The 144,179-nt window shown below is 29.6% G+C and overlaps 4 protein-coding genes across 4 annotated transcripts; 2 read left to right on the plus strand and 2 right to left on the minus strand.

Moving 5' to 3' along the window:
• Nucleotides 1-768: 768 nt before the first annotated feature.
• Nucleotides 769-19,162, minus strand: LOC129981801 (negative elongation factor B-like). Its single transcript, XM_056092816.1, has 11 exons — nt 19,070-19,162; nt 15,672-16,007; nt 14,767-14,883; nt 11,183-11,494; nt 7,616-7,764; nt 6,232-6,334; nt 5,963-6,058; nt 3,269-3,328; nt 3,024-3,177; nt 2,234-2,532; nt 769-1,510 (listed from the first exon to the last, which is right to left on the minus strand). Exons 2-11 carry the CDS (start codon nt 15,978-15,980, stop codon nt 1,379-1,381), a joined length of 1,731 nt encoding a protein of 576 aa, XP_055948791.1. The 5' UTR covers nt 15,981-16,007; nt 19,070-19,162; the 3' UTR covers nt 769-1,378.
• A 17,712-nt stretch (nt 19,163-36,874) lies between these two features.
• Nucleotides 36,875-58,304, plus strand: LOC129981986 (rRNA-processing protein FCF1 homolog). The gene is made up of 8 exons (XM_056093061.1): nt 36,875-36,977; nt 38,535-38,596; nt 39,951-40,013; nt 49,516-49,664; nt 50,294-50,366; nt 52,027-52,114; nt 56,832-56,926; nt 58,228-58,304. The coding sequence occupies exons 1-8, from the start codon at nt 36,969-36,971 to the stop codon at nt 58,274-58,276; spliced, it is 588 nt and encodes a 195-aa protein (XP_055949036.1). The 5' UTR covers nt 36,875-36,968; the 3' UTR covers nt 58,277-58,304.
• Nucleotides 58,305-58,918: 614 nt separating this feature from the next.
• Nucleotides 58,919-73,832, minus strand: LOC129980698 (acid-sensing ion channel 1A-like). Its single transcript, XM_056091081.1, has 8 exons — nt 73,600-73,832; nt 72,471-72,661; nt 70,750-70,880; nt 67,883-68,099; nt 65,375-65,449; nt 62,697-62,790; nt 59,850-59,926; nt 58,919-59,040 (listed from the first exon to the last, which is right to left on the minus strand). The coding sequence occupies exons 1-8, from the start codon at nt 73,830-73,832 to the stop codon at nt 58,919-58,921; spliced, it is 1,140 nt and encodes a 379-aa protein (XP_055947056.1).
• Nucleotides 73,833-77,137: 3,305 nt separating this feature from the next.
• Nucleotides 77,138-80,287, plus strand: LOC129980699 (uncharacterized). The gene has a single exon (XM_056091082.1). The coding sequence runs from the start codon at nt 77,138-77,140 to the stop codon at nt 80,285-80,287; it is 3,150 nt and encodes a 1,049-aa protein (XP_055947057.1).
• Nucleotides 80,288-144,179: the final 63,892 nt, after the last annotated feature.

The raw sequence follows: 144,179 nt of genomic DNA on the forward strand, positions 1-144,179 counted from the left end.
ATTTAGAAAACAGAAAGAAAAAAAAAGCAAAGAGAAAAATATAATAAACAAAAAAGAGCAAAGTGAAAAATATAATAAATAAACAAATGAAAAAATAAGTAAATAAATGAAAAAAAAAAAAAAATAAACAGAAAAATAAATATATAGAATGGCTCAGTCTAAGGTAGAGTCCATGAATCAGGAACAAAAGGCCAGATAGAGTTCTTTTTGCATTTTTTTTTCTCCTAGTACTCACTAGATACTGTCCACTTTTAACAGTGCCTGACAAACCAGGATAAATTATTCTTCAATTTGGAAAATTCTGTTTTCATTATGATATAGGAAATCCAAAATATTTTGAGCTTCTAAAGTCGATTTATTGTTTAATAGAATTTGGGAAATATTTAGTCAAGGTTTAATAAGTTTTCTCAAATGATGAAGAATAGGTCAATGGAAAATATAGTGTGGAATGTCATCATAATCATTACCACATCTACAACTACAATTTCTCAAACTGAATCTTTTAAAATAATGGAGGCGTCCATCGTCTGTAGTTAATTGGGCTACATATTTATTGTCAATACATATATTTCTTTTTACCTGAGAAAAGATACTGAAAGTACAGCGGCCTTTTTTATTATTTTCCCATCTTAATTGCCATTCATCGATGAGAATTTTACGAAGACGAGTTTTGATTGTTCTTTCAAATTCTCCAAGGTCTGTGTAGTATGAGTTATAAAAACTACAACAATCATTATTGTCAAATATTAGTTTATTTTTTAGACTCATTTAGATAAAATGAAAAAAATATATACATACATAAACCCCTCATTTTATATTATCATACATTATGGTTAATACGAGAAAAGGCAATAGCCATTTCAAGATATTTTAATGCCACAGGAATGCAAATAAAAAAAAGCACATCATTTAAAAAAGAGGAGAAACGCTATGAAACATAACAGTCTAAAATCCTTTGCAAATATTTTCAATAACTGCAACCAATATGAAATTATAAATTTTGATCTTAGTTTTGATTTCTTTGGGAACTAATATGCATTATTTTTTTTTTTTTTTTTAATATTTACAATTCCCTCTTCCCAAAGTATATGCAAAATACCAAAAAGCAAAAAAAAAGTATATATGTTTTTGTTTTTTTTTTTGAAAAATAATATAAGTTTAAGAAATAAGCTTTTGGAACATTCTTAACATTACAATTTCATCAATCAGTTATATTTAATAATTCAATTTTAAACTTGCAGTTTCACATGATGATGCCTAACATTGAAAGCAATATACAACCAAATGTACGTTTCAAGAGGGGAAATGATAATGAATATAACTATGTACATATATTACAAACCCTAACCGTATTTATTTTTTGACACTAAAATTGGAATTAAACAGGTGCTGGAGTTGGCACACTAAGAAGAGGAGAATCTACTTCCATTGGTTTTGGAACACAAACTGGTTGATGATTTTTTAATAATTTCTGTATTTCTTGGAATGCTGGTTGAATGCTTTCATAATGCTGGAAAAAATAATATAAGATTAAAAATTTTTGAAAATACAAATATAATGAATAAATTCAACATTGTATTTTATGCATTGGCGATGTTTTCAAAAAATCAATTATTTTATTGAAAAAGTTTCTGTTTCTATAAAAAGAACACCATTTTTATGTCATTTATTTAATTTTTAGGTGAACTATTAATATGGATTAAAATTTGCTCAAATCACTACCTGAATTGGTAATCTCTCAAAATATCCTAGGATTTCCTTACAAAATTAAACTGCATAATATGTTTTACAGATAATAAAATTATAACAACAAAATAGAGCCCACATTTCAATATATTTTGTCTCCACCCCAAGCTTGGTGCCAAATATATCTACACTACCCTTGAATGCTCCTCATTACACTAATGGATAAAACAATTTTAAAACACGAGAAAATTGAGACCGATTAGCCAATAAAAGTATTTTAGCTATCAGCAACTTTTAAGGCTAAAATAAACAGATTTAGGAATGAGAAGTTATAATATGGGAGATAACCAAAATCTATTATAAAAATTAAAAATTCAATTATTTCAAAATTTATTTTTGAAAATTTTATATTTTTTTTTATAGTTACTCAATATTTCATAGCCATACTGACACAAATGTCTTGTTCCATATCTGATTATTAGGATTTAACTTAGTAATAATATGTAATTTTAATTCAAATTTTGAAACAAAATTATACAAGACCCACCTGTGCACATGGTTGCAAAGCTTTCATAACTCCATCCAGCCTGCTTGGAGGCAGCTTTGTATATACATAATTGAGAAGTTTTAGAATATGTCTTACAACACTTTCTTTTGCAAGTCCAGTAAGAAAAAATTCATCAAACACAACTGTACAAAAATCCTCAGTAGAAAATTCATCAATAAGATTTGTAACCAAAAAGTAGGTAAGACTGTTGAGAAAAGGATCTTCAAAAGCACGGTCATTTTCACACAGTGCCAAAGTACCCAAAACACGCATTAGGCCATGACGATCTTTCTGCCGAGCTATAGTGGAAAGAAAGAAAATTAATTGAATCATTTTTACGAAGAGACAAAATTTCTGTGAGTTTGTTTTCACTTGAAACAAGCATAAAATCAATTTAAATAATCAAATCTAAAGTCAAAGCCATTTTTAAAATAACTTAAAATGTTCATCTGCATGTCTTTTTTCAATCCTCTGAAATTGCTGATTTTTTTTTGGGGGGGGGGGGGCATAGCAACCAGCAGAATGAATGAGAAAAATGTTAATAAAATCTTTCAATCTTTTCCAAAGTATATCTATGCAAAACTTTTATCTCCATTTCCAGCGATCTGTTCTATAGAGTTCCAATACACACATATACAGATGCATGCATTCTTTTTTAGTATTACTTTAGATTATAATATTTACAACAAAGCAGTTTTCATTCCATATATACATGATAAGAAATTTCAACAGTTTTCAGAAATATTGTTTTCAAATAAAAATTTATTAAAAAGAAAAGCCTTTTACTTACCATTTTGTAATGTGTAGTACATGGCCAATACTGATGCCACACCATTTTCTTGAATGTATGCCTGATAAGCATCTGGTGGAGGTCCAAAGTGCTCAATGGTAGTAATAGCAGATTCACGATCATCTTGAGGCAATTTTGCATTAATGGCTCGTACCTATATGTATATAAACATAATATGTTTATGCATATATAATACTGAAATTGATTTCATTACTCAAAACCACATTTTAAATGTATTATTTTACCTGGTCATCAACCATTAAGGACATGAGAGAAGGTAGAAACTTCGTAACTAATTGTGCATCCTAAAGATAAAATAGATTTCATAATTAATAAATTTAAAAGGCATAAAAACAATGTATATATAGCCTTCTGTTGCATGTATTAGTATACTACATTAAAATTTAATAAGTTGCCTTAATTTAAAAAGTTTAATATTTATTAATTTTTTAAATAAGATCTGAAAAATAAAACATAAAAAACATCAAATTCTTTTTTAAAAAAATTAATATACTTAAATAAATATACAGAAAAATACATGAAACACTTTTATGAAAAGAAAATTCTCAGCAGAAAGAACTATAAACAAATGATGTGATTTTAGCCTCTGTTCTAATGTTTGTTTCAATTACTGACAACTATTATTATTTATATATAACATTTAAAAAGTATAACAAATATTAAAAGGGAACAATATATAGAGTGTCTTTAAATTATTTGTGGGATAAAAAAAATTAATTAAAACACAATATTTTAAAGCATGTGGAAATTATTAATATCGATACAAAATCTATAAAATTGGAAATTTCATTTGTGCATTGCATCAAAAACGGTTTTATTTAAAAAAAATAAGCAGTGAAAAAAGTATGTGCATTCTTTGGTGAAGAGAAACAGAACCTCTAAAAATAGTTTAAAGTTGATTCAAATATGAATTTACTGAACCTCAGCCAATGGTACAATTAATCGTTATAAAAACTTTGTGAGACCAAACATGATTTACATCAAGGAGGTGCAGGTAGGCCAAGCATTAGTAAAGAAAATGTTTTTGCCATTATAGATGAGTATATGTGTAATTCCAGTAAATCTATGCATAGAAAGATTAACCTACAAACAGAGAGATTCATAGTCTATAAATAGAGATTCTTAGACTGACAATTCTTACATTGTTTATGACTGTGTGTAAACTGTAATTTTATTACTAAATCACACTTAAGGAATCAATCAAAAGGAATTTTTTCTAGACCATTTTGATTATACTGAGGATAAATTTATTCAAAAAATCATATTCAGTACTGAAACAACATTTCAAATTTCAGGAGAGATAAATCACCATGAGTGAGGAATTTAAGTGTGAGAAACCCGAATTTTCTACAAAAACATGAACAAGGTAACCCTAAAATTAATAATGAAATGCCTGACTATTTTTTTACAAAAACATTTTTTTAATTTCTTTGCTGTATATAATTTAGAAAAGTTATTTAAAAAATGTTTAACTATTTTTTTGTTAAATTTTTTTAAAATTAAAATGTTAAATGTTATTTACATGGCTACATTATGAATTAAACAATATTTAACATTATAACAATTCTGCAAGTATAAATCACATCATAACAATTCTGCAATAAAAATAATATTTTTACAGTATTTTTAATGATAGAACTATTCATACAACAGCCAACTTGTTATTTTTCAAAGTTTCCAGTTGAAATCTAATTCTAATGCCGTTACTGCCATATACCGTTCTTTTCTACAAATGTTTTTCAAACACTCACTATTGAGCTATTGGAACAATCATGTGAAGCTTATAAAATGAAAATAAAAACATGCAGCAAAATCATGCACTGTAGGGTTAATGTTTAGTCCACTTTAACTCATAATCCAATGATCGTTTTTTTCTTCAAAGTCATCAAATAATTCAGATATTTATTTAATTATACTTAACTTGTATGCTGTGTCTCAGCTAATATATATATATAAATATATATGTGAAATATTTTTTAATCGGTATATTTATAGGGATGGATCAATTTTTCTGGAACCCATATTCTCTTGATATCATATCACTCGATTTTCTTTCTTTGTTATTTTTTTTTTGGGGGGGGCGATATCCGAAGAACTAACTTTAGCTACAGTTTCATCTCTTTAACTATTTAAGAAGTTGAATCACCTCAGCACCATTATAGCATTGCCTCTGCAGCTGTATGTAATAAATAAAATATCATTTCAATATTTGATAGGTAACAGAACTAATTACTTTGACCTATGAACATATTACAAACTTATAGGAGAATAATGTAAAAAGTGATCTACAATGTCACAAGTGCTCGGATTTTTATTTTCAAAGTCCATCATAGAGCATTTTATATTTCATAGTATAATAAAAAAATCAAATATGCATTTGGAAATTTTTATATTTGACCTAACAAAGGCAAATTCTGCTACAAAACTGCAATTTTAGTAATAAGATCATATACCAAATTTCATTTATTTAATTCATTCCATTTTTTTATTATAAATGTGAACCAAATTTCACTGATCAAGCTCTTTATGATTTATGTTGTTTTCACTTGTACTCAGATTTAGACAGATAGATAAGCTTCTGGCACATAGATAGCAATCAAAATTTTACTGAAATTTACAATTTTTTTGTAAAGATTACATGCAAAATCATATTCACAGACAGATAGTCATAATTTCAAAAATGTGTTTTCAAACTTAGAGAAGATCTGAAACATAAAAATATCAAAGTTTTTGACAAATACATTATTTTTTCTTTGTATACTTTTGCATATCAGAAAGTAATAAAGTGTTTGAGGTAGAAAAAATTTGGCTAGCAAAATACTATTTTAAATTATCAATAACTCCTTCAAAACATTTCAAAAGTTCAGTATGTATTTAATTAGATTTTCAATTTCAAAATTTGTTTTAAAAATACATACCAACTTTGGCTCCTTATACACTTGAGTACTAATCATTTCCCAAGCTTGTAATCCCAAAGCAAGCATACGAAGAAGCAAAACCAAAACTGCATTTTCCTGCAAACAAAAATAGAATTATATATATATATATGGTTCAAACAACGGATTTTCTTACATTCAAACCAGAAAGAAAAAAAAAAAAAAATCATATAGCGCTATCTAAATAATGTCATTAGATGATAATACTGAGAAATTTTTGGAACAGAAAAATCAAACTTAAATCAACATACTCTTGCATATCCTTCTTGGCTGATGAGGTACATGATAATTTTCAAAGCTGAAGTTGCAAGAAAATTTATAGCATAAGGATCACATAAGGTCATTGAAAGGTCACTGTAAAATATAAAATAACTATAAATAGGAGTAAACAGCTTTTTTAATAATTAGGAAAATGCTGACAGTCTTATATACATGACAAGTCTACTAAAAACTGAAATTTGATTAAAAATGAAAGATATTATCAAAAATAGAAGAAAGGCACTTATGACATTACTCTACATGGCAATATTTAAAAAATATGAAAATGTCATACAGATCAAATTAAACTGACAACACATAAGAATTGAATTTTATTTGGCTAGTTATCTCAAATGGCAGAATTTCTAGTTATAACACTAATAATGCTGGTGGATGATATATTCCAAATGCATTCATACTAAGAAATAATAATGCCTAATAGAAAATTAAACATGTTGTGAAATATGTATTTGATAATTATTGCTGAAGTTTGTAATTTCCATGGAATATTTACTAATTTTCAATATTAAATGCTTATTAAACATAAAAGACATAGATCAAAATAGGCAACATGAAAAAGATAGACCTAACAGATTCCAAGAACCTCCAATGACAATTCTATAACTAGTATTAGGAAATAGAAATTTGCATTTTCTAAATGTAACAATCACTTGATTAAACAAAACAATTATTGTTGAATAAAAATATTTAAGGAAAAAAAATATTAAAATAAAGTATTACAGAAACTTCAACTAATATTAAGTAAAGATGGCAACAAATTTTCAATAATCATTAGTAATAAATAACAGTTTAAATTATTGCACATTTAAGCAAAGGACAAAATTATAGCACAAAAAAGCAAAGAAAATTTAATATAACACATCAAATTTCATTCTCTCTTCAACATAATAATTTTCCAAACAAATAAGGCCCAGCAATATTAAATAAAAGATATTCCATTGCATTATTATCAGATTCAATTTTTTTAACAATGAAAATTTATTAGTAAACACATAAAAATAAGCTTTTTTAAATTACTTTTTAAAAAAATTGTTTTTCAATTTCCAGTTAACTCAAATTTGATCAATTATTAGCAAAATTTAGCTTTCATACATTCATTTGAAATGATTAAACATTATCAGAATAGAAACATTATAAAAATATTTCATTATATTTTCTTAAAGTGCAAAATAACTATTACAACTAATAAGGGAAAAAAGTGATGATTTCAAAGACATGCATTCCAATATGACAGTCTTTATTTTTTCATACAGACTATATTATTTTAAGAAACTACTATTTGAAAATATAGCAAAATAGAAATTTTCTTTACTGTTTTAAATTATTTTATAATTATGAAAAAACTTAAATACTTACCCAAGAACTTGTTCATTTCCTCTCTTAATACTGTCTAAAAATCCTTGTAATTCTCTGGAACGTTTTACATCAACATTCTTCTCTCGAATGCAAGCATCTAAACACCAGGTGAATTTGTGGCATGGATCAACATGCGTAATTTCTTGAATCTAAATATGTAATTTCTTATATCAAAAAAAAATAATATGTATCAATTTTACAGCAATTTATAGTATATTTATATAAGCACTACGGAAAAGTGTCAATTTGGAAAACAATGTTAGATTTATTTTTTTTAATTCAATTGCCATATAAGACAGGAAAAACAAAAATTTATCACAAAGAATTCACCAATATTTTGCAATAGTCACATATGCATTTACTATTCATCATGCCAAAATTATAAGTGGCATTACTTAGCATGAGAAAGAAGTTAGTTTCCTGAGTATTCACAAAAATAGATGCTATATTACCATACATATTGAAAATTCAATCCAATTTCATCGGTAAGCCAGCTAGATTCATCTTTTGTTTAACTATCTTATAATCCTAGACTGCATTCAATAGTATAAAAATTTCAACCTGGATAAGAAGTCATTTAGATATGAATCATACATAAAAAACAAAATTCAATGAAGAATCATATAATGTTCTTAAAAAATAATTTGCAAAATAAAATAAAAAAGGAAAATGATGAAGAAAAGGGGGAAAGGGTGACAAGAAAGATAAAGAAATGATAACGATGATAAAGAAAGTGGGCTATAGAAAAATACTTATGAAAATGGAAAAACATAGTGTGCTTTTTTGAAATATCTTAGAAATTTCAAAAAAAAAAAAAAGCCTAAGATATAAATCCAAATAAAAATAAAAATAAAAAGTTTTATCAACCTCAATCATTACAAATATTATAGAAAACTGTCTAGAATAGAATATGCTTTTTTCAGCTCTTATTCTAAGCAGTTATTGTCCAAATACAATAATGTAATCAAGTATTGATAGCAAGTTTTCCAGTTTGTTCATTATACTCAGCTTTAAAATGGTCAATTCATATAAACAAATGGAAAATCAATTGTAATCGATAAGCCTCAGATCTTCTACTAAATTAAATAAAATGAAAAGTGATAAAATAATAAATTATAATATAATAAAAAATGCAATGCACTGCTCACTTTTTTTTAACACTCAACAATTCTTATGTACATGCCACAGATTTTTGCATGCTATGTGCAGTATGAGGACACTTTACTCATACCACATACAATTCAAATTCAATACAGTTTACCTAGATTTTTAACATTGAAAGAAGAATAAATTGAATAAAAGCAGTGGACAATATTTATTATTTCAAATAATAATCTGTTATCAGAAATTTATATTTCAAAACTTATGCATTTTAAAATTTTTTTGTCGAAATTGTTCTATATTTCTTCTTTTGTGTACAATAGCTATAAAAGGAATTTATGCCCGGTATTATATAGTGAATGATGAAGAAATGATTATATTTCTTAGACTCCATTCATTTGAGCCTGTTATGTATAAAAGAAAGCTATTATGCTAATAGTAATCTCTAGTGGTCGCAGTTACAAAGTAACCTCTAAAAGAATTTTTTTTTTTTTTTTTTTTTTTTTTAACACTTAGTGGTTACATTACAGAAAACTAAATTCTTATACATATGAAAATGTACATTAAGTTTAAAATTTTAAATTAAGTCTTACTCTTTAAAATTTAATACTTTATGCTCCATTTACAGTTTATTTTTTAGCAACACATAGCAATAAACAAAATGTTGACATACAATAAAAATGTGCTTTAAAAGTTTTTCATAAAAATTGCATTAAAGACTTTGGACTCTTACAAAATAAATTCCCATATAATATGACAAAAAAATTGTTCATTCCCCATACAATGCAATAAAAAGTCCTCTATTCCATTTAAGATAACTGTAGCACAATCAAAATATTAAAATTTTTGCTTTTAAAAGCATATGCATACACTTTCCAAACATATGTGCTATGTATATATGAATCAAGAAGTGGGAATTTAAAAAATGCAACATCTCACAAGCAAAATGTGCAGTTGCAAAGTCGGGGCATGTTTGAGATTGCAAAAGTGGCATATCTAATATAATATGATTTTCTATTGTGCAAAATGCATCCCTCAGGGGTGTTTGTGGGACCCCAAAAAATCCCCTGAAACTTTTACGGACTTACTACCGACATTTTGGAGTTTCGAGAAGGGGGGGGGGGAGAAATGAAAAATTACGATTATGAAGTATTGAATGACCTAATTATAAAAGTTCAATGAATTATTTTTTTTGCAAAATTAAGACCTTTGAACCCAGGTCACGTGATCGCACATCTGGTAGAACGAAGTCTCTCCCTTTTTTTTCTGCCGCGCCTACTTGCCGAAAAGAATCCAGAAGAGAACGTCCGAGAACCGGGGGAATGAGTCATAACTCGCAATAAGGAAAGAACAAAAAAGAAGTTTTTTTCCCCCTTTTCACGCATTATCACTGCCTTTGGAGAAAGAAAGGAAAAGTTTTCACCACACACACTGACCTTGCGTTTTCTGCTTTCAAAGCAAACAAAATTACCCAGATCAAAATAAATAATTCATTATTATTCCTACTTCCTTTTGAACGACGATCCCCGGAATTTCCGGGTATCAAAGCTCAAAATCCCCGGAATTCCGGGGTTTCCTCGGAGCACAAACACCCCTGATCCCTTGTATTGTACAATAGTCTATGATGCATAAATTTCACAATTGTAGACATTTAAATATAATGTATTCTGAAGCTAAATTTGATAGATAACTGTAATGTAACTAGGTAAAGTGATTTTCCCAAACTTTCTAATATATTCTCTAATAAATATACTTGCACATCATTAATCACATTCCATCCATAGACAACAGTTATGGAAAATTCCATTAGCATGTAATTTTTAGCGATTAATCACTGGAATGAAATTTATATAAAATTACCAAAAATCCAAAGATGTATGTTGTTTTCTTGATTGGTTAAAACTAAACTTTGACACAGAGGTATAACTGTAGTCACAAAGTTTCATACCATATTCCATATATTTAAATCATTACATTTTTGCAATGCTTGTGAAAATCCAAACACAATCCAAATCAGTCAAGGGATTGACTGATTTGGTTCTAAATTTGGTATGTATTTACACTTTAGGTGCTAAATTTGCATACCAAATTTTATCCAATTGGCTCTCATCATTTTGTAATTATTATGTTAACTTACAGACAAACAAACTTACTCTGAATGAATTTCATTCAAAATTTGATAGAAATCTACTAATTTGGTGCATAAATCACATACCAAATTTCACACATCTAGTATAAAGCACTTGAATTATCACAGACAAATAGACAGATATAAATCTAAAAATGTATTTTTAGGAGGTGGAAATTTAGGAAATAGATATGCCAAAATTTAAGTTCAAATTTTTTGATGATTACAATACTTTCTTCCTGTATACATTATATACAAGAAAGTAAAAAAGTGACTTTAATGTTAATTTTTAAATTGAAAAAAGATGGAAACATAAAATTCAATAACAAATTACTTACTTCTAAATCATGTAAAGCCATGAGTAATTCTGATCTCAATGTACAATAATGCACAATTTTTGTTCTGAGAAACAGAGTTCTAAGGAACTGTAGCACCATGTCATAAAGCTTAACATTATGACCGATCATGGTGAGCAATTTCTGTACCACTTCACCCTGCCGTCTCTGTTTAGGAGATGGAGCAAAAAACTGAGTGATGGGATCCGAGTGTTTAAACAACAAGTCTTCTTTCTCTTTAATGTATTGAGTCAGAAGAGGAGAGACTTCATCTCCAAATAAGGACTGATTGTCCTGCCAAATTTGTCTTTTTACCTGTTAAAAATTAATTAAAATTATTAAAAATTTAAAAATAAATCTAAATTGTACAAAAGGGCATTAATACTCTAGACTAATTGAAATTTAGCAATTTAAAATTAAAGCAGTTCTTATTCATAAAAGATAAACAAAAAATAAATTCTTCAAAATTTAACTGAAAATTATAAATACATTGAAGTTAACACAAATGTATCACATAGATTTTTTTTTTTTTTTACTAACATAAATAATTAAAATTTCAGTTTATTATGATTTTTTCCTCTTTCATATATCTCTCCCATTCATAAAGAAAATGACACCAATTATCAAAGAAAGATTTATATAATATTAGTGTCAAAATGAATATGTCATTAGTACTCGATACTTTTGGATTTATCTAAAAATATAAATGATAGCAAAAAATGTATACTATAAACAGCATAGTAAATATAATTAAGAAAAATTGTATGTTTTGTTTCAATAATTGTTTATTATGAAAATATCATTAAAAGAATCTAATACAATATTTATGTAGTGAAAATTGGATTTGTCATTTCTAAAAAAAATGGTCATTGACCTTTCCAAGTTGTTCAAAAGAAATACATTTTTTTTTTTTTTTTTTTTTTTTTGAAATTGTAAATGATAACTGTAATTTAAAATTTTTACATTACTAGCAGATGAATTTTTATTTAATATGATTGTTGTTTATATTTCCTTGTGGCTTCTTTAAGCTGTTTGCCATAGAAATTAAGAAATTTATCAGCTAGCAACAAAATCGCCACAAGCAAATAGCTTCTTTTCTTTGTCATGAATTCTTTTAAATATATCATTTAAGCATCAACAGAAAAGTATGATAATATTTATAAAAAAAAATTGAATGATTATGAATGACTTCCTTTCATCCCTTCAGTTGGTTGATAGGACCAAGCATTGCCTGGGAACTAAACACTAGAGATTCCGTGTTCGACTGACCATCTAACCAGGACATATGTTTTGCACCTCAGAACTCTCAGTCAAGAAAGCAAATATGTGCACTGTAGGCCCACATGGGCTGTCATGGCACTGAGTTTAGTTTAGTTTTTGCCAATAAATGACTTAATTATTTTCACTGAACAAGTTTTATAACAAGGAGAGAACACGTGTAAGAAAATTGTGTTTGTGTTGTTATTTCTTATGGCACTTGCTGTTCGCTGTTCGAAGACAGCCGATTTAAGTCGGGGGGGGGGGGGCTCTTGTATCTATAGTAGCGCCATCAAGGGCCAAGAGAATGACTTAGCTACACACACGTCACAACCCTTTTTACGGGGCGGACTTCATTCACGCATTTCATTCACCCAACTACAGATCGTAATTTAGACCTGAATCAGAGAACGATCACCCCTGATCCAGTACCCCCAGTGGTATTACTCTCGACATGGAGGACTTTGTGACCACGGCAGATTTAACGTGCATCAGCCACCAAGCACGCGGAGAATCTTCGGCCGGTGGGGTTTGAACTCGCAACCTCAGGGACGCGAATCCGACGCTCTACCAACCAGGCTATCCCGGCCTCATTGTGTTTGTAATGAGATGTAATATAAAAGTACTGCCCTTTTAGGATAATCATTCACAAAAATATTAAAGGACAATAACCAGCCGATTCTGAGAAAATGGCATTCAAACTTTTTGCATAGCTACTACTAATACTTGTTTTGCATACTAATAACTTGTCTTCATGCTTAGCAACTCAAAAGCATAGCTGTCAACTTCATAAGCGGGAGGTCGGAATTCAATCTTGGTTTCTCTTTCTTTCCTTTTAAAGCCTTTCATATTACTTAAATTAAACTAACAATTAATAAATACTTTTAATTAATATGTTATATTTATTTTATGCAAAAATAAATATTTTTCTAACACTTGATTTACAATTAAATTTTTTAAATAATAAATACAATTTTAATTAACATGTTATTTCTTTTTTATGCAAAAATAAATGTTCATTAACCTAATACTTGAATTACAATTTAATTTTTAAATGAAAAATGATTATAAAAATAATTTCAATTATGGTAATCATTAATTGCAATTACTTGCATCATAAAATAAAGCTATTCAATATTTCTAGAAATTTGACATTAATTTAATTAATTAATAAACATTAAAAAATATTAAAAAACATACGAGTATAAAAATGGCAAATATCAAAAAGAATATTCAAAATTAATAAATTATGATTGTTCACAAGAACAATGGTTCTTTAAGAGATCTATTAGAGAACAAACTTCATTTACATTCAAAAATATTCATCATTCATCAGACAGTTGGACAACATACTGCATTATCTTATTGAAAATTTTAAAACATCTACCAATGAATTAATTACTTAACATCTGCTTTCTAATTTTCATTTTGAATATAAATATGAGCAGCATTTCCTTACATATTTAAATAAACATCAGAAGTTCCCTTTAGTTTCCACTATAAATATAATTGATTTGATGGATTTAGAAAAAATAATTATTAAAATTCAGAAACTTAAAACTTAGTTTTTTAAGATGATAATAATAATTTGAATTATTTATAACCATTAAACCTATATTTATAATTATTCTTTTAAGAATTAAATATTAATTCAAGTATAAGAAGAATAAGAATTTATTTTTGCATAAAAATGAAAAACATATTAATTAAAACTATTTGTACATTTTTAATTTAATTTGAATTTTTTTTAAAAAAATTAAAGGGAAAGAAAGAAAAAATAAACACCAAGAACTGAACTCTGATCTCTTGCTTATGAAGTGATTCAAATGACAGTTATACCACTGGGATATTTAACACAAAGACAAATTACTAATAAATAAGCTAGGCACAAAGTTTCAAAGCTGTTTTCTTGGAATTGCTCAGCTATTGTCTTTTATATTTTAATGAATGAACATGCTACAGGTTTATTATCATAATTACTATACAGGTTTACTATCATAAATTTCATCGCAAACTCAATTTTCCAACAGGTGCCCTCCCTTTCTAAGACTTTTAAAGAATTTAAAATATTATATCAAAAAGAATATAATCTCTTTAAAATCTGGGAGGAAGGTGGGATTACGACTTCAAAAGCATGTTGCAACTTTTCTTCAATCATCTATTACATTCACCAAAAAAACTTTTATCACGTAGCAAAAAAATATGTTTTACATAGCTAATTTTGGAAATTAATCAATAGCCTAAGAATTAACTAATTATAGAATTTGTTAAAAATAAAGTTATAACAAAAAATTACAGATAAAAGCCTAGATCAACAATCATAAATATACCTGCACATCACATTCTTGATACAGTTGTTTATTGCTAACTAAATGCTTGAGATATCTATCTTCAACTCTGTCCATGTTTTTCAAAATACATAAAACAACAGGCTTGATTTTAGGTACCTGGAATGTTTTTAAATTGTAATTAGAGAGTAAGTAACATTTACCATATTTTAAAGCAGTTTAAAAATTGAGAAAGTACTGAAATACAGAATAAACATCTATTATTTTAAAAAAGTTAAAATTATTTTGTAAAGAAATATACATACTTATCTAACAAAGTATAATACAATTTTAGTATTTTGATGTATCACTTTTTAGATTTCTAATATTATGAGAAAACAAAATTAAAATTACGTCTCACTGCTAACATAATTTTAAAATTTCGCAAGTTAGATTCATGAAATCTGGTATCATTGTAAACTGCTTCTAACAGATTATATTACATTTACAAAACTGGATTACAGCATTGAATAATGTTATATTATTATTATTCCATTACAAACAATTATCAATTTGCTTTGTCACAAAAGTGTTGGGACTTATTTTTAAACATTACATCTCCCCAAAATATAAAATTGAATTGATTGAAAATTCCACACCATTTAGCTATTTTTTTTATACATTTCTCCAATAAAGTTGCAGGAAATAATAATAAAAAAAAAAACAGCATATTTCAGAAATAATTCAGCAAATCTTAGATACCAACATTAAATTTGTTACAGTGTAATTTTTTATTATGGAACTCTACATGTTACCAACTTCTGACTAGGATTCTGTCAATAGAAAAGTACCAATTTTTTATATATCTAATCGATGTCTGCAAATTCATGACTTAACACAAAATAAAAGTATTTTAAAAAAATAAAATGTCTCAGACTGATTTAAATAATTAAGAAATATTTACTCACATTAATCAAAATAAAGCTCTTCTGCAACAATTCCTTAAGCTTACGTTCTCGTTCTCGGGGATCATTTTGAGAAAGCTTCTCAATAGTAGCTATTAATGTGTCTTTAAGTTCTTCTAAAACTGATAGGTGAAATTCCTGTCGTGGAACACCATGTCGATCAAGGAGAGGAAGCATGGGTCGAAGAGATGGAAGCAGGATTCCATTTTCAGTCTGAAAATCTTCAATGGCTTTTAGAGGATCTGCACAATTGGTCAGAGCTTCTCGAAGATATTCTTTGCCAGGAATGCCTACTTCCTCTAAACCTGACATGATTGGCTTTCTAGAGAAATAATTTCTCTGAAAAGCAAAAGCAAATTATATTAGAATTTTTATAATATTGTGGATTGACTGATATAATTAAGTGACAATAAAACTGCCCAAATATGATTAAGTGCATACAAAAGTTTCCTTAAACTTACAATATATTACAACTGGATAACTGCAGTAAACAGCCAGTAGGCTTTATCAATTTTACAATTCAGTATCAATTGTCTCAATATTATGAGTAAAACTGAACTATTCACTTACCTTTTATTTGAAAAAAGTTTTTGTAGATACCTTGTTAAAACATTCACAACACTATATACTAACTGGGCAAATAAATTTATTTCCCAATTAAGAGAATGTTGTTACAATTTTTTTTTTTTTTTTTTTTTTTTTGTTGTTGTTTAAAAATTGCATGCTATTGGTGAACAGTTGATTTAATTGCATGATGCTTTATGTTTCATTGGCTAAGATAATCAACAGACAACATGATACTGTTAGCAATTAGTTGTTGGCTGCAATAAACATGACATTATTGGCAATTTGTTTGGTATTTAACCAGTGGCATGCAAATAATACAGAAATATCAAATTTACCTTATTGTTTCTTTAATCTGATTTTTTAAACAGAATTATCAGCACATGAGAAATAAAATCAGGTAAAATGCCAAGATTTATCTATTGATGAATTATGGAACTAAAGGTATGCTAGAAAAAAACTTTATTTGGATTTTTTAAAAAAAATCTATTTGAAGGCATTAAAGAATATATAGAATAAATAAAAATATTATTAATACATTTTTAATCTATACAACAAAAAGAAATAACTGTTTCGTTCATAGTTTTATTTCGTCTTAACTCAATCACAAATTTATACTTTAAGTGATTTATTAAATCATGAGATGTCTAATTTGAAAACATTTTATTAAATTTATTTATAGAATAGTTAGTAGAATATTTTGTACATATGTAAATTTATTTATAATTATGAACTTTATTTACAACCAATTTAATGATCATATCAAATATTCAGAGCAAATTTCAATAAATATAAATGGAATTATATGATGATGATGCAATAAATGTATTAACAGTTGATAGAAATAAAATTAACTTTTCTTACGTAACAACTTTTAGAGAAAAGTTACTTTCTCATAAACTTATTTTTCTTCTAATATAAGTAGATCTTCATAAATAAGCAAATAATTAAAGTATAAATTACTTTTCTACTGCTCATTCCATAATTAGATTCAGAGGTGACAATTCCAGAAAAAAAAAAAGTCTATTAAATAAATAAATAACTGCTTAATCAATCAGATTTTATTGTATTTTTAACATAATGAAATTATTTTAATTAGAAAAGTAATCATAATCTTGGTCATTCAAAGAAGAAAATCATTTACATATTCGAAAACAATCTATCCCTCATCCCTTTATTTGCATCAAACAAAATTTAAGCATAGTAAAATATAAATTAAACTAACTATATGGAAAAGTAATTCAGAAAAATAAAGAAGTCAAAAAGGATTTGATATTCATGGTATTATTGTCTTTGTAGATTATCAACAAAAAACTAATCATAAAAAAAAATTGAAGTTTCAATTTATTTGGAAAAAAATACACAAACTATTAATTTTTTATGAGCCATTCTTTTAAATTTAAATCTGTATTAAGGGGTGTGTTTTTTTTTTGACATTCTAATTAGTTATATATTATGCAAGAGGCCTTTTCGAATGATTATAGATTCTGTTTATAGTCGGTGAAGAAATCAAGGAAAAATAATAGGAATTTAAATTATTTAAGCAAAAAATTATTAATGCCTTTCAGTAACTTCCATAATACAATTATAAATTCATATTAAAATATGAAAACAAGTCAGAATATATCAGAAATATGAAATTGGACCTTTGGATCAAATGCTTTTGAAACATGATTTTTTTTAATGAAATTACCAGTATCAGAAGCTTTTATCAAAAAACCTTCTCATTGTTGCATAAGAAATTAACAGTTTATCTGAATAGTGCTTGGCCATCAAATGCATAACAGTAATTAATTGTCAATCACCTCTCTCCAAAAATCTAGCAAAAGGCTGCATGGTAATAGACTATTTTGAAACTAATGGCATGAATTTAAATTTAAAGTTTGCTAAATGTATAAAATTAACATATAAGTCCTGTCTAAACCTAACAATGTCATATGAGACTTCACTATAATTAAAACCCTTTCTGCCAAAAGTAATGTTATATTCAAGGGTTTTTCCTTTTTTTGTAAGCAAATGTTGTCAATAAGGAAAAACTGCTGAATATTTTCAAAACAATATATAATCCTATAAAAGATAAGATATCAGAAATTAATAATATAATAAACCTTTTTTAAAGCTTCTTCTGATGAAATTTTTGACAATCTTTATATTATAAGGAGAAAAAAGAATTTCGAAATGCAAATTTTTAGTCCAATTGCAAGTACAATAATATATTCCCTCCCCCCCAATAGCTCCATGCTTTAATCATTTTAAGACCTGCCCCTCCCCCCTTCTTTTTAACAAAACCTTCCCAGAATGCTGCAAAAACTGAATAGACCCAAAAATAAAATCTTACAGAGCAGGAAATTTTTGCCTTTGCTTTTATAGAACATTTTCTCTGGCTTTAACTCAAAACTAAGGTGGCTTCTTACCAGCTAATAATATAAAGAACAAGACTTTGAAGTTAAGTTAATGAACACAATCTAATATGGTAATTATGTGGTTAAAGAATTTGACACGAAATATATATATGTATGTAAAAATACAATTCTTTTTATCGTCCAATTAGGAAAATATGTTTATATATATATATTCGTAATCAATCCTACATCCTATCAATGAGTAAATCTTTGTTTGTTGTCAACCAAACGAGCAAAGGTTTTAATAATTTTGAGTGTCACTGATGAATCATTAATAAAAAAAAGCTCAATGAAGGCATAAACGAAACCGGCAAAAAATACAGCTATTATAGACAATCAAATTATTCGAAAAGAAAAATATCTATTCCATCTTTGGTTTAAAAAGGCATGCACTAATTATCATATCTTATTTTAAAACATATTGCCTTTACTTACAAAAACAAATTAAACACATCAGTAACTGTTGACAGTAAAATTCTTTAGCGATAAATTCAAATATGTAACAACACGCTTCTTCAAACTTTATTTACAAATTAATAAAATTAACTTTAACTTCCATTTTGTTGTAGTTTTTTTTTTTTTTTTTTTTTTTTTCCTATGCTGAAATTTTTAAAAATATATTTACTACTTTTTCTTATTTATTTCAATCTTTATGTCTGATTCTTACTAGATAAAATGCATTTTTTAAAATCTTCATTATCTATCATTAAATTTCTTAAAATAGGAACAATTAAAAGGTTATCGCTCTAGAGCAAGACATTCTTTTTTTTTCTCATGTGAGCTCCAAAATACCTACAGGTACTACAATATTTATTTATCATCATTTTTGAAATATTTTTTGAATAATGAACTAAATTTTAAAGTTTAAGTCTTTTATCAATCTTCTTAATCTGAAAAAGAAATGGTGCCTACCAATGGCATAGCTAGAAATATTACTCAGAGCATACTAACTTTTGATTCAACCTTTGGAAGGAAAAAAAAAATCTTTTTCTTTATTAAACGCTAATATTGAAATAAAGCTATATATTCCGAAAGCAATCTAATCAAGGATTTGTAAATAAGAGGTGCCTACCAATGGCATAGATAGAAATATTATTCAAAGCATGCTAACTTTTGATTCAACCTTTGGAAGGAAAAAAAAAAAAAAACTTTTTTTTCTTTATTAAATCCTATATTAAAATAAAGCTATATATTCCGAAAACAATCTAAATAATAATTTAGAAATAAGAAGCAAAATGTTTCGGCATATTCCTTAGCTTTCTTACAATTTCAACTAAACTCCAACGAAGACCAATTGCTACTCTGCTCAATGGAAAATTTTGACAATCCGAAGCAATTTAATCTCAGTTCTATCAAGTATTTGCGACATAAAATAGGCCGCTTTCTATAAACAGTAACAATCAAGTGCTTCAAAAGAGTAAATGCAGCAAGAAGCAATTATATCACGCTCTCAGATTATTGTATCACGCTCTCATCGGATTTTACTTCAATAACAGACACATATGTACTAATTTTTTTTTGTCTTAATTACAATCCTTGAAATTGCTATTAGCAGCAACTATTTCCCCACCTCCTTACTATGCCTTTGCCTATACCAAGCATCTTTTCACCTATCTGAGGGCTTTTCTGGGTAGTAAGCATTTAGACACTGACAAAGAAATGAAAAGGTTTGGAGGAATATGCTATAATCACAAGCCACTGAGATCTATGAAAAAGGTATTAAAAAATAGCGGATTTTTCGAATACAGTTTCGTATTAGTTAGTGATATTTATCTTGCTTCGTATCGCATGTAACAACAGAAAGTAAATGGGTTTTTTCAAATCATTTTTATTTCAAAGCAGTCTTTATGTTTAAAAAAAAGACACTTTCGTGTTTAAAAAATATTTTGTTTACGTTGTAAAATAACTATTGTTTCATACGATGAAAATTTAATTTAGTTCTAATGTATGAAATTATTAATTGAAAGTAGTATAAATATTAAATTCTTCTAAGTTTTAAACTATGGGAATATTCTTTCCTTTCTCCAGACTTCAATTTGATCCAATATAGGCTCCAATAATTCGAAGTTACATGGGTGAGATGGTGATGTTATGTGAGAACACTCTTCTCTGATCTTGTATACTTTCAAAATTTGGTGCATTTTGATCTTAGCTCCGTCACATAGTGAAAAGAATTGTTAGGCATTTTGGACCTCTTCTTGCTGACAGGCTTTATCTGAAATTTGACATACAACTAGTCTTTTGGTATCAAAATTAAATAACAAATTTCATTTTTCTTGATTGCTGTGTTGTTGAAAAATTATGCAATAGAAGGTATTAAAGATATTGTTGTGACTTCTAATTTGCTTTTGACTTCTCTACCACCTTCTGATCCATAACAATTTTCAGAGTTTTAGAATTCGATTTCAGACCCTTTCTTTTTGGACTTTTGTGGTTAAGTGTGCGAGGTTTTCGGGTGCGAATGACTTTTCTTAGACACTATATGGTTTTTAATATTATACGTTTTTAAATTTTTATAAAATTATTATATTTTACTACAAGCTATAGAGCTTTATTCTCACATGACTGTTCAAAATTTTTCAAGTTTTATATAAAAACGAATATTTTACCTATGCGTTAATTTTTAGGCAGTCCACTTTACCCGCTGTCTGAAGACATTTAGATGCTTATGACTTTTCTAATTGAAATTACTTTGGTTATCTCCATAATTGTAATACCATTAGCTGTTTATGCCACGCAGGATCTTGCACTGAGACCCAAAACTTTATCTAAATCGGTGCTTCTGAATTGTAATACTGAAATGCTTTTGGAAAGAGATGTTCTTCAATGATTGTTTTAATTATTTGTCATATTTGGATCAAAAGTTGGTGTTTGGCGAATTTTATTTAAATTTTAATTTTGGAAATTTTTTATGTTTTTAATTTTTAGGAATAATTAGCCATTTACTTCTGGGATTGAAAACTTTTCCCTGTTGATGTTGGTGTGCGCACAGTTGTATTTTTTTGAGTGAATTTTGTTTTGATTTATTGTTGGTTTTATGATTGAAGCTTATTGAAACTTTGTAATTTTGTACTATTATTCTTAGTCAAGTTTTTAAATTGATGTTGATTTAACTTTTTTGTATTTTTAATTTATTATTAATGTATTTTTCAGGCGTGTCCGACTTCTGAACAATTTTTTTGTGTGTTTTTCCTCCAGCATCTGAGATCTTCAAAAATGGTTTCGTAATTTCCACTTCTGTTTATGGGTGAAATGTGTGAAACATTCTTTATCTCTATTAATAATAAAGAAAAAAGTTTCTGTGTGTGTCTGTGTGCACGTGTTGGAATTCTACAGATCAAACCATTTGTTTTACAATTATCAAATTTGGAGTATATACACCTTGGAAGGTGAGAATGTACACCTCAGCACGCTTTTTAAAAAAATCGAATTAATTAAATTAGCTGAATTTTAACTTTTTCCATGATAACTTTCAAAAAATCTTAATGCGCAAAAATAAGTTTTACAGCGTTCGGAAATTTAAAAACTTGTCTTTTTAATTATGATCAATTTAGTAACTTGTGAATTTTTGCTGCATTTTGCAGTTGTTTTAAAAATATTTATTTTTCCTAATTTGCAATAATAGATTACATCAATTCTAAAAAAAGTCCAAACTGTTTTTATTGCTTCATTAAATATTTTACCATCTGATTTTATTCTATTGTTGCAAGATAAGGAAGAAGGATTCTACTTAATATCTGTGTAATTGATGAAAGAGATAAAAAAGTAAAGTTACAATACCGCGAAATTTCGATCAACTATGCATTAACATTTTTAGGAGCGGCATGATGTTGCGAGATGGTTTTCTATTCGAAAGATTCATATTCGCAATAAACAGAACTTAAGTAATACAACCGAAATAATACGATGCTGATGTCAAACAATTTGGTGGAATTATGGACATGAAATTATATTTAAACGATTTATCTGAAATCAAATATAACCAATAATTCCATGCTAACCAGCGGATGTTGAAAGATAACTATTGATAAATAAAACCAATTTCCCTTACGACTTATTTAGACTAACACCCTGATGGGTAGTCTGTATCTGGGTGGTTTATGTGGTATAGTTATTACAATATACATATGGATAGTCACAAAGTATGCACATTATTTGATTTTGCTCAATAATAATACAGACAATATAAATAGATAGATAAAAATATACAGTTCTTAAAAAAATATGCAGAATTCAGTCATCTAGCTCGTGTCATTTTTGAGATATTGCATTCAACTGCGCGTCAAGTCAACCACTTGACGGAGCTGTACTTTATATATATTGTTTGACAATGGATTGTAAAACCCTCCGCTATTTTGCGCATGCGTTTAATTCGGCAAAATAGGGATGAGAGGAAAGAGGAAATGGGGAGATGTTTACATTTAATAATAAAGTAAATTCCGGAAATGGCGCACATTCTTCCGTGTGTCACCCCTTAGTGAGATAGAACAACCGGAAAGTGGTCTTCTCAGAATACTGAAACGAACAGTAGAAAGCTATGTTTTAGAGTAATTATGTTAATAAATCATGAGGGGGAATAGACAATTAGATTTCACACGGATGATTTTTTACAAAATTTGATGGAAAATTATGTTTTTGGTATGAAAAAAAGCATATCAAATTTAACTTGTTTTCAAATTATTAAATTTTTTGAGATATGATAAAATTAGCAGATTATATTTCAAATCGAAGAATTTTTCTGTAAATGAAAAAGGAAAAAGTTTAGTATTCTTTGAACAGCAACGCTTATTGGACTTAATATTTTTAAAAATATACATTCGAGCGGCACAACTATTCACTGCGAATTCTAGTAACCAACTAACAAGTCAGTCATAAATATAACAAAACACAACTTCCAGAGGAAAGAGTTAAAGATTTCAATAAAATAACTACAATTCATCCGTCAATGGTATTCATTAACAGATATCAATAATTCCAAAAGTGGTGTTTGGAATTATTTATTTATCTCAAACGAGAATATTCCACCAAATCTCCAGGTTAGGTTTCTCAGAGATTGTAATAATTTCGTTTTAAGTGGTGTCGTGTGTGGGAAAAAATCTTATCATTATAACATAATATATCAGATACATAAATACATAAAATTTAATAAGGGTCGATAAATTTAAAAAAAAATCAATTTCATTTATTATTTTCCATTTTAAATTATTGCTGAGCAAATAAAAAATCATGGAAGTTAGAGAAGAAGATTTGCATAAAAAGAATCAAATAATGGTTGCATTTTCAACATTGAAAGATCCATAATATGAGGAGCAATTTTAGAAGCATTTATAATACATTTATCTCTGATAAATTATATTCAAGTTTTTTTTTTTAAGGAATTTTTATTGCCCCAATGATGTAGCATCTCTTTGTACATATCAGGGGTGTGCGGGAGGATCTGTGGGAGAATTAGAATCTCTGATTTCAAATAAAAGATCGAAACCAAATACCTCATTTCCAATAAATTATCAATTGAACATAAACTGAAACAATATTAAGATCGACAAAAACGGGCCCAAATTAATAAGTAGAGTTCCAAGAGAAACAGGTACTCTTATTATGTACTCTTATTGCATTCAAAATGAAACGGGAAAGGAAACAAAATAAATAATAATTTAAACAACGTTTGCGAAGTGTTATCATTTTTTTTATCAACATCTTGATCTGGAGAATGAACGTATAATAGATGCCGATAAGTTAAGCTTCTGATATATTGATTAAAAAAATAAGTTTGTGCAATGATAACATTTTAACTAATATTATTTAACAGTATTATTGTTGAGCTAGCCATCTATGGCGACCTGCTGATTCGTCCGGAATATTGGTTGTATGTATTTGCAATCAAATATCTGTAGAAAATATCATCTTCATGTTTTCTTCAACAAAGCATTTTTCTAACCTTACACCTGTTCTGTCCATTATGAAGATGAACCTCCAAACAGAGTCAAGTCCCGTGATATCATAATTTCATTAAAAGCTTATCTATATAATTTGTTTCAATTCTACGCTGTCTTCTACGGTAATCTAATTTCACGTCTTTCTTCATTTAAACTGCGCAGATAATTAGCAGAGTGTTTCTTCTACAGCTTTTAATAATAGAAGAAAATTACTTGATTAATTATTTAATGAAACAATAAAAACGGTTTGAATCTAAACATTAAAATCTATTATGAAAAATCAGGCAAGATATTATTTTTTTAAAAAAACAGACAAAATTCAGAAAAAATTATAAAATTAAATTGTTATTATTTTTAAAAAAAGTTTTTTGAATTTTTAAATAATGTAACAAATTTTTGTGTTATAATACTTTCGGGAATTATAGAGAAAAAAAACACAATTTCAAGTAAATTAAAATTTAAAAACTGTTTCGAGGTGCACATTTTTACTCTTTAAAGCATATCTTTGCTACAGTTGGAATTCTAGATCAAATGTAGACCTTGTAGAGTGTCGACATACAGAAAGCACGCATTCTTCTTAATATTAGTAGATATAGTTTATATAAACATATAAACTATTTTACAATTGTTCATTCCCGAACTGGGTACAAGAAAAACCTAACAAATCAAATAAATATGATTATGTAGAAAACTTATACAAGAAAACTGGAAATAAACTTCATGACTCAATCAATAGCTTTATTTCAAAATGCCATCCCTTAATAAAACAACTAAAGATAAGCAATTTTTAATCTGTTGAAGATGTAAATTGTCGGCACTAGAATTATCATAGAACATATAAGCATTTTACAATAGGAAATCAAATGTGCTTGGCATTATTAAAGAAGCTTAGAAATAGGCGGTGAGATGAGAAATCACTCTCCAACATCTTATTTTTTCAGTACAGTGTACTTCGCGAATCGCAGAAGTTCGTGATATCACGCGATTTGTTCACGCAATATCAGAAGATTGTAGCAGGCGTGACAAGGTGAGTCGATCCAATCACAAAACGAGAGCTAAGAAATACAGGATAGTAGGATTCTTTGAGCTCCGCCCATTACGGGTAAGGATATATTCATTGGAAGGAGTGAGCAAGGTCTCTAAAAGCAGGCAGGAGAAAGGAGAATAAGTGTCCAATCAATTGAAGCTTGTGGGTGGTAGTAATGACTACAATCCTCCACTGAATCTTACGACTGTGGTGGTATAGTTGTGGCGAGACCATTCAATCTCAAATTATATTTGACGAATTCCGCTCCATTAAAATCTGACTATGAAATTAATAAATGTAATTTCATTATAATATTTTAAACATAATAACTTCTTTGACATAATAAATAAAATTGCAATTCTAATTCAGGAAAGCTTATAAAATTATAAAATCGTCCCTTTTTTTTCATGAGCATTCTACAAAACTGAATTAGAAAAATCACTAATAAAATAAACTCTATCATTTGATTCTACCCTGTTGTTTAAAAATTATTCAATACCAACCGCCTTTGGCGACCAGCCGGTTTGAAAGTATTAATGCTCGGTAAAATGTTCAATTAAATATTTTATGTAACTTATTCTCATAGAAGGTTTTTTAGCAAAATATTTTTAAGCTTCAAATTTTGATAGTCATATTATTCACTTATATTATTATGTAGCCGTTAAGCCGTTCTGTTCACTGTATTTCGCGTCTCTCTCTAATTTCCTGTAATGCCCTTAAATTTCAATTTTAAATTAAAATCGAAATAATGAAACTACTGTTAATATAAAGAAGCACTTTAATGAATGCCAGCATGGCTTTCTTTAAAAAAATAAGAGAATTGAAAGTAGAGTCATTTGGCATTGAAATCTAACGTGCACTACAGAATAATTTTCGTAATTTATAATATTTCGAAGAATTATTCAACAAAAATTTCAAGGATTCAATAAAAAATTGTTTTCATTTTTATTTTTAAAAGGATATAAAGGCTATCAATAATAATATATTATTTTTTCGGTTTATAAATATATTTCAAAAAATTATGAAGTTTAAAATGTAAACAGTCTTTTGGCTTAAGAAATCATATTCTGCAAAATATTCTTGACTCTCTAACTTTTAAATAAATAAATAAACGTTACTATTTTCGGCTTTCCAATCTGACCGATTTATTAAGTTTTGAATATTACAATATTAGAACAATCAACATTTTTATAATCTAGGCCAATTACTCTTGAGAAACTCTGGGAGATGATTGGCTTCTTTGAGATGGTCGATGAAGTGATCTATTATCACCGTTTTTATAGAATAGTGGTGTTGAAATTTTCATAAGTCGGTCAGCTTTAGTGATTGATTTAATTTATTGAGTGCAACTCTTTTTATTTAAAATATTAACGTCTTTAGAATATTTTGTTAGATATGACTCACAGGGCACAGGATATATGTAAAAATTTAAAATTCATAATTCATCAGCATTTATTGACATAAAATATAATAATAATAATAGTTAAATTATTATAATATTATAATAATAATTAATATCAATAAATTATAATAATATTATTAACATTAATAAATAATATTATTTGTTATTATTTTTAATAATATTAATAATAATGTATAATAATTAATATTAATATAATAATGATAATAATAAAATAATAATTTGAAATAATAATATAATTTTTGACTCAAAATATAATTATTTATTTCATTTAGACGATTTGTTAACAGATGTATGTCTGTTACTAAAGGTTTACAAATTAGCCGTTAGGCTGCAATTAGAGTAGATATCTTGTATATATTAAACCATATTTCCCTTCAATAAAACTTTTAATTGAGTTAATAATATAGGTATTTTAAAAGATCATAGAAAACTTTTCTTTGCATTTACTTTTCATTGCATTCAAAAAATATCATGTTACATATTTATTTAATTTCATACAGACACGTGCTGAAAATATTTTTTATACATTTTTATATATTTAATGTGTAATGATAGTTAACTTATTTTTTTTTAAATTTGCGCTTTTGTCAATATGATGGCAAAGCGTTGATAAAAGTTAATTAATTAATTAATTTATTTTTTTCCTATTAACGTGCAGCTTAAATTTTATTTTCATTTCGCGCGAAATAAATTGTTGAAAAATATGATTAAATTATTCTTAAATAATTGACTAAAAATAGAAATTTAATTTGCTCGTTAAAATATTAGCATCATTGAAAAGATTGTTTATTGAACTTCAATATAATGTAAAAATCAATTTTGTACTGTAATATATTCGGAAGTTATAGCGGAAAAATGCCGAAATTTCGCTTAATTTTTAATTAATTGAAATTCTAATTAAAAATTCAAAAAAGAAAATCACTCCGAGGTGCACATTCCCGCAGAGGCGGCGTTAGCAGGGGGGCAAGCCCCCCCCCAAATGGTCAAAATGGTTGTGGAAAAGCACACATTCTCGAATATGAAAATTTAAAAACCCTCTTAAAATTAATATATTGTAAACAATTAAATAGCTGTTAAAGCGGTTTGACTATGTTTGGTAAAATAATCAGTAGGGTGGCAGGTCAATAAGATTTCGCATTTTGCGGACGATTTTTGATCGCCTGATTATGAACGCAATTTGATAGAGGTAGAAGTTAAATTCACAGATTTTCAGGCTTTTGATTGAAATGTCGTTCATCAAGCTTCTAATTAGCATTACTTCTGGCAATATATCCGACAGGGTCAATAAATTATCTCATTCGGTCGACAATTTCTGGATGGCCGACTATGAACCATACGATGGAAGTTCGCTAATTTTCAAACATCTTATATAAATGTCGTTCATTCGGCTAATAATTCGCATTACTTTTGGCAGAATAACCGACAATGTGTCAAGTGAGTAAATAAGTCACATTTTTGACGATTTATCTTTGTCTTTCGGCTAAAATGTTATCATAAGTTATGAGAAAAAATTATTTTTATCGAGTACTTCGATTATTTGCAAGTGGAATTATTAGGGAAAAATACTTTTATATTTTACAAGAACAGGGCGATAGAGTTGTTTTCCCCTAATTCGGAATTCAATGAACCTTTCTATGAGATTTTAGATTATAAAATGAAAAATTTTATTCATCTAATTGTTACTTCTTCGGTGATGAATTGGTAAATTTATTTTATTTTACTTCACTGAGAATTCTCTGATTAAAATCTAGTTTATGGTTAAACTAAATTTAATAAACACTCTTTTCTCTCGATACTCTTGTGTTTTATGCATGCTAAGAAGAGTTAGGTTGCTGTAGTCAGGTTATAAATCTATATAATTTCTGGTGCTTCTAAATTTTTAATAGACATTAGATAAAGATATCTTGATAAAACGATAATGTCTTGATTTAAATATTTTTTCATAGAATATTCATATATGATATATTAATACCTTGACATACGAATTTACTTAACTGGTACATCTTATTAAGGACAATTATTATTATTTTAATTCCTAAAATAATATCAAGTCATTTGAGGCACTGATGAGTTTTCAAGTGATTTTTGCATTTTAAATTACTCAATACTTTCACTTAATTGTAGATTAAAAATTTAGTAATTCGATGCGTGATCCAGACTCGTCATTGTATACGAAGTGGTTAAGAAAAACCAATGCATGCAACTGAGAGGATAAAAATAATTTTTTTAGAGGAATATTAGCTTGCAATAGCTTCGAGGGAAACAAGTACTTAATCACAAGACACGTGCTTAAAAATGAAGATAGAGGAGTTCATATTCTAGATCTAAATGTTTTTTTAATAAAACGCTTTGTCTTTTGTAAGTCTGATAGCTTTTTAGCACATACATAATACATGGGAAACCTAATGCTTAAGCCGCTCATTTTTCACACGTTCATTTTTCAATCTTACATAAAATAATTAAGTTTGTACATATCTTTACAAAATATCTTCCCCAACTTTCTTAAGAAACATCATTGTATCTTTACAGCATTCTATATCGTTCGTGTCCGAATTATATTAAATTTTTGTTGTATGCGCTCGCTTATTCGCCTTGGTTTAGAAATATATCTGAATTCCCTCTCGTTGTTGCAATTCTTATAAAAATTATTTTAGGTAGGAGACTATACAAAGGAGGGAGAAAAATCGACTTTTGGCGAAAACACTGAATATTCCTTTTTATTTATCATGCTGGATTTCTAAAAAATTTCTTTTATAAAACTTTTTGAATATAATTTCTACATTCATTTTAAATAGCTTCCATGATGAGAACATGTACTTGTTTAATTTACAATGACACCGCATTCTACCTCAGCCTATGTTTCTATCTATATGGTACAATCTAGAATAAATATGATTGTATTTTTTTCCAAAACTAGATCTTAGTGCAAGTAAATCTCAAGAATCTCACAAAAATATAGATTCAAATATTGACAATTTTTTAAAGGTCAGTAAAAAAAAACAAAAAAACAACTGAGAACATTTTTTTTTTTTTTTTTTTTGCAATTATCTTTGTAAATTTTTATCAATGAAAGAAAGGTCAGTATCTCAATAAAAAAGAAGCTAAAAAATACTTAATTTCCTTTAATTAAATGTAAAAATTAATTATTATGAATTATTTTCTAACCAAATTAGGGAAATTGTGATTGCCCCCCTATCGGACATGTCTTGCCCCCCCCCCCCGTCGGCAAGACTCTACCCTCCGCCTCTGCATTCCCGACTTCCAAGGTAAGAGCGTCGGATTCGCGTCCCTTAGGTTGCGAGTTTGAACCCCGCCGGCCGAAGATTCTCCGCGTGCTTGGTGGCTGACGCGCGTTAAATCTGTCGTGGGCACAAAGTCCTCCATGTCGAGAGTAATATCACTGGGGATAATGGATCAGGGGTGATCGTTCTCTGATTCAGGTCTAAATTACGATCTGTGTTTGAGTGAATGAAATGCGTGAATGAAGTCCGCCCCGTAAAAAGGGTTGTGACGTGTGTGTAGCTAAGTCGTTCTCTTGGCCTTAGATGGCGCTACTATAGAAACAAGAGGCGCTCCCCCCCCCCAGGCTTAAATCCGCTGTCTTCGAACAGCGGGCTTGCCTATGGCAAGTGCCATAAGAAACAACAACACATGTCAAATTTGATAGCTGTAAGTCAGATAGTCGGCCCTGTAGAATGCCAACACACACGCACACGCACACACACATACACGAGCGTGCGCACACACACATACACGGGCGCGCGCACACACACACACATTTATTTTTGTTATAAGTATAAAAATAAATCAATTTAGCATGGATTTTTATTTATGTATAGATTTTTACTACTAAATTGATATATCCATTGTTGATTGAGATTAAAATACTTTCATGTTTAATATTTTAATGCAAAATCTATTTTTGTATAAAAGTTATCTCATACAGAGCCCTTTTATCAACTAAAGAGTTTCCGAATTAAAAAGTATGAATTGAAAAGAAAAAAAGAAAAAAACTCGAATATTTTTTATCATCAAAATAAAAATATACAGTTTTTAAAAGAAGCGCATTCAAATGCGGCCGATAGTTAATTTTCCTCCAAAGCTATTAATATTTGATATACTAAATGTCGTTTTAGCCGGTTAACTATTAATGTAGAATACATATTTTTTAAGAGAATTTCATCTTGTTTTTTGACAAAAAGAAGAAGAAGAAAAAAAAAAAAAAAAAGAATTTGATTGAAAAATTCAAAACAAATTGCAACGCATGAAAAATTAAAGTGTATAAAATAGCTAGAGACGATTTCGCCGTTATGAATAAATGTTTTTAAGCGCATCCTTATTGTAAACGAAACCAGAGCTTTTTGATTGTTGATAGTAAATATTACATTCTCTTTTTTAGAACTATTGGCTCTATAAGCTACGAAATGTGACAGAGATCTAAGGTGGAAATGTGCCAGAGCGAATATCTTTTGAAGTACGGTTTTTTTTACGTTAACTTCCATAAATATAATAACATAAAAATAACTTTTACTTCATCTTAAAATTCAATAATTGTGTTTTCAATCATACCAACTTTGTTGTTGCATAATTTTGTATCTATTATTAATAAGTTTCTGGAAATATTTTAAAGTTTATAAATATTTCATTACGAAATTTTCTTTCCTTGTTGTTAATGAAAATATGAATTCACATCTTATTTTCTCATGTAGATGTGTTATTGTTTAAGGCAAACTTTTAATCATTTTTTTAAAGATTTTGTTGTACATGCAAATAAAGTTCATCTTCAGAAGTAGTTGAAGTTCTGTTTTAAATTAAAGTTGAAATTATAGGAGAGATTGTAGAAAAAAAAATCATAAATTAATGGGGTTTTTTTTAAAGTTTTTCAATAAAAAATATTTTTTGTTTCATGGAATATTCCATAGAAATCATCACAAATACTTAATACCTTCAGTCTAGAGTAATCTATACTTATATAAAGCTCAATGTGTGTGTGTGTTGGCGCTCTACAAGCCAGACCGTTCAACCTACAGCTACCAAATTTGGCACATGCATACCTTGGAGGTCGAGAATGTGCACCTGGGGCCTCTTTTTTGAATTTTTAATTAGAATTTTAATTATTAATTAAAAACTAACTTTCCCGCCAAAAAAAATCTTTTAATTTCCCCACCGCCAAATGAGTTAGGCTTCAGTTTTTTTCCCACGCTAAAGAAGATAGGTTTAACAAATTTTCGGCCGCTTATTTCAAACGATTCTGTTCATTTTCTTAATACTTGATGCATTTAAAATTAAACATTGTTAATTAATCGATTTTTCAGATTCATTCTGAAGAACTTTTGAATAAAAATAAAACAGAATAAACGAAATTAAAAATTTCTAATTTGCATAATGTTACCTCAACTGGAGTAGAAAATTCACGCATTTGCGTAACCATAATTGGCGTTTAAAATCCACTCATGCGCATTGTGTTCTGATTGTTGACAACTATTTTCAACGGATACGGACCTGGTTATGAAGGTTTAATATGTTTTCGACAGATTATTTGAAATGATTCTGTTTATTTTTTTAGTGTTTGATGCATTTAAAACTAAACATTGTTAATTAATCGATCTGTTCATGATGAATCCGAGAAAATTTTGTTGAAAACTTCTTGAGATATTATATAAATTTAAAAAATATATTCTTTAGTGCCCATAAGGTTTAAATACTCAGTGACTCTGTTTTCAGTACTCATATTTAAAAAAAATGCTTCGTTTCAGTAAAAAAATAATATTATTATATTAATTGCAGTTTAATCATTTCCAATTAATTTAAAGTACAAATTCTATGGGAGCTAACAGAAAATTAGAGAGATACATATTACGTTATGGCTGAAGGCCTTTATAATATTATGAGTAAATTATATGACTATTAAAATTTGAAGTTTTAAAATATTTTAATAAAGAAGCAATTAAAATGAGAGTTCCATAAAATATTTAATTATTAAAATTTTAACGTGCATTAAGATTGGCGAACCAGCTGATCGCCAAAGGTGGCTAGTTTATAATAATTCTACTCTCAATTTTATCGGGAAATTAATCTTTACAAAAACAGAAATGTCTAAATATTATTAGACACGAAAAGAGAAGACCTAAGATTTAAAAACATACCTTGCAATATATAAATACACGTAGCTCAATTTAGTAATAGAAATTAAAGCTCCCACATCAAGAAAAACATTCAATCTCCTATTCAACTTATTTCTCTCTGACATTTACTAGATTTTGTAACTTACTGAGACCAAATTTTAAACTATGCAAATATTCTCAGTTAATATGTAGAGTAATTTTTTTTTTATTTATAATAGTTACATGTACTTTCAGGGTTAGAGAATAAATTTTAACATGACTGAATGACCTACCGCATTAAGTTGATCACCAATATTTGGACAATAGCGAGGTTAGCTTATTCAGTTTAAATAAAAATCGTGAGTCTATCCTGAAAGAAAAAGAAAGGGTCAATCTTCTCTGCTCTCTCTATCTCAATCCAAACTAAACTGCCCTTTCTAAGATATTTTTGTTCCACATTCCAACAACACCCGATTCCTTAATGAAGGTAACGGGTTTTCACTTCCAAGGAATGTTGCGCCCATGTCTCTTGGTGGAAGAGACAAGTCGTGCGGAATGGACCTGTAGATAATCCATTCCGCACGACCTAACCGAAGACCATCATTTCGGCATAACCTGAAAAATCTATTTCATCTATAGGATCTATATTTTTTATCTGACTCTCAGAAATTGCAATTATTGTTAACTATGGAATCAATACTGATGCAGTGAAATTGGTACTCTTCAACCCTGACATATTTTGATCACTAACAATCTTCCAGATGTAAGAATAATGATAATTAATTCTGGTAACTTAAACGTAATCGATCAAAATATACATATTTATTGAATTTGAATTACTTATCCCTTGAATCCCTGTCTCAAGTAAACAGACTGATTATTTTCTCTATCACCACAACATTTCCGCTTCTTAATGAAAAGACAAAATAATCGACTTCAGATAATTCCTTCCACATCACGTTTTTTTCTTTCCCTTCTTCAGCTTCCTTTCAAATTTTTTTTTTTTCTTTCCGATGTCAATTTTCTTATTTTTTTTCTATATTTGACATGAAATAACTATTAATATCAAACTTTCGTACGAGAAAAGTAATATGAACATAGCTCACCTGGTAGATTCTTTAAAAAAATGCTAGTTGTTAATTTGATATAAAATAATAAATGTTATTAGCAGGACGGGACAATATTCCTAGACTTAATATCGCTTTCTAACATATTTAAAATGTGAGAAAAGTATTTTTTTTTGCTTTAAAAACTTGTTTTTAACTATCCAACGATGACAAACAACAAGAGTAAAATCCAGAAATGAAAACCAACTCTTACTCGTTACTTTATATCCTACAGATCCAAGAAATATATGTTAGCTATTTATCTTGAAAATTACAGATTTAGAGAATGGCAGTTAATGACAGTTAAGAAAGTTTTGATTCCTCTCCCACCCACCATCCTGTCTTTTTTAATATGATTATAATTCGAGTAAGCAAACATTAGAAAATTACTCTGAAAGAAAAAATGAAAAAAATGTTACACAAATTATCTTATTGTTTGTGTAAATATTTGCAAATTTAAATTCGTAAAAATTAAGAAATTGCAATCAGAATGATTATACGAATCGATATTACATTTCATTTTTAAAATGAGTAAAAATATTTGAACTATCATAAAGATAAAAAGTCATTTTCTGACTATGGAGAAATCTTAAAATTTTCCCTCTAGAATAATTAAAGAATGGAAAGGAATGCATTATCTAGAATCTGTTGTTCTATTCATTTTGAATAAACGTTTGCTAAATTATTCCTTAAGTCCTTAATAATCAATGTTTAATTAGATAATATTTTGTATACTATAGTTTTTCTGGACTTATTTTCTTATTTTTTATTTTAATTTTTTGGGTGCGGGAACATTATAAATATTGGAAAGAGAAGTTATAGTACAAGTAAGCAGGTTCTCTCTTGCTTGGATAATGCATAATTAATGGTGTCTCCTGGAATAGATATATTGCTGATGAAGGAGTATCTCACTATTTTAGAAGTCGTCGCATGTGCCACTTGAATGTAATTATTATGCACTGATCAAAATTCCAAAATTATTATTTGCTGCGGTTGAGACATGAAATTCACTCCGAATGTCCAAGTACAGAGGAAATTCTTTTTTTTGATATTTCCATACGTATATGTGTTCGTGTGGAGCACAAATATTTTGTTTTTAGTATGTTTAAATCATCATACTAAATAACGCATTAAATGATTAAACATCCTATTCCCGATTAATAATGAATTTTCAACGCTATGTTTTGGAAAAGAATTAGAAAAGGTGTGCATTTACTGGGCCGTTGCTCCTATTAATATACATGCGGCGCTATATTAGACTATCATATTAGCAGAATTGGTTTGTAGCTAGATGTGATGAGCGAGGATAAAACCTGGTACCTTGTGGTTCGTAGCCGAATAACCAGACCATAAGATAAAAGCAATTGCCCTTGTTTCGTAGCTGTTATCTGTTAGCTTTTCACCTCAATACTCTCCCTCCAGTGATTCGGAGGTGAGACGAACGATATAGCTGTTGAGTCTAATGCGCCTGTACCCATTTGAGAAGCGCCAAGCGCTATGGTGAACGTGTGTGGGTGAGTGGTTGCTGTTGCGCTAGGTGAGTCTGACGACTTTTGATTGCCGTGGGTAGATGGCGCAACAATAGCTGTTCGAAGGTTGAAGGTTCATCGACCGAGGTCACCAATGTAGCGAATTTTTGAGAGCGAGGATAGAACCTGGGACTATGTAGTTCGCAGCCGAGTAACCAGACCACAAGACAAAAGCAATTGCCCTTGTTTCGTAGCTGTTATCTGACTTATAAGCTTTTCACCACAGGATCTATTCTTATTCTTATCGATGATTGATTTTGAAGCCCGTGTGAAGCACAGTTCAGTGAAGAAGTGGAAATGTTACAGATAAGATTTCAGAGCATCGTACAGAATAAAAAATTTGATAGAACTACTTTTTTCTTGATTAAAAAGGAAGTTCAAAGTTTGTTGATAATAATGAATTTATGACAAATAAAAATAAATGAACTAGATTACTTCAAGTATTTTAGTCATGTTGTTTAAATAGTTAGAGTTCTTTTTTCATTCTTATATTTTTCTTGAGTTGAACTGCAATTAGAGTGGAACTGCAATCAGAAAGAAAAATAAAATTGTTCATAGAATCGGCAAAAACAAAGTTCATAGTTTGACTTGCTTTCAAGAAATTTAACTAAACTAATGCCTCATGTTTTGAAATAATTCAGTTGAAATCAAATTAAAAAGAACAACAAACGAAGATTATTATTTTTTTTTACAGTCAATTGAATTTTTATTCTACAAAAATTATTTATTTACAAAAGCTGTTGTCAAAATCAAAAAGATAAATAAATGAAAGAAAGATTACAAAAGTTCTTCTCCAAAAAACGTCAGAACACTTTATTTTTCTTTTCAATACAACTTAATTTATTTATTAGCTTAGAGCTGCTGTTGCAGTTCATATAATTTTGAAGGATTTGAAAACGTGAAAATTTAAGTTCTTATTGAGGTATTATTCCTCATAATAGATTGGAAAACATTTGTTGTCTTTTCTAATTTCTACTCTTGAAGTAGTCTGAATATATCATAATAAACATTTTATTAGAATGTTGTTTAATCATTTATATTCAATAAAAAAAAATTATTTGTCTGTAACCCTTCTTTTTATTCAATATCGAAAATAAAATTCCATGTGCCGATTTTGGAACATCTCAACTCTATTGTTTTGGTAGTAGCAGCGAAGTTTTATTTGTTGTTTTGTCAGTCCATGTGTTCTCTGAATTTGCAATTAATGTGATGGGGAAGGTAAGCATATTTATTTTATTATAATGTGATTAATTTATGATTAAATATAATCTTGTATAGTGTACGTATTTATATAAATTATACGAAATTATATAAATTCAATTTCTCTGAAAACAGTAGTCATGGTGAAACAAATGAATCTCTTTGAAATAAGCAGAACATAAATTTTTTCTGACGTTCTGCTACTCACTCTAAATTAATTATATTTGCCATTCATTTCGTAGCTGTGATTAAATTTTTCTGCTTGCATTGTTTTTGAAGTTGCTTGAGTGATATTGCATGCAGCGCTTCAGAATTTGCATTGGTTATTCGATTTCCAGCATCTTTGGAGTTATTTTTTTAGTAAATTAGGAATAATAATTTACTCCTTTTTGGAACTGAGTTTACCATTAATGTTTGGCAATTTAGAAAAACTTTATTAGGATAATTCTTTGAGAATACTTCTTCCGAACTTGATTCTTCTTCTTATTTTTTTTAGTATGTTTCCACTTTTCAACAGAATTTAATTGAATTCTATTCTGTTGTGTTTGTTATTAGGGATGTTGCTATTTTTATTTGCTATTAGGGATAATTGTATCCCAGATAGATTTAAGCTATATCTGGGATACAATTTTCCCAACAAATACTATTTTGCTGATAAAATGTTTAGTGCAGTCAAGAAATTATATAAATACATATATATGAATGAAAAGAGGTGACATTAAAAAGTATAGCATAATTGCTAATCTTTAATTTTTCAATGATAATGAGTTACCAGATATGGTAAGTTAATTCTGTTCTTTAATTGATATTTGGTGAATTTTTGATTGTTTGGTTGAGGATGGTGAAAAGGTCAAATAATAGTCCCAATATGAAGATCAAACTGTCATTAGCAATGAAAGTTGAGTGTGTGTTATAATTATATGCATCTAATTAGTACCAAATTGTTTTCTGCATTCATTACAAACTTTTTTTAAGTGATTATTACAAATTATCTTTTTTTTATGTATAACATTCAGTTACAAATTTAAAAAAAAAAATATGTATAATATAAATTGAAAATACATGATGAACCTTTTATATCAATGCAATTATTTATGAATGAACAGGAAAATAAAGTATGAACAAGAGAAAGTTTTAGTATAAAAAATTTGTGTTTGATTGTGTAGATGAGGTAAAGTAATAAATAATTTAAGAATACCTGCTTCTTTAGCTTTTTTTCTTCAAAATCAAAAGTTATTATTTTAGAATAAATATATGGGAGTGTAGTGTACTTCATTTGTGTTAAGAATTTAACAACTTTCATAGTGAATTGTAGTTAACGGTGTTTATATAGTAAGAAATATGATTCTCGATTTATAAAATGTTTTAATTAATATTTTCATTAATATACTGAAACAGTAATTTATATTGATACTTTTAATAGCACATATGTTGTTTTGAAGCTTGCATATGTGCAAACATCATGAACCAAGTAAAATTTATTCCAGTTTTTTTATCATTAGTCTTAACAATAATAAGTGAATTGTTGTTATACAATGTAATTTATTTACAATAATATTTATTTTGTCTCTGTAGGCTAAATTTCAACCTAAATTTGCAGCAACAAAGAAAGTCATTAGTTTAACAGATAATCGAATGTAAGTTCTGTTTTTATTATTTTTTAAAAAATACATCCATATTTAAAATTGTATCCTAATAAAATTAAAATTATTTCATGGCTGAATTATATATAATCATTATCATCAGATTCAAACCAACCCGATTAAAATAAAGGTAAATATTCATAAAAGTAGAATGGATGAAATTTTATGGTGAAAACTTTTTTCATATATACTTATCCTCATTTTGAATTAAAATAAAAGCATATAGCATTTTTTTTTAAATATACCTTATGGGTTTTTTTTTATAAAGTAGCTAAATGTTTAAATTTAATTTTGAGGGGGGGGGAGAATTCAAAATGCTAATATAATTGATGTTTTGAAAAACTTTGTAATTTAAAATTATGGGCATAGAAGTTAATTATTCAAGGTCAATCCATTGTGACTAATGTAACATTGGAAATATTTTAACGAGCTGTAATATAACAAAATAGTCTTAATTAATCCCTGAGAAAACCTTTTATCATATTTTATGCAACAGTAATCAATATATCTACACAGAAATTATTTTAAAAGATAATGTTTTAGATAAATTAAATAAAATTTTTAGTTTCGTAACTAATGTAGCAATTTAGTTTACACATAAAAAGTAATTTAACTTTAACCCTAGATTTTTCAAAATTTTTATAGTAAAAAAAATGTTTGTAATTAATAACAGTAATACTTGGGAATGTCGGATTTGTAGTAAGAACAGTTTTGGATTGATTAATAATCAACAATATTTATTTATTGATATTTTTATTATTTTATTGGTAATAAATCAGTAATAAAATGTTTAGTTATGAAAAATTGATATAAAGCATTGAGCAGGAAGAAAAACAAAAATAATTTTATTAAAATAAAGTTGTGTGCTTAGTAGAAAATATAATATTAAAATACAAGCAAGTATTCCTTTTAAAATAAAATTCAAATCACCCACTATTGGAAAGATTTATTGTCTGGTCTAAAAACTAGAAATTCCACTGAAAAAAAAAAGATTTATCACAATTACAATTATAGGGAAATTTTATTTAGTCATTAAAGGTAACTATTTTCATGGAAGGACCTTTCACTTTTCATATTTATTTATCGTATTGATTTTGCATCCTTGTTTCATTTTCCTCTGTAGAAACTTCCTAACTAAAATAATGGAATTATTTCAAATACATTTTTTAAGACTTTTATTTTCTTTCTTTCTTTCTTTTTTTAAAAAATTTAATTAGAAGTCTTTCTATTTGAATATGCTTATTAAATTTACTTGATATGTATTGAATTTAGTAAACCAAATTGATAAATTCTAACTATGTGATCACATTGTTTAATGAAAGATTGTCTGAAATATTTGTGCTTTCAGACCAAAAAAGGACAGAGTCATCAAAAAGAAGAAAAAAGATGATGAACCAAAAGTGAAAGAAGTGTAAGTAAATAATACATTCCCCCCATTTTTTTCTTGCATTGTCTTTTAAAATAAGAATAAAATTATATAAGAAATATTTTTTTTTATTTATTACAAATTAGAATAGAATGTTTGTGTAGAAAGATATATATATATATATATATATATATATATATATATACATTAATTCAAATTATGATAAAATTTTTACTGCTTCCATTTCATGCTTGAGGAAATCTCTTCATTCTTGCCTGCCTTTCTTCATAGAAGATGCTTTTGCAAATCCTTTTCATATTTCTAAATTTCTTCACGATTTATGACCTTACGGAATTTACTTTACTCTGCTAAAATTCTGAGACAAGAAACAAAGCAACTAAATATTAAAAAGCATTTGTTATATTTAAGTCGCATAAAATTTCATTCCCTTTACTATGTTTAAATTCATGAAATGTTACTGGTAATCATTGCAAAATGTGAAATTTTGTTTTTTCATGAAAGGTGTACTTTTAATCTGTAAAAGACAGAGGCATACTTTTATAAAATGATGCATAGGGAAGTACTAAAACAGTCACCCCTTTCATTCAGCAGCAGAGGAAATTAATGATTTAAGTCTTTATATGATAATAAAATACAATGGTAAGAGAGATATGATACTTAAATTAAGATAAATGTAAACTCGATTAAAAAAAGTTCCCAAATCTGATTATTATAGGATTATATATATATTTTTTTTATCAAAAGTAACCCTGAATTTTGATAATTTGGAATGCATTCTTTTTATACTTTATCAAGACAATAAAAAGATTTTTCTGTAGTATGGTCATTTCATATTTTTCTGATGTAAACTTCAGATAAAATATCTAATCCATGTGAAGATGTTTATAATATTTTACTTTCAACTGCACTGTAAGGAACCCAGATACATATTGTCGAGTTAATTAAAAAATTCTCTCTTATAAAGGTTCATTAAACTTAACTCCTGGCTACAAAGAAAAGTCTTTGAAAAAAAAAAAACGTTAAAACTTTTTTTTCCCTGTCATTGAAGGATTTTTTTTTTATTATTATTTCTCAGATTTTTAAAATAAAACTATTTGCCCTTTTATTTTGAGAAACATAGCTCAAGTTAGTTTCAAGGTTGTGAAAAGGACTGTGTCTTGTATGCTCTCTCATTATTAGAACCATTTTAATTTTTAAAAATCAAGTGTAATATTTTATTTAAATTTGTTAATATTAATACTTTTTGCTCATTTTTACACACAAGCACATTTCTTTTATTAACTATTCATATCTGCTTTCAAGTATTAAAGTTATTCATTAATACAGGATATCCATTCTAATCATTTCTCAATAACTATTTTCTAAATCATTAGAAATAGGTATATACTTACAGTTTGAAAAATATTCTAATTGTTACAAAGAATTATATTTCATGTTGTTTGTGTCATTAAATGTATTTCCAAAAACATTACAAAATATGCGTTTTTATATACAAACCCTTATTTCTGTTAGTCATGTTTAGTAAAATATTCTTGGCACACTAACATTAAAAATAAAAAAAATCCATTCTTATCTGTATTACAACTGACTGAATTATGAAATTTTGAATTTCATTGTCTTTAGACCTATCAGTAATTGTCTTGAGGAATTATCCTGTTTGATGATAATGCTTATATTTGATCGATATATCTTTCTCATGGCAGGAAATAGTATAGAAAATAGCAATATTTGAAGTTTCATGACTTTAGTAGTTGAAGAAATGTAGACCTTATTTATGTGTCAGTAATATTTTACTAAATTTGATTTATAAGACCAAGTATCCGTATAAAAATTTATCAATTGTAAAGTTTTAGGAAATACATGTAATGACTTAACTCTTTAACATCCAAGTACTCTTCAAGCGGCACTCCCTTTAACATCCAGACTTTCTCGGCGTGTCTCTGGAAGACATAGACTCTTCCAAGCTGAGGGGCAGTTACCTCCTGGGGTCCTATGTAATAAACCTGTCATCGTTCTAGTCTGAGAAATTGCCTTGTGGTTTTCCGACGACGAGGTGCCTTTACTACCGGCCGATGAGTTTTATTCTAATGCATTGATACTTTTTAGCAAGAAGCGTTTCGTTTATAGAATTTTTAGAGTATTTTTTTATTACCAAATATTTGAAATTTATTTTATAATATAGTTTAGAAAATAGATTTTTTTAAAAATTTGATTATATTATATTTCCAAATAATTCCAAATGCCATTAATACCAATTTCAAAAACATCTTTATTTTTCATCTAATTTTCTATAGACTTTAATTCAATTTTTTTGGCAATATTAAATAATACGTCATATATTAGTATTTATTTTTTTACATAGTAATGTGCGACATACATAGTGCATATATCAATGTAATTTTTATATTTTTGCATAGTAAAAATGTCAATACAATTCAGTAATAGACGAGATAATATTTTAACTTCATTTAATACCGAAATAAAAGCATCCGTTGAATAAAAAAATTTGTGAAAACAGTCTTTTTTGAAGGACTTTTCGAAAATCATACTTTCTCTTAACATTTGGCTAAGAACTTTTTTTTTTCAAGCTTTCATCAGTATTAATTTTTTTTTTTGTATAAATCGTTATACTTATAGAATTTTTGAGTATAAAGTATTGTTTTGAATTTTCGTTAGTAATACTAAGAAATTTCTTAGAACTTTAATTAAATTATTAAAAAGTTTTCACATTTTGTTTCTAAAAACTTAAGTTACTTTGTTTCTAAAAACTTATGCATTCTTGTTGTTACATTAAATCATCGAAAAATAATTTAGAACAAATATACATTCCATAAATATCCTTTTTTTTTTTTTTTTTTTTTTGCTGCTCATTTTTGCTGACTTTTAAAAATCTAACTTCTAAAATTTTTATTAAAGCAAAATTATACATTATGTGAAAAGTTATATTTGTTGTATTTCAAATCAATTGGATAGATAAGATAAAATGTTTTTAAAATTTCATTTAATACTGTAGTATAAAAATTTGTTAAATAAAATTCAGGAAAAAAATTACACAATGAAGTATATTTTAAAATTATATTCCTTCAGCTTTCAGCCTGAACATTTTACTTTAGTTCATCATAAATATTATTTTTTTAGCATAAACAGTCATACTGAATTTCTCAAGCTGAATTTCTGATTTTAAAATGTTATTTTAAGTTTTTTTATAATATTTTTATGGCAAAATAAATTTTTTAAACTTGTTTCGTATTAAATTTCCACAAATTTACGCATGAGTGAATCACGCGCAATATTTTGATAATTAGTAAAGCCTTTTTCGATCATTGAAATTAAAGTTAGGACAAATATCTACACAAAAATTATCATTCTTTTTCATTTTATTTTTTTTAAGATCTTAAAATGTTATTAAAACAGTCTTTTGTCAATCGTAGATAATATGCCATATATTACTGTTTAAATTTTTTTACATAAAAAGAATTCAGAAAATAGACGAATGGTTTTAAAATTTCATTTTATTCTTTAGGAAAATAAATGAAATCTGAGAAAATGTTTCAAACAAAAACGCATTGCGAAAATAATGAATACATTTTAAACATTTTTATCGAATTTTAGTCACCATAATTTCAAGCAATATAACCAAATAGACATTTTAGAAATTTTACAGAAAAATATATTTTAATCAATCCAATAAGCTTCAGAAACACTTTATATATAGCTAAGAATTAAAGAAATACATAAATATTAAACAAATTTAAACTTGAAAAACATATTTCAAATTAAATTGAAAAAATTTGAGATTGTAACAAAGAAATTCCATGGTTACAAGATACTAGTTTAAAGTTAAATAAATTATTTCATGAAAAAAATCCTATAGAATATTTTTTGTTTGTTTTATAACATAATAATACAAAAAAATTAGCGGCATATAAGAAAAGATATATAAAATAGATAATATTTGTCAGGAAAATATGAGTTATGTTCCATGAAATACTTATAATATACATACAGCATTTACCTTAAATAATTTTTCTGAGAAGTACGTTTCTTAATGATGTTCGTCGTGATAGGGGCCGAAACAGTTTACACATAAACAAACTTGGCATGTATCACAACTCCAGGAACTCTCAATTGCACGATTTGAAACTGTTTTTCTCTTTAATGAAATGCAACGTATACATCTTCTCTTTCTACCATCTATTTTAATTCTCTTATGGTTCTGGGTTTTAATGACACTCAGTGAACCTGTTAGAACAATTCTTTCTTTTGTTAATAGTGCCCTTATTAATTCCAGCCTGAAATGTAGAGGAGTTTTATGTTGTTTTTCTGTTGGAAAATTCGTCGTCGAATAAATAATATATGCATTATTCACAGTGGTATTTAATAAGTACCAAAACATATATATCCACCACTTACGAGATTTTCTTGCGATGTCGTAATACTTTCTGTTCTGATCCGCTAAGTCTACTCCTAGCATATGTTTGTTGTATTCTGCAATATCTTTTGGGCAGGTTACGTAGCACACATTTCCGCCTATTCTTCGCTTGACAGATGTAATTTCGTTCTTCACACCATTAGAAAGAAGAACAATTTCTTTTTTGTCCTTCCAAACAGTGCATGTTAGGTTTGGCTCTTCAACACACTGGAAACATTTCGAAGAGCCATTTGTCACAAGTTTTACTTTATTTAATTTTGGAGGAAGAAATTTCCTGTTTGTATTAACTGTTCCAGTAGCATATGTTCCATGATGAAATAAATCTTTCATTAGCACAACACTCGAATAGAATCTATCAATATATAGATGATGCCCTTTAGATAGATTTTCAGTTAAGAAAGTTACTACACTATAACCAAGTCCATTTTCACTTCTTGGTAATTTATCTTTTTTTCCACAATAAGGTTCGAAATTATAAACATATCCAAAAAAAGATGTGCACAAAGTCCAAACTTTAATGCCTCTTTTGACCGGTTTATTTGGCATATATTGCACTATGCCCAGTCTACCCTTGTATTTCACCATAGCTTCATCTACAGATAAATGAGTATATGGTTGGTTCAAAGTACTTTTGAAAATTTGACCTCAGACATGTCATGAAAGGATCAAATTTTTGCATCATATAAAATGATAAATCGTCTTTAGAAATTTCATTTTCTCGATCTGAGAGATGGAAAAATTTATAAATGTCCAAAAATCTCCTCCTTGTCATCGTTCGTTTCACTTGCTCGTTCCCTAGTATAGGATCGGAAGACCAATAATCTTGTACTCTTGGCTGCTTGTTTATTCCCATAATAAGGATTATGGCAATAAAATTAAAAAGATCAGCTATGTCCGTAACTGGATTCCATCTCCATTTTTTGTTACCAGTCGGCTCCCATTCATTCAATGTTGCTGAATGCACAAATTCTGCATATTTGTTTGTGTTTTCACGAATTTTTTCACACATATCATTCGTGAAAAGCAATTTAAAATAATCTCCGGCATCAGATCCGACAGGTAAAGTATGTTTAGGGCCGCCACAACATTTTTCATACTTCATGGTATTAATCCGACAATTCTCGACGCATTCTGTCCAAGAAGGATTAAAATAGCTCGAGACACAATTTTTTGATTCATCATCACTCTCTCTCTCTCTCGTTCATCTGATCTTCAGTTTCATCTCCTGATTCTTTGTTTAGAATAAACGAGAGATCAGCTAAAGTATCATTTTTTGGCCAACCATCATTTTCGCTTGATAGATCACTGTCACTTTCATCAGAAGCAAGTAAAATTGCTTTGATTTCTTCTTCAGTGAGTTCACGTTTCCTTTTACTCATAATGAAGAAATATTAAGCGTTTAAACTGTAAAACTTCCAAAAGAAAAACTGATTCACAGTTCGTAAAATAAAGAGCAGAAATTCACAACTGGAGATATTTTCAGAATGGCATTCGCGAATGGATGATGGTAGAGTTATCCGGAGCACCCGCCTTGCGTAGCAAGGCTATCTCCATGATCCTTGTTAATAGAAAGCCTGGCGTCATAGAATGCCCTGAACTTGGAGCATAACTGGCGAGCTTCAGTTGAGAGCTGGTCGAAAAGGCCGTTAGCATGGGTGTGAGAGAGGGGGAGAGTTGTCAGGGCCAATAGGAAAGCAGCAAGTCTGTTGAGTAGGGGTGGGTGAGGTTTTCTGGATTTCCAGGGTTCCGAGGGTCAAGTGGTGGATAGACTATTGTTCGTCAGTGTCCAATCACAGGAGCGTTGATAGCTGAGGTGGGCGGACGGAGACTTTAAGCTAGCAGTGCATTTATCAGAATGAGTTTTCTTTCTTCTTTATCGGTCGTTTTCTTCAAGTTTTTGGCTGCTTGCAGGATTCCAGGAAATTCTTTTAGGAGGGTCTTTATTTCTCTCAGGGCTTCAATTATTTCTTTGAAGTCGGCGATTTCTATTGGGGTGGTTTCTTGGGCTTTAAAAACTGGTTTCTGGGGTGGCTGTTCTGGTCCGTGAGTTTGATTATTCTTCTGTAGCTTGTTTTCTGCTGTATTTGGGAGGTTTTTTTCTGGTAATTTCGGCGAAGGATCTTCTGACGGGGGGGGGGGTTCTTATTGTTGGGTAGTTTTTGCATCCTATCCAAGAGGCTAAATGTCCAGTTTCTTGACAGTTGATGCAGATCGGTTCTGGTATTTTCTCCTTGATTTGACACTGATGGGTGGGATGATTTCCATTACACTTGATGCAGCGAGAATTGCATTTGCAATTTCTCGAGCTATGGAAGAATCCTGCGCAATTGAAACACATAGTTGCCTTTGCCGGTTTTCTCTATGTCTCAACCTTTACTCTGATGTAGAAGAGGGATTTGATATTATATATGTTATTGTAGTTTCCAGTTTTGTTGACATCTATTAGGTAGATTGGGTGGAGGGTCTTATTTCTATAGTTCTTTAATTGTGCTACTCTAGCGATATCAAAGTTCAGATCTTCTAATTCTTTCTTTATCTCATCCTTGTCTTGATTTCCGGGAAGGCCTTTAATTACGACTTTTATGGGTCTCTCGGCGGGACTTTCAGAGAGGATGAACTCTTTCTTCCTTTTTTGCAGTATTGCAATGATACCTTGTCTTTCCTCCTCGTTGATAGGGGTGATTTTTAGGAGACCATTTACATATTGATTTTCGGTTTCAGGATACTTGCGGCAGATCTCTTGTAGGGTCAGGTTATAATCTTCGTCCATCTTCAAGTTTATGGGTGGTATTTCTTTTCTGGGTGGGTTTTCGGTGTTTTCTAAGACTTGGTATTTGTTGTGGACAATTATTTCTTGACTCGTCAAAAATACCGAAAGTCCTTTGATGGCGTAATAAGACCCTGGGAAAGTAAAAGGACTTCCCTTCACAGCGACAATAATCGCTACACATTTTGTGAGAAAATTGCAATGTGAATACACCGCAGTGACAATCCAATAGTTTGTCTTTATATTACTACAATAGTCTTAATTTTGAAAAGTGCGTCTGATGTTTATCGCAAAATAAAGAAGGCGTCGGTATCCTTAAATATCATTCATCGTTAACAGAGCACTTGAGTAGAAAATTTCTTTTTTAAATAGCCATAAAATCTTCCCATTTTTCTGCTAACAACACATGAAAATAGAAACTAAAACCCTTTCAAAACTCAAAATAAACGCGCACAACCTATTCAACAAATCCCTCCTCAACCCCCTATCGCCTTAAGTCACAGGGGGAATCTTCTGTGAAAAAGCCGCGATCGTCAGAGATAACGCTTACCCCCCTGGTGTGATTATTAACACAGTAGCCGCTTTGAATACCCTTCTCTTCTATACTCTGTTTCACCCTAACTTGGCAGTAGAGTATATTCTAGGCAAGCCGAATCGCAGTCGTTGTCAGGGGAACTGGGTTACTTTAAAGTACAAAGTTATTAGAAATGCAGATCGCTGGCGAAACTTTATCTCGCAAATTTTTCGCCAAATAGTAAATATTTACTTACTTTATTATATTATCACTTTTTCGGAGAATTAATTGTTTCCTTATTTTCATTATTTTTTCAATATTATTGATACATTATTTTAATAAATCATTAATGTTATTTCATTTCGTTTCATCGTTTCTCAAAAGAAAATCCTAAATCTTTCAATATTCTGTAAAGCGTAGTTCGGCTAATGTTCTTCGAAAAGATATCTGTATCATCGTTCACATGTTTTAAAACTTTATCTAATGTTGGGATTTCATTTCTACGAAAAAATGCATTGATTTTTTGTCAAATATAGGATAATGTAAAATCATCATATTTTACAAGACCTGAATGTTTACCTACTGAGCCAGGTCGCTTCTTTCCAGGGGTACTTAAAAGACTGGATGCCTTTATTTCTTTTTTCAAAAGGAAAACTGTTCATTGCGAAACATCTGTAAGGTGCGAAACTTTATCGACGATATGATTGATAGAATCTTGAGGGTTTTCTCGGAGTCGAGAATAAACATTTAATATGTTTCTGTATGCTGCACTTTTTGTTGGTTTCACTCGTCTTGAAGGTGTGAACAGCGTAGTCGGTAATAACACTTTCTATTTTTTTAGACATTTTAGAAGTGAATAAAAATGACGAATCGAATAAATATTCAACAATCAAAACTAATAACTACTAATGTGATTAATAGTATCAAAAATATCAGCTGGTAAAAAAGCGAGAATAAAAAAGTGCGAAAGATAATAACGGTTGCGAACTGAATGAAGCTGCGTTGGCGGAGAAGTAAAAGAAAAGCGCGCCAAATATTTGACCTTGAAGACCGGTTCCAGCCAAAGTGGAGTTCATTATGTCAATCTTTAAGTTTTATTCGTTCGCTTTATTTACAAAATACTTAACAGATAAGCACTTCTAACTTGAGAATAATTTTAAATACATACTGATAAAAAAAGGATTTCTGTAATTTATGATATTATTTGATAAATTTCGGCGTATTTTAACTATTTTAAAGTCGGAATTGATGGGAAACTCTTTCCCAACGCGGAGCGTCACATTTTCTACCTTTTACAATACTGCCAAGTTACGGTGAAACAGAGTATAAAATGAAAGCAAACGCCCCAAACCGACCTACTTGGAGTTTAAAGGGAAAATTTCCAAACCGCCCTGCTGGCATCGAGAGGCTTTTAAACAACATGAAGTATCATTCATTAAATAATTTGAAATATTTTTCCTACTGGAGTATATGTATAAGTTTCTAAAAATTAGCCGTTGAACTATGATTAAAATTTACATTCTACATAGCTAGATTGATCTCAGAATTTGCTTTTCTCTGTGTGAAATCATTTTTGAATACTGTGGTTGTATAAAGCTGTAACTGCTTCTATAAAGTTTAATTTTTTAAAACTTTTAATAAAATCACATTCAAGTTTGGATAATTAAGCTGAATAGGTTATTTTTTAATTAACATTTATTTTAAATGACTTATAATTATAGAAGTATAGTTTTGTAATATATATATATATATATATATATATATATATATATAAATGCATTTTACTCATTTTTTTAAAAAATTCTCATTTCAGTCCTCAGTGTTCATCAGCTTTGTTTTTCAAGTACAATACACAGTTGGGACCTCCATATCATATCATTGTAGATACAAATTTTGTTAATTTTTCTATAAAAAACAAACTTGATGTCTTCACTTCCATGATGGACTGTCTTTATGGAAAATGTAAGATAGTAGAATTTGAATATTTATTTATATATATATAATTGATAGAATTTATGTATTAAATTTTAATGACATTTAGAATTGTTTATTTGTAAAATATTGCTTTTCAATAGCATTCATATTTTTAAGAGAGGCTTAGTTTACAATAATTTGAATTAAATGATTTAATCAGTAGAAATTTGTTTAAAAAGAATTTCGTTTGAAAAAGCTATCAGTTAGCTTATTTAATATTACTTTAATGATAATATTGTACTGTTTCAAGAAATTTGATAATAATATCCAAAGATATTTTCAATTAAAGTCTTAATTTATAATTTCTTATAAGTTAAACTTTTTGTTCATAATATATACAATAATTGACTTTAAAAATTTGTCTTTAATTTGTAAGAAAATTAATTAGTAAATTTGCCATTTGATAAGTCCTGAAAGTGGTTTTTTAAAAAAATTAATAGATTTTTCTGTTTAAATATCATTTGTTGATAGAACTTATATCAATATTTACATCATTGCTTTGCAATAGATTTTAAGATTTTTTTTTTTTTGCATGTGAAATAACTCAAAAATTCTTATTATTGCTTTCGAAAGTGATATTTCATTCATAAGCTATAATTGTCATTTTATTATTTAAGGTATACCATACATCACAGATTGTGTGCTGGGAGAGTTGGAGAAACTTGGCAAGAAGTTCCGATTAGCTTTAAAGTAAGTATAAATTTACATAGTTTTAGATTTTAAAATAATACGAAGCTTTTAAACTAATGCTATGTTTAATATTCAAAAGTTTATTATTTTTTGTTTGAAGGAATGGGTTTCATTCTAAACTATGCCATTAATATTCATGACCAAGGTATAAAAATGGTTCATACATTTTTACTCATAATTATAACATGGAGTAAATGATATTCAATAATGATTTCTATATTTTTTAGTCCAATTGTGAATACAAAAATATAACTATCATTTTTGCATCATTTGGCACCAAAAATGTCTTATAAGCATTTAAAAAATTGCTGACATCATGATCCTACTCATGATATAAATGATTTTTGATAGTATTTATATATTTGTTAATTTATTTTAGTTTTTTGTTTATGTTAACTTATAATTAAAATCTTTTTCCAACACAACTTATAAAAATGTAATATGATGCAGAAACAAATGTGTGGTGATTATGTAGAAATTAGATATTTGTGAAAATTTTTATTTTCTTTATCACTATTAAGCTTCTTTTACTACTTTTTTTTTATTTAAAAAGGTAATTTAATACTTTTGGAAATTTTCATTCGATTAAAATACAGTTACATATTGCTTTTAAGTTTTTTTGCTCTATAAAAAAATAGGTGACATTAAAATTGTCTTTAAAAACCATAACTTTTATTTTGAATCTATAGTTTGTTAACAATGTTTGAAGATTTTAAAGGGCAATGTCAACTTTGTACTCTTTGAAATATGATGAATTCTTTTGTATTTCCTTTTTTAAAATTATATCTGATTAATGTATATATCTTTATAAATTAAAAAAAAATATCCATGAAAATTGCTATTTTATAATGTGAACAATGAATTTTGATTGTGAAATTAGTTGATATTGCTTAAAAGGAGATTATATTTAAATCAGAAAATGAAACTATTTTCTGCTAGAAATTTGAAACTATTTGCTTTATAACTTGATGTAATTTACTGAATCTTGTTATGATATGCAATGCTTGAAAGGAAAAGAACTTTATTCATATTTTTTTTTTTTACATAGTAATTGCTGTACTCTAGTTATGAAAGAAATGAATGAATTGAGGCAAACAAGAAAGGGTAGAAAAATAGAAACATTGAGATATTAAATAATTTTATTAGATTAAGCTCTACCATCTTCTTTCTCTGAGTGCAAAAAAAAAAAAAAAAAAAAAAAAAAAAAGTATGTTTTGATCTGTAATGTAAGCAGAAACTTTTTTCAAATTACTAACAACAATAATGAATACTTTGTCTATTTTATCGTCTCTAGTTTTAAATATATATTTTTTCTTCTTCTGCAAAGATGCAGGAGTCTAAAAAGAGTAAAAGTTCAGATTGCTTAGAAATAAGTTTTAGACTTCATTAAAAATTCTTTTCAGGATTTCCAATATTTAGATTTAAAATTTAATAGTAAATTCCAGACATTTTTGGACTTCATATTTTTTTTTGACACAATCATTAAAAGGAGAATTTAAGAAATAGAACCACATAAAAATGTTTTGTTTATTCATTTCAATCATAAGGCTTTTTATGCTTATTGAACAAATTTATTATAAAAAAGTATTTTTGAAAATTTCATATATTATAGTTTTATTGTCTTTGAAATATGAAATAGTTAAGTTTTTCATTCTTTTAGAATTGTAAAAGATCCTAGATTTGTAAGACTATCATGTATGCATAAAGGAACTTATGCTGATGACTGCATAGTGCAAAGAGTAACTCAAGTAAGAATGTTTTTTGAAACTTCATTTTAAAGTTGTTGTGGATGATTCATTTTCTAAGCACTTGTTAATTTTTAGTAATATATGTTTTTAAAGTAGGAGTTTCATCCTTTTTTCCACCAACTGCAGCTTTTGTCCCTTCTCCCATGAACCATCCCTTTTTCAGCAGTTAAAATCAATGGTTGTGCCATATTATACTCTAATATTTGAAAATGCAATGAAACTTTGAATATCAATGATTTTATTTTAAAGCTGGATAAATTATATAAAATATTATATCAAATGTTTATTATTTAAGATAAATAACTGTAATATATCTCAAAGAAAAAAGAACTCTACGTGTCACAGATTGTATTTTTGTGTGTGTGTCTGTGTGTACAGATTTTAACATTTTATGTAACATTTATGCATTTTATTATCAAATAATAATATCATGATTATCTTATTAACATTTCTTACAATAGATTTTGTGATTCTCTGTTTTATGTACATATGTGTATAGTATAATAATAACTCAATTGAACATGAGAAATCATACAAAATAAAAAGAAAACAGATTGTGAATAAGTTTTCAGTTAAAAAGCAGAAAGCTTATTTAATAACTAAATAATAATAAAATTCTTAAAAACATGGCTGAAAAAAATTAAGAAATGCAAGTATTGTAAATACTAAATAGTAAAATAAGGATGAATTTATTATCCTTAAATTTATAACAAAAACAATTATGAAACCTATATAGCAAAAGCCACATATATTATCGAATGTAGAATCTAGAAGATTTTTTAAAAGTATAGACCAAGATAGAAATCACTAACATTTGCATTTTAATTGACATTTTTTTTAAACCAAAAGAAATAAAAATTGGCCAGTGATACAAAGCATATATCTATTTAGAATGCCTTATTTATACATCTTTGAAGAGATCGATCGATGTAACAGGATAAGTAAATGAGAAAGATGTATAGTCAAACTTTTAATATAAAAATGATGTTATTAAAGTGAATTCATTTAGAAGTGATAATTTGCAAGCTTTTTATTATAATAAGCATATTACTATAAAGGTGGGAAAACAATAATTAAATTTTAAAATTAAACATTTATCAGAAAAGGTGAAAAAAGTCACACTTTTATTGCATACTTATCTTGTGACTTGTATGTTTTTTTTATTTTATGATATTTAGGTGCATGCCAGTAGGCATATAGTTAAAAAAATTCATCATCTGACATGCCTGAATACTTTATACACATGAGTATAGAGCACATTAAATTTCTAGAATGTTTTTTCACTTTTATTTTCACGAATAAACGATCAAAGTTTGTCAATGAATGTTTAAAGGAAGATATTCTGTCTTCCTTAAATCTTATTCTTTCTTCTCACTATTCTTAGGTATTATATAAATTAACACCAGACAAATGGTCTTCTAATTAATTTTTTTTAGTTGTAGATCATTCTAAAGTCAAGAAAATCCTTTTCTTTTAAAAGAATGGAGAAGTAAGAACCAAGAGAAATTTGTAAATTTTAGGAAAGATGAAAATGGCATATAACCAAAGCTTTGCCTTTTCTTGTGTAAAAAGTATTTTATTATTACAATGATCACAAAATGAACATCATAAAAATTGGAAACTTATAAGCAATTAGCCTCTATCTTCTAAGAAATTGTAGCTATCAAAATATTTTCAATGCAAAAGTTTTTCCATTATGGTACATATATAATAATGTTTCAAATCTTGTGGCAGTTATGTTAAAAGTTAATAGGTTGTAAATAGATAGGCTTAAATTAACATAAAATGTATGTTCAGAAAACATGGAATTGCTGAAAGGTACTTCTCAGCAGTCTGTCCCATGTCATCTTGTAAACATGAAACTTATTTGATTTGAATCACTGAAGTAGGTGTCATGGTGGAAAATGTAAAAATCTCTATGTAATTCTTAGATGGATCATCTTACTCAAAGGGAAATGGTGAATGAATTGAAATTCATATTTCCCTAGATAGAAAGGCAATTAAAATTGGACAAATTATTTTAATAAACTTTCATACGAAAAGCTTTATGATAGCTGTAAATTTTTAAAAGCGAATGGCTGAAAAAGGTGCTTTACCCCACATTTTCAATTTCTTTTTAATCTTAACTTGTAACATCATATTAGAATGCGCTCTTCTCTTGCTCTCTTTTTTCTTCTCAAAGTTCAACCCTTGTTAAAGTTATTCATGTAATGAGTTGATGGGATTAAATTTTGTTTGCATACAATCATTGAGCATCCTTTTAGAACTTCTGAAATCTCGGAGAAGTAACTTTCAAAAACTTTCTGCGTAAAAGTTAGTCATTATGATGAGGAAATAATTTGTTCAATTTGAATTGTCTCTCAGCCTTCGATAGTAAGGGAGTTATGAGTTAATGAAAATTTCATTAAAATTCCTCCTACATTTCCACTTCCTTTTGAATTAGATGATCTTTTAATGAACTGGTCTGAGATTTTTATCTTTCCTACTGCATACAACCTGCAGATTTAAATAAAATCAAAATTTCTTCTGCTATTTTGTTCACAATATAACATGTGACTTATTGCTGTAAAGTGCCATATTGTGTTTCATATTTTGAGTCTTAAGCCTCTATTATAAGTTGATTTATGGTTGTCTAGTTATATTTATCATTTCCTAATGTAGCTATATGAGTTGGATACTGTAAAGTGCCTTACTGTGTTTCATATTTTCCTTAAGGCTCTATTATAAGTTGATTTGTGATTGTCTAGTTGTGTTCTATCATTTCCTAATGTAATTACAGGAGTTCGAAACACTCTGCACCTATTCAGTTAAAAAATGAGTAAAAGTTTGTCAGTTTTAAATTAATTTGATGCTTGCAAATGTAAATAGTATAATAATTTAGGTCATTTTGTAAGTTTTTAGATGACTTTATTATTGACGGGTATTGAAATATCTTTTTAAATTTCTGATGTGTAAGTGATATTGTTTTTGGATAAAGTTTTTCATTATGTTATTAATGGATTTAAACATATTTCCATATTGGTATCTTAATTTGGAATCATATATTGATTGGAAAGTTTCTAAGCACAATTTTTCAGGTATTTTTTCTTGCCTTTTTTTGTAAATCTTTTCTTTCTTTTTTAATTTTTGTTAAACATTAGTTTCCATTTTAATTTCCCCCTCTTTCTTTGTTTTTCAAAATAATAATAGTAATAAAAATCTGTTGCATTGTTGGCCAGTTATATCACTTAAATATATATTTACATTTTTTTAAATGAAAATACATAACTATACCTAGGAGGTATTTATCAACTTTTTTTATATAATAAATGGCAGGCTATGGATATCTCTATTAATAATAAAGGAGATAGTATGCCTGCTGATGCTCCACAATATGTTTGACCATTCGGCTTAGAACTAACTACCTAATATATTTTGTAGGATGGAAATATGAATTTTGAAAGAAAGTTTTTTAAAAAAAGTTTTTAGTGGAATTTCAATTTAAAAAAAAAGTCAACAGGAGTTTGGTATTTTTCCATAATATATCCCAAAAATACTGTTGCAAAAAAATATTTGCATCTTTTTAAATTTCAGAATTTTTTATTTTTATGGTCTAATTTTGATGCTGTGTGATTTCCCCTTTCAATTTGGACAATTTAAATATATATTGTTTTTTGCATAATTATCAATAATACTTCTCAATATTGCAAATAATTAGAATAATTTTCATTATCTCATTTAATTTCCTGATTATTTTCCAATGTTGAACTAAGGAAAAAAGATTTTGTTAATTATCTACACAGGCAAAGGATAGTGAAATTATAGTACCATCAAAGATACCATGTAGTTGGAAGATTGATCAGACATTTATATTTGTAATGGCATTATGATGCCATTAGACTTAATTCTATTTTGAAAATTCATGCAATATCAAATAAAGCAGATATGAGGTTTTTAAAATAACATTGCTTTAAAGTTTGGTGTTTGAAAATATTTTGTTGAGAGAATCATGAAGTTGTGCATAAGGGATATATTGAAACTAAACTCTGTTAATATTCTCGAAAAATCAGCTGATTGTCAAATCACCTAGTCTTTGAATAAAATATATAGTATAACTAAAAAACGCAGTAATTATAGGAGAAATATATATTGCAGTTATAATGAATTGGATCTATGTTAGTGGATAAGATGATGCACATCTTATGTGTCTGTGTGTTATTTTACATATTCTTATTGTACTTGAATAGTTTTAAATTTGTCCTGCAAGTTATTGTAAATAGAAAAATATATCTTTTTGCAGCAGTTTTAACCAAAAACTGTGCTTCTGAATATTAGAGTATTAATTATTTAATAGCAAATATATGTCTTTTTACATTGTGCCTTTTTAAAATTTCTTATTTATTAATTTATATGTTTACTGGTTATGTCTTGCCTAAATTGGACAATTTTCAAATATTAAGTAAATTATTAAACCTTTAATTTGAAAAAAGATGCATAATTTCAAAATTATTGTATTTATTGTATTGTATTCAAAATTTAATGTAGATATTTTCTTTGAGGGCATATTTAAAAATGAAAACTATTTTATTCTTTACAAAATTATTTCTGAAGCATAAACTGATTTATAAATGGAAATGAATGAAATTTTGTCAATAGTTAGTAGAGTATTATTAGAATAGTCTGTTATTACTCATGATATATAAAAACTGCATTATTTTTTTCTTTTTTCTTATTGTAGCACAAATGTTATATAGTTGCTACTTGTGATAAAGATCTTAAAAGGAGGATACGAAAAATTCCCGGTGTTCCCATTATGTATATAAATAACCATAGGTAAATTTGTCCATTTTATCCTATTTATCACTTTGGTTCAGCAAAATAGATATAATTCTTTATATGTTTTTATTTGCTAAATGCCTTTCAGGTTTATTGATCTGTTTGGCTATTATTGATCTAAATCAATACAATTATTCTAATCATTTTTTTAATATTTTGAAAATGAATAATTCATATTAAAGTATGTGTTTATGTATGTCCAACTGTATTCTCAGAAGGGAAGGAGGGTGGTGGTTTGAAAAGTTAAGGGGCATTTGTGTGAATTTTGAAAAAAATCATTATTAAGACTTGATATAGACAATTAAGCAATGCATACAGAATGTTGGAAATGTGATTAGTAGCATAAAATACATTAAGAGTATTTGCATAGTGTTTACATGCGTTCTGTTCCAATTTCCTTTTGATTAAGACCTATTATAGACAATCAAGTAACACACATAGAATGTTGGAAAAGTTATTAGTAGCATAAAATAGCTTATGACTTAGCTCACACCTCTGCATCACGGCAGGTATGTGTTCTGTATATGCAATTAGGTTTAATGTACTTCAGGCTCCAGCATTTTTTTGCTAGGTGATTTGTATGATACGAATCACACACTTACATTACATCCTGTTTGTGGGGTGGGATGTGTGAATGAGGAAAATCTCTAAGCATCAGTGTAAAAATAGCTGAATAATATATATGTATATTAATTGATGAAAACAAGCCAGGAAATAGATTTTGAAATGAATTCCTTTAATATGTATAAATGTTACTTTTGTCAAGCACCAAACTGAGAGATTAAATGTTAAAGAAAGAAATTTGTTAAAAAACAAATGTTAATATTATTAACATAACATAATAAATCTTATGTTAATACCAAAATACTGTGAAATTGTAAACTCATATTTTTATGAAATTATTTATAAAAATATGAGTTGCTCATTCATAAAATGAATTGAAAAATGAAGTTCTTTTGTCAAAATTACTTTACTAACATTTTGACTTCATTTTAATTTTATTCAATTTGAGAACTTCTTTGATGTTTTTGAGCTAAAAAAAATATACTTTTATGCTTATAAGTGCTTTTTTTTACTTCATTTACAGCATTACATATTTCTTCATGTATCGTATGCTTCATAATAATATATTTTGATTCTTTTAATTGCTGAAAAAAATAAATTACTAATTTTACATTCATTTATTTGTATAATGTGAAAATTTGTGTTTAACACTATTCACATTATATATTTTGCATGTGTTAAATATTTGGTTACAATGATTTTATTGGCCTAATATTTATTTATTTATTTTACAGATATTCCATTGAAAGAATGCCAGATGCTTATGGAGCTCCACGTTTGTAATTTGTAAATAAAATGTATTTTTTAAAAAGTTGCAGTATTTAGTTTTTTTTATGCATTTTCCTATTGATAAATTTTTAAATAACACCTTTTTATTTTTGAAATTGTTTGAATCATTAAATATAAGAACTGCATCAAGAATTACAATTTGTTTGCATGCAAGAGATCATATCAAATTGCAAGTGTGTTAAAATAAGTTCAGGTTTGTGGAAGAAAGCTAAGCAATACAACTGTGTTAAATATGATTTCCATTCATATGGTCTTTTTCCTTTTTAGTGAATGAAATGAATAGATTAATTTTTGTTTTGTATTTTTTGATAATTTTGCTGTGTCAAAATTTTAAGACTTCTGTTAACAGCTTTTATTACAAATATTATTTTTTATGAAGCATTATTTTAATTTGTTATTTAATCTGCATTGTTTTTTTTTTTTTTGGTTACTTATACAATATTTTATTGTTAAAAAATTTCAAAGGCTTTTCATTAAAAACAAGTTCAACATTTCCATTTTCTCACAGTTTTTATAGCTGCATTTATTGTACAGTATTATTATTTATTAGCTGCTGTCCCTGAATTGTGCAGTTGTCTTCTGGCAGTTTTAAGCATTGCTCTTAAAATGAAGTTTAAATAATTCACTTTGGCTTGCTCATTTCTTCACTTTGATGGGACAAATCTTGAACCAAATCCATGATGCCATGAAAATGACAATTTCTGCAACAGTGATGATACTTGCACCCAGGTACAGGCCTAGAGCACCACCAACCTGACCTGCGAAATTGAAAAATGATGAAACAATTTGAAATTTTAGTAGGAAAATAATGGATGGATTGACGTATTACATTTATTGAATACAAATGAACAAAGGATCTAGAAACATCTGAAAAAAAAATGATATACATAAAATTTTAATTACATAGTAAATTTAAAGTAATTAAAAAATTAGGACAATAATCTGATTCTTGCAAACATATAGAAAATAATTAATAATATTTTATAGTATTCCTTTTTATGTGCGATAGATATATAAATATGTATTATATTCTGTTCTATTGAAAAATTTCTCTAGCATATACCTTTCTTCCGTGTTATTGCATGTAACTTAGAAATATAAAGCTCATTAAGAAGAGAGTGAGTCAAAGTATTTTAAGGAAAGCAATAAAATTCTGAACAAAATTTGCTTTGATATCTCCTTCTCTGATTTACTCACAAATAAGATTCTCTGTATACATTTGAGAATCTAAATGTTTATTATATTTTTTGACACAATATATGGTTATAGGTGAAAAAAAAATTCTCTTTCCTATGCCATTATGCTGTCATTACCCCCAAATGCTTGTCACTTCATCATTTGATTCATGTATTGACTGGTGGATATTTTTATTACTCTTATATTTAAAAAGATCATATGTGATTATCAGTTTGTAACTGAAATAGAATAAATGGAATGAATTAAATAGAAATCAGCTAGAAGGTGCTTAGCAAAATTACCAACGAAATTGTTGTTTAGTTATAATGGAAAGTTAGTTTAAAACAATAGAACTTCAATATTACTTCCTATACTAGACTGCAATACTTACTAAATAAACTGGAGAGTGTAGCCTTTCGGTATTCTTCATATAAGTATTGATTCTGATTATATATTATTTGCAGTCGGCTAGAAAGCAAAATGTTTGATTGTTTTTAAATGAAAAAATATTTATCTTAAAACTAGATAAAGAAAGGCATACATCAAATATTTAATTTTGATAAATCTTATTAGAAGTTGGTTGAAAAAATAAAATAAAGCCCCCCCCCCCCCTCCCCAAACTGTTGTAAATGACTCTTATCAGAAAGTTGCTTTGGACAGAAATATAGTTACAATATAAATTATATAATTATAATATATACAATTAAATCAAATATAGCTATGCCACATTTGGTAATAGCCATTTAGAAATGTAGTTATTATATTAGTTATAATAGATTTAAATTATTATACTTTTTACCTTCCATAAATACTCTTTGTTTTAATAGCAGACTAATTTTAATTTTTGTTTTGTTTCTTTTTTCTTTCCTCTTTTTTGCGTATCTATGATAGATATTTTATTACCTTGAAATTTTACTTTTTCTAAAACATCTAATGCAATGATATATTATATTGGTGTACGTAATTTAAGATCCAATACTAGAGCAAATAATCATAAAGGCAAACTTCATGACAATATATGTTTAGAAAATTAAGAAACTAAGAGATTAGTGCAACTTTTTTTATAATCATTATTTATGTTTGTTGAAATGATTTATGTTTGTTTCTCAAAAATAATTGAAGCAATTATTTTTGACTGATTTATCCTCCCCATAGGAAATTTCTGATTCCAATGGAAATTTTTAGGTAAAAGAAATCACCACTCAATTTAAACTATGTATGTTCATATTATACATCTACCAAAAAAAATATCAATATATTTCAGTCAAAAACTATCATATTGCAAACAGATTGTTTAATGTGTTTAAAATTTTCGTAAATTGTACTATACTTTTACTAGTGGGTTATATCATATTTAAATTATGCTATTTAATCTGTAGTCACTGATAATTTTTGATAGCATATTGACATTATTGGTGAATGGCATCATTTGTATTCTCCACATCTGAAGAGAGACCAAAATGAGATTAACATTATTCTGGTTAAATTTAAAGCCTTATTTCATGGGATATTGAGTTTGGTGTTAAGAACTAGATTCTGTTCAAAGATACTAGTTGCTTTTTTGATTTACATTAGGATTTTGTTCAGGTCTAGTTACTTGGGAATAATTATGCATGATACGATTATATGTACTACTAGCCTAGATTGTTAATGACTAGGTTGATATTGACAGGAAAATAAGCAAGTGCAAAGCAGGAGAAAGCAGACATTCATATTAATTTTATTATGTGGAGAAGCTAAGAGTGAAGTTTATTAAACTTAGGGAGAAATGTTATTGGTATTAATGTTCTTTATTTCTGTTATAAAACTCTCTACTTTTGATTACCAGCTTGTTCACTTAGGACTTTTTCTTTTGTGGTTGTTAAATTATTAATATGAGTTTAATATCCAGGAAATTGTTATTTGATAACAATTTTATGCCTCTTATTTAATAATGTTGTTATCTTATTAGATTGAAAAATATAAATCTATTGAAATTGGTCTACCAGAATTGATAGGCATTTGACTTAAAAAATGTATGCTCTACAAAACAAGAGAGGAAGTAGAAACCTACTTCAGAATTAATATTCAAAGAAATTAAAAATAGAAGAATAATAAGAAACAAAAGAAGACTAAATTATTTGATGGAACAGTGGAATTAATTTGAATTTCATCATATTGATAAAGCATTGTTACAGATAGTGTATTAATTTTGAACTAATTTATATTTTAATTAACTTTTGGACTTTGAAATGTTGGCAACGACCTTGCTCTTGAAGAGCACATGTAATATATATATATATATATATAATCGTTTACATTTATATAAAAAAGGCATACAAACATGCATCTTGAAATATATTTTCAGCATAAGCAGGCAGCATTCTATAAAATGCTTAGAGACTTTATAGAATGACAGCGAAGTACAAAATACTAGAATTATTATACTTTTTCCCGAGGCATTGTATATAGTACTTAGGTATTCTATTAAATGACAAATGCTATTTAGGCGAAGTATGAAAATAAATGTCATGATAATTACTAAACTGGAAGACATTATTATTTAAACAGTTTATGATTTTAGAAAAAGGAGCGCACAAAGTATCATTTTCATCATCTTTACTAGTATGGCCGCAGTAGGCATGGATTTTTTTAAACACTGTGCATGCATTTACATCTCTGGTTTTTTAAGCACGCACAAAGGATAAGAAAAACAAAAATATCTTCGGCGAGCATGCCATCATCGTGTCGGTTTAATCTACTGTCGAGTACAATTTCATCCATGTATTTTAAAACAGACTTTTTTTTTGGGGGGGGGGTATCCAAGATGGATTTGAACATTTGGGATTCTATAGAATGTCTAGGAAATGAATGAGTTATTTAATCAGCCAGTTTTCTATACTGTATACAGTCTAGAAAATTGGCCGGCAATGTAAGACAATAGTTCATATATTTAAGTTTAATGGGCGTCTATTTTATGTGAAATTTACTGTACATAAAATGTCTAGATATTTTATAAAATGACAGTACTATGGATGGTTACATTTATATAAATTTAGCGAATACTAAATTCCGCAATAAGAGTTTCAAAGGAAGACTAGGGAATGAGTGGGGGGGGCCTTGTTTTTATTTGTTGCTATGCTTATAGTTCTGCATATATTTCTGTATTATCTACAAAAATAATGGTCTATAGTTAAGTTTTCTAAGGGCCTACGTTCGTGTCTCGTTTTTGTAACAATGGTGTGTAACTATTTTTCACCTGATATTTTCTCCTCCTAGACTCATGCTGGTCACTTTGCTATGATATCCGTAATAGATGCAAGGCTCCTGACAGTTTTCCAGAAGATAAGACACTAGAAAAAAGAGAAGATATATATATATATATATAATGTTATTTTAATATTTAATTTAATATAAATTAATTTCCTAAATTTTTGCCTAATTCGGCCCATGTTGGGGTCATTCTAAAGTGTTCTCTTGTTTCCCGATCCCATTCCACTGCTGAAGCTTTGTAAAAATGATGCACCATCAGTTCCACGTGTCAAGTGAAAATGATCCCTTAGGTACCCTTATCCAAGGTCAACACGAGTATTGAATTGACATGTGCCCGGAATTCCCATGTTATATAAGATTAGAGATCATTTGTTTCGACCCTTCCTTACTTCTGCTTTTATTCCGTGATGTTGTGGACGTGTTCTGTCCGCGCCTGCTTGTAAATAAATAGCCTTCCCGGAATGGATTAAAATGGATTTAAAAAGGAAAAATGTTTCTTTTTTCATATATATATATCTTAATTATCAATAAAAGTTTGAACAAATCATTGGATGAACTTCTAAATTAGATTATTTTTGCTTTATACTCTTTTTTGACACCCATCTCTCGAATATTTCCTCAAATTTTTCAAAATATTTTGTTTTAAATTGATATATTTTAGTTTCATGGGCGTCTATTATAGTAAAAAATTAAGTAATATAAATATTTTAGAACTATTTTTTTTCAAAACGAAGTCTTTCGAAATGTATCGGCATATCTAAAAACGTATACGTTATGAAGTGAATTAATTTTCTAAAGCAATACGGATGTAAGAAAATTAATACATTAATTTGATTTTTAAAAACCGACATGAAAATGGGAAGATAATCAGCTAACTTTTCAGTAATGCCTTTGCTAGTACATATCAATTTAAAGTGACTTGTACCTATTTAGAAAGCGAAATAAATAATATGTAGGAATATTTAGATTTATTTTATACAATTACATTGCTGAATATGAAAACTATTTTTTTTAAATTTATACCATTGAAGAAACGAATAAAACGAAAATTCATCGCCACAATAGGAATATTTTTTTTATATTTATTTATAATGAATTTTCATCTTTATCTTATAGACTCAAAGGAATACCTTTGTCACACCTGGCTCGTGTTTCCCAAACGTAATGTCTGCGGTAAATTTCATAAATAAAGTTTATGTTATTCCCATTTTTGATTTATGATATGTGTATTACTTTATGTACAAACAAAGCCCAAATGTTTTATTTGAATGTCGTTGGATTTCTTTATTTACCATAACATCATAAATATAAAAAATATTGAGATCAGAAAGAAAAGCTTAATTTAATTTAGTTATATTAAAGTCCCGTTTTTTTTAAGTGACACTAGGGCTATTTTGGGACGGATCTCGTAATTTTGAACCGCGGTCTGATGACGAGGACGACACTTGAGCTGGCACCCCCCTCTCCACACCACGCCGCACCAACGGGAAGACATTTGGCCTGAACGGATTTAGTGTGCACCAGACCTGCTTACACGACGGTTCTTTGGTGGAATTGGGTCTTGAACCTGAAACCCTCTGGTTCCGAAGCCGAGACCTTACCACCAGGCCACCGCGGCCCATAAAAGGTTTAGAGTTGACAGTTAAGATTAAGATATTAATCGATATTTTGAAAGGAAAAAACATTATATCTAATTTCTTAATTTATGTTTTCTCTTAAATATAAATAAAAATAGCAACAATAATTTTCGTTAAGATTATAGACTTCATTAATTTCAAAAGTAAATTTAGCTTATCAGAGTTAATTCCAGCTTGAATGTATGCATTCCATCAAAAAGATATTCGAACTCTGCTGATTATTGGAAAGTTAATTATTGCAGATTAAAATAAAAATTTTCTCTCTCCCAGAAAAAAAGATTTCTAACTATACAAAATACATTTTCTTTATATACAAAATTTGTATATAATGGGGAATCGTCGTATTAAAATCTGTACTAACTAGATTTTTTTTTCAAATGGCAACACCCAATTTTTAATTCAAATTCTTTGAATTAAATTGTTCGAATACATATAAAACTTTGCCATTTCAGAGAAATGGATGATAAGTTATCATTAATTACAATTGAAATCCTCCAATATTAAATAAAAATTGGCGTTTTTTTCGACATAATTATAGATATAAAGGATCCATTACATTAATTCTTGCGGTACGTTAAATTTTTACTTTAAAAATTACTGAATTAAAAATCCAAGTTTTAAAATCGGCAAAAAAAATAAAAAAAATTGAAACGTTGCTGAGCAAATTTTGTGCCATAAAGATTCAATAGTTATGAAGATATACATAAAAATTCTGAAATGCTCAGAATACCATTATCGAATAAATTGATTACCTGGGAAATAGAAAGTGAATAGAATAGAATTTAATACAAAATGAAATATGCTTTTATATTACTTTAGAATAATAAAGTATTAATGTAATATTTTCAAAATAATTATAATGTAAAAAGCAGCAAACAATCGAACAGTCAATTCAGCAAATAGATTCAATTCAAATTTATTGAAATTGTTTTTACACGTATTGAAATTATTAGAAATGCAAAGCCTTCCCTTTCTTTTCAAAACGTGAATAATTAAAGGTATTATTACAGTTTCAGATAATACTTACAATTACTTTTGAGGCTGTGTGAGAAAAAGCAACCGTACATTTCGTAAGGCCCACATGTTTTTTCAGTCTTATTTTCTGTAAAATGATTGGTTAAAAATTTTATAATTTGCATATTGCAGGCTAAATTTTGCATATGACAAGAAAATAAAAAAGAAAGAAAGAGATGTCCTAAAAAATGAAATCACTGAAGAAAGAAAAAAACTGGCAAGGATTGTGACAATACTGGTACATCTTTTTTATGAGAATGTGAAAAAAAATATATAAGAAAAAAAAAAAAAAAAAAAGAAAAAAGAAAAAAAAGACAATTTCTCAAATCTGTTATAATCTTTTTTTGATTAACTTGATATTTAAATATCTATTAAATTAAAAATCTAAACTTTAAAAAATAAAGTTTTTTTTATTAGGTTTTTATTTCAAACATGATTCTTTAAGGAATCTATTTAATGTTATTTTCCAAGTTTGAAAGGCAAAAAAGAAAATGGATACATTACACTTAAAGAACTATTATTCGACAATTTCTTATAAAATGCATAATTCAAATAGTTTCAATTATTTAAGAAATAGTAATTATTACTTTATTCCGATTTTTAAAAAATTTTACATTTCAGATGAATCAAATGAATTTGTATTTTCTATATTGAAATGTCTTCCGTCATAAAATTGACACCTGAAATACCCCTTTGGTTTAAATTCTATCAGAGCTATATCTAAATCAAAACTTTTTATTTGACTGAATTCGGTATCATTTTTGATTAAATGTTACATATTACTAATTGATAGTTTTAATGAACTAACATTTAAAATTATGTTAATATTGAAATAAATTTTGAAAAATTAAAATAACAGACAAAACAATTTTAATAATTTTTGATCACTCTGTACTTAATACATTTAACTATCTGTTTAATTTAAGAAATTCTGGAATGAAATCTTTAATAATTGTCTAAAATCCCTACAAAGGCTTGGTATATGAGAATTAGAATTCATGGAATAAAATTTCCATTTATTCTTTTTTATACATGTATGTGTTCACTTTCTTCCTTTTTTTTTCTTTTTTTTATGGCCCAGTGTTCTTCTGTTGTCTCTGGGATTAGATTGATCTCCCTCCCCAACTCTTTTAACTTTTGCACTCCTATGGCGAGTCTTAATTTGCTATTCTGAAGGAAGCACGATTTTCACATTCTTGATAAATAAAGATTGTAGCACCTCTTTTTCCCCTTGAGCAGAGAGCGCCCCCTTGTGGCGTTTTACAGAAGACACGCAGTTGAACGGGAGACCTGCATCCTGAGGTCGACTTTTTCCCTATGCGCAACCCTTGCGCTAACGCCGACTGCTTTCGGTTGGAAACGGTGGAATCCCTCCACCATACTGTTTTCCTTAACCTAATTGTCTAGGTGGTTTGTAAATTTTGTAGTGTAGCTGTGTTTGTGGAAATTAAAACTAGTGTATTTAAAACCGGGCAGTTCATTAGAAAATCCCAACACACTCACTAAAATATTATATTAAAAGTTAAATTACAGGAAACCCCTTAACTTTAATTTTTAAGAATGTTAATAAAATTTTAACTACATTTTAAAGCTTTAAGTACTAAAAGAAATCCTTACATTCACGTATGAACAATTATGTATCGTATTAATTGTCAGAGTGTAAACGGCAACGGCAACGTTGTGATGTTTCGGCGTTCCGCGGTGTTACAAAGCGGTACCGAGCACCTCCACATTATAATTTGGAATAGCAATTATAATTTCTAAGATTAGGGAAAAATTAAAATTAACTGGAACTAGCTGGATAAAGCTCTAACATTATGAAATTTGATAGAATTATTAAATTAATAATTTTATGATATAATTATTAATAGAAAAATAATATTTTGATTATTTATGGGGAAAGAGAACTTTAATGGAATTTCGTTGTACGTGCCTTTTACTATAGGGAATGAATTAACTATTTTGATTCGTTATTTTTGAAAAATTCTAAAAATCTCACGCGTAGCTATCTAAGGTCTAAACAGGAATAATTTTGAAAAATTTTAATCCATCAGATTGGCAACGAAGTTAGAAATTGTAGATCTTTTTACAGACGGAAAATTAACTTAAATATTGTTAATTGCAGCTCTATGTCTTTTCCTAGAACTGGGCACTGCCCTATCATATGCTGGCAGTTGAAGTAACTCGTTACGAATCTGGGGTAATTTTTCGAAAATCAGAGTGTAAAGGGTTAAGCAACAAAATAAAAGTCCTAAAATTTCATTTCAATCTTTGGCTATCATTTCAATACACTAAAGTTTATTTCAACCATGACATAAAATTTCTGGTTTAATAATTAAAATTTATAAATGATAATGACCTTAATTTAAATGTCAAATTAGGAGAATGAATTTGAATATCGACTTGTTGGTTTTGGCCTGGTTAGAGTGTCAGATCGTATCGTCACGATTACAACTTAGATTTTGAATATGAATTTAAAAATGGCAAATGGTTAATATTTTTTATTAAATAAAAATATTACTTTGATTCAGTCTCGACTTAATAATTTCAGACACGAAATCGGGAACTTGTGAAACGCATTCGTTTTGTAGAACCGATGTACAATTGCATTTGTTACCAAAATTCATCGTAGTAAATACTGCGTTGCACATCTTGTTCGTGAAGCGTTCGTTGTTGAACAGTTTTGGACAATTATTTGATCTGCCATGCCAGGTGGTGTGCAAAGCTGTACGCTGTCTCTGGAAAGAATAAAAATTATTATTATTATATTGCATATACATCGACTGATTAAAATATTACGAAAACTCTATTATCCAATGCTAATCGAGTTGAATTTCCTTTGGTTTTAATGACAACGAACAGAAACAGTGGGACATCGCTTAGTGAGCTAAATTTGTTCTCGAATCTCACTAGTAGCTACTTTTTCCGTAGGAATTCACGTAAAATTCGAAACAAATAGTCAAACAAATGTATAATAATGTAATTTATTATTAATAATGCATATTTTTTACAAGAAAATTGTTTAAAGACATTTGTCTCTGCCTATGTTTCAAATTTTAACGAAAATGATACACAGCATTGCTGTTAAATGAATTTATAGCGCGCTCATCTACTGCTGTATCAGGGTGCTTCTCAATGTACGATGCAATAATTTTCGATTCTTTCACCATCTCCCTTATTTCACTGGAAGATTATTGCTCTGTTGCGTTTATCGTTTCTTCTTCTGATTAAATCTCCTCCGCAACATTTTACTGTGACACAGAATGTATCTCCATAAGTTCTTCGGTAGTTCTGGCTATGTTACTCCACCAGTTCTTCGTCGTTGTTGCTATTCACCTGTAGCGCTATAATCTTGGGCAGAGAGAAAATCTGGTTGATTAAGGCCCCAGGAAACTTGCTTACACCCTTCTCACGTGTGGCTATAAGAAGGTACTTCAAACACTTTGAGCCCTTGTACAAATAACAAACTGATACATGTCAAACTCATTACAAACTGATACAGGTCAAACTCATTACAAACTGATACAGGTCAAACTCATTACAAACTGATACAGATCAATCCAGCATGTGACGTGACAGTCTTTTCGCCGCTCGTCCTGCGAAAACTCTCTCTTTAAAGACAGTCAATTATTTATTTATTTTTTGTTTTTTATTTTTATTTTTTTAAGATTTTGTTTTGCTTATTATGTGGGGTCTGACTGTATTCGTCTAAGCATGAGATTTGAAGCCGTTGAGATGGAATATTAGCTACTTCTAACAAAATGGCAATTCTTAATTTAGATTAGATGATGATGTGCGGGAGCTGGAACATATATTTTATTTCCTCCCTCAAATGCATGGCTGCATTTATTAGTAGGATAGAGAAGATACCTGAACTCTCAGAGGAAGCATTTGTTTTTAATACTTATTATATGACCACTGCTGGTATTTTTTAATATATAAAGCAATTTTTTTAACAGCGCATTGAGCAATTTGGAGAAGGGATGCTCATAGGGAAAGAATACTGATATCAAATTATAATTAAACCTTAAGTTATTAAAATAGCTGTCGGGAAAAAAAAAGAAAAAGAAATGGTTTAGATTATAAATATTGTGCATTTAAAAAAAAAAATCACAAACAGCCATTTGCGCTGAAAATTTTGCTACAAAAATTGACTAATAGTGTCGATATCTTCAAATTTAGAAGGAAACGAAATCATTTTCCTCAAAAGACTAGTTACTTTAAAGAATGTCATCGGATTGCTTTTATTAAATTGAAATTGTGTATTTTCTAACCATATCTACATGTATTAGAGAATGTTGTTTTCGGTAAGATCTATCTAGTGTTACGGAATCGCGATAAAGATAATAGTATCCTGATAATTATGAAGCATACTAAATGCTAAAGCATCTTAAATAATTTACCCCAGCCGCTTGCAAAAAATAAACAACTTTAAAAAAAAAACTTTTTTATGGGATATTTTTGTGCAAATGCTTAAGAACTTACTTGAAATAAACTTATTGTCAAAAAAAAATAGCTATTTGATTGCTACAGATTATAAGATACATTAAAAGGACAGTAAATTACTGGAAGTTTAGTTTAGTTTAGTTACATTAACATCCAGTTTTAAAGCAATACTAGGGCTCTTTTGGGACGGACTGTTTTGAATCGTAATCAGATGACGAAGACGACACCTGAACTGGCAACCCCTCACCAAACTTCCGACACCACAGCAGGCTCCAAAAAGGGCATTTGGCTCCGACAGATTTAACACACACCATAAATTACTGGAAATAAATAAACGAAAAAAATTTAGTGGAGATTCAAATTTCTAGTCCGAAACATTACTGAATGATAATGTTTTATTTTTGATTCGTTTATCTTTACCTTATTTTTAAAATTTACTAAAGCAATGTGCACATAAATATACTTAGTTAATATCATCACATCTAATGTAAATGCAGTAACTAAAGCAATAAATAGTTTTGCTACAAAACAAACCTACAAATATTTTTAAGAATTTATTAAAATTAGAAAACTAAGAATATATTAATTTTTTTATGAAAATAGAATTAATATCACTAAAAGGCTTATATTTTAATTTTATAATGGCTTAAATTTTGTTGTGCAATAATATGCTACTAAGTCATTATAGAGGAAAATTGACGAAATTTGGATTAATTTTTAACTAAAAATCGAATGAAAAGTTGAAGATTCCTTTTTTATTAAGAATTTACTCCCCTGGAAGTAACTACATGTCAAACTTGGTAAACGGTAATCGCATGTCTTTTTGTATACATAGTGTTATGAGCGATTTTTCTTATTATATGTGTCACAATTTACAGATATTATGCCAGCCAAGCCTAACCATGTTGAAATCAAACGAATAATGCCAAATGTAACGTTTACTTTAAAGAGGTGGGCAGAAATGGTAGTGGTATATCCAGGTACTATCTTCTGTCCCTCGCTTTCTTCAAAGAAAGAAATCAATTCTCTGGGATGGGTCAAAAACACACTGAAGCCTTTCTCCAAACTTTTGCCTGAAAAGAAGCGAATTTAAATGGATAGTTTTCGATTATCTTTTACAATATAGCTTTCAAATACTAATGACAAAAGTGATCAATACAAACGAAGCAAAAAGTAGAAGAAGAAGCATTAATCATTGGTGAAATGTTTACTTCGTTATTTAGCTAATACTTTAGAAAAAGGATATTTATCTTTTCGAGTTTTCATTCATATGAACTGACATACCGACGTATAATCTTGCTTTTTGATGGATTTGATCCAAAATTAGCATATGTCTACACTTTCTGTGTAAAGATCTTATACTAAATCTAATTTTTTTAGATTGTTGATCTTTTTAAATAATCGCGCTTGCTTAGACAAGCACATGCAAATTGAACAAGCGGGAATACTCTCTTCGAAATTTTCTTATATACTCACTAATAAAAGTATAAAATTTTTGTACAAAAAATTTGAAATTCAGCAAGTTATTGAGCGACACGAGTGCTCATATTTTTCTTCAGAATCACTGATATGAGAGTTTTGTACTTCATAACATTGTGAGGAAACCGAAATTTAACATAATGAGATCTGTAGTGACGAGATCATATATCAAATTTCCTTTATTTAAGTTATTTCGCTTTTGAATGAAAGCGTTTACATTTATATGAAAGTAATCACTATCTGTCTATCTATCTATCCATATGATAGATATCATCCCCATCTATCAATGGATTGACAAACGTCAATCCGTTGATATATGTGGTTCAAAATTCAATAATTATCTAACCCTTAGATGTTAAATCTATGCAAATATTTTATTCATATAACACTTTTCGTGTTGTGATTGTACAATATTTTCTCTTTGTATATTTCTTATACAAGGAAAAAAAATGTAACTTTTTCATAGATTTATTCTAAAATTTGATACAAACCCACAATAAAATCATATTTCAGGATTCATTAACTAGCTTATTGCATTTTTCAGTTACAGTCTTTATATGTTCATCTTTAATATCAGTTTCCAGAGGTGAGTCATGTCGATTACTAACTGAATGTGGATAAAATATTTTTCTCCTATTTCTATTTGATGCCTACCTCTAACATCTTTATTTCTTTGAGGTTGTAGTGATCGTAGCGCCATCTTTCATTCATGTCATTCTAAAGCTCTACCTATCTACTTTCCCTAATATAATCTATGTTAATACTTCGCCCTGGGAAATCCCCGTTCTAGATATACGTGCGCTAAGAAGTGTTATTCCAATGGGTGTTAGTGAAATAAAGAGTTTATTTTTCTAATAGCGATGAAATGTTTTATACAACACTCTACATGAACATCACCACAAGGTCTTGTTTCTTGTGTCTGAATGGAGGTTTCGGTGACACAGCGAGACTTCACCGGAGCATTTCTTAAAATATTTTGTAGCTTCATTAATTTGCTAAGCGAAGGGTTGAATTAAGTGTCTCTGTAAAAACCTTCCATAAAGAAGCCTGAAAAATGTGTATGATGGTTTGTTTACATTTGACTGTTACCAATCGGTGATAAGTAATAATAATGATTTATTTGTCATTTGCGTTAGCGTTCTATATACATATCAATTTATTTTTTCATGGATATGCTATTTTACCTGGATGAGGAGGTGATATCAGGTCCATAATGAAGGGAACTTCCAGAGGCATTTTTTCCATTAGATCGGCGAAGTCATTGTTCGGTTTCAAAGTGTAACACAATCCAATGCTAGTTAGTACAGGTTGAAAAATGTCGCAGCATGTTAGGGGAAACACCAAAGCGACGCATTTGGAGAAAAATTCTTGACACCTTAAAGAAAATTGTGGCCACTGAAGTTATTTAAGTTGTTATTGAAAATAGAGCAAAATCACAAACATTTTAAACCTTATTATTTGCTTCTTCATCCTTATCTTTAGTTCATTGCTTACGCGATTTCGAGCTTCAAAATTCCCTAACCAAAACAACATCAGGTTATCACATGATAAAAATTGTGGAATGTGAATAAGCTGAAGATGATAAGACCACAAAGGAAGTTCGATTTCCTCAAAAATTCAACTCATGAGAAATTATGTTTAAAAAGTGGTAAAGCAAAATAAAAAAATATTTTAGCTAAAAGGGACAATAAAAGTTCATTTTTACTACTTAACATATTTAATAAGTTTGAATTTATTAAAAACAAATTTATGAATTGGATGTATACTCTGATTGTTTCATGGGAAAATGTTAATGAATTATGCGAGGAAAGAAATTAAGGTATTTGAAATAAGTTTAAGCTCTAAATTGTTCCATAAAAATTGATTTATTAAAATTTTAATTTAAATAAACTAATTAAAATAGATTTAATTTTTTAAAAATAATAATAAAAAAACTGTAACTGTGAAAGAATTGGCATCATTGATTTCTTTAAAGTGATGCAAAAATGATTTTTGAGCTGTAATATATAGTTATCGCGGAAAAGCACTGAAATTCCAATAGACTACCAATTAATATATGCACCCATTTGTTTTTATTATAACTAGAAGTAAAGATTTATATGACAAATAAAGTAAAATGCGATTGGTCTTCTTCAACTTGCATCAGTTTCTCAAAGCATCTGTTTTGCTATAAATTTATTTTTTTCAAATCCTCTAACTGAACTTTTGTTAGGTAAATTAATATTTCTTAATCATTCAAGTCATTTATTATTTCATCAGTCATGTTAATATTTATAAATAAGGATTAGTAAATCAAGGAAAAGTGATTCTTACTTAATGCTGTGCTCAAAGATAAAATGTGTCAAGTTGAACGAATCAGAAGATTGAAGTTTTTGAAATTGCTCTTCCAGATTCTTCAGTCGTCTTCCGAAACTAAGAGCTTCCATGTCTAATGTTGTCAAGTTGTTCAAGTACATATCCAACTTAATGACCAAGCTGAGTTCGTGGGGAGTGAAACTCACCATAGGAAAACCAAGGGCAAGGAAAACGTATTCCACCAGCTCCATATAGCTGCGATTAAAGTCTTGAAAATATGTAATCAATGAATATTGTCAAATCAAGAAAACATGGTCTTTATATACAAAAGTATAAAATTAAAATAATTTGTACGATCTTATATCATATTTCAGAAGATACAAATAGAACATAAAAGCGTTTTTTATAGATTGTTAGGGCAGTGGTTTTTATGGTGTATTTTTAGGGAAATATCTGACGATAAATATATAGGGGAGATACTACTCAGGTCCTTCTTCAATCACAATAATTAGTTAGATTGGCGATTAAAATGTGGTTTCTTCGCCAAATTCACGGAAATTTACGTGGTATAAAGCACTTGAAAATAACGAATACGATTTCAACCAATATATATATATATATATATATATATATATATATATATATATATATATATATATATATATATATATATATATATATATATATATATATATATATATATATATATATATATATATATATATATATATATATATATATATATATATATATATATATATATATATATATATATATCAGCTATAACTAAGAAAATACTTTCAATCAATTTAAAGTTGTCAAATAACTACATTCTTGTTCTACAAGAAATTAAAAGAACTTAATCCAACACAATACCTTCATCCAGATCCCCCATGGAAGTGAGGAAGTGATTGGGAATAATTAAACTGTTAGAAAGTTAAAAAAAAAAAAAAAAAAAAAAAAAAGAATATGTACTGCCAGAAGCATACGACGATCGACCCCTTAAAGTTGTAATCAAAAGCCTCCTAGTTGACATGATCACAGGTGGCATTGCAGAAAAATTGAAGCCCGAACATTTCCAACAACTTAATTCAGAGAAAAATCATTGCATGTAATCTACCTAATTCAACATGAAGTCTACCGAAGAAAAAATAAAGCTAATATTATTTTAATTGTACAAGCGTTTTTCATATTACAGGAAAACTATAATTAATTGCTCTCTTAATCGTAATAGCATAAATTGTCTCTGTCTGCATAAAGCATCATTAAATTGTTCATCTCGAAGCACGGATGAAAATTTCACCTCAAAGATTAAACCAAATCTATTTATCAGGAAATCCTAGCTGAAGCTGCCAGAAAAAAAATTCATTAATCATCAATTTATCTCCATCCAAATCAAACATCTATTGGAAATCTACCTAAACTGATGCATAATATCTTCAAGAAATACTTGAATTTTCTCGAAAAATGAAATCATTTCGCAAGGAATTCAGAGGATTACTGAATGTTGCTGCCTAAGTTTTCTCTTCCAAAGCAGCGTTCATACGAGGTCAACTGATCCTCGCAATACAAGGTAACGCCTATGTCAGGAAGATCACGTGACCGCAATTAGACAATGGCAAATAGTTGTACCGATGAGATAACAATTTACCATCGTTCTATTGGAGTCACGTGATGTTCCTGACACATGCATGAGCTTCTATTGTACGCAGCAGTTGACCTCGTGTGATCGCTGCGTAAATTTCCTATCTTCCAGACTCAATGTGTGTTTGAATACCTTGCCAACCAATGTCCCCTGCTTTCTTGCTGTCATCTGATTGGCTCCGACAAATCCTTCTCACTATCTCTTCTTTGATTGGTTCTGAATACTCTGTCACTCTGAATACTCCTTAAACTTTATTCTAAACTCACTTTCCTTCTAATACATCCTTCTACTGTTTCTCTTCTAACCTTTAATTTCTCAATTTTGTTATTTTCCTCAAGTTTTCCGCTAGTCATCGAAAATCTTAACAACCATGAGGTGCGATTGGGGGCCTTAGCCGGTGGATAATGTATCACAATGCCCCCCTCTCCAGATTAAATACACCATTCTGTTATATATAGAGCGTATCTTTTAGATACTGTGACTAATGAAGAGTTAACTCTAAAGGAATGCAAAAAATTGTAAATATTAATTTAAAGAAATGTCATCAAGAATACCTAAGTGTGCGCATGAGAAAATGAGTAAAACTTGTTTACAAAACTCCATTTTTACAAACATGAAACAAGTCAAGCTAAATAAGAGTGTTTAATAATAAATCCAAAAGTAAGAAGAACCATGAGTGCCAGATTCACTTTTTTTGAGACTTTGGGAAGACCTTTCAAACTTATTTCCTCATTATTTTTATTATTCATCTTTGTAGCGTGAATCCGCAATCTTCGACGAAGCGAGTAACAACTCAACTCCGGATTAAAACAACAACAACTTCTAAAAACTTGAAAAACGGAACAGCGTTGTGATCAGCAGCTGAAAAGATACTGAACTGTTTACTTTCGGAAATGCAGTCATTTAAACTTAATATGTATTTAGAATAGCTTGTCTTGTCGTAGAAATAAATGCTATAGTTATTTTTTCAAGGAGAGTAGTTTTTTTCAATCACAGTAAAAGAACCCGTGTACCATAGGCGAGTACACGACATGGCGTCCGCGACAGGACTGTGATTTGAAATCAACGATTCGAAAGGCAAGTGAATTTTTTTGACGATAAATTATTTGTTATTAGAAATTTGTCGATACTTTGAAGAATAACTGTTTCAGAAAAAATTATGGAAGCCTTAAAGCTTAAACGAAAAACAGTTAGATCTGCATTTACTAGATTGTTTAATCATTTAGATGAGTCAGCGAAAACGGAAGTAAACATTGCAGATGATTTAGATTGTTTGGCAACTTTCCAGCTGCTTGGCGAGAAAAATAATGAACTTTTGCAATTAAATGAAGATATTTTGAATCTTTTGTTGATGTCTGAAGAAATAAATGAAGACGATATTGAAAAGGAATCTCGTTCAGCAGATGAGTATTCACTCAATTTTAAAAGAATGAGTTTATTAGTGGATCGAAAAACTAATCCCGCTGTTAACGCTGATACATTATCTTCAGTTGGCGGTGAAAAGCGGAAATTCAAGCTGCCTCGTTTGGAACTGAAGAAATTTGGCGGGGAAATTAAAGATTGGCTGCCGTTTTGGGGACAATTCAGAAAAATTGACGAAGACAACGATATCGATGAAACCGACAAGTTTCAATACTTAGTCCAAGCAACTATCCCGAATTCCAGAGCGAGGGAATTAGTTGAAAGTTTTCCCCCTACCTCCGGAAATTATTGCAAGGCGATTGATTGTTTGAAATCTAGATTCGGCAGAGATGATTTATTGGTTGAATATTACGTTGAGAATTGTTAAAATTGACACTCGCATTTAATCTTAAAGAGAAACATGTTGAATTATCAACTGTTTATGATCGACTTGAAACCCAGCTGAGATCATTAGAAACTCTTGGCGTTACTACAGCAAAGTATGCGGCCATGTTGTTTCCCTTGGTTGAGTCTTGTTTAAGTGAAGAAGTTTTAAGAGCCTGGCGGAGAAATGATAGAGGATTGGATAGAAAAGATGACACAAAAGAATCTCGATTGGAAAGTTTGATGAAATTTTTGAAGAACGAAGTTGAAAATGAGGACAGGATAGCTCTTGCTATGGAAGGCTTCTCTTTGAAAGAAAATAACAAAAATATCAAGATTAAAAGAGACTTGCCGATAGCTGCGGGACTTTTTTCAGGAAACCAAAAATCTGTTTTGAAGTGTGTATTTTGTGACAAGAACAATCATGAATCCAAAGAATGTCATGTTGCTCGAAATTTGGATTTAAGTGAGAAAATGAACCGATTGAAGAAAAGAGGTTGCTGTTTCAGATGTCTAAGTAACGGTCACGTGTCAAAGCTATGCAGGGTCCAAGTGAATTGTGGAATTTGTGGTCAAAGACATCATGCTGTGATGTGCCCTGATAGAAAGACCGTTGAGTCTTCTAACTCTCAAGAAGCAACGGAAAGTTCAATCAATTTTGGACAGTTCAATACATTGACCAATCCCACATGTTCTACAAGTGTGTTTCTACAAACCCTGGTATTGGTTCTTCGGGGAGAAACACAGGATTTTGCTGTGAGGGCCCTCATAGACACTGGAAGTCAGAAATCTTATATTACGAAAGAAGCTGCTAAGAAAATGCAGTATCATGCATTAAAAGAAACAACTCTTGTTCATACTTTGTTTGGAGGGATGCAAAATCTCCAGAAACATTCAGAATACAAGATTTTTGTAAGTGATTTTAACAAAAATTATCATTGCACTTTTAACGCATTTGACCAAGAGAAAATCTGTGCCGAAATTTGTCAGATACCAATCGGATTCTGGTCAAAGGAATTAGAGGGTAATAAAATTCAACTAACAGACCAAGAATGTTTTGCATCTTGTTCTTCATCCGCTATCCATTTGCTTATTGGTGCTGACATAGCAGGAAAATTGATGACTGGAAAAATCCTCAATTTAACTTGTGGATTAACTGCCACTGAGACTTTGCTTGGTTGGACACTTATGGGAAAAGCACCAAGCAGTTCAGACTCTATAAGCATGACAGTGACAAACTTGCTTATAAAAGATTGTAATATAAGTGACTTATGGAAGTTAGAAGCCATTGGAATTATTGATCCTGCTGAATCTAAAAAGAAGACTGAAATGCATCAAAGTACTTTAGATTATTTTCGAAACACTCTGACGATTAATGAGGAAGGGAGGTACGAAGTCGCCTTACCTTGGGTGTTAGAATCTTCCCGGCTCCCTGACAACAGACAAATGGCCGAGAAACGACTTTCTTCTGTTTATAAAAAACTTGTAGAATCCGAGAAGGTTGGAGTATATGCAGATGTCTTTAAAAAATGGATTGCTGACGGTGTCATTGAAGAAATTGAAGATAAAAAAGAGTTAAATGCATACTATCTTCCGCACAGGCCTGTTTTTAAAGAGAACAGCATTACTAAGAAAGTGAGGCCAGTTTTCGATGCATCCGCACTTATAAAGGGTACACCCTCACTGAATGCTTACTTAGAAAGCGGTCCTAATTTAATTGAACTTGTTCCTTCCCTACTGAATCGTCTCCGGAAATTTCCTGCTGGAATAGCATCAGACATTGAGAAGGCATTTCTTCAGATCGGAATCAGAGAGAGGTACAAGGATTATCTGCGATTTTTATGGAAAACCAAAGACAAGGGAATGAAAATCTACAGACATCGTAGAGTTGTGTTTGGTGTCACCTGCAGTCCATCCCTTTTAGCGGCAACTTTGAATTGCCATCTGGAAAAAGCACCTGAAGAGCTCTTGGATACTGCGGAAATTTTGAAGAATTCATTTTATGTGGATAATTGTGTCTGCAGTTTGAAGAATATAGATGAAGCAGATAAATTTATAGCTGAATCGCAAGCGTTGATGTCTTTAGGAAAATTCAATCTACGAGGCTGGGAATCAAATGCTTCACTTGAAATTATCGATCAACCCGACAAATACCAAACTGTATCCTTATTGGGTCTAAACTGGGACCTAAAACAAGATACTCTGTCTTGTATCATAAACTGTCCGAAAAATGAAAATCTGGTTCTTACTAAAAGAGATCTGCTTTCTTTGGCTCAGAGTATATTTGACCCTTTGGATATATCCTCTTCTGTAACCATCATTCCAAAGTTTATGCTTCAAGAATCCTGGAATCTTGGACTTAAATGTGATGATGCCCTGCCAGAAGGTCTATCGAAACTATTTTGGAACTGGCTGAAGGGTATAAAGAATCTTTCAGAGGTCAAAATACCTCGATGGATGAAGCTGAGTCAAAATGAAGAAGGGAAAAAGAAGGAAAATATTTGGAAATTTATACCACCATCAGCTCCATGGTGGGGAGGATGGTGGGAGCGCGTTATTGCCCTAGTAAAAGACCTTCTGAAGGAAGTTCTAAACCGAGCATGCCTGAGTTACGAAAAATTGAATATGATTCTATGCTATTGCGAAGACATCGTAAATTCAAGACCTATTACCTACGTTTCTGAACACCATGATTTGGAACATATAACACCATCTTCATTCCTCAGAAAACGTAGAGAAAATGGAATTCCAGATCTTGACCACTTGGAACTATCTCCTGAGTATTTTCGCAAGCGGCGACTGTATAGGTGTAAACTGCAAGAAGATCCCAGAAATCGATTCCGACTGGAATACTTGTGGCAGCTGAGGCAACAAACTAAGAAAATGATAAAAACCCACGATTTCAAGGTGGGAGAAGTGGTTATTGTCGAAGTAACCAATCAAAAACGTCTGAATTGGCCTCTGGGGAAAATAACAGAAATATTCCCTGGTAAGGACGGTTTAGTTCGTCTTGTGAAAGTAAAAACAAAGAAAGGCGAATTTCTGAGACCTGTACAGCGTCTCTACGCACTTGAAGTTCAAACGCCTTCAGTAGAGAATCTACTAGAGAAGAGAGAATCTGAAATTGAAGATGAGAAAGAAGAGGCAGTACAACAGCAATATGTTGACCATCCTGAGAAGCTACCAGAATCGGACGAAACGTCTCTGCCTAATCTAAATACCATGAAAACCCGTTTCGGCCGAAAGATTCAAGTTCCCAATCGGCTAGACCTGTGAACTGTTTGGACTAAAGAACATTTTGAGTTTTCTTGAAAAGAAAAACCCAAAAGGTGGGAGTGTAGCGTGAATCCGCAATCTTCGACGAAGCGAGTAACAACTCAACTCCGGATTAAAACAACAACAACTTGGAAAAACTTGAAAAACGGAACAGCGTTGTGATCAGCAGCTGAAAAGATACTGAACTGTTTACTTTCGGAAATGCAGTCATTTAAACTTAATATGTATTTAGAATAGCTTGTCTTGTCGTAGAAATAAATGCTATAGTTATTTTTTCAAGGAGAGTAGTTTTTTTCAATCACAGTAAAAGAACCCGTGTACCATAGGCGAGTACACGACAATCTTATTAAAATTTATCAAATCATTGTAACAAATAGGTCCTTTCTTTTCTGAGATTTTTTTTTTTCATTCCCTTATAAGAATATTAACGACTAAATAAAATTTAAGAGTTTAAGCATGTTTTCGGAATTTTTTTTTTGGAATTCTGTTTTACTTCTGACTTAGTCTTCAAGTCTTGAATGTAAATAGTGTGGGATATTGTGACAAAGGCTGTTATTCCCTATATACAGAGAGGTTACAGTTAGTGAATATCAAAATATTTGAGGGATGCTTGCTTGCGAGAGCTTTAAACAAAAGAAAGGCTAATGAGTTCGTTTTTTCAATTTAAAGTTTTTTCAAAGAGGATCTCTGTTATCTGTATACTTTGAGCACTTTAATGGAGAGTGAAAATTGTCATCGACTTCGTTGTACTTGATGCACAAGAGGTTATCCTAAAGATTGAATCTGTATATGAAACCTGGAGTTATAATCGATTTACAAATAACATTTGCAATGAGTCTATCTTGAACTCTGCTTTTAGTCCATTTAGTGTGGATAGTGATGTCTAAAAAGTTTCTTAAATCTTCAGACTTAGTGATCATAAAAAAATGATTACAAAGTTATAAGTAGTATTTATGCTCTAGTGGTCTAAATGCTTCTTCAACAGCTTTTAGTGTATATTTTTATTTAGTATGAATTATAAGTAAGATTATTATTGTGTACAACACAGCCTATAAGTTGCGAATTTATATAAAAGACATAATCACCTGTTCTATAAGGAGGTTTTCGACAAATAGTAATAGCAGGGTACTTTGGAAAGTACTCTGGATCTTCCATTAAGCCTGCCGTCGCTTCTTTCGTAATGCTGTTGATGTAGATGTTGTCTTTCCTGAATTTTTCTTGAAGCAATGCAATTTCGTTACACATCAGCAGCACAAAGCAGCATACGAACAAAATCCTGAACAAAAATTAAATCCCCATGTATTGTTTAGAAGATCTATGGAAAACTAGTTTTCCGGATTTTTGTTGTTCTTAATACATGAATCTTTTGAAATAACTACACTCCTGCACAAAAAATAAACAACAAATGCAAAACTCGGAATAAAACAAAAAGTATTTAATGGATATACGTGAAAGCTGGACACGAAGCAGGCTTTACCACATATCAAACAGTAAAGCAAAGAGAAACAGTCGCGGTGGGAAAGTCCAAATTGGTAGATAGAATGTGCAAAGGGAACCTCACATTAATAATGTGTGTGATAATCTCTAGCTGAAATGCATGCTTGACAACGGCAATCATGCTGCAATAATATTGTTGCTTTTTGTGGCAATAATACCCATTCCTGTAATAAGGCTTATTGGAGCTCGTGGAGGGTGACTAGTGGTACACTGCGACCTGCCACCCGTCTTCCAAACATGCCCCACACATTCTCTGTGGGATTCAGGTCCAGTGATCAAGCAGACCAAACCATCTATGAAATGGTTTCACTCTCCAGATAACTCCGCACTAATCGTACTTTTTGCGGGTGGGCGTTATCGTCTATAAATATTGCATCAGTACCATTACAGTGATAAAAGGACACACAAGAGGATTTAGGACTTCGTGGCAATATCGGACAGCTGTGATGAAACCCCCACCGAAAACGCGAAAATTGGTTAGGGCATTCTTTGCTCTGTCTGCTGAGAGAAATAAACCACCACATCTGTAATGATCCCTTTTCGACAAAGTTTGGAGCCTGATAGCATGTTCCTGGCTTTCGCCATATCTTTGCTCTTCGGATATCCTTCTGGGTGTTAAATAAAGATTCATCCTTAAATAGTACATGGCCCCACTGCTTTAATGTCCAACTGTGATGTTCACGGGTCCAATACAACCGCGCTCTGACGTGTACTGGGGACAAAGGCTCATAAACGACAGGCCGTCTTGCGAATAATCCGTCTTCATGAAATCTGCACGATGTAGTTTGGCGTCTGCAAGATACAGGATATGGGCCTTCCTGCAGTTGCTGAGAGGTGCGATGTCAGCCGTCACGTTGTTAGTGTCCTCAAAGTCTGGTTTATTCCAACAGGTAGAGATCGTCTGGTGATTCTCTGGCGTCCAGGCCCATGTCTTTTAATTGCTTTTGATACCTTTGATAATGATTCCATAATCTATGGATGGCAATACGAGACACATTCAGCTCCCTGGCAATAGCAGGTTGCCTTGCACCAGCTGGTAACATACTGATAACCTCCAACGCATCTCATCGTGCAAATGGGTTCTTCTACTCATATTTCCGCTTTGACCATCTCGGAGTTCGCGGAATTATTGGTGCTTGCGAACTCAATCATACGTCCAGTAAGTCCTTTGTTAAGGTTATAGGTGTTACGGTGTGGCTGCGGGATCACGTTTTATAATAATTTTGGTTACCCCTTTGCACTCGATGATGCGACTCTATCTCATATGTAAATTATGTATTATAATTTACTGTTTTGCATGTGTACTTCCTCTTTTGGTATTTTTTGAGCAGGAGTGTATTAAGAATAATGTTTTAGTGTGTTAAGTCGCTAATAGTTTGCTTAAATCTACGTAAGACCAAGTAAAGAAAATGGCATATAAAATGGAAGCAGCATAGTAGAATATGAGCCAAAAGTAACGATATAATTGCCAAGTAAATTCAAAAACTGTTTTTTAATGGTAAAGCGTAACGGATATGCAGCAAAAAAAAAGTGCCTGCTATGATCATAGAGTATCCGAAATGTTTCATTAAATGTACGTCTGTAATCAATTTTGTCTGCAAACATCTATGAAACAGGATTTTATTTTTACTTCTATAAACATCTGTCAACGGTTAGAAATTTATTTCATTTTATCATTTCAAAATAAATTAGTTTTTAATCAAATAAGAACTTTTACCTTATTGATTTTCTGAAACGATGAGTGTTGTTACCGCTTCGTTGACGCTTTTTGTTAAAGAATGTTGCAACCATGCGCTGACTTGGCTTCAGCGATAAAATTTATTGAAACCCTGCTGACATGGGATCAGCTTTCAAAACAGTTTCGTACTGAGTCGTTGCGGGGTCGGTAAACCTCGATGAAATAAAAAGTTGGATTTCGAATTGTCGTTTGATTTTAAATAAGATTACAGTCCACTTATTAAAAAAATTGAAATGAACCAGCTTAAACTTATGGTAAATTCGTACCAAGTGTTACTGAGCAAAGAATCTGCTTTAAAATTCATTTTCGAGATGATATTTTTCTACAAAAGCATTTGATATATTGCAAAATGCTTTTGAAGGCGATACTTTATATAAAAAAAGAGTGTTTGATAATTATAAAAAGTTTAAAAATGGTAGAAAATCTGTTGTAGATGATCCACGATCTAGTAGACTTTCCACTTCGATTAATGGTAAAGATATAGATAAATTATGGAATCGATGCTTGGTGATCGAGGAATAAAAACAAAAACAAAAAAAAAATAAATCTTTATTTAATAAATTTTTATATCGTTTGGTTCTTGTCAAGCAATTCTGAAAGATCGTTTAAGGTTGCGAAGAGTCCCATTTCAGTCGTTTCAAGAATTTGGAATTTGTTCTGTAAACAGCAAGGTGTAATATCTTGGCCAGGATCAAACAAATAAGAAAGTAGCGTAATAAAACAATTCTTTTATTTACAGCCTTATATATGTACAAAAAACAACTTGCTCTCATCTAGGTTAACAGTATTTACAAATATCAAGTAACAGTTCATTAACGAAATAGTACCTCTATCAAATCGAAGAATAAATCACCAACAAAACCAGCTAACAAGCTGTTTACTCTAAACGGCTCCTTCGGGGCCGCTCCAGGTATCCCACTGATATTTATCGGGTGGATCTTAACACAGAAATCCGAATCTCACGGAGATTCTGAAAAAATCAGAACAACTTTTCCGGACACCGACATCTCTCCGAATTCCAAATTGAAGCTTTTCCCTCCTCTCCTCTCCTGTGAGGGAAAAAGAAACACCCCATTTTATTTCCATCGGATATATGTCTCTGGTTTCTCATTGGTGAACTTGAGTTCCCTATCATCTAATAAATTGTTCAGAATCACTTCCTCAATGATATCAACGCGATCGATGGAATGTCTGTTAAGGATCCATTTTTGTAGCCAACTCCTCCCGAACACATATTAATTATAATCAATTCGCAACTAACATCTGTTGAAGTGCATCTGGTTTTGACACTTAATCACACCTTTTACAGGTGTTTTTTGATGACTTGTGGAATCTCTTCATAAGGAAAAAAAAGTTTAGCATCTGGATGCTCTGGTATCTCCCTTGAAGACTTAATGGACCTATTTGAAACAATGGGCGTACATCTGTTTTTTCCTACCTGAATAGTAACAAATGACCAGACACAATGACTCTCCTAGTGAAAAGGATCTACATCTGGCGGTCCGTATGCACTTAACAAGGTGTGGGAAAACGGGTGACATTACATATTGTCGGAATACCAATTACCATGTGAGGTAAAAGGGCTATTTCAACAAAGAACTTTTTCCAGAGAGCTTTCAAAGAGAAATTATTTTACAAAGAGCTATTTCCTTCCAAAATGATATTACCAGAGATGATTTTTAGACGTATGCTTTGATATATAAACATCTCAACAATCAAGTAAATGGTGCTTAAAAGGCGAAAAAAAAAAAAAAACCGAAAAGATTTCGTCAGAGAAGTTTAAAAATCAAGATAATATTGACTATTTTCTCCTATTGTCCTGGTGATATGCATTGTTATTTTAAAAATTTCTATTCAAAATTCTATTCTAAAAAATCTCAAAAATCTATTCGAAATTTCTGTTTAAAAAATTTTGAAAAATTCATCAACTTTTTTTTAAAAATTATAATCATTATTAGCATGAAAAATAAATGATGTATCAAATTTGGTAATGAACAATAAATGCCACCGACATTGTCTCCATTTTTGAAAATTTCTCTTTAAAAGACAAAAAAAAAAGTGCCTTCAGACAATGTTTTATTTATAAACAAAAATACAATGGATTCAAAAAGTTTCATTTATATGTTAACTATATCTAAAAATAAAGTTTAATTTGTATATCTAGTAACTGCGAATCATAGTTTGCTACCAGGCACTGTATCTATAAAAAACTATAATCTAAAATTACTGAATAACCATTTTTAGATTCATTGATACGTCATTAAAAATACTTCCAACAGATTATAACAAAATTCGATAAAAATAATCTGGAATGCTTTGTATATTTTTTTCTGTAGAAAAAATATGCAGAATTAGATTACCTCCAGAAGAATTTACGGATCCATTTGGTTTTGCGATGGGGACAGACATGCCGGACACCATGTAAACTTGTTGTCTTTACAAATTGTTGTACTAGCTTCTTCTGCTTTTTAGGCTCACCAAAACGAAATCGGAGGTCTCCATGATTCGAAGGGAACTTCAACTGCAGGTTTTTGTTCGCTGAATCTGAATATTTGTAGTGTGATGTGCCATCATAATTCTCGATGGGAAAAGCATTCATCTGAAATATGACAATAGAAAAAGGATTTAAAGGTTTGTCTTAATTTAGTCTAAATACAAAGTAGTACAACTGCAAAATGTTATCCAGTGGTGTACGATACTTTAAAGCAGCCCACTAAGGTAGTCGAATTTTTAGAACATCTAATCACCGTAATATTTTTCCACACAAAATAAAGATTTAAAAAAAAATTATAACTATAAAACGCTAGATTGAAGAGATTGCTGTTTATTACTTTTTGTCGAATGCAATAGTCAGATGTAAACAAATCATTATACGAACGTTTCAGACTATTTCACAGAATATCTTTACAGCTGCAATTAATTCATCGCTTCGCAGATTAATAGAGATACAAAATATCATTAGAAATTCTCTAGAGAAGGCTCGCCATGTCACCAAAATTCGATTCAGTCAGAAGAAAAAAAATGTAAAAAAAATCCAATAATAAACGCCAAACTGAAAGCTTGAAATAGGCTTTAATCGTCTTTAGATGGGATCGCTATCACTAGCCTATGGAAATTGATGATCATATCTTCAATCTCTATTAGCTCACAAAAATTGTTTTTGCATTTTAAGGTAAATGATTACATTAAAAAGTCAATTTTTTTTGCGAAATTTTGAATTTTTTAAAATTTTAATATTCTTAATTTTTGAATAGTCTTCTTTATAAAGATTGTTAAAATTGGAGTTACGTACTTTACTGTGGATGGTCGCCAAGGGTTATCGCCAAGTAGTAAACAATACGAGCGATAGCTCACCGACGTCGGTTACCCATTCGTTTCTTTCCTGTGAGTGTTACTGTTGGGATTATTGGCGTAACCCTAAATAAATGTAATCCTTTAGCGCATGCGCGTTGGTGACGTCAGGAAAAAATTTCCCATGATCCCATAGAGTAACAGATGTAAGTTTAAGTTTGAATTTGGATTGAGGAAGCATGTATGATGGAACTAAAAATGGTTTTGTGCTGTATAAGGAATTAGTGCATGTAAAATGAAATATGTAAATATTTGTATATAATTATCTGTGCCTGTGTCCTCGTTCTCCAAATTGATAAATTGAGAATACTTGGATTAATGATTTTGATGTTTATGTGATCTAATTTACCTTGGAATACTTCGATTGTATCTCATTTAGAAGATCCCGGCATGACAAGGTAAGAGTGAATTTTTTTCTTACATCTGGCATCCCTGCCGGGATTTACGTATATAGAATTAACGTAAATAGATATAGAATTAGAGGTATTTGAAATTAGAATTGAGAAATTATTAGAAATGGATGTCGAAAGTATTAAAAAGTTAAGAACTCCTACAAGGAGTAATTTTACGAGATCATTAAATAAAGCTTGTGAAATTTTAGAAAACAAAGTAGAGGACACAGATATCTTGGCGGCACAGGTAGTTCTTATAGAATAGAAATTTAAAGAATTAAATGATTTAGATACAAAAGTTTTAGCTATTTTGTAAAGCGATATAACGTGCACTCAAGAAAATGTTGATCTAGAATATAAAGCAATTACTGCTTATGCAGATAAATTTTTAGAAACAAAAACGAAACTACAGACAAGATTAAACGCTTTAGAAAAGCCTAAACTAGATGTTACTGTAATGAAAGAATCTGTTGATAGAACTAATCGTAAATTTAGTCTTCTAGAGCTGGAATTAAAACAATTTAATGGAAACATTAAAGAATGGCTTCAATGGTGGGGGCAATTTAAAAAGATCCATGAAGATGATTGTAGACGATGACAAATTTCAGTATTTGTTCCAATCAACACAAAAGTGTTCGCCAGCTAGGCAATTAGGAGAATCTTTCCCGCCAACAGGAAAAAATTATGAGGAAACTGTCAAATATTTAAAACAGCGCTTCGGAAGAGATGATTTCATGTTTACCGCGATTTATTGAGAGTTTACGAACGAAATCAAAATGAATTAATTACAGCAGAAAGTTCAGGGAGTGATAGGTTGACTCATCTTTTAAACTTTCATAAAAAGGAAATCGAATCGGAACAAAAATTGATTATTGCGCGTTCTTCTTTCGATTTAGAAAAACATAATAAAAAAACGCTGAATCATCATATTCGTGAAAAAGTAAATAGGCCATCTGGTTTTGATTTATTTAATAATTCGAGAAGAAATTCGTATCCAGTTGATTCAAAAAATAAAGAATGCGCTTTTTGTGATAAATTGCATATGACTCAAGATTATAGATTTGCGAAGGGTTTAACATACGAAAAAAAGAAGGAAATTCTTTTAAATCGCAGAATTTGTTTTCGATGCTTAAATTCTAAACCTAAACATATTGCGCGGCTCTGTAAACAAATAATTAATTGTTCTAAATGCAATGGGAAGCATTCACCTATCATGTGTAATGCTAATGATGAATGCTCAAGTGATAAAAATGATGAAAAAAGTTCGGAAGAAAAAAGTGTTACAGACAGCTCTTTAACTAATAAAACATCCTTACGTCAAGTTTATTTACAAACAATAGTCATACAAATTCGTGGGATCGGTGGAACTAAATTCATTCGTGGTCTATACGATACAGGGTTTCAAAGATCCTACATATCAAAATACGCCGCAGAAAGAATGAATTATGAAGTTATCAGTGAGGAATCTATTTTGCATTCTTTATTTAGAGGGGTTGAAAAAGCGGAAAACCATAAAATGTATCGGGTGCACTTAAGTAATGTCGATAATAGTTACCATTGTAATTTTGAGGTGTTAGATGAAGAAAAGATTTGTTCTGATATTTCTAGAGTAAAATTGTCTCCCTATGTGAGAGAACTTAAATCTAATAGAATATTTTTAACTAATGTAGTGCATGCTTATGATGACCAATTATTGTATCAGTCATCTCCATTAGAAATTCATTTGTTAATTGGGGCTGACGCAGTTGGTAAACTGCTCACAGGAGAGGTAAGGCAACTTAGTTCGGGAGTAGTATGTGTAGGAACTAAATTAGGCTGGACGCTGATGGGAAAGACAAATGAAATAGAAAAGAGTGACAGTACGTCTACTTTCAATTGTACATGTCTCGTTAATGATGTAGTCATCTCAGATTTATGGCGATTAGTCACACTTGGAATTTGTGATCCAAGTGAAAAGAAAATTCCTTTAAATCTCTGAAGAAATTAGGAAAAATAGAGGAATACGAAAACATTTTTAAGGACTAGTTGGATCAGGGTATTAGTGAGGAGGTAGATACTTCAGAATCTGAACACTACTTCCACGACGAAGATCAGGCCCGTCTTCGATAGATCTGCCTGAGACAAAAACTCCCATCAATAAATGATTGCTTAGAAAAGGGGCCCAATTTGATTGAACTTATTCCCTCTGCTTTAATCAGGTTTAGAATAGGAAAATATGGAGTTATTGCCGATATTGAAAAGGCATTTTTGCAGATCAGATAGAACTCCATGAAGATGATAGGCCTTATTTGAAGTTTTTGTGGTGTCAGGGTGGGCAGAAAGAAAACTTAAAAATTTTCCAGCACTGAAGAGTAGTTTTTGGAATAACCTCCAGCCCTTTCTTACTGGGAGCAACTCTTGATTATCATCTGAATAATACTCCTCCTGATTACAACGAAATGGCTCGAAATCTTTTGAAGGCTTTATATGTGGACAACTGTGTGTTGAAATATTGTCCATAGTGTTGAAATGAAGAGGAATTATTGAAATTCATTCATGAATCGCAAGAGATTCTTAAACCTGCAAAATTCAACTTAAGAGGGTGGGAGCATACCCCCTTTGAAGAAAATGAAACTTTCACTGGGCCACAAGATAAGCGGCTCCAGAAAATTCAAATATTTACAAATGAGAACTTTTCCGAATTAAGACAAGACTGTCATTAAAGGGCGATTAAAAGAATTTTTAATTTCCTATAGTGTTACCAAGTGAGCATTCGACAGTTGAAAAAATTGTGCGCTGGAAACATTGCTCTCTAGGTCATGCAGGTGTACAAATAGTGATGACCAACCTCAGAGAAGAATTCTGGATACTGAAATATCGTAAAACTGTTCGCAAAGTTGTTAAGAGTTGTGTGACTTGTAAAAGATATGATGCACGAGCAATAGAAGCTCCAACAGCTCCATTGCCAGTCGACCAGCTCAGAGCGGCTTCTGTATTTGAAATTATAGGAATTGATTTTTCTGGAAGGCACCAACATGGTCATTCCATTTTGATGTATGAAAGGGAGTGTCGTCTTTGTCAAGTGAATGCAAAATGCCCTCTATTTTGCCACGTTTTCTTTTATTTAGAATGCATGTTACACAGTTGCGTATACAACGTTCAATTTTCTCTTTTAAGTTCGGAATAAAGAATTCTTTGTTTAACAGTTCCTGTGCGCGTTTTACTGCAAAATGGCTTCTTCATGGCATGATTTAATGATGTTGGCCTGGATATCGTCAGGCACGACAAGTAAATCGATTCCGTCTATGTTCTTATATAAAATGTTGTTCTTGATTATGTAGTTCTCGTAAGATGCATTTTGAGGTAATGCTTTTATAGCTATAATATGCTCGTCTGTCTGTTGAGCTTTGAAAATTTGAAGACTGACACAGTCTTGAATGCAACATGGGCTTCAGCTAAGAGCGTCGACATAAGCCATCTTTGAACCGGTTCGATGCTCTATTTCGTAGTCAAAATCTTGAAGGTATAATGCCCATCATGAAATGCGGGAATTCATTTCTTTTTTATTTAACGTTTTGACGAATGCATTACAGTCAGTGATAATTTTAAAGTGTGATCCGAGGATGTAAATTCGGAATTTTTTAAGAGCTTCTACAATGGCAAGTACTTCCAGTTTATAACGGCTGTATTTTCTTTCGCTGCTAGGCGTTTTCTTGGATATATAATACACTGGATGGAATTTGCTATCTTCTTTGGATTTTTGTAGTAGGATTGCCCCCAAGCCACCAATTGACGCGTCTGTATGAATTTCAATGGGAGTGCCATGTTTAAAAATAGTTAAAACGGGTTTTTCAGAAAGTAACTCTTTTAAGCGTAAAAACGCATTTTTGAGATAGAAAGGGACTGTCCTTACGAAGAAGATCACTAAGTGGTTTTTCTATAGTAGAGTATGAGGGGATAAATTTTCTAAACTATCGCGTAAGACCTAGAAAACGTTGCACGTCTTTTGTATTTTTTTACTCGGGGTAATTAAGAACGGCATTAGTTTTGGTGGGCGAAGGGAATAATTTGCCGCGTTCTACTACGTGATCCAAAAATTCAATCTGACTATACAAAAATTGACATTTTTTAAAGTTTATGTCTAGTCCATAATCGCGAGCTACAATTAGAACAGTGTCAAGGCCGAGAGCCTCAGATTCATTATTCGCGGGAATGACGATGAAATCCGTATATGGGAGGAAATTGCCTTTTGCAATAAGATCACTAAAAACGGCATTTATGTATCGAATAAAGACAGGAGGACATGAACTTAAACCGAATGGAGTATAACAGAACTGAAACTGACTTGTATTTGTGAAGAAAATGGTATAACAACGACTTTTTTCTTTTATCGGCACATGAAAAATTCAGTTACGCAAATCGAGAGTACTGAAAATTTTAGCATTTTGAAGACGATCTAAAATGTCATCAATTAACGATAGTGGATAATGATCTTTAGCTAATTTGCGATTTAATTTTCTATAATCTATACAGACTCTATGTTTTCCATTTTTCTTATTACGACAACTTGACTAGCATAGGGTGAAGAACATGGCTCTATAATTCCATTTTTTAACCACTCGTCTATCTGCGCATTTACTATATCACGTTCGAAAAAAGGGTAAACGTTAACCCTTTAGCGCATGCGTGCTGGTGACGTCAGGAAAAAATTTCCCATGATCCCATAGAGTAATAGATGTAAGTTAGGTTTGAGTTTGGGTTGATGAAGCGTGTATGATGGAACCAAATATGGTTTTGTGCTGTATAAAGAATTAGTGTATGTAAAGTGAAATATGTAAATATTTGTACATAATTATCTGTGCCTGTGTCCTCGTCCTGCAAATAGTGATGGTAAAATTGAGAATACTTGGATTAATGATTTCGATGTTTATGTGATCTAATTCACCTTGGAATACCTCGATTCTATCTCATTTCAAAGATCCAGGAATGACAAGGTAAGAGAGAATTTTTTTCTTACATTTTGAAAAATTTGAATTTGGGGCCAAGAAATCCCAAAAGTTATGATCTGTGCGAAGCGGTTTTTTTACGTCCGCTTTAACATATACATCCTAATTATTATTATTATTATTTTGCCTTCACTGTAATCCGGTTTTGTGCTTCCGCTTTGGCATAAAGCTCCATTTAGTAATGACATTATTAAAAAAGAATTTCGCTGTAATGCAAATTTGTGCTTCCGCTTCGGCATAAAGTTCCATTTAGTAATTATATTATTAAAAAAGAATATTAATAAAAATGAATAAAAAAAGTTTAGTTATATGGTAATTAGAAAATTAATTACTTATATAGTTAAAGTTTTTCTTTAAAAAAATAAATTATTCCTTTTAGTAATAATTGTTTTGTTCAAATATATGTTATTATTTTTTAATGATGCCAATAATTTTTTTTTACTATATTTTAAATATTTAGTGTTGTTAGTTTAGTCGAGTTTGTTTCTTCAGTTGTATTGAATAATTATTCCTTGTATTATTTTCAAACTTTTTTTTAGCAATTTATATTTTCTCTTAATTTTTTAATTCAAGTTTCGGTATAAAACGGTAGTAAATGTTGCCTGAAAACACACACACACACAAAAAAAAAACTGAAATTTTAAAAACTATTTTATTAATAAAATATTGCAAAAATGACAAAGAAAATGCAAAACTATTGGGCTATACTTATCCCTGTTCCAGTTATATCAGTGTAATCTTCAGGCTTCCTTCGTTCATTATAATGATATTTTTGTGGGTTTCTTTTCAGAAATTAGGCTGAAATACTCAGATAAATGTGGGCGGCGTTTAAAATTTGCATAGAATCAGGAGTAACAGTTTACATTTAAAAAAAATCTTTTGATTATGTATTTTTGTTAAAAGTATAAAAAAAAATCCTGTATAAAATTTTTATAAACATTATTAAAAAGTATCATTATTTTCTGCATATTGCTAAAGTTTTTATACCAAAAAAAAGAAGTATTAAATATGGCCTCTTTACAGGATCCTCTACAAATAATAGTTTGATTAAATCTATTGATATAATTTTTTTATCTGGAATTGGTGCCATAAAACATTTATAACTTTTGTTTACTCAAAATATAAATGAATTACATTTTTTTTTTAAATTAATAATTGGAAAATATTGTGAAATATTTTATTGTTATGTAGTTATTATTAATAAGCACAAGTTTTTCTTTTAAATCACTGGATTTGAACCATTTCCATTTTATAGTGTTATAAAAATTCAGTGAATCTCCAAAAAAGAAAGGAAAAAAAAAAAAAAAAAACTTCGTATAGCTTAAAAAAAGTATGGATGTTTTCAAGATTTTTCATTTAAATTATTTTCTTTACTGTCACTTAATGAATAAATGAAAACATTCTCTTTCAAATTTAAATAGATCAGGCCAGCTCCAAAATGGTTCAGTTTAATTCTAAGTAATTTCATGTAAGACTGAGATGCAAAAGTAAGTTGGAATAAATAAAAATAAATCTATAAGTTTTAAATGAATAACAATAACAGCAACAAAAAAAAAATCGTCTTGAGGAATTAAAGGAACTTTTCCACATTTTTTAAAGTTTTTGAAAAGATGTAGGGAGATTTCTGATTGAAAGAGTTTTCCGAAATAAAATCAGAAACTAACAACACTAAGCAACAATAGTATAGTCTTATAAAATGTTCCAGAAAATTAAGTTAATCCTACGATAAGGTAACGAATGTTGCTAAACAAGGCAAATAATACACCAATTAACTTTACCTATTTCGCCATTGTTCGGTTAATTTATTTTCATTAACGGTTAACATATTTTTTTTTAATTTAATGGAATGAAAAAAATGTCTCCAAATTTTATGAGATTTATAGGCGTTGCATCGATAGTTCTTTTTTAAACCTCTTTTTCAAGAATTTTTCAAATAATCTTATATAAGAAAGCATTCAATCTCATTTCATAAGAAATATAAAGTATCAGGTTGTGTTTGATTGGCTCAATTGATCCACAAGCTATTTCAATTTGAAATTCATTCAAGAGAAATTTTTCACAAAATCCATATATTCCAAATTAGTAATAATAAATGATAGAGAATTTTTATAATATATAAAAGAAATTCCTCTGATAAGAGGAAAAAAGAGGATTAGCTATACAATTAATAATTTCTGAAGTAAAGAAAGTTCACTTGAACTTTTTAGTATTTTTAAAACATTAATTCAAAAATAAAACTCAAATAAACCTTTTTGCTTTATTTCTTTTCACAAAAGAAAGGATGCAACGAAAGCCACTTAATGTGATCGCGGCTAATATTAATCTTTTGGCCTCGAACTGATGTATTAGAATGTATACAAAAATTTCCATTTAGTGTGAGCACAACATCGCTTAATGTTATCAGTTTTGAAGTAAAGAATTGAATGATCTGTCATTTGAAACATGAGATTGGCATCCATGGAATTCTTTGCCCTCTTCTAAAAAAATATCTGGACTCGGTGTCATTTTCCCCACGCTTTGGGGATTCACATTCTTTTATCTGATCAAAAGCGATCTGGATTACAGAAATATATTGAACAGACATATACTTAATATATAGTTGATTTTTCCTGCGACTGAATTAAGAAGGAAAAATGGGTTTAAAAAAAGAAAGTAAACTTTTGTTGAGTATTAAAGACAAAAATGAAATCCTTATGAGGTATGAAAGTTTACTTGAAAAGGCTTATGACGAAGCTGAAATTTTCCAAGCCTCTTTGTAAAATTTTAAAAAATCGTGACTTTTTTGGTGAGCAAGATCAAGCAATAAACATTAATGATTCCGACGAAGATAATATGTATTGAAGAAAGCCCTCCCACAAAAATCAAAATGAATCAAGTCTTTGATATTTTGAAATAAGGTCTGCAACATCGATAAATAGGTTTTAAAAATCAATACAAGTACGAACTTTATACAAGTTTCACTATTAAGGAATAATTGTTAATAAGTAACAATTAATGAATTTTTTAACTGTTATTTTCGAAATGAATTATCGATATTCCTGAAGCGATATCTCCTCCCCCTCTTTTTTTGTCTGATAAAAGTATAATTGATTTTACCCAATTCATTTATTGCTATCAACCGATTTATATTATCAAAATTTTAAGTCCCGAACTACATCTTAATATGATCCTGAAGTGATCATATTATAAGATAGCTACTATACATCAATATATGTCGAATGTCAAATAAAGATAATTAACCTAATACTATTTTTAAAAATCTATAATTTTCAAAAATTAATTTTTATTGGCCATCTAACATTCATTAAATTTAATTAAATGAATAACTTTTTAATAAATGATCAATGTATTTGCTCAAGTATTGTAAGTCCCCCCCCCTTCATGAAACTGAATAAGAATTTATCGTAAAAATATATTCAGTTTTTTTTTACAGGAAAAATTTCAACATCATATCAACTAAATGTAAACGGCTTTACTCGGCTATTCCTTTCTAAGTCATAAGAGAAAATAAAAAATTCTTAATTGTTTAACAAGGAAAAAAAATTGATAAATAGGGAGAAAATATAGTTTAAAAGAATAACAAGGATTGACTTGGAAAATGGTAGGAAATTATATTAAGAGAAAAAATAATATATATAGAGGAAATTTTTCAGATTTGAATCACGGGGCAAAAAATGTTAATAAATGATTTCATCAATATTATAGAATATTTTTTAATGATTTGTACTGCTTTGAAATTAATATTTCATTCCTCTTGAGAAAATAGTAGGATATACAACAAGGATACTCTTTTTAATTAGATTTGTTAAACGATTTCATTGCTGTGGTATGGAAATTTGGAGAGGAGTTCTGGCTCAGTTGTTGTCTTCATCACTTGACTGCAATTGAAAATTACGAGGTCTATCTCAAAGCAGCCAACATGTTGGATGCATTTCAAAATCGGATATTCGTCTACACTCATGTCCAAAATTAAGGTCACAAAAACGTTTTTCAAAGTAATTCTAAATGGCTACCAGTAAAATTTAAACAAATTGTATTTTATATACAATTTGTTTAGGAAGTTTGTTTTTTGTGAAGGACCGCTAACACGATATTAACCGTTTTTTATGAGAAAAAATGTTGTTTAGCATTATTTGGGAAACTACTGAAATTAGACCGTTTAGGCATTTGGGATTTTTGCCTGCAATTTTGTGAATATTGCATTAAAATAAAAATTTTAACCTGTTTCCAGTGAGAAAGAGTTCTCATAATCGTTTAGACGATGTCTTGAAATGGAGAACCGTTGGTAGGCTTGAAGCTGGGCAATCTCAAGCGGAGGTGGCTCGGTGATTACAAGTGGTAACGAAAGTGGTATCCAGGTTATCGAATCAATTCCAAACAAGTTGTACTGCAACCAGGAAGGCTGGCCAAGGCCGTCTCAGAGCAAAGACTCCTGCACAGGATCGCTGTTTGGCATTAAGCGCACGACGGTATAGGCTGACAACGGCTCCTCAACTTGCTCTTGACCTTGCTGCTGCGTCTGGAATAAGAATTTCCAGACAAACAGTATACAGACGTCTAGCAGAGAGGGCCCTTTATGCCCGGTGACCAGTTGAATGCATCCCTTTGACTGCATCCAACAGAAAAACCAGGTTCTTGTGGGGCCTAACACAGCAGTCTTGGGCACAGCAAGAATGGGGGCGTGTTATTTTCAGTGATGAGTCGAGATTTACCACACAGAGTTACATTCGTCGAATCTTTATCTGGAGAGAGCGAGGAGCTCGCTATCATCCCTCCTACGAAAAAGAAATCGACAGATTTGATGGCAGAGAAATCCTTATCTGGGGTGGCATAATGTTGGGCAGACGTACGCCACTGCAAGTCTTAGATGCGGGTACTGTCAATGCACATCGCTATAGGGATGAGATCCTTAAAGCCTATGTGAGGTTGTTCCGGGGTGCTTTTGGCCCAGACTTCATGTTTATGGACGATAACGCTCGTCCACACAGAGCCCAGATCATTGATGATTTTCTTGAGGAAGAGGATATTCGACGTATGGACTGCCAATCGAGGTCTCCGGATCTCAATCGTATTGAACATGTTTGGGATGGTCTCGGAAGAGCCATTGCACAGCGTAACCCCTCTCCTAATACCCTCCAAGAGTTAAAAGCCGCGCTTTTGGAAGAATGGGCTTTGTTGCTCCAAGCATTTATTGACACCCTCATAAACAGTATGAAAGCTTGTTGTGAAGCCAGTATAGCAGTGCACGGTGGTCACATTCCATATTAGACAGGAATTTTCCCGAGATAAATGCTTTATCTCTGATTCGTAATGTAACACTTTTTGATATATCCTGTTTCTTAATTCCCAATTAAAATCTTTTCCAAGTTGTTATATGTCTATGTTCTTTCTTCCATTGTAGTGTACCTCTGTGCCAAATTTCGTGGCAACACAGTGAATAGTTTTTCATTTTTCGCAGATTTTATGTTTGTGACCTTAATTTTGGACATGAGTGTAATTAAACTAACTTGGTAAATGGAAATATTTCGGGTACATGGTATTACGTTTTCTTCATAATCTAATTACATAACTTCTGCTTTGGACACTTGTTACCGCATTCTTGAAATCAAAATGTATAGAATTTTCTTTTTTAATAGTTGGAGCTTCTTGAGTTGTTTATAGATTCTGTCTTTCATCATCGAATTATAATATCTACGGATGAGTTGATTTTAAAAATCTACTCCTCATTAATTGTCACATTGAAGGTTAGGGGGTTAATTTATGGTTTAAATTTTATAATTTTGTGTAGAAAATACTTAATAGGTTAAATTTTTATTGATATTTTTTTAATAATATGCATTTGCTTTTTAAAAATCATTTGGCATAGTCTGTAACTTTTTGTGCAGTTACGAGATTTGAAAATTATTTAGTAAAATTGATATCTCATTTTAAGAAACATAAAGTCGCAGACTGTAAGAGAATTATGTGTATTATAATATTTTATATAAAAATGATTTTGATACAGTACCCGTGGCCCCATCACCATTCATTTGTTTTATTTGTTTGAATAAAAAAAGCAAAAAACATATTCCGCGTTTAATAGCTTATTCTTATACTCTATTCTTTAAGATTCTTAACCTAGTAATTGATTAATTACTAAACTAAAACTTTAAGATAAGCGACAACTACAGTCTTGCCATATGGCAGATAACAATCAATAAACAAACTTATTAAGTAAAATAAAATCTTATTTTATGAAAATCTGAAAAAAGAAAAAGCAATACAAAAGAGAGATATTTTCTGACTTCAGGAATTGATAGGGGAGTAAGTCAGACATCTGACTCTCCGACCCACCACGAAGGCACACGGATTTAAACCATAAGAACTGAATTACCGGACCACCGCAACAGCAACAGTGGCGGGAACTGTGGTTGAGTCCTAAGGGCCATCACCGGCCACGGTACAACCCTCCCGAAGGAAGTACGTCCCGTCATCGATGGGAGGAGTCAGATCCCCCACCTATTAGTGTACCCTCCAGGGTGGGGAGATCCAACCACCATGCCGGAAGCATCTCATCCTTATTCCGAGGTGCCCCCCCCCGGGGGGATTTGATAGGGGAGTATTTGAACTTGAAGTTCTTAAACTCCGGTCCTAATAATGTTGAGAGGAAATACAGACCAATGCAATTACATGGAAGATTTTGATTGCAAAGAAAAATGGAAACTTCAAAATACCTAATAAAACTGAAGATTTGTAGGTTCAAGGAGAATAAAATAAATTTTAAAAAGTAGAGAGGGGGAACGGAGAAAAGTTTATTAAATAGAAGTTCCGAAAAAGTATTTCGAGGAAGGGACCATGCCTGGTAAGGAGAGAAGATAAGTTAACTGATTACGTTGCAATTCTTTTAATCAAAAGGGAAAAACATGACTTCAAAATAGGCCAAGCAGTTGAAGAAATTGCAATAATTTTAAACAACAGTGTTTAATTTCTGCTTGTGCATATTTTTGCTTTTATTTTATATATTAAAATTAAAAATATCTTTAGAGAGCTGTTTAATATTAACATTGGCAGAAATGCTCGATTGATATACGTGATTAAAGAGTGAACTAATTCTAACATTTCGATATCACCGTACAAATTTTGTTTAAATTAAATTTGAAAAATGATTAAAAATGAGAGAAAATTCGTATGACATTGGAATTGTTATCACTATGACGCTAACTTTTCTGTTTTAATTTTAGGATAGTATAAACATTTGTGTGTGTGTGTGTGTGTGTGTGTGTGTGTGTGTGTGTGTGTGTGTGTGTGTGTGTGTGTGTGTGTGTGTGTGTGTGTGTGTGTGTGTGTGTGGATTTATTCAAAAGTAGGAAGTTTAGAAATGAAAATTTAAAATGGTAAAACGTAGAAACGGAAATGGAAAGCCGGCCATCTGGAGAGTGCAGCGGATGCTATGCACCGGGGCCCCTCATTGAAGGGGCCCCAACATGATCAAGAAGTAAAATAATGTTCTGAACAATAATAGCTGGTTGGAAAGAAGAGAGAAAGAAATTTAAATGGAAAAAAAATCGACAGGTGTGTAAACATATGAAATTTACAGATATATTATAGTTCATTACAAGTGTGCAACATAGGGTAAGTAGATGTACGGTCATTTATTTCGCCGACTAAACTAGATTGCATGTATCATTTTGAAAATTCATACTATAAAATGTTTAATATTGTTAGATATAATCATGTTCATACCACCAATTAAATATCCATTTAGGTGTCAAAAAAAAAAAAAAAAGCTAAATTTTAAGAATTATGAGTAGGTCTGTTTTCTTGTCACCGAAATAATTATTTTGACAGTAAAATTTCTTTGACTTCAGAAACTACAATTCAAGCTTCAGTGGAACAAATTACTCAATTTTACAATAAAATTGTGGAAACTGAAATTCATTGAAGAACTGTATGTTTATACAAATATGATAGAATCAAAAAATAGTGACAAAAAGGACAATAATAGATATGATCAAGTGAATATAAGTGATCCAAGTTTATGACCAAATATTACAATCGATAAGTTTAGAATGTTTTGTGTTAAAACCGAACCTGTACAACACAAAGGAGTTTTTTGCTAAGAGCGTAAAAGGTAGACAGACCATTTTCCACTGCATACTGCTTTAAAAAAATGTCAAATGAGGAGCTTAGCAACTGGTTAATTTATTCAAAAATTCGAGATTTCATATTTTTTGTTGTATACTATTTTTCAAAAGAAGAGGAAATGAACAATCTACAGGATTTATAAGCGCCTAGAATAATTGGAGAAAGTCGCTAACTATAATTCAATATCATGAGAGTTCTATATGACACTTTAATTCATTTATTGCTTGGAAAGAATTATTAAAGCGACTAAATTTATGTTCGACTATTGACAAAACAAATCAAATTACTATAATTAAGGAAACGGGACGACTTAAATTATTATTTCAAAAAGCTATAGGTGTCATTCTATTTTTAGCATACGATCCTCTTCTACTTCTAGGAACTCATGAAATAATAGAAACGCCTAATAATGGAAACATTTTAAGTTTAATCGAATTATAAATACATACGACTCTGTGCTAAAAGATCATATAAACAGAATGAAGAATTCGAAAAATAGAATTGTGCATCATTTAGCTCATAGATCACTAGAACAAATCATTTCTGCGTTAGGAAATGATGCCATTAACGAAAATTAAAGACGGCATGAAAGTATTGTTGTACCCATATATTTCCCATAAGGATCAAACTTCAGTCATTATTAAGTATTGAAGAGAAAAGATGCGCTATAAATGAGTTATTTATAGATTTTATTGAAATAACCGATGTAATTTGAGAAAGAGTAGCAAAGACTCTATTGAAAAGATTAAGAAAATTTGATTTAGATATCGTTGAAAAAGGAATTGTAGAGGACAGGACACGGCTACGGTAGAAGCATGGAAGGGAAATTTAAAGGTGTACAATCTAGAATAATTGCTCTAAACCCTCATACAATTTATGTGCCTTGTCTATCACATTCTTTCAATTCATTAATTTGTGATGCCGCTTTTAGCAGAATATATTACATTTTTTTTTTGGATATTGCATCGTTTATATAGCTTATTATCTACATCTACAAAAATGTTGGAAATTTTACAAAAATATTTAAATATTTCTCTTACACCATTATGCGACACTCGTTGGTAGGTCAAAATAGATTCTATTGAAGCAAGTACACACAATCTGAACAAACTTGTAATGCCGTAGATGAATTTAATGATGCAAATAACGATGATACAAATCTGTTGGATTTAATACAAGAAATCCCATTTTATCTTATGTTTAATAATATGATTTGGAATATTATCCAAAATTAACATTATCAATAAACTATTTCAAGCAAAACCAATTGTTATTGATTGATTTAATTTAATTTACTAGAAAAAATTAAAACCGAAATCCAAAATTTAACACATTTTTAGACGAAGCAAAAGTAATAATTCATAATTTGAATCTTTAAGAACGTTTTCCTGAAAAACGAATTCGAAAAAGAAAAAAATTATATTCCGAAATAGCAGAAGGTGAAGTTATAAAAACCCCGATAAAGGAATATAGATGTTATTTTTTAGCACTGTAATTGATACTGTATTGTACAGATAAAAATTAGATTAAAATGTATTTCAAATCAATCACTGATATAAAATTTTTAGATAAACATGAATTAGAAAAATGTTTCAAAAACTTTGTGAAGTTTTATAACAACAATGTGAACGAAAATCTAACCCAAGAAATTGCTTTGCTGAGGGATTAGATTTTGTATAAAAGGGATGCAAATAACTCACAAAATATACTGTAATACTCGCTAAATAATAATTATAATGAATTATTTCTAACTGCATTAACTATGTTAAAACTTTTCTTTATATTGTCAGTTAATACAGCAAGTGCTGAGCGGTCTTCCAGCAAATTAAAATCAACAAAGAAATGTCTTCGGTCGAGCTAAGTATAGATGCTTCTGTACAAAACGCTTAAATGTACTTGCTATATTAAGCGCCGAAAAAAAATTGCAAAAAATTGTAATTTTTCTAAAAAAATTAATAGCAAAAGCAAAATTTCGCCTTAAATAAACATCCAATAGTACACTGCGTAAAAAAAGTAGAAGGACACTTGATTTTCTAACAATAACCGAAAAATATTTTATTTTTACTAAAAATTTTTATTAGAAACATTTAACAAATATTTCAAAAATACAATTTTAACATCAGAATTATGATGTTCAAACATAAAATATTAATGGCAACAAAAATAGTTTCTCTTTTTTGAAACTTTGTAAAAAAAGTAGAAGGACAGCATTATAATGAATGAAAAAATAGTGACTTTAATAAGGAATGGTCTTCCCATTGGCCTTTATAACTTCAAATATTTTGTTTGGAAGTGAATTGTATAGAGTTTGAATTTCAGTTTGACAAAAATTGTCCCACGAATCATTCAATGCTTCTCGAAGCTGAGTTTGCGAATCAAATTGCCTTCCATCAGCATAAACTCGACGAACTAGCATTGCCCAGATGTTTTCCACTATATTAAGGTCAGGACTTTTGGCTGGCCATGGTAAAACATCCATATTATTTGTTAGGAACCAATTTTTGACTCCAGTCGTGGCGTGAATGGAAGCTCCGTCTTGCTGAAACTTCCACTCTTCACCCACCCACCCCATGTCAGAGGCATAAAGAAGGAGCTCGGAATTCAGCACTTGAATGTAGTCTGTATGTTTTTGCCTACCATTTAAGAAAACCAGACTTGTCCTTCCTCCGTATCCAACAGCCAACCAAACCATTAAACTCCCTCCTCCCATTTGTCGTGTTGAATAGTATTCGCCTTCAGTCCCCAGACAATGCCAGTAGTGCTGATATACGTCTGGACCGTCTAAGTTAAATTTCTTTTCATCGGAAAATATCATAGAAGTCCATTCTGTAGTCCAGGACATGTGTTCCTTAGCCCACGCTAAACGGTTATCAATGTGAGCTTGTTTCCACTTAGGATGATGTTTCCGTTTTTTGAAAATGAATATTTTAGATCTTTTAATATAGTTGTAAACTGTTTGTTTCGTCACATGATTAAGTCCTGCTTGATTTCTTGCCTTTGAAACACTTCCTTTGTTTTTCTTCAGCACACGAGCAAGTTTTCTTTCATTACGTGGTGTTAACTTCTTCGGTCTACCAATCTTCTTTTTATTTCCATTTTTATAAGGATTTCTGATAAAGTTTGAAACTGTATTGGGGCTCACCTGCAACAATCGAGCAATCTCTCTGACACCTTTACCGTCATTTTGATATGCGGAAATTTGCCCTTTTTGCAAATCGTTCAAAGGTATTCCTTTAGGCATTTCTGAGAACGGAGAAACAACGTAATTTTTAAACAAATTAGATTTTTTTGACAGAAAAGTATAAACAAAGTACAAAATCACTATTTAAATAAAGAACAACTCACTAAATTAAATATATTAGCAAGTGTCCTTCTACTTTTTTTTTTTACGCATCGGAAATTACATATACTAATTTTCTTAATAATATTAGTGGTAGATGTTTAATTTTTGCCTAAAACGAAAACAAGGGTCATTAAACTAAATCTGCATAAATATCTGATAGTTAGGAGAAAATAAGAGATATTAATTGGCAAAAAGACACTGTCCTTCTACTTTTTTTACGCAGTGTAATATATGTTCTTGCATGTATGTATGCATTTTTTTTTTACCAAAAATTTAGGGCCCTAAATGGTTTCTTGCATCCAGGTACCTTTATAAAGAATGCCGGCTCTGAGGAAATGTACTCAATACAGAAAAACCATCAAATGCAAATATTTGTCTAGTAGTACATTCTAAAATAATCATGACTTCCAAGAATAGATAAAAAAAAGTTATGGTCACAATTAAATAATTTCTTTCTTAAATAAATATGCCTGAGTTTTCAAACTGCGTACTTAAGAATAATTTTCATAACAATTCTCATAAATAAGATTTTTAAGAATTTGAAGGCCCTCATTCAGATGCTATAATATTTTACTAAAATAGGGATCCTCTGTTTTTGTCTCTGCTAATAATAAATATGATTTTTGGCGACAACCTACAGGCCAGGCTGTTTAACCAAGAATTTTAAACTTGGTAGGCATGTATTTTGGAGGGGGAGGAATGCAAACTTCAGAATGATTTTTTTTAATATTTTGATTAGAATTTTAATTAATTAAAAATAAGCGAAATTTATCCATTTTACCGTTATAACAACTGAAAATATTTTGACACAATAGAAATTTTTACATTAATATCAAAACATTATCTTTTTAATCTCATGATTTTTTTTCCATTCTAAATAAAAAAAATTTTAAATAAGTTTTTAAGTAAAGCAATTTCATTTCAACAATGAAATTTAAACAATAAATTTCATTGTTGAAATGAAATTCAAATCGTTTTCATTGTTGCTATTAATATTTCATCCTGGTCTTTTTCATATTGAGTAGTTTCCAGAATGAAATATGGTTTTAATAAAAATGTTGTTTTCTTACAATTAAGCTTTTAAAGGTTTTATCTTCAGAATCAAATAATGGCGACATTCCTCTCATATAACTGAATGTATAAATTTATGGGTAGGAAATTAAGGAAATGAATTGAACGATGTAAATCTTCTAAGATAGTATGAATTATATATGTATCAATGCTTGAAGATTTTCCTGAGGAAGCATGGGAAGACATAGGCACAAAAAAATATGTAAGCGAAACCATTTTTAAACCAGTTGGTTCGCCATTTTTAAACCATTAAAAATGGCGAACCAACTGGTCGACAAAGATGGCTAGTATTTCATGAAAAAAAGGGTGGGAATTGATGGTTATTTCACCTTCAAGTAGTTTCATTTGTAATTTATATATAATCGAAGGAAATCATTAAAAATTAATTAACTAGCTATTAAAATATTGAGTTAATATTCATAAAACTTTTGCATTAAAAAAATAACATACACCTAAATAAAAAATTATCTTTTATTGAAAAATAAAAAAATAACTACTAAAATAAATAAATACTAAAAATCAAATAATAATAATTTATCTTTTAATGAAAAATAAAAAAATTAAATTAAATAAAAATTAACCTGTTTAAATATACTAAAAGAAAATACTTCTTATTTTGACAGAATTTACTTGATCTGTAAATAGGAATTTTTTTTAAATAATAACTTATTATATATGGTTTTTATTTAATCCAATCTATTTCCAATATTTTTCCCCCTTCTTAAAAGCCCTAGGTTAGAAAATGAATTGCAGATTCAAAACTGAATTTGAATCACCTTACCGTTGGAATGTTTATGACTCAAATCAGGATATGTAAAGGAATCTTTTATCACACCGTTTTAAGCAGGAAGTAGGGTCATAAACATTCCACTCCTCTTACTTCCATTGAGAGAGAGAGACCATCTTTAATCCCCGATGGATGCCCGTATGGTATGATCAATCAATGCCATTATTTGGCGGGAAAAATAGTAGAAAGTTAGAGAGCCAACTTCTAGTGACCAGATAGCACAAGACCTCCAGGCTGTTGGTTGTCTATTTACGCCTGCATTAGATTTGGAAAAAATTCGCAATCATTTTTCCTACGTAGAATATAATCTTCGATTTGGTCGGGCATAAAAACAGAGAATTCCTTCACTAATCAATTTATTATTATTATTTTCTGAATCGGAAGAAAGTATTTTAACCACCTAGGCCGAGAGTTAGTTTTAGAAAAAGAAGCGAAAAACACTTTTAAGGTAAAAATTTGTCAATTTGTACTGTGTCGTGATACATCCTTAACAAATGCGCGTATCAATACGCCGTAAAAAATAAGTTACTGCGTCTACCGCTTCATCCAGGGTTTACCAGAGAGAACCGTCCACAAATTAGCCGTAGTTAGATTTGGCGACCTGGATTGGAATTGGCGACGTCCGGACCATCCACAGTAAGGAAAGTTTTATGCTATTTTTTCAAATTTCAAATTTTATTGCATAAATTAAACTCTAATGCAAATATTTTGTTCAAATTTGGTATAATAATTTTTCAATATGTTCTGCAGTTCCTGAACCAGATAATAAGTAATCTTTCACTTAGAAATATTTTGTAGCTGTATTAGTGCTTCACAAAGTTAAAAATATTGAAAATTTCGTGTTATGTATCTGTCGCACCCCAATATTCAAAGAATTAATAAAAATACAGATTATTATTATTATTAGTTTAGTTTAGAAATTAGAGAATATATTTCTTAAACTATCTGTAAAATTTTAAGCAAATCTTGTGGTAAGCCTCTAAATTATATTTTTGCTTTATGCCTTTTTTAGTCAACCCTTTTTTCTAATTTTTAAAACACACTTTTCACTTTACTGATATATTTTGGTTTCAAAGATATTTCTTCAATAGTACAAATATTGAAAAATATACTTATTTTTGGACGATTTTGGGCAAATTCATCGTGAACGTAGCCACATACGTTAATATGGATCCATTCATTTAAGACTATTTTAAATCCAAGATTGATAACACTTTGGTCGTCAGACTGTTAGTTCTAACAATAAAGGATAATGTGTATTTGCGTTAGTATTGACGCTTTGCAGTTTTGGCCGTTTAATCTAAAGCTTCCAAATGTAGCACAAGTATACATTGGAGTGTATGAATGAATATGTGAGAGTAATTTTGTTGAAATTTGTATTGGAATTTTAATTAATTAAAAAATATGAGAGATTTTTGCAGTTTTTTCCGCGATAATTTCCTAAAATATTACTTCACAATTAGGATTTTATTACTGTTTTAAAATTCAAAAAATCATTTTTTGGAAGTTACAATAAAATATACCTGTGCGCCTCATCTGTCTGTGAAGTTTGTTAATGTACTTCTGACACACCCTGAATTAGATATCCTCAATTTTGTTTTGTTTTTTGCGCATAAATTATCATATTTCAGATGACTGATTGTAATGAAACTACACTATTTTCATGTTCAACTTGAAGTGACGAATTTTTCTTTAAATTGGAGCAAAATCGTTTTAGTTAAAAGAAATGTATGAAAAAAAAAGTAAAGAATTTAATGGGGGGAAAAAACACTAATCATTTATTTAAGCAAAATTCTAACATTTTAAGCTTATATAACAAACAGATGGAAATACTTATATTCAAAGTCAAATGCATATAACATAACAAAGCTGTGTAATTATCACAAATCAAATCAGGCTATGTGATATAAACTTTACAGGTAAGAAAGTGAAAATATATTTAAACATAGCACTCAACAAAATACCAGTGTGTACTTAAATGGACGCACTTTTTGAAAACATCTATAATATTTTTAATGCTAAAAATGTTTCTACGTAAAATATTCAGAATTCTTTTAAGAATAGTTTTTAAAATCCGTCAGCAGTTTTTAAATAAAATGAGAATGTCAATGAAATCAAATAAATTTGATGCCTAATAGTTTCTCAAAAAATTGCAGATTGTACCAAACGATTTTTAAAAACTGATTCTTTTAAGATTTATTAATAATTTTTAAAGAACGATACAAAATTTAAATAAACATTGTGAATAGTAATTCAGTGTTTAATGATTTCATTCTATGGCGATAGAGCATTGAAGATAAGATATTCTTTTCTTTAATAATATAATTCTTGTCACAAGGCGTTCATTAAAATATTATTCATTCTTAATAATATTTGAGAGAAAATTTTGAAGAAAGTATATTATGTGTTTTCCGTTTCTGAATGGTTCAAAATATCTATGAATTTTGACTTTCATGCTTATAGATTACACATACCTGTATATACAGGAGTGAATAAAATGAAACCCGCCATTTCCATGAATTTTTCTCTATTTCAGTATTCTTTCATCAATACTTATATAAAGCTCAATGTGTGTGAATGTGTGTGCGCGCGCGTGTGTGTTTGTGTGCGTGTGTTGGCGCTCTACAGGCCAGACTGTTCGACCTACAGCTACCAAATTTGGCACATGCATACCTTGGATGTCAGGAATGTGCACCTCGAAGCGATTTTTTTTTGAATTTTTGATTCGAATTTTAATTATTAATTAAAAACTAACTTTCTCGCCAAAAAAAAATCTTTTCATTTCCCCACCGCCAAATGAGTAAGGCTTCAGTTTGTTTGTTTGCTTGTTTTTTCCCACGCTAAAGAGGATAGGCTTAAGAAATTTTCGGCAGATTATTTCAAAGGATTCTGTTTATTTTCTTAATGTTTGATGCATTTAAAATTAAACATTGTTAATGAATCGATCTTTCAGATTCCTTCTCAAGTACTTTTGAATTAAAATAAAACAGAATAAAGGAAATTAAAAATTTCTAATCTTTATAGTGTTACTCCAACTGGAGTAGAAAATTCACGCATTTACGTTACCATAATTGGCGTTGAAAATTCACGCATGCGCATTGTGTTCTGATTGTTGACAAGTATTTTCAAAGGATACGGACTTGGTTTTGAAGGCTTAATATGTTTTCGACAGATTATTTCAAACGATTCTGTTTATTTTTTTAGTGTTTGATGCATTTAAAACCAAACATTGTTAATGAATCGATCTGTTCATGATGAATCTGAGAAAATTTTGTTGAAAACTTCTTGAGATATTATATAAATTAAGAAAAACATTTTTTAGTGCCCATAAGGTTTAAATACTCAGCGACTCTGTTTTCACTACTCATATTTTTAAAAAAATGCTTCGTTTCAGTAAAAAAAATATTATTATATTAATTGCAGTTTAATCAGTTCCACTTTAATTTAAAGCATAAATTCTACAGGAGCTAACAGAAAATTAGAGAGATACATATTACGTTATGGCCGAAGGCCTTTATAATATTATGAGTGAATCATATGACTATTAAAATGTGAAGTTATAAAATATTTCAATGAAGAAGCAATTAAAATGGGAGTTCCATAAAATATTTAATTATTAAAATTTTAACGTGCATTAAGATTGGCGAACCGGCTGGCCGCCTAACGGATGCGGACTTGATTTAAATTATTTTTAGGTTAGTTTTATGCTTTTGTAATTAAATTGTATTTATGTTAGTCATATATTTTTTGTATATGCTTATTGTTTTAAGTACATCGTTTTTTAAGTAGTTTTTTTAACCTGTTTTCGACCGAATATTTTAAACGATTCTATTTATTTTCTTAGTTTTTGATGCATTTAAAATCAAATATTGTTAATGAATCTATCTGCTCTTAATGATCTGAGAAACCTTTGTTGACATATTCTTGAGATATTACATAAATTAAGAAATATATTCTTTAGTGCCCATAAGGTTTAAATGCTCAGTGACTCTATTTTCAGTAATCATATTATTAAAAAAATGCTTTGTTTCAGTAAAAAATATTATTATATTAATTGCAGATTAATTATTTTCACTTTAATTTAAAGCATAAATTCTACGGGAGGTAACAGAAAATTAGAGAGATACATATTACGTTATGACTGAAGGCCTTTATAATATTATGAGTGAATTATATGACTATAAAAATTTGAAGTTTTGAAATATTTTAATGAAGAAGCTATTAAAGTAGGAATTAGATAAAAAATTTAATTATTAAAATTTTAACGAGCATTAAGATTGGCGAACCGGCTGGTCGCCAAGGCGGCTAGTTCATAATAAAATACATTATTCAATATACTTTTAAAGTTTTAATTATATCATATTTCATCTAACAAGAATATATTTTACCTTTAAAATCTTTCCACCAACTTGTATTCGCTGTGAGTGTAAAATGAAATTATCACATTTCCGAAGTTTTCAGTCTTCTTGCCTGCACAAAATATCGAATTTTTCAAAATTTAGACAAAAATATAAAATTTGACAACTTCTTTTCACTTTAACCAACATTACGTGCTTTTTCATAAACTAATTTTCATTCAACAAATAATTTCTAAGAAGAATATCTATTAATAAATTTAATGAAATACAAGAGCCAAAAGGGTTGCATGATGGGCGTTTTCTTTTATTACTAAAGTGATCAATAAAACTATTAAATTTTTTTCATCGATTATGGGAAAAGCACAATGCTTACCCGTCTAGGCATGGTTTAGCTTCGACTGTTGTTGTAATGTTGTTGTTGCTGTGTAAATCGATTCGATTTCCAATTATCTCTTTCGTTATTCATTAACACGCAAAAGTAATTCCATACTTTATGTGTTATAATATTACGTTGTTTACAGATAGTTACCACTCGACAACATTATTTTCCCCATTTGTTTTTAATGTGAAGGTTAAACGCCTTCCGAAGGTAAATGACTTCGTGGACAGTTAATAATCCTTCATGGAAGCATGTTGTCAAATGAGTGAAAATTTGGAATTCGGCGAATTTTGTTTTTTAATGTCTAGGAATGATGATATCAGAAGTTTAAAAAAAAACACACAAAATAATATGAGCATAAACTTAAATCTAATATTTGGATTTAAATATTTTTCTTATTCATCTCGCAGTATGTAACCACTCAACAGCAATGTCTTCAGATTTCATTTCTAATGTGAAGGTTAAACGCCTTCCGAAGGTAAATGACTTCGTGGACAGTTAATAATCCTTCATGGAAGCATGTTGTCAAATGAGTAAAAATTTGGAATTCAGCGAATTTTGTTTTTCAGTGTCTAGGAATGATGATATCAGAAGTTTTAAAAAAAACACAAAGGAATGATGATATCAGAAGTTTTAAAAAAAACACAAAATAATATGAGCATAAACTTAAATCTAATATTTGGATTTAAATATTTTTCTTATTCATCTCGCAGTATGTAACCACTCAACAGCAATGTCTTCAGATTTCATTTCTAATGTGAAGGTTAAACGCCTTCCGAAGGTAAATGACTTCGTGGACAGTTAATAATCCTTCATGGAAGCATGTTGTCAAATGAGTAAAAATTTGGAATTCAGCGAATTTTGTTTTTCAGTGTCTAGGAATGATGATATCAGAAGTTTTAAAAAAAACACAAAATAATATGAGCATAAACTTAAATCTAATATTTGGATTTAAATATTTTTCTTATTCATCTCGCAGTATGTAACCACTCAACAGCAATGTCTTCAGATTTCATTTCTAATGTGAAGGTTAAACGCCTTCCGAAGGTAAATGACTTCGTGGACAGTTAATAATCCTTCATGGAAGCATGTTGTCAAATGAATAAAAATTTGGAATTCAGCGAATTTTGTTTTTCAGTGTCTAGGAATGATGATATCAGAAGTTTTAAAAAAAACACAAAATAATATGAGCATAAACTTAAATCTAATATTTGGATTTAAATATTTTTCTTATTCATCTCGCAGTATGTAACCACTCAACAGCAATGTCTTCAGATTTCATTTCTAATGTGAAGGTTAAACGCCTTCCGAAGGTAAATGACTTCGTGGACAGGTTAATGCAGGGGGATCGACAATAAATAAGGATGCTTTAATATACAAGAAATCATGGAAAATCCATGATTTCCTTAAAAATCCTTCATGGAAGCATGTTGTCAAATGAGTGAAAATTTGGAATTCGGCGAATTTTGTTTTTCATTGTCTAGGAATGATGATGTCAGAAGTTTTAAAAAAACATAGAATAATGTGAGCATAAACTTAAATCTGATATTTGGATTAAAATATTTTTCTTATTCATCTCTTAGTATGTGATTCAACAGCAGTATTCAACAAGCAGTATCTTCACATTTCTTTTCTAATGTGAAGGTTAAATGCCTTCTGAAAATAAATGACTTCATACAGAGGAGATAATTATTCATGAGTGAATCCTGTCAAGCAAGGTATATTGAAATTTTGGCGAATTTTACTTCAATATGCCTGAGAAAGATATAGGCTTTCTAAAGCTTTCGATGCCTTTTCATGGGAGCTGTAAAAACGGAGGTGCGTACACAAGACGCAATAGCTGAGCGAAATCTCTCTTTTCAGTATAGATCTCCAGTAAGTTCTCGCTGAGAGTTTTATGCTTTTGTGGTTTTTGATAGTGATTTGATATTTGTTGATTTTTGAAAATACCGTTTTTACGTACATTTCGATTGTGTTTTTCAACCTGTGATTTCATGATTTCTTGTAAAAGTATCCTTATTTATTGTCGATCTCCGTACATTAACCGAAGAAATTTCGGTAATAGTATGAAAAGGGCACGAGTCGAGGAAAAATAATGAGTTTGTAATAATTCGATTGTGATGAGCTTGGCTTTTTTTTAAATTCATGATAATTTTTATGGACTGGTGCAGTATATGATAATTGGGTCATCTGACATTCGATACGACATGCTTGTTTAAGAATCATGCAAAAGATCCTACATGATAAATCGTTGCATTTGGAGCTACCAAATTTGTCAGTTAGATGCTTTTTAATAATAAATGCTCACGAAGTAAGTTTTTTAATTAATAATTCAATATTTTTTCCCTTAATAATTTTAGAACTTATCCTTAAGCAAAGACTTTTTTATATCACATTTTAATTCAAAATATTAGCTTATTGCTTCAGTTTTATTTTCGTACAATGTTTCTTTATTTTTAATAAATTTCTAAAGTATTTTTAAGAATATTTTAAAACCAGACTTTTCATTGCTTTAGTTACTGCATTTATAAACACGCATGGTGTAACGATATCAAATAATTTTTTCTTGTGCATGCGTTATCATTGCTAAAATTAAGAATAAAATTCCTTAAATAAAATAAAGAAAGACGAATAATTCCTTAAAAATGATCAAACTATAATGTTCCAAGTTAGAGATTCGAATTTTCTTTATTTTCCTCATATCTTATAATTGGTGTTCCCTTTGTAAATAAAAGCCTGATCCGATCAATGCAGCCATCCCTCAATTGATCAAAATAGACTTTTCTGAATCAGTTACTGAACTGTGAGAAACATCCAAGTTACTTGGGTTTTATTATGGATCCTGAGATAAATTGTAGGAAACATATTGAGAAAATAGCAGATAAAGCGAGAGAGCATATACAAATTTTGAAGTATATCTCGGGTAGAGACTGGGGTGCTGAGCTCTACCCTTAGACTTCCTTATTGCTCCCTCGTGCGACCCATTCTTGAGTATGGCTATCAAATATTTCAAATGGCTTCTGTCTCTAACTTAAAGATCCTGGACAGCGTCCAGTCGAGTGCAGCTAGAATAATCACTGGGTTAAGGAATAGCTGCCCCAATGAAGTGGCTCTATATGAAGCAGACATTGTGCCTCTGGTTACGAGATTTAAGATTGGTTCCTTTACATATTTTAATAAATTAATGAGCCTTGGTAATTCTAACAGGACTGCTGCATATATCTTGAATTGGAGAGGTAGCCAGCGTTTGAAAAGATACACCCCGTTGGAATATGTCAGGAAGGCGGGGGTTATTGACTTCGAGGTGGTTCCTTCGACCACTCTAAACTGTTTGCCTCCTACGGTGCCCCTTAGGGGCATCAGTTTTAATGACGAACTGAGGTCTTCTGCCAATAAATAAGTGGACCATCCAGACCTGCTGAAACAGTTGGCTCTAGAGGTTGTCAATAGTATCCCTTCTGGGGCCTTGGTAATCTACACTGACGGTAGCAACCTGGAAGATGGTAGAACAGGGAGTGGTGTTTTCATCAACAGTAATGATAGCGAAGTTAGGATCAGTATCCGAAACCCTGGCAATTGTTCAGTCTTTAGATCTGAGATCATGGCAACTTTAACTGCCCTTAATTATGCCCAGACAACAGATAATAATTGCATTTGGATATTGACGGGTAGTAGGAGTGCTATACAGTATTTCAAGAACTAGTCAGAAATATTTGATATTCCTGACCAGGAGATTATAAAGCTTCTGTGCGAAATTGGCCAGAAGACACCTATAAACCTCCAATGGATCCAATCGCATGTCGGGATACATGGCAATGAGACAGCTGATGTGCTTGACAAGAATGGCTGTGATCTTCCAATATACTGTTTGAACCGTTTTACTCCCACTGAGATCCACTCCCTAGGAAAATACCCTTTGCTTTCAGCGTTGCGCCGTACTCCATCTCATCAGTGGTATGCTGGCAACCGCCCTGGCTTATCAATAACATGCTGTGGCCCTCGGCCTTTCCAATAGACCATGGCCAGATTTTGTAGTGGCCATCTTAAGTGTTTAAGGTTTCAAAATAGGGAGAAGATTTTCCAACCTTGTTCCTGCTCTCAACCTGCTAGTCCTGTTCGCCTTCTTTTTTGTCTTGGCATTTCATATAAGCACCTGCTGGTTGAACGGGACTTTCTGCAGATTTATGAGGAACTGACGCGACGGGGCCTCCTGGACCTGGTCTAGGCCTTCCTTCTCCAGGGGGTGGTGTAACAACAACAGACTTTTCTGATGTTACACAATTCTAACGTCATACCTGGAAACTCATCGAAACCAAGCTATAGTACATATCTAAACTAATAGAAATCATTATAGAGCTATGACCGTAATCAGGAGATAAAGCTATTGCTATGTCCTGAAATGATGAAATGCAAAAGACTGGCTTAAAGGAAATGGAGTGATAAATTTGAAGAGCCTACTTTATGGAATTAATGACAGTCACCTTTCAAATAAATGAATAAAAGGCCGCAATAGTACAATTTTCGTACAATCGATCTGCGTTCTTTTGAAGAGCACCATGAATTTTTTTGTATGGCTGCTTTAGCAGAGATTTTTTTTTTTTTAAATCATCGATTAAAATTAACGGGCTTTTTACTTTTGAGGAGGGGACTAAATAAAGTCGGGAGATACTAAATGAAAAAAAGGTCAAACATGAAAAATCGCCAATTATTCAAAGAAAAAATAAATTGAATATTAAATAAATATTTAAATATATATATATTAAAATTTTGGTGTAATTGCACTAAAATTTATTTGATATCATTAAAAAAAGGTAAATTTTCAAACTTTAAAATGTAGTTGAAAACATTTTCGAACGATTCTTTGGAAAAATGCCTAATCATCAATTTCTTATGACCTAAAATTCTAACTAAAGTAAAATAATAATAATAATAATAATAAGCCCACCGAAAACGCACATTTTCACCATTCAAAGTACATTTATGAAAAAAATGTGATAACTATCTCTTATGGTCACCTCTAGAAAGCGCGAAAAGACAGATACATAAGGACACACATACACTGTTATTATTAGTACAAAAATTCTGCTTTAAATTCAGATTTGTGTAATTTCTTCTGTGACAAATGATTTACCTTATAAGAATATTAGTTGTACCACAAATTCGTCCCTCTGTCTAGCCCAAGTTTTACCTTCATATACTTTAAATGGTTCTGTCGAGACCGCAAACTCCAAATCGGATGATTGCGGGTTCGAAGCTTTGATTCCACGGAAAATCCATTATGTGTAAGGCTATATCTGCGCTTAATTTAATTGAAACCCAAATTTCATGCTGTTTTTTTTTTGAAATTTTTTAATGGTTTTTTTATGTTTGTTTAACTACTATATATTTAAGTGGATTAAAATTTTCTTTTTTATAAGTTAGTTTATAATAGTTTCCATATGTAAATATTGGAAATAAATTAGTTTAGTGCGTTAAAAATAGTAAAAATTACAAAATAACTATAATGAAAATGTGTTTATTACTGTTAAACCTACTGAATTTTATTTTAATAGCAGTTAAAATGAAACAGAGCATCTCATTAATAGTACTACAATTATAATCCATCCTAAAAAGCAAATAAAAAAAATAAAAAAAGGGGTTCAAATTTGCATTAATTAAAAAAAAAACAGAGTTAAATAACTGATTCCAAGTTACTGAACCGAAATGTCTCTTAAATTATCATAAAATTACTTTTAAGAAGAGCAATTGCACAAGAAATAATTTGTTTATTATTCTGATAATAGATGGCAGTGCGTTTAATGAAGTTCCAGCCACAAACCGAATCGGAATGGCACTGGAAAAAAACGTAAAGTTGAAGTAGGAATTACGCAATACATACATAGAATCCCGAATAACTGAATTATCTATGAATAACGAATAATTATCAGCGAAGATATAAAAGCATATAAAAATTAAGAAAGCTAACGAATTAAATTGAAATCGAATTGAATTGAAACGAATTAATTGATATCGAATTAAAAAGAAGTAACATATTCCTTGCACGCAGCATTTAGATGGCAAATGCTAAAGCAACAACTTCTATTTTTTTGGCCTCAAAATATGAATGAAATTTCAATTTCAGATAAGCTAAAATAAATTTTGGATTCCCATACATTTTTTTTCTCTGAAACTGAGTATTACATTTGTTTGTTCGCTATAAATTTGAAAGTTTTAACAACGTAGAATTTCGATTAGCAGTGGATTCTGATTAGCCTTTGGCGATCAATCAGTTCAACAGAAGTAATAATTGAATTAAATCGCTTATGCATAACTTGATATTCATGATTTTTTAGCAAATTTCATGAATTTGATAGATGTTGATACATTTTTTTAACCGTATCAATTGTGATGATTATTAATAAATTTTTTAGCCTCATCAATTTATAGATATTTGTCATATTGTTTTAATAGTTTACATTTATTTTGTTTATGGTGTTACATAATTTTTTTTTTTTTTTTTTTTTTTTTTTTGTAATAGAACAGAATTTTGCGACATCGTAATTCCATTAAAAATTTACATATCTGGGCAATCTATTTCAGATCCCGCGTTCTCTTTTGCGAAAATGTAATTTCACTGTCTGATTTTAATTTCGTTTAGCGATGTATTTAATAGGCTATTTTGTGATTACTTTTTTACTACTAAGTAATTAAGAGTATATTTCTTTATAAACTTAAATACTTTATATACTTATAATAAAGCTCAATGTGTGTTGGCGTTCTACAGGCCAGACCGTTCAACCTACAGCAACCATATTTGGCGCATGTATACTTTGGAGGTCGGAAATGTGCACCTAGTAGCGATTTTTTCAATTTTTAATTATAATTTTAATTAATTAAAAATTAAGCAAAATTTTGGCATTTTTCCGCTATGACTTCCAAAAATATTACAGCATAGAATTGATTTTTAAATCATATTGAAGTTCAAAAAATAAATCAATGATACTAATTATACTAATGTTTTAATAAATAAATTAAGTTTTTATTTTTAATGAATTTTTAAACAATAATTTAATCATATTTTTCAATAATTTATTTAGCGTAAAAGCTGCACGAGCATGTTGCATGTTAATGGGGGGTGGAATTAACTTTTATCAACGCGTTGCCATCATATTGTCAAAAGCTTAAATTAAAAAAATAAATTAGCTATCATTCCAAATTAAATATATAAAAATTTAATTTTCAACACGTATCTGTTTAAAATTAAATAAATATGAAACATGATATTTTTTGAAAAGTAAATGCAAGAATTACTTTTTAAACATATAAATATACACAAGCAAGGATGTTGATGAATTACGAATTTTAAATCTTTACATAGGTCCTCTGCCCTGTGAGTCATAATTAACAAAATATTCTTAAGACGGTAAAATTTTAAATAAAAAGAGTCGCACTCCAATGAACTAAATCAATCACTAAAATTGACCGATTTATGAAAATTTCAGCATCACTATTTTATAAAAACGAGTGGTTATAGATAACTTCATTGGCCTCCCAAAAATGCCAATCATCTCTCAGAGTTTCTCAAGAGTGATTGGCCTACATTATGAAAATGTTGATTGTTCTAATATTGTAATATTCAAAACTAAATAAATCTGTCAAATTTGAAAGCAGAAAATAGAAACGTTTATTTATTTATTTAAAATTTGGGGAGTCAAGAATATTTTGCAGAATATGATTTCTTAGGACCAAAGGATTGTTTAAAATTTAAACTTCATATTTTTTTAAATATATTTATAAACCGAAAAAAAAAAGAAGATATTATTCTTGACAGCGTTTATACCCCTTTAAAAATAAAAATAAAAACTGAATTATTCATTGCATCCTTGAAATTTTTGTTGAATAATTCTTTGAGATATTATAAATTATGAAAATTATTCTGTAGTGCACATAAGATTTCAATGCCGAACGGCTCTGCTTTCAATTCTCATATTATTTTAAGACATGCTGGGATTCTCTAAAATTCGTCTTTATATTGATTGCAGTTTCATTATTTCCACTTTAATATAAAATTAAGTTTTACATGCATTATAGAAAATTAGAGACGCGTAATACAATGATCAGAAGAGCTTAAAGCTTACATAATAATATAAGTGAATAATATGACTATCAAAATTTGAAGCTTAAAAATATTTTGCTTCAGCACCTGTTATAACAAGTTGCATAAAATATTATTTTTTTAAATTAATTAATTAACATTTTAGTTAATTTAATTATTAACATTACAGTTTAGTTACATTAATTATTAACTTTTCAGAGAGCATTAATACTGGTGAACTGGCTGGTCTCCAAAGGCGGCAAGCTTATAATAAAGCTAAATGCGTGTGTGTATATGTTGGCATTCCATAGGCCAGACCGTTCTACCTACAGCTACCAAATTTGGCACATGCATACTTTGGAGGTCAAAAATGTGCACTTCTGAGCGATTTTTGTGAATTTTTTATTAAAATTTTAATTAATTAGAAATTAAGCGAAATTTTTGCATTTTTTTTCACTATAACTTCCGAAAATATTACAGAACAAAATTGATTTTTAAAGCATATCGAAGTTCAAAAAGTAATCTTTTCAATGATACTAATGTTCTGACGAACAAATTAAATTTTTATTTTTAATGAATTTTTAAAAAATAATTTAACCATATTTTTTAACAATATATTTCGCATGAAATAAAAAAATAAAATTTAATCTACACAAGCGCGTGAATGGGAAAAAATTAGCTTTTATCAACGTGTTGCCATCACATTAACAGAAGTTCAAATTAAAAAAAATAAATCAACTGTTATTACAAATTAAATATATAAAAGTGTAATTTTCGCACGTGTCTGTATAAAACGAAAAAAATTTAAAATATGATCCCAATTTAGGACATAGATCTGCTAACAAAATGGTCCATATGAACTAAATAATTTTATTTTATGTAACTTGAATCAATAAATACTTCGATGAATTATAAGTTTTAAATTTTTACATAGGTCCTATGTTCTTATAATCATATTTAACAAAATATTCTTGAGACATCAATATTTCAAATAAAAGTGGTTAAACCCAAATCAACTAAATCAGTCAGTAAAACTGACTAATTTATAAAATTTGAATATCATTGTTCTATAAAAACTGGCGATTTTAGACCATTTCATCGACCGTCTCAAAGAAGGTACGCCAATCTTCTGCTAGGGTTTCTCGACAGTGATTGGCCTATGATTATGAAAATGCTGACTGATACATAAAAACTTCATAAATCGATCATATTTGATAGCAGAAGATAGAAACGTTTATTTATTTATTTAAAAGTTTAATTTTCAAGAGTATTTCGCAGAATATGATTCCTTAGGAGCAAAGGACCGTGTAAAATTTAAACTTCATAATTTTTTCATAAGTAGATTTATTGATTGAAATTAAATAAAATATTTCTATTTACATGATTTAAATATTTTGAAATTAAAAATAAAAACTGAATTTTACGATGAATCAAAGAAATTTTTGTTGAATAATTCTTTAAGATATTATATAAATGACGAAAATTTTTCTGCAGTGCACATACAACTTCAATGCCGAATGGCTCTGTTTCAATTTTTTTATTAAAAAAATAATTATAAAAAGAAAACTGGAGAAAAGTTAAAATTAAATCTACGATCGTAAATTTCAAGTTATCATGTGAGAACATTATTATTTTTTAAGTCATTATTTGTCTTAATTAATTTAAGTCATTAACCAGTTTAAACCGGTTTGAAACAATCATGAGACTTCTCTATCGGTCTCTCTCTCTCTCTCTCTCTCTCTCTATATATATATATATATATATATATAATTTTTTAAACTTTCATTTTCAATTTTTCTAGTTGGCAAACAAAGTTTTGGAGCTCGACCGATTTTGAGATGAAATATGTCGTAGTTCTAAGTCAACCTTTTAAAAACGCATCTACTGTCAAAGAAGCATACTTAATAATAAAGCATTACTGGTAAAAGCAGGTCAACCTTTTAAAAACGCATCTGCTTTCAAAGAAGCATACATAATAATAATGCAATACTGGTAAAAGCAGGTAAAAAAATATATGCGATTAAAAGATGATGATGAAAATTGTCACTTATGCTTTATTCATTGCCTACGTGATTTCGAGCTTCAATATTGATTGCCTACTCTATTTCGAACTTCAAAATCCCCTAACCAAAACAACATTATGTTCTCATATGATAAAAAGGCATGATTAGTTTCAGTAAAAAATATTTTTATATTAATTACAGTTTAACATATCTACTCCAATTAAAAGTTGAAGTTTTATGAGCGCTGACAAAAAATTAAAGAGAGAGATAAGTAATACAATGAACAGAACTGTTTAAGGCCTACATAATAGTATGACTGAAATATATATCAAAATCTAAAGCTTAAAACATTTCCAGAAAAAGCTATTAAGAGATCAAGTTACATAAAATACTTAATTGAAAAATTTACGGATCATTAATACTAGTGAACCGGCTGGTCGCCAAAGGCGGCTAGTAAATAATAAAGCAGAATGTGTGCGTGTTGGCTTTCTATTGCATAAATGAGCTGTTTTATCTAGAACTATCAAATTTGACACAGATGAATTTTTGAAGGCGAAAATATGGAATTTTTAAAGTCTAAATCAAAGGAGTGAATTTTTTAAAATCAAAATTTTAGTTAACTAAAAATTAAATATGTTATTGTATTTTTTTCCCGCAATAACTCTCAAAAACATTTTTGTAATACAACTGACTTTTACACAATTTTAATTTTTTTTAATTAACCAATATAGTTGTCGTGCAGTTTTTTCCTAAGTTTTAGCAGTTTTTTAGGAATATTTTTCGCATAATTTTCAGCGATAAATTTCTTTGTTATAATGAAATTCAAATCACATTTATTGTTTCATTAAATATTTAATCGTAGGATTTCCTTCTATTTTAAAAAGTAAATGAAGGAAAATCTAATTATTATCGGTTCAGTTTATATTTAAAATCAGAAAGTGAAATTACATTCTCGGAAATAAAAAAAACATATATTTTAAAATAAACTATCCAGACATTTAAATATTTTATGGCATTATTATCTTAGGACTAGCTTCTATTAGGAAGGTTCATTTACACAGTAAACAGAGCAGGTGTAAGGCTATTTAAATAACTTGACTTTAAAGGATCTCACAATTTGATGCTTAATAATATTTTTTATTTGAATCATCAGCACCAAATTATACATAAAAAAATTTAATTGAAATTAAAAGCAACCAATATTTTCAATGAACCGAGAAATTTGGTCACCAAAGGCGGCTAGTTTTAGAAGTAAAATAAAATAAAGACTTACTAATAAAGCCTAGAACATTAATATGTTGTCATATTTCAGATAAGAGGTTCAAACCTCGTTTAAATTTTTTAATGTGAATCATATGAGTTTGTGTATTAGTCTGTGAAGCGTTATTTTAAACAGAAGATGCTTAATTAATGAAATTTGGTATGGGGGCGTCGCATGAATATTATAGACTATGTCAAATTTTAGACAAAATCAGTCAAAAAGTGGCAATCTTGCTGTTAGTCTACGCATGTTAAGGGAACATTACAAATCAAAAACGCAATATAAACACTGGGAAAATGGAAATTCATTAATGATCTCGGGGCAAACATAACAGATTCATGTGAAAATATGGACCCTTTCTATAAATTAGAAGCGATCCAAAATGCATTTCTTCATTCATTATATGAGGAAACTAAATACAGCATTTAATGCACAGGACTTATCATGCGGCTTAAACTTGTTAGATTTAATGAAAAACAAATTAATTTGTAAGGAAAAATTCTCAAAAGGCGAAGACTACTTCACAGGCTTCATACTTCCCATTATACACCTTATATTTAATTAAATCCCTATTAGGGAAGTGCAATTTTGTAAAAATTTTCTATAGCGGAAGTATAGAAAGAAATATTTTATATTTATACAACCGCACGAGCGGAGAAGCCGGATCGGTGAATTTTGCCTTTTATTCGGGCGGTCGCTATCCATTTCCTACCATAGAGGCGTCTCATTTCCTCCCGCGAACACTACAGGTGCTTCCGAGTAGCAAACTCTAATTTCGGGAAAGATTTGTTCCTTTTCACAACAAGACGTTCGACAAGGCTTCTGCGCTTTTAATTTATCGGTTTAGTCGGTTGTTAACAGACGGCGGGCTTCTCGGCAATACATTGTTTCATCCGCCTAATATGCGCCTATTAGCCGCTTTACAGCATCACGAAGAGGCTCCACAAGTGAGGAGAAGGGGCGCCAGATCTTGGCGAGTAATTTCACTTGGTTTGGCGCCAATTTGGAGAAGTATTAGAAATAGTGTTTTGCAAATTCCTTATTGTATACGTTGTATTTTTAGGATAAAGTGATAGTTGGAACTAATATCTTTATAAGTATCTGGAAGACCGAGCTTCTTTCGGCAGTTGTTTTTTTTTTTTTTGGGGGGGGGGGGGTTCCGCTTATTTTTGTTTTTGTAAAATTGCATTTTTCCGGAGAAAATATTTCGATACGTATCACTTACTGATTACATATGAATATCTTTCAATCTTACCTACATAAGAACTGGTCATTTAAATAAAAATCATGAATGCCTTTTGTTTAACCTTGTTATCTGCTATATTACAATTTTCATTTCACAGTTATCTATCATTACATATATTTTTAAATTAACATTCTGTTTTACCATGGTGAAATCGGGTCCGAGATGGCGCTATATGACATTGTCAGCATATGAGTAGATAGAAAAAAGTTTAATAGTTAGTTATAAAAAATGTTTGTTTGTGTGTGTAAAATCGCGTTTTTTCAAAAAAGATGCCTATATGGACACACTTGAAAAGCAAATATATTAAATATAACCATGGAACTAAAAATGAAACAAGAAGAGCGAATCGAACCATGAACTGCAACATATGCGTCATTTATGCTTTTCTGACCACTATACGGCACTGCCTGCAGCTCGAAGCGGAAGTTGAATATACTTATAGTTAGTTATACACTGTGTGTGTTTAAAATCACGTTTCTTCAGGAAAGACACCTATATGGATAAACTTAAAGAGCAAAATCTTATCTTATCGGCACAAGAGCAGAAGACAGCGAAAAAGGGGCAAGAGAGCGAGGATATCTTTCCCAGTGCTTATATACCGTGAGATTCCTAAATGGATTTCTCCACACTTGTCGATTTTGATAAGGGAAACACAGGGATCTTTAAGGAGAATTTGTTTAGATCAACAATTTTTTATCCCTTCACTCGGAGCGTGGGAACCGCTGACGAAAGTAATTTTACAGAGCTTTTTGTTGCATTAATTAAGTAGAAAAAGTGGAATGAGATCAGGAAATAAGAGCACGTTTTAGAATGAAGTTGGTCGGTGCGGAATTGAGCTAAAAATTAAGAAATTAATTAAGTTTAAGTTAGATTTTAAAACATCATTACACACACATACACATATATGCAGTGTCTCACAAAAGTGGTGGGATACTTGTGCTTTACAAAAGGAAACTGTAATAAAATAAATTAAAAAACATGTACAAATTTTTTGTAAGTGTGTTTCCTACTTAAATTTAGTAACAATTATTACATAACATACATTTTGTCAAAATATTAAAATATTAATTTAATAAAAATACAATTGTTTAGAACGGACCAAAAAATAGCTCATATAAGTGATGGGACACCATTAGATATGCAACAAAAATCGTCTGAAATAAGCAATAAAAATATTTTTGGTGGTTTTATTTTTACTCAAAAGCAATTGGCACTAATTTATAAAATCGTCTGCAGTATTTCTCTAAAGTTTGTTTTGGAATTTTTGTGTTTTTTAACTCTGTGCAGCCATGAATGCTAAACGAAAATAAACTTCGGCTGAAATTCGAAAATTAGTTATTAATTTGCAAACTGAGCGTGGAAAATCTATTAGAAAAACTGCTGAAACAGTTAACTTGAGTCCTTCAACAGTTTTCAATATCATTAAACGATATAAAAAGAATCATATTATTCAGGATAAAAGAAGTCCTGGCCGACCATCAAAGCTATCCAATGGAATAAAGCGAATTATCGTTCGAAATATTTAAAAAAAAAAAAAAAAAATCGAAGAAAGAGTGCTTCTAAAGTTGCTGCTGATTTACAAGCATCATATGGAATAATTGTTAATCCTGAGACTATTAGAAGGATAATTCGATCTGCTGGATATCACGGTAGAGTAGCCAGGAAAAATTTCTTCGTAAGTGAAAAGAATAAAAAACTCAGATTAGCTTTCTCAAAATCCAACATAAATAAGAATTCTGATTACTGAAATGAAGTTATAATTGCTGATGAGAGTAAATTTAATATATTTAGTTCTGACGGTAGAATCTTGGTTCTGGAGAAAACCCAGGGAAGAATTTCGCAAACAGAACTTGGTGCCAACATTAAAACATGGTGGAGGAGGAGTTATGGTATGGGGATGTATGTCGTCCGCTGGAATTGGTAATCTTGTTTTTATTGACTGTATAATGGATCAGTACAAGGATATTGACATTTTAAAGCAAAATTTGAAATCTTCAGCACGAAAATTGAACCTTCATAACGATTTTAAATTCTACCAGGACAATGACCCCAAACACACTGCTTTGAACGTTAGACTCTGGCTGCTGTATAACTGTCCTGAAATAATAAAAACACCACCAAAATCTCCAAACTTAAATCCCATAGAGAATATTTGGCAATAATTGGAATCAAGAATTCGCAAACACACCATTTCTTCAAAATAACGATTAAAATCGGTGCTTCAAGAAGAATGGGGTAAAATCACTCCAGAAATCACAAAAAAATTAATCGAATCCATCCCAAGAAGATTAAATCATGTTTTAAATGTAAAAGAAAATCCAACAAAATATTAAAACCTTTTAAAAAGTAAAATTTTTGGATAAATATTTGATGGAAAAGTAAGTGTCCCATCACTTATGTGAGCCATTTTTTGCTCCGTTCTAAACAATTGTATTTTTATTAAATTAATATTTTAATATTTTGATGTATGTTATGTAATAATTGTTACTAACTTTAAATATGAAACACATCCAAAAAAATTTTGTACATGTTTATTTATTTATTTTATTACAGTTTCCTTTTGTAAAGCACAAGTGTCCCATCACTTTTGTTACACACACACGCAAGAATTACTTGTTTAAAGTTATAAGTTCTGTATCTCGAATTGGAATAATAAATTAAAGAAAAACATATTTTTCTATTTCGTAAAACGAAGCTTTACTTCAGCAGAATCAAATAAATTTATTTAGATAAAAATGGAAATTCATTAGTAGATTATGCGTTATTTATTAATGAATAGCTTAATTAGGATTAATAGTAACTAGAAATTATTAATAATAACAGGTTAACTAGTTTTATCGGTTATTATCTTTGCATATTCCTTTTATACTGATCTATAATTTTTGCCTCATTTTGATGAAATTTAACATGCTTTCTCTTCAAGATAAAAGAAAAAGAATGATTGCTGTGAAGATTTCAAAGTCCATAGTAAATTAAATTATTATAATTAAAATAAAGCACGTTTTAAGTGTTATTCAACTATAACTTCCAAAAATATTATCTCACAAAATGGTTTTTGCTCCTTCAAAAAATTACCTTTTTTAGTGATACTAATTTTATTTTGTTCAATTTTTTTCTCTGATTTTAATAATGTTTTAAAAAAATTCATTTGATGTAAAATCAGTAACATTTTTTTTATTTTGACGATAAAATTCAAACTAATACCAGAATTTTATCAAATCATTCTGTTGCATCAAAGTATCAAACGTATAAATAAAACTACTTTAATTACCAAAATGCTGAAACACCAGATTCTTTTAATCCGTAAGATTGATATGGAACTTGGCAAATTCGCTTGTGTGAGAAAATAACGCTCACAGTTGTAAGAGAAGAATTTTAATAAAACTAATATTTCCAAAAAAAGAGTTCTGAAAGAATTAGCTTAAATTATCGTTTGCGTTTTTTACAAGAAATTGTTCAGTTGAAAAGTTTAAATTAGATCGTGTACGTGGCACATTCTGTCTCTTGCTTTTACCAATGTTAATATTAAGATTAAAAACAACTGCTCTCTTTGGACGTTAATTCCAAAGTAGAATCTTCACTTCAGCTTTTATTTCATAGTATCCATTGTTATTAATTAAAAAACTTTCAGTTTTATTAAATAATGAGGAAACATTTCAAGCTAATGTATTCCACGTTAATAGTTTAACAGCAAGAAAGCCAATATTCCTGGCGAACTTATGAAAGAGGGCAGTTAAAAATAGAAAATATTTTTAAAGTTGCAAAATTACAGTATAAATAAAAGTGCAAATTCATAACTGGATTTTTCGTTATAGAAATCAATTCAACTGATATCCTCACTTCAATTAAAAATAAAGTTGTTGACGATAAGGTGATTTTGTATATGTCCTAATACACATAAAAAGCAAACATTGTAGCTATGTATGTATTCAAAATCTCCTCTAAATTCTGGACAGAATCCAAACAAATTTTGCATTCTTATTATGTAAAACTTGAGAAAAAATAATGTCAACTTTTCAAGGGGCAAGAGATTAATTAAACAATCAATTAATTAAATTTGGTCTGAATTGAATACAAGGGATCAATCGACAAAAAAATCCCCAAAAATTACAATTTAGATCCATAACAAATTCTAGATTAATGCCAAAAACCTGTATTTTTGCTAATGCCATGCAAGGTATTCACGTGGATCTTACCCAATTCATGAGGATACCAGTAACCGAATTCACGAGGATACCAGTAATTGTGGATCTTACCCAATTCACGAGGATACCAGTAATTGTGGATCTTACCCAATTCACGAAGATACCAGTAATTGTGGATCTTACCCAATTCATGAGGATACCAGTAATCGTGGATCTTACCCAATTCACGAGGATACCAATAATTGTGGATCTTACCCAATTCACGAGGATACCAGTAATTGTGGATCTTACCCAATTCACGAGGATACCAGTAATTGTGGATCTTACCCAATTCACGAAGATACCAGTAATTGTGGATCTTACCCAATTCATGAGGATACCAGTAATCGTGGATCTTACCCAATTCACGAAGATACCAGTAATTGTGGATCTTACCCAATTCACGAGGATACCAGTAATTGTGGATCTTACCCAATTCACGAAGATACCAGTAATTGTGGATCTTACCCAATTCATGAGGATACCAGTAATCGTGGATCTTACCCAATTCACGAGGATACCAATAATTGTGGATCTTACCCAATTCACGAGGATACCAGTAATTGTGGATCTTACCCAATTCACGAGGATACCAGTAATTGGGGATCTTACCCAAGATCCATAATTTTATGTCAGTGGAAGGCGATACACTTTCATTAGAAAATATGAGAGAGCATTCGGGGCTCTTTTTACTCTCGTTGGTTTAAATCTTAATTCGTTTTTTAATTAAAAATAATCAAAATGTTAACATTTTTTTAATCAAAAAATTTTGAAACATTATTGCACAAAATTATTTTGACATCACTTAAAAAAAAAAAAAAACAGTGGTACCAAGCTCATATTTGCAAAATTTTTTCTTTCGAGTTTTAATAAATTTCGAAATTTCCAAGAATATTTTTAAATAAATTTTACAACAATACAAAGATTCGGAAAAAGATTCAGACTATATTCACATTCAGATCAAAGATTATAACTTCAGTTCAACATCAGACTAATTTTTAATTTCGAATCGGTTTTAAAGACATGCTATCTTATCTGTCGAATCGGGATATCACTTATTGTGGCAGCCAAAGTAATGATAAGGTTAAATTTATTAGATAGAAAATTAGTTTCAATGAATAAAAAATGAAAGCAAATGTTTAGATTAATGTTAGAGGGAAATAGTGTGGTAGAAGATCGGCATGATGCACAAGGCTCTGTCAGTTCGTTACAGCCAGCAAAATGGCAAAACTTGGACCCTCTACCATAATCCATAGATAATCCCATTGTAAGAGAAAGAGAGACTCAAAACAGTGGAAGATAAGCATCTTATATTCATTATCTCATTATCCGAATACAATTGAAAATGTCAATGGTATTCGGAAACAACACTCAGATATTCAGCAGCAATCCGGAGATAATCTCACTCTAAGTCTGGAAGCACAAAATAGTTGAATGGCATTTTGATGTGAAACTTAAAATACCTAAGTACAATCCTTGAGGTATTTTAAAACTGTCCGTAGACGATCGGGTGGTCTTGAGAGATAAGCTGTGATGTAGACGGAAAATACTTTGCTGACACACAGGAACGATAGTGGGACAAATGCGTACGAACATTTGCGTACAGGCCAATAAATCATGCGTAGCTCTTTGGAAAAAAAAAAGGGGGTAGGGAGTGATTAGTCTAGGTTTGCTAAAACATGTGTTATCTGTTGGTAAGAGTATTTGGCGAGAAAATGTATTGGTATTTTAACTAAATTTTGATACTTAAACACAAGGAAAAAACTTTTGTCTCTATGTGTATATACTGGCTCTGTACACACCGTCTGCCTATCAAATTTGGCAAATATATACTTTGGGTAGGAAAGTGATTTTTTGAATTTTTAATTAGAATTTTAATTAATCAAAAATAAAGAGAAATATTGACTTTTTTCCGTGATAACTTTCTAAAAATTTACAGTTAAAAATAGTTTTTACTTTCAAATCATATCAGTTCTCTGCATTATTCATTCACAGTCAAAGTATGCTAAATATAGTTCTCAAATGAAAATCAATAAACTTTAAAAGAAAATCTGAAATAGAAATTCCATTCTAAAAAATTATACCTGAACTTAACTATTACCATCACAAACGATTCCAATTGTTTTAAGATAAGTGGATTATTTAAATGTGCATTTCAGCTAATTAATAACATACAAGTCAATAAGAAAATTAAACAGTTGAGAAATTTCCTACTATTTGAAATTAAATCTGTTCAAAGCTTTTGATAAATCCGGTAATCAAATAAATAATTCATATACATATGAAATAAATAACTTAAAAAGCCTGATATAGTTATAAAAATACATCTTATCTTATATTTAAAAATCTAGTATTCTCATTTATATGAAAACTTTATCTTTTCATACTTAAATATAAACGGAAGATCTTGACTATAAAACATACATGCTATCTAAGATCTGTATTCTTTTTACAGAATAAAAATAAGCAAAGACTGATAAACCAATACAATTAATGAATTTTTTAAAATTTTAAGATAATTTACGTTAGAGATAACATTATTTTTTGCATTAATATTTTTGAATGCACTGAATTACATATTTCTTTCTCCCAAATATACGTGTGTTAAATTTAGTATCTCTACGTGCAATGGTCGATATTTTAAATAGACTGATAGTCGCATGTCTATACATTCACTTTTATTCTTGGAAGAAAATCTCATTTTGTTTATTAAAGTTTAAATCTTGTTTTGTTGATTGTTAATTAATCTTATTTATATTAAAGTCTGAATATTCCATACTTTAATTTTTGAATAATTTTAAACGAAAAGTTTGGAGATATCTGCGAAATTTAAAGTATATGCTTCCGTATTAAAAGTCAATTTTTTTCCATTCCCTCCCCTCCCCCCTTCCTTTGTGTGTGTGTGTGTGTGCGTATGTTATCAGGTGGTTTGTTATTTAAGTTCCTAAAACAGTCCTTTTATGAAGTAAAAATAAAATTCGGGATATCTTAATGGAACATTACAACTGAAAATGGAATAATAATACGTAAGAAAGCATTTTCTACTATTTTTTAACTTATTTACTATTTATTTGATTTTTATGACATTGCAATGTATTGAATATTATTTTAAAATATTCTTAGGGTGATTTCTTTTTTGTGACTTTGTTACAAATTTAGATAATTTTGAAACGCTGCATTCTCTTATTTTTTTCATTGATGATATAAATTTTAAAAGTAGAAAGCATAAGAAGCTTATAAAGAATACTTATGATAAATATTAATCGCATAATGCATATGCAGGTAAGTTAACATAATATTCTAGTTGGATGAAGAAGTATTTAAATATGACGTATATGAGAAGTATTTAAATGACAAATCTTAACAAAGAGTGATTAGTTAAAAAAGCAACAAAGAAAAATTCCCTGAGCTCTTGATAATTTTTAGTAGTTGTAGACAGATATTTAGTTTTATACTTTCATTTAATGACAGCCGGCCTTGCAGTCATATTTATTCAAGTCATAATCAAGTATTGATTAAATTAATTTTGGAACTTTATTATAGTAATATTCCTAATTACCATTTACAAGTTATTCGTTATGCTATTTTATAATTCTAAAAAATTTGGAGCTTTACAGTTTAAAAAAATATATTCCCTCTTTTTACAATATTGTTTAGAGTGTTATAGAAAATTGTCTTTTGTTTTCGATATTTTGCTTAAAATTAATTTTACGTTTTGACTGTGCACTTTTTTTATTTGTACAATACTGAAATGGACTTTTTAGAAAGGGACTTGCGACTTCAGTTTTCAAAATTTACTACTTAAAATTGCTGAATAAAAATTAAATTAAAATCAATAAAAAAATTTGGGGAGAAAAAGGGGTTTTGAGATTTGCATTTTCTCAGAGCCCCTGGAAGGTTTAAAACGGCCATGAATTCTTCTGAAATTAGAAATAGTTATATTGTTTAAAATATGGAAAAAACGCATAGTTAATCAATAAACTTTTCAATAAAGGTGTAGATGTATATTGTTGAAGAGTGTATTACCAGAACTTCATTGAAAACTATTTTTTATAATTTATTGTACATATAAGAACAGTCTTCGATAAAATTAAGGTTACCGAAGAACATATACTACATATATTAATGTAAAAATCATTTTTCTTAATTATATTTTATTCTTTAACAGTAGATTTCGATTATGGTTTAATAAATAGTGCAACTAGAAGAAAATTAAATTTGAATTCAGCTAATATCTACTACAAATTTTCGCAGATACAAATGATCAGTTAGCAAAATATTAATATACATCTGATTTAATAAGTTGCTTATTTTATGCACCGTATACTTACAATATTTTATATACAAAATGCAAAGTCATATAAAGAACAAATAATTTATCTTTATCAGAGCTCAGACTTAAAAAAAATGAAACAACATTTAAATTAAATCTACGATGATAAACAGAAAAGTTTAAATTTGTAATGGCGTTCTACTCTGGAAGCTGATTTTTTAAAAACTGATATAGAATGAAAATTTAGCATCTGTAGTTGGAAGCTTTTCTTACAACTTACGGCATTTCAAGACTTGCTTTTGCAACTTTTCTCTCCTTACAAATCATTCCAATATCACTAACCTCATTTAATTTTACTTTAAATTTAAGAAATGACTTTTTGTAAGTACCTGTATTTAAATAACATATATTTTAATGTTCGAAATTATTGAATTAAATAAACGAATCAAGAAGAAATAATGCAAAAACTAATGAAACACAAACTCTTTCGTTTGATGCAAAACGTTATATTTATGTAAAGTAATGCATTTATATCTAAAATCTAGAAGAAATGATTATTATTTAGAAGTGGATACACTATTTATATGAGAAGAAATATCATTCCTCAATGATTTTTATCATACTTTTTTGAATAAATACATTGAAAAACAATCCAACTTTCATAAAAAGCAAAGTGGAAATTGTTCATATAATATTAAAATGCATGAAATTGTATTAATGAACGTATCGTTAAGTATTCGAAATTGTGTCAAACATCATGCTAACTCTTGCTAAATATGACACTTTTAGATAACGTTTAAAATGTTGTAACCTCTTCTAGAACTGACCGTTATCAGAATCACAACCGCATTGTAAACGAGACTATTGATTGACAGTTTTATGACTGGTACGCAAAAGTCACACAACCACACAGGAACTGTATTTTATTGATTGAAACATAGACGATGAATGTTTTTTCTGATGCATAGTTTTTTTTTTTCTTTTTAATTTATCAATGCGATTTATTTTTGTCTTTTTTAGTTCAGAATATTATTTTTTTTAAATTTACGAACAGAATCTCCCTTGACATAGCGAATATCAACGAGATCAAAACCCCAATGAAATAAAATAAAGCTATGAAAATGAAGTAAAAAAATGGCATTAATTTAGCACATTAATTTCTCTTCATAATACTGATAACGCCTGACTAACTATGGAATATAAAAATCAAAAGAAATAACTGAAATTTAAGATCTACTGGGAAAAAGAGAAAATTCAATAAAGATATTCGAAAATTTTCTGCAAATCGTTAATTTTTAAAAGCATTTTAACATCGTGACTGCCATGGGGTCCGGCGGAATGCATATAAATTATTTGTAAGAAATTTAGCGCGGCAGTCAGCATGTTAAACTAAATAATTGATATCAAAATCAAAATGGAATTCAAAGGCATCCAGAATCAAATACTTAAAATAGGTAATCGTTCATTAGGTAAATATATATAGGAAAATTAAATCCAATGATTATAAATGATATAAATGAATCCAATTATCCACTAGATGGTCAATGACTTACAAAGATCAAAGATAGATACTCTTGCTTTATTTGAAAAATTTTTTAAAAGAACATGTGGTGAAATTAAATGTGATACTTATTGGAGAAGAAATAAATCAGAAATTTATAAAGTATTTAAAGAACTGAATATCATTAAATTCATAGTAATTCAGAGGATTAAATAGATGTTACACTTAATAAGATTGGATTACACTCGAGTCACTAAAAAGATCTTTTTAGCTTAACCGTTTTGCACCCGAAAAAGAGGGAGGCCAAAACAAGTGGATTAACTGACTGGAAAAAAACTTTAAAAGCTATTAAGGTGACAAATTGGAAAAATCCTAGCCAAGAACAATAGGACATGGAATGGAATTCTGTGGAAGACCACAAGAGCCTGTCCAGGACTGTCACGTCTATGAAGAAGAAGAATTATCTGCTTGTCTTCCGAAATGTTGATTTGAAACAATTTAAAATTTACTTTCATATAAATATGACAGAAAAGGATGCTATTTGAAATTAAAAAAAATCAATAATCTCTTTAACTCGAGCCCCTATTAGAGAAGCATTAGAAGAGAATAATATACGTCAAGAAATGCTTATCTGAGCCTAAAATTATTTAAATGTTTTATTAATTCACTGCTGCATTATCCATTTATTCTATTTTTACTTTATCGTATACAAAGCGTAGAAAAATGATTATAATCTCACTCGAGATTTTAGAGAAGCTCCAAATTTCAACTTCCTTGAATCCGAAAAGCATGTCATTGGAATTATATCAGTTTGTCTGGAATAATTCAAAATCTCTTGGCACTAATCGGATGAGGTTTGATATATGGTCTTTACATCATATACGTATATTTTTATCAAAGTTTGAATGAAATCCATTCAATCTGTTTGTCCCGGTGTCTGAATATAAGCCCCAAAGTAAGTGTGAGACTGCACCTGTACCCTACAATGTACCTCACTGTTGTAACATTCCCCGTTTCCCAGTACTGATAAGACATTTTGTTGCACTGATTCATTGTGTCATCGCTGTTACTTATTAAACTCTTCGAGATAGCCAGATGGTGGATCTTTTCACCTGGGTGGTCTCGCATCTGTTCATTAGCGACTACAATGAAAGACCACATATGGAATTCCTCGTCCCAGAGGTATTGATAGTACCTTCAAAGAGAAAGGGGTGTCCAAACATCTGGATGCTAGATGTTTCTCTTTGTGAAAGGACCTTCCCACGACCCACTGGCGCCACTGAGAGAGCATATGGCTGAACCCCGATTGGAGAGCTCAAATGACCAATGTAAATTAAGAGGCAGAGATTGTCGCCGAAATAAAGCGAGGAGATTTTTTTTTTTTTAGAGAGGAGAGAAGAAACGAATTGCAGGAACTGTTGGACTACGCCCACGAGTTCGGAGTCCGGAGAACTACCCCTGGAATGGTCGTGTTGACGAGATGAAGAACTGAGTTTCAAGAAAAAAACTTCGATTTTGACTGTTGTATCTCCTACTACAAGTGTAAATATCTATTTATTTAACCAAGATTAGAACAAGTTGTTCTTTGTATATATAGGGCTGTAAAATAAAGAATTGTCTGGAAATTCTGCTTCGTTATTTGATCAGTCTAGATCAGGACATAACACTGTCATACACCAATATGTCTCTCCACATGCAATTATTTACATATTATAGTTTTTACATATATATCTAGTATTTTATTATATATTAAAAATTATTATCATAAATCTAACAAGCTGTTGGAATCACAATATATTTTAAGAGTCAAGGCGTTGTAAACGGTCCCGTTGAGAGATCGCAAATGTATCCTGTAATGTAAAGTACTGTAAATATCTAAATTTAAATTTATTTAAACATTGCTATATTTATATTACTTGCTATATTTATATACTATAATATATACATTGCTATATTTATATACATTTGCTATATTTATATACATTTGCTATATTTATATTTATTACTCATTTATATTTATATTATAACAAAGACGTTTTATTTTTATGTTTTATTACTTTTCCCCCTTTTTTTAAATTTTATTCCCCAATGCATTGTTTGCACTGTAAATTGTTTTCATTTTAAACTAATATATAGTCAAGATATGTTCTTCCATATATAGTCAGTCTTATTCCCATACTGTAGGACATGGACAATTCAAAACGGCCCCAAAGTATGCGGGGGACCGTAACCGTAATCTGCAATGTACCCCATCACTTCAAACTTTTCTTTTTTTTTTAGTAACATTCATCCAATTCTGTATTCATTTTAATATTTCAGTGTTTCTGTAAAAAAAAAAAAAAAAAAAAAAAAAAAAAAGTGTTGAAGTCAAATAAAATTGTTTATAGGGCGGCTTTGTGGCGGGGAGCTCTTGAGGCATGTGCGAGGTTTGTTTTGTTTTCTCCGTCTCATATCCATTCAACTGTTAAGTAACTGTAAAATTATCTTTAGGTGCAGAGGCATAGGAGCGACGTTTTGTCTAAATATAAGTTAATTCAATAACCACGAAACGACGAGAGCTATATGAATAAAATTTGGCCCACAAATGTATCATCTAAAGTGTAGATACCTTTTAAATTTAGAACCAAATCCTTCAAAGAATTGATCGTATCTAGGTCTGTACTTTTTTGTAAGCATGTAAACGCGATAACTCAAAAATGCATAGACTTAAATATATGAAATTTGGTATGTCATTTCTTATCTACAATTGTAGTTAACAGTCAAATTTTGGTTTCAATTGGGCGGAAAAAAGAAAATACAGAATATAGAATAGGTGTTTAAATAATAATTGCAATTCAGCGATTAATCGTCTAAAATGTCACCTAAAGTGGCTCGTTTTTAATTTCTTTCATAACTATAAAAACATCCATGTTACATCGCATAACCATTAAGAGAAATAAATTCATAATTTCAACTATATTTAAGAAATTTGTTAAATTTCCAATCTCTTTTATATCGTAAAATAATCGTAGCACAGCTTTGTAACTTTCTTATATACGAAGGAGAAAGTATACAAAGAGAAAAAAACGTAATCGTCAAAAAATTTGAACTCGAGATTTTGACTAATCTCCTGATATCAGAGCTCTCTGAGGTTGTAAAAAAATGTTTTTGAAATTATGTCAATCTATCTTTGAGCACGATAACTCAAAAAAGTTTTGAGTTTGACAGAAATTCGGTATATGGTCTACGATATACATCACATTTGTTGATTTCTATCAAATTTTGAAAGAAATATATTCAGAGAAAGTCTGTTTGGTTGGCTATTCGAATTCAAGTGAATACAGTAATTACAGTATGCGTGAATTAGGTCGTAAGTGGATTCATTTTTTCTACAGATTATGAATTTCCTTTTAATTCACATGAGAACCTTAAATGTTTTGAAAAGCATTCATCGCATAATACTGAAGAGCATTAAAACTCCCATTAGATTCAACAATATGTTAAATCTCTTCAATTCAATAAGTAAAAGGAAAAAAATAGTAATAAAGATCCTGAAACTTCTTCAATTCAATAAGTAAAAGGAAAAAAATAGTAATAAAGATCCTGAAACTTCTTCAATTCAATAAGTAAAAGGAAAAAAATAGTAATAAAGATCCTGAAATCTCTTCCTGGATCTTGGAAGAAAAGCATTTTGGAAAAAAATTCATCATATATTACTGAAGAGTTGAAAACCCCATTACGTTGGAAAGTACATTACACTTTTCTAATTAAATAACTGCATGAAAAATGATTATACTTACAAGTTCAAAATGCTGACGACGGTTATGGAATGCAAGCAAATGCAGATTTCTTTATTCGCAGGTAAACTTATTGTATTAATTCAATTTAGGAACCTACTGCAAATCTTCTTACTTTTTTATTCAAGGCAATTGAGCCCTTTTTTGGTAAGGTAACGCTGAAATCGCCAAATTGTTGTATTAACAACACTTTTTAATAACTTATATTTATTGACGTAATTCAGATTTTGCAATTTTTCAAAAATCATATTTGCAAGCTCAAAAAACAAAATATGTAATTTTTCCGTTGTCTATGAGTGAAGTATAAGCGTATCTATAACGGGTTAAAAATTATTTATTGGGCAGCAATTTGAGTAGACACTATGTATAATTTGCTGAAAAATTTCTAATGAAGTGAGAAAACCAAAATTTAATTTTAGTGTAAGCCTTTTAATTGCGATACTGTTGAAGCAATTTATATAGTACATGCTAAAACTACGTCAAATAGAAACGAGGTTATTCATTTTCTTAGATGTTTACAGTGAGGTAGTTGAAAGTAACGAGCAAGTAGTAATAAGTAATTCGATCACAAATTACACAGGAATATTCTATACGCTATTGTATATGTAGTTAAATCCAAGGAATATAATGCAGCTTGATTTTAAAATTATATTCTAATATCTACAATATAATTATATATTCTTCGAGAAATACTTACTTATACTTAAGAATGTGTGGTGGTTATAAAGTATACAAAAAGTCGTCAAAGAATAAACATGTTGCATATTACTAAAGAGCGATATTTAAAGCTGAAAAATAATTCAAAAACACCAAACGATATTCTCACGATTTTTTGTGACGCGAGATTAATTAATTAAAAGTAAGAAACCAAACGATAAATTAAAAGCTCCAGCTGAAGGTGATGTCACGTCATAGAAACAACGCCGAACAGTGAAGAAAATATAAATATTACCAGTGATGTGTGAAAGGCCGGCATTCTATGGAATACCTATGCATTTTATAGAATATCAGGGGGTTTTTTTTGGCAAAATATGAATTTTATAAAATATGTATTTTATAAAATATTTATTATAGACTTTTCTTGGGCATTTTATGTAATACTTAGGCTTTCTACAAATTGATTAATGCCCATTTGAGCAAATTATATATATAAAAAAACATCACGATTGCGCTATTGTTTGAACAATAATATTTCTAATTATTTAAAACAAAGAGTGTAAAAAATATCATTTTCATCGTCAGAACACACAGAAGTTTTGATTTTATTTTTGACAGCGTTTTATGCATCAATGGTTTTCCCTTAAACGGGCATAACAGATTGCAGAAACTAAATTTTTCTGTAAGCATATCATTGTGTTGATTTAGTCCATCATCGAATGTAATATCCGATTGTTCTGACGTCAGATGCGGATTTCCTATTTTGCCGGTTTGGCATTTGGCATTCTATAGAAATCTTAAGAATTCATATATTGCCGGTCAGTTTTCGGCATTAATGCCGACTTATTCTATAGAATGGCGGCTTCCATGCCTTGACAGTAGTATATATATATATATATATATATATATATATATATGCAAAATATATTTGAAAAAGATATTTAACTTAATTTCTGCCGAATTGTGAAGAGAAAATTCGATTTTGAAGGCGAATTTTAATTTGTTTTTTGACGCGCAAGATATTTAACATTTTATACTATTTGCATGTTTCTTGATGGCATGATGATTTTAAATTACGATGACTGCATTGCAATCTATTTAAGAATTACTCAATTGATTTTAATAAACTTTTATTTCATACTTAAGTCGTCACCTCACAGTGAAGATGGAATCAAGTGGGATTACAAGACTGAAAAATAAATAAGATAATGAATTTGGAAATACACATTAAAAAATAATCAGTGAATAATAATTAAATTAATTAAGATAATTTTAAAAACATATCTTTATAAATGAACTAAAAAAAATTTTTAATAATAAAGAGAAAAAATAAAATAACAAAAATAAATTCTACATAAAAATTTAATTAAAAAAATTGGATGTAAAAACGAAATTTGTAAAAGCGAAAAGCGTTGAAAAGAGTACGGTAAAAGAATTACATTGAATGCGAACTTTTTAAAACTATCTAGCAATGCAATATTTCATCTAATTAAAAAAAAAAATGCAAAATCTAATAAACTTTGGCAGAAAACGAATCTTTACTTTCATAATGAATATAATATATCTCCTTTGTTTCATATATTCCCGCACAGAAATTTTTTCTCCGTATATGCTCTGCTGGAGCCAAATCACGTCGCCAGTCGCCAACTCTCCCTGAAGCCTGCCAAGTGCCGTGACCCGAACAGCTCCCTCAATGCGGCTAATGCCGTCGCTGATCGTATTAGGAGCAGCTGCACTTGTATGGTTTGCGACGAATAATAAAGTGATCTCTCTTTCTTTATACCGGTATTGAATCTCCCCCCGACGCCCACTGCCTTGTGATTTTCGAAAACTAAAATGGAATTCGAGGAATTTTGCGTTTTACTCTCCATTCATGTACCGGTAGTTTAATTCTTCTAGTCGTCGAGCAAAAAATACGAGATAAATGAGCTAAATAATAGGAATATTTACTTAAATAATAGTCTTTAAAATTGTAATTAAAATTTTTTTAATTCTAGGTAAATAGTTATTTATTGTAGAAAACTACCAATTTAGAATCTCATGATTTTAATATTTCTTTAATTTCTCGTATACGAAGTGCATAGAAATTATTGTAATTGTCAAAAAATTTGAACTCGAAATTTTTATGAATCTCCATGTTTAGACCTGCATTCGAAAAACTCATTTTTTGTCATTATGTCTGTCTGTCTGTGACGAAGACAATTCTAAAACTTTTCGAACTAGATGGGAGGAAATTTAACACATTGTCTTTACATCAAATTTAGAGATTTTTATTAAATGAGCAAAATCTTTTCAGAGGAGTCTGTCTATCCGGCTCTCAGAATATAAGCTAACACGATAACTACAAAATGAAGTGAGCTGAATGGATAAAATTTGGTACGCAGATTTTACTTCTGAAAAGTAGATCAAATCTGTTCCAAACCCGTCATTTGGTTCACTTTCTGTCTATTTGCCTTTTCACAAGCATAGAAACACGATAACTCAAAAACGCAGTGATTTAAATACATCAAATTTCGTATATGATTTTAAAAATGCATTTTAAGTTGTGTGTCAAGTTTTGTTTCCAGTCGGATGGAAAGAGTAATCCAAAATACACATTCTGTGTTTTGGAGCTTTTGTAATAACCGCATTTCAGTGATTAATCGCCAAAGATTATACGCTAATTGGCTGTGTCGTAATAATTGTTCGGCAAAGGTTAATGATAATGATATTTGCTGGTGAGTGTGTGGAAAGTTAAAACACAAATTAAATTATTAAACACATGCCTGGGATTAATCGCCCCCCAAAAAATCAAGGATCTCACGGAAGTAAAAATGCTACATTCACGCCACAGATCAATATTTCGTGACTATTGTTCGCCAATGCCATGTAAGACATCCACGGCCTTATTCACGATTTAAAATTGTATGCGAAAGGAAATAAGATCTTTACTGGAAAGCATGCGAGAGTTTTGAAGGGACCACTCCGCTGGTTTTTCACTACCAGTGATTTAGGATCTTTGACCTAATTTGATTATTTTATATTTTTTTAACTATAGCAGAGAAGGAGTCATCTAATTAGATTGTTGGTGTAAACTAATTAGATGATAGCTCTGAGCCATAGGCAAGAAATGTAGCAGCCAACGTGTTAATATGATAATGTTTATAGGCTGGCATATTTTATATAATGGAACAAGCATGGTAAGAAAAAAATGTGAGAGGCCAGTGATTTTATAGCTACAAAGTTTAATTCGTAATAATTACTCTTTGAGTAATATGTTCTAACTAAAAAAAAAATCAAAATAATTAATTAGATATTTGATTAAAAACTTACCAAAATTTTGACATTTGTTTCTTTAAATGCGCGGATAAGTGCAAATCACAATTACTGCGTGAATTGTAGTAGGGAAATAATTGAAATCGCAATCATAAAACGCCCTTTTTTATTTGGATATGACTTCAATATACTGAAACCTTCCCTAATAAATGCCCTACAAAATGGTAGAAATATCTCCAATATCAGTTAAGTATTTCTCGACTTTTTTTCTTTCAAACATAGAGAGACGCTTTCAGGAGATTTCATTTTATACTATATATATATATATATATATATATATGTGTGTGTGTGTGTGTGTGTGTGTGTGTGTGTGTGTGTGTGTGTGTGTGTGTGTGTGTGTGTGTGTGTGTGTGTGTGTGTGTGTGTGTAATGATATTTTAATTCTAATTTCAATTTAATTAATTTCCAAGATTTTATCTTAATTTAGCCCATAGTAACTTTATTATAAAATATTCTCTTATTTCTTGATCCAATTCCACTGTCTCTACTTAATTAATTCAAGAGAAGCTTTGTTAAATTGTTGAATCAGTTAAAACCTAACTTTCCCACACTACGCGTGAAGAGATAACATACCGCTGATCAAGCAAATTCTTTTTTAAAATCTCCCTGTGTTTCCCCTACCTTGTCCACCCGTGTAATGAAAATCCCTATCGAAATCTCATAATACATTAGCACTGTAAAGAAATATTTTCCCTATCAAAATCATAGGTTATATAAGACCAGGGATAAAATGTCCAAGAGCTCTTCCCTCATTCCTTTTCTGTATCGCTCCGTGTGCTCATCGCTTGTACATATGCCTGCTTCTTCAAAATGAAATAAAACGACGTCACGAAATCAAAAGTATCTTCACTGTCTTCAAACTGCATTCTGCTTGGCATAAAATAATGCTCACACACACACACACACACACACACACATATACATATATATATATATATATATATATATATATATATATATATATATATATATATATATATATATATATATATATATATATATATATATATATATATATATATATATATATATATATATATATATATATATATATATATATATATATATATATATATATATATATATATATATATATATATATATATAATGTAGGGATGACATGTTAAGCGAAAGGCCTATTTTGCGTCATTTCCATATAATATTCCATATATACGTGATATCCGATTTCTTTGATATGCTGACAACCGGAGATCCATGTACAATTGGAATAAGCATTTAGGTGCAATATTTTATGACCTGTAGATTCAAATGAATCAAAGAATATAATTTTTTAAGTATATATCGTCACTCAACAATGACTAATACAGCATTTCATGAAAATTATATTGACATTCAATAGTTAATGTTGTGACCTGAATGGTTCATACAAAAACTAATACTGGTAATTAACGAAGTACGAAGTGAAAATATACTGTATGTCACCGCTGATTGATGCTGTCTGCACTAAAAGATCTAAATGAGTCATCTGTGACTGACCATTGACTGGTGATGTGCATTTAACATATTAAAGCAATCTTATATAATAGCTGATTAGGTGTATTTCAAAACTAAAAATTAATTTCATAAATTCGATAGTGCTGTAACAATAAATGTTAATATCTTGAATACGAATTTATTTAATCTTTCAAATAGATAATGCACCCAATTTCGGATATTTATTGTTATTTCGATTCATATAAAAAAATAAAAGATATCTGAAATATAAGATTAATTGACTTTTGCCTTGTGATACAAAGTTTAAATATTGAAAAATTTTGTAATTCTTTATCCGTGTATGCATTTTACAGAATATTAAAGAATTAACGTTATCCACAACAGCAAAAAAAAAAAAAAAAAAAATGTCAAAGTTATTTTTCTGTTATTAATAAAGGAAATGTTTAATCACACCTGGAAACCAAACTTGGTGACAAAAAAAAAAAGGTTAAAAAGCAAATATGAAAATGATAAAATTGGCAATCGAACAATATTTAGGGATAAGAAAACACCTATTTTATAAAAAAATTATTAGAAAACATTTTAACATTAAAAATATTAAAATCATTCAAGAATGTTAACTTAGACATCTACACCATCTTACCTAATCCTCGCTACGCCACTGACCTTGATAATATTTTTAATATAATTTTAATCATCAAACTTGTTTGGCGAGTTTCTTCATTTTTGAGCAACCGACAGTGTAGGCACCATTTCATTGAGCGCCAATTCAGATCTGCCGCCAAGTGTCTTCCCACCCGAATATCCGGCATTAATGAACCCCAACTGTCTCCCACACTCTGTACGACTTTATTATTTAAACCTCGCGCGCCTCCTGCCGCATTCAATCCCAATGCCCCCGGGAGATATATAATAGAGTGAGAATTTAAAAGAGCAGCCCTCTGAAAATTCCTAATCCGGAAGCGACAAAAGGGGGGCAGTGCCTGGGTGGGCCCCACAGATTAAGTGGCCATCGAAGGACCCCGTAATCTGTGCTTACACATGCACATGACACAAATCAGCTTATGCTTGGGGGGCCGACGGAAACATTTGCGGGTTGCAAAGTATGCTCTCAGACCCCCCTTGGCGACTAACTCGGATTTAAACGGATTTTTCCACAAACAATTGGCGTGTTTCTGAAACACATTGGTGGGGATCTAATTCCAGAATGTGGATTTGAGATTTTGAAGAATGCGCAATTTTAATTTTCATACATAGGTGGTCTTATGGTTTTCTATACCATATAGAACTTTTGTAAAGTTGTTAATTCATAATATACGCTTTATTTATATTTATCCCTGGCATGCTCCTTTAATGTTATTTTGTATCATACAAGTCAAATTCGCCAAATTGCAAGTTCAAAAAAGTAGGAAAGTCTGGTCATTATGTTCCAGAATGCATATTTGCGCTTAGAAAAGCAAGTGTTTGTATGTAGGGCTTAATGTTCCATGCAAAAGCGTCACCCTTACAGTTTTGAAATTTGAAATGCTGGTATTCTTAATGAAAATTCAATACATCTCAGAACGAATTATAAAATTTAATGTAGATAATTTTTTTTTCTCGATATTTCGTTTTATTTTAGATTATTTTTTGCACTTGTTAACTTGGAGTATCGTTTCTAATAATAAAATAAAAAAATATATTGTATCATCGAATAGAATAAATTATTCTAGAAGTTTATTTTGCACTTCTGACCTAATTTGCATAAATGTTTTTTTTTAAAAAAAATAGTCCCTTTTCCTCGAAAAATTTTAAAAATTATAAACTGGAATTCCTCAACGGACATTTTAATACCGTTGTATTTATCAATTTTTTTTAGATTATTATTCTATTCTTTAACAAGAATGATCAAAATACTTTTACATTAAATTTAAATAATCGTTTTTCCTATGAGTTCAAAGATTTTTCTTCGTTGATTAGTGAGATCCGTAGGAGAGAAATTTCACTTCTTCCTTTATTTGGCACGAAGCCAAATTAAGAAATAAAAATCTCATACAAATTATATTTTAATTTAAATTCTAGTGGCATTGTTTGAAGCCAATTTCTAATTTCATTGCTTGAGTTTTTCTTTTTCTAAAGCATT

The sequence above is a fragment of the Argiope bruennichi genome, chromosome 8, assembly GCF_947563725.1.
Source record: "Argiope bruennichi chromosome 8, qqArgBrue1.1, whole genome shotgun sequence".
Classification (NCBI taxonomy): Eukaryota; Metazoa; Arthropoda; class Arachnida; order Araneae; family Araneidae; genus Argiope; species Argiope bruennichi.

Bases quoted from the DNA above. Each gene is read 5' to 3' on its own strand.
- LOC129980698 (XM_056091081.1), bottom strand. From the start codon at position 73,832: ATGGAGCTGGTGGAATACGTTTTCCTTGCCCTTGGTTTTCCTATGGTG. The intron at 65,450-67,882 runs GTAATATTTTTA...ATCATTTTACAG, and splicing joins TAAGTCGAGACTGAATCAAA to AAAATAAGACTGAAAAAACA. The intron at 62,791-65,374 runs GTAAGTATTATC...TCTTTTTTCTAG, and splicing joins ACACAGCCTCAAAAGTAATT to TGTCTTATCTTCTGGAAAAC.
- LOC129981801 (XM_056092816.1), bottom strand. From the start codon at position 15,980: ATGTCAGGTTTAGAGGAAGTAGGCATTCCTGGCAAAGAATATCTTCGA. The intron at 7,765-11,182 runs GTAAGTAATTTG...TTACATATTTAG, and splicing joins TGGCTTTACATGATTTAGAA to ATTCAAGAAATTACGCATGT. The intron at 3,178-3,268 runs GTAAAATAATAC...ATATACATATAG, and splicing joins CCTTAATGGTTGATGACCAG to GTACGAGCCATTAATGCAAA.
- LOC129980699 (XM_056091082.1), top strand. From the start codon at position 77,138: ATGTTGTTTCCCTTGGTTGAGTCTTGTTTAAGTGAAGAAGTTTTAAGA.
- LOC129981986 (XM_056093061.1), top strand. The intron at 40,014-49,515 runs GTAAGTAAATAA...TTCTCATTTCAG, and splicing joins GAACCAAAAGTGAAAGAAGT to TCCTCAGTGTTCATCAGCTT. The intron at 49,665-50,293 runs GTAAGATAGTAG...TTATTATTTAAG, and splicing joins GGACTGTCTTTATGGAAAAT to GTATACCATACATCACAGAT.